Raw genomic sequence first — 134508 nt, 5'->3', positions numbered from 1 at the left:
GTGGGTGGATGGATGGGTGGATGAGTGGGTGGGTGAGTGGGTGGATGGATGGATGAGTGGATGGATGGATGGGTGGGTGGGTGAGTGGGTGGGTGGAAGGATGGATGGATGGATGGAAGGATGGATGGATGGATGGATGGATGGGTGAGTGAGTGAGTGGATAGATGGGTGGGTGGGTGGATGGATGGGTGGATGAGTGGGTGGGTGAGTGGGTGGATGGATGGGTGGATGAGTGGGTGGGTGAGTGGGTGGATGGATGATGGATGGATGGAAATGCTGATGAATGAGTAGGAATGTAAGTGGCTGGATGGAAATTGGAACAGATGGAAGGATGGAAGGGAAATGGGTAGATTAACAGGAAGGAATAAAGAAATTATAAAAGGTTGAAAGAAAAATTCAAGAAAGGATGGAGTGATGGCCAAGTAGAAGAATGAGACGAGATGAGACTAGAAAGATGAGAATGAGACTAGAAGAGTGATTGGAAAGATGGAAGGTGAAAGGAAAAGGGGAGATGTGGAAAGTGGGCAATACTAGCAGTGCAAAAATGACTACCTCAATGACTGAAGCCACAGATACAGTGACGCCTCGATGACACATGAGCAAACAGGATAACAAATAGGCATTGAGTGTCTGCAAGGCCTGTCTGGATTCCCAAATGTAAGAAACCATAGCGGTATGGGTTTTTGTTTCTTTGTTTTTGTTTTTTGAGACAGGATCTTACTGTATAGCCTGGCTAGCCCAGAACTTGCTTTGTCTGCCTGTCTCTGCCTCCTGAATGCTGGGATTAGAGGCATGTGTCACCACTCCTAGGTGTCAGTAGGTTTTAATATCTCGGATTCTCACCTGTATTGCCACAACTCTTGAACCATGCCTTGGTGGCTTTGGTGTACAGAGGATCACCCAAGAAGGCACCTGGCTTGCACGGCTCATAGGGGACCCTTCTCCTGAATAAGGCCAAGGGGTAGTATTGTGTGAGTAGGTAGGGAATCTGACTTTGGATATGCTCAGAACCTGTTTCTCTCATGCATACGAGCCGGAGAGCCCAATGCTTAATTTAAATGTAATATTTCCCATTGATGCCTCTGCTTACCTCTTCTCCATTTTCTCTCCATGTCTGAGTGCAGAAAGCAATGGTACAATTTGAATGGCATGATGGGACAGTGAAGAATATCCATGTGGAACCCCCCTTCCTCTACGAGTACCAGGTCAGGAATGGGTCCAGTCCATTAAAATACAGGTTGAAGGAAGGTGTTATGGGCTATATAGACAATGAGCCATTAAACAGTTTCCCTGTGTGTCCTATGGCCACCTCCCTCTACAGGACATAGATGCCACAAACAAGAGTCTCTGCCTTTGGGGCGATATCTGCCTGTACCACATTTGAAGGAACGACTTAGTCTTTTCCTTCCCTAGTTTTGTGATAGACTGTCACGATGCACTTGCCCCTGACCTAACAAAATATTTATACTGCCTGTGGGTACCATTTCCAGAAGTCATCTGGAGTGTGTCCCCTCCTCACAACCCTGGGCTTTAATGGCCACTCTTGGCACACTCACTCACGGTAGCCCGTGTGTTTCCAGAAGCAACTCGGGAAAGCGGTGCAGATGTATGAACAGCGGCTGCAGTGGCTCTCCCTGGGCAGCAGAAGAATCTGGGGAACGGTCTGTGAAAGGAGGTATTTATCCTGCAAAGTGTGCTCTTGTTCTCCTGGGGTCTGCTGTGTGACCCAGCGTTTCTCCAGCTCCTGGTTCCCTATGGGCAGCCTCAGAGCCATCGTCATCCACACCAATATCATCATTTTATCTCAGGATTCGTACAGTTAGAAGCAACAGAGAGATGGGCGTGGTTGTACACACCTGTGTTCCCAGCTCCTGGGGGGTTGAGGCAAGGGGGTTAAGGATGTGAGGCTAGCCTGGGTTACATGGTTAAGGCCTGGCACTCACACCACACACACATACACACACACACACACACATGCACACACACACACACAACTGAAGCTCAAAGTGAGTTTGGAAGGTAGCAGGCTGATGAAGGTAACTGAGAATTCTAGCCCAGGTTTGTTAACTGTGTGACTGCATCCAGAGGGGTCAGTCTTGTCAAGCATCCCCCAGCTCTGCTTTCCTCTCTGTGGCTTGGTTTTCAGATAGGGTTTTCCCTGCAGGTCATAATTATAGCCATGGGACCACTTTCTACTATTGCATTTCCAGGGCTGGAGCATCCATGGGCCATCAGACTGACCAGGGAGACATGACATTCTGAATTCCCAGGGTCAAATGCCCACTCCTTAAGCATGGTGTGTGCCAGCTCCACCCAGCTCATACGAACTGATAAAGACAGTGTTCCCAAGAAGAGATGAGGATGCCATTGGCAGAAAAGATGGCAGATGCTGAATTGGGCATCACGTGGGGGAGGAGGGACATCCCAATATGCCTTATTTGATTCATTATAATTGACTATAAGGAATCGTTTGGCAAAGACTTTGTCATGGCACACCAAAGGAAAGAGAGACCTTGTGACTTGAATGTCACCACAAGCAATCCACCGCCTTCATACATTTCACCACAGAAGAAAGACACAAGGTCCCATAGTGCACCTCGATTACTATTCTACGCCTACTTCTGTTGGGCTCGGCCCACAGAGACGCTTGGCTGTCTATGAGTCTGGCGTGCAAAATCTCCCTGGAAAAATCTTTAAATAGTAAAATGGAATGGAACAGACATTATCTGAGCGATTCAGGTTGCCTCTTGAAGCTTGTGTTTCCCTTTAGGGTTGTTATACTGCTGGATGTCTCGGTGACGAATTCCATGTACATTATTCATATCCAGCACTCCCTGCGACTGTTGCTGGAGGAGCAGATGTCCAACAAAGACCACTTCAACATCATCGCGTAAGTCCCCGGAGTCCCCACGAGCGAGGGGGGAGAGGCTGTGTGTGGATGCCGCCACCAGGCTGAGGCTTCGGGCAGACAGCGGTGTTATGAGGGCCCAGCACCCTAGGGTGCCCGTCGGTTTATCTGATTCGGGTGATCTTGTTTGGGGTCTTAAATAATTGAATGGCTGCAGGGCTATCCCACTGGGGCAAAGAGGGTAAGTGGCCCCAAAACACATGATTTAATCAGCCAGGGTGATGTAATTCAGCCCATTGCCCCATTTGGCTTTTAAGCAAGTAAACACAGCAGAGAGGAACCCAGCCATGCCCTGGCCTTAATCTTAGCCTGGTTCTAGCAAACACTGCAAATACTTGTTACTCCAATTCTAAATTAAATTTTAATTTTAATCTATAAATAAATAGTATGCAAAATTTGAAGCTATATATAGCTTAGCTATAGTTTTAAAAAGTTATGTGCCATTTCAAAATTATATATGTAGTTTCTAAAACATACCTTCATTTTTTAAAAATTATATATATGTTATATTTTACATGTTATAGGTAACTTTAAAAATTGCAAATTATACACACACACACACATATATATATATTGCATGTACAATCATGGTGGCCTTTAATTCCACCACTTGAGAGGCAGAGGCAAGAGAATCTCTGTGAGTTGGAGGCTTGCCTGGTCTACATAGTGAATTCCAGAACAGCCAAAACTACATAGACAGACCATGTCTCAGGTGGTGGTGGCACACGCCTTTAATCCCAGCACTCGGGAGGCAGAGGCAGGTGAATCTCTGTGAGTTCAAGACCAGTCTGGTCTACAAGAGCTAGTTCCAGGACAGGCTCCATAGCTATAGAGAAACCTTGTCTCAAAAAACCAAAAACCAAACAAACAAAAAAACAAATAAATGCTATATGTTATATCTAATTATATATCATATATAGAAGTTATTAAATTTAAATAGGATACTATGTGTCAGGTGTGGTAGCATAAACCTGTAACCCCAGCATTTGAGAGGTGAGGTACGGTAGTTCATGCCCATAATCACGGCATTTGGGAGCTACAATTTTGAGGCCAGCCTGGGCTGCCTAGTAAATACCAGGTCAGCCATGGCTGCATAGCAAGACCCTGTTTTGAAAACAGGAAATACACTTTTTTTTAAAAAAAATTGCATACAATTTTAACTAGAGAAGGCCTAACATAAGCTCACAGGGTATGTCCTCAGTCTATTAAGTCAGCAGATAGTATTAAATAATAGGCCAGGGTCTAATCATTCCTTAATAAAATCTAATAAGAAAATCAAAAGAAATGCTTAGGGCAACATTTTCCCTTTTTATTAGCACATACCAATTACACAAAAATAATGGGCTGTATTATGACATTGTTTTTTATATATATATATATATACACATACACACACACATTTCTATATACCCAGCCCTATTGTCCTCTCTTATCCCTCCTTCCCCTCTCCCTTGTTCCCTTCCTTGGAGAAACATTTTATACAGTATTTTCATCTGTTTAGTCTACCTATCAAGTCTACAAGGTTTCATTGAGAGCCTGCTGTGTGCAAGGCAGTATATTGGCACTGGGATCCAGAAATGAGTATAAGCAGTGCCTGTCAAGGAACTTAAGGCCTAGTAGGGAAGACCCATGAAGAGAGGAGTGCTGTGAGCCTTTGCTATGAATAGGTAGAAGGTTCCATGGACTGTGAAGGGTGGAAGGCAGGCTCAGCCCATTCTGGCTGGGCCCAGGACCAAGAAGCATGTCACCAACTGCTCATAAACACCATTTAAGTGTTTAGTGTCAGGGCCTCTTAAAGAGTTGCACAGTTTTGGCTGCTAACACTTAAGAAAGGCTTTCTTAAAGGAGCCATGCCTCTGCTAGCCGTGGGCAAACAGAGCCTATCTGAAAAAAAAAAAAAGTGCAGCTTCCAAGAAATTCCAGTTGACTCCCATTTTTGTAGGTCTAAAAACCTTTTTTTAAAAGTTTTTTGAGGCTTTATGTGGATGTACGTTGCCAAACATTTGGGCGCCATTTGTAGACATAAGTTTCTGTTCCACCTGGTCCCGCAGCCATTCGGTCCCCAAGAAACACTGAGAGGCTTATATTAATTATAAACTGTTTGCCCATTAGCTCAGGCTTATTATAAATTAACTCTTATAACTTAAATTAACCCGTAATTCTTATCTATGTCTGGCCACATGGCTTGGTGCCTTTTCTCAGTGCACCATTCTCATCTTGCTTCCTCTGTATCTGAGTGGCGACTGCAGACTGAGCCTTTCCTCTTCCCAGAATCCTCCTAGTCTGGTTGCCCCACCTTTACTTCCTGCCTGGCTACTGGTCAGTCAGCATTTTATTAAACCAATACAAGTGACAAATCTTTACAGGGTGCAAGAGCATTCTCCCACAGCACCCAAGGGCCGTAGAAGTTTTGTGAACTGACTCGTAGAGACGCACGGCTGCGGTTGGCAGGAAGAAGGCAAGAGGGCCTTCCCAGGCAGAAGCGTGAGGGCGATGGACTGAGGCAGGAGCAGTGGAGGTGCATTTTCCAGGGAGCCTGTTCATCATGTCAAAGGGAAGAGAGAGGAGTTGCTGGGGGACAGAGTAGCTTCCCAAGGTTCTAAAGAGTGGAGGGCTCACAGCTGTCTGGGGTGATGGGAAAGGACATGGCCGTGTGTCTACTAAGGAGGAGTTTTATGTGATTCCCAGAAGAGACTGGCACAGAGGAGGCCTGGGTTCCGCATGAGAGATCCATCTCGACCCAGAGAAAGGTGCATTGTTATCCATAAAGGGATAAATTCTCCTCTTGGGAATCCTAAGTTCTGTCTTATAAAGAAAATGAGATCGTGCATATTTATAGAAAAAGTCCAAAGTTCAACCTGAGCAGGAAAGTGCTGTGAGGTGGGCCAGGCTCCAAGAGTCTTAAACAAACAATGAATTGTTCCCTTGGGGAAAAGGAAGTTCCTGCACAAAAGGGAGACCTCCTAGAATCAGAGGGCAGCAGCCAAAGCTGGCCTGCACTGTCCCTGCTTGAGAACTCTGGCGCTGTCCCACAGGGAGTTGGCTTTGATGTGTTATGAGGAACAAGAAAATTTAGTGACTACCCTGGGCCAGCAACATTCCAACATTTGAGGGGTTGTTGCCAGAATTTTGTCTCCCTAAAGGCCCGTAAAGCCCAAAGAACAGGCACACAGAATGGACGCATGTCCTAGAAACAAGCCCCCTTTGCTTCCTCAAAGGTTTGGAAGCACAGTTGAGAGCTGGAGGCCAGAGCTGGTTCCCATGAGCCATGACAACTTACAGAGCGCCTGGCGGTAGGTGTTGGAGGCAGAGCCTTCCTGTTGCTGTACCTTAGCTGCCCTGTGGCATTGTCTTCCCTGTCCCCCTCTCTACCTGGATGTAGCCCTCGGCAGCCCTACCCTCCCGCAGCCGAGAGCAGATGTCAGAAAACAACTTTCTTCTTTCTGTCCTTGGGACCTAAAGGCCTATGTCCCTGACTCCCCAGGTGGGTCCTGGGCCTACAGTGTCAAGGAAGCAGAAATGTCCTCGGTGCCCTGCGGAAGGCTGTAGAAGTGGACTTCAAGGATAAAGGCAAACATGCATCTCAGGGCATCTACCTCTTCACAGGGGGTGTCCCTGACCAAGATGTGGTGAGTAGCCTCCCTCCTAGACGTCTGTTGTCTTTTTCGTTGTAGAGACAGGGTCTCCCTGTGTGCCCTGGCTGGCTTGGAACTTGCTTATGTAAACCAGGCTGGCTTCAAATTTACAGAGATCCACCTGCCTCTGCCTTCTGTTGCTTTGCTTTCTTTCTTTCTTTCTTCCTTTCTTTCTTCCTTTCTTCCTTTCTTCCTTTCTTCCTTTCTTTCTAACTTTATGCAGTGTTAAGTATAGACTCCAGGCCCTCCTTTTGCTAGGCAATCATTCTGCCACTGAGCCACACCTCTCAACCCAGCACAAGTATCTAAACTACCTCTTCTCACGCTTTAGCACAGACAAGAACCTAGGGATACGGTCACAGCGCAGCTCCTGCCCAGTTCAGCCGAGGTTTCAGTTGGGGAGTGAGAATCTCACCACTAACAGGCTCCCAGCTTGTCCGTGCTGCTGCTTACAGACCCCACCTGGCATCATCAGGTGTTCAGGACCCAATCTCTGCCATACCCTGTTAAAACATGAGAAGAAATTGTATCTCGGGCCCATGTCTTTCTGTCTGTACATAGCACTGGACCAAGCACACAGTAGGCCTCAGAAAAAGATGACAGAGAGCTAGAAAGATAGCTCAGTAGTTAAGAGCATCTACTACTTTCATAGAAGGCCAAATTCAATTCCCGGCACCTATGCCGGGTGGCACACAACTGTCTACAATTCCAACTCCAGAGAGTCTAATACCCTCTTCCGGCCTCCATGGAAACCTGTGCTCACGTGTGTATATATATATATATACCCACACACACACACACACACACACACACACAGCCCTACACACACAATCAGAAACTGCTATTTTAGAGGAAGATGACCAGCCGAACTATTGGAAGAGCAGCAGCTCCCGGGCCCTTGGGTGTGGACTTCCTGTCTCTCTTCCCCGCAGTCCTTGCTCAGCACCTATGTGGCAGAGGCCTGTGGCGGTTGTGACCTCCAGCTGAATGTCTGTCTCTTCTATGTGGGAGAACCACTATTGGACACCACGCCCCCTGCCTGCTACGCCAGCCGGACTGACACAGCTGCTGCCTACAAAGAGATCACCCGGGCTGCCAGAGGTCGCCTGCACTGGTTTGGGGAAACAGGTGTGTGGGTGTTCCCTGGTCCCTTGCTGCTTTCTTTCCAGATGGTGTCTCAGCACTGGTTCCCTTTGACACTGAAAAAGTCCCAAGAAACAACATATGAAAGTCACATTTATTAAATCGGGAGGGCCGGCCGGAGATATGGTTCAGCTGTTAAGAGCACTGATTGATCTTCCAGAGGACCCAAGTTAGAGTCCCAGCACCCACAGGGTAATTCATATCATATGTAACTCCAGTTCCAGGGAATTCAATCCCTTTGTCTGGTCTTCCAAGGTATCTATCACTAATATGGTACACAGTCACACATACAGGCAAAACATTCATACATGTAAAATAGTAGAACATTCCTAAAAATTAAGACTAGGAGGCCAGGGACATGGTTCAGTGGGTAAAGGGGCTTGCCATCAAGCCTGAGTTCAATCCCTGGAAGAAGAGAATCAAATCCCACAAGTGGGTCTCTGACCTTAGCACACACCTCATGACCTTAACATGGCATGCACGTGTGTGTATACACACACATAAAAATGTATATTGAAATGAGAGACTAGGCACATAGCTTCGTGATCAAAGGCACACTTAGCATTTGTAGGCCGTGGGTTCCATCCTCAACCCTCAAGTGTTAAGTTAATGTTCTGGAAATGACCAGTGATGTTGGGTGTGCAATTGCATGGTTGCGCTTAGTGCCACTGAACTACAGAGCTGATGTGGCTCTGAGCAGATGGCGCAGCTCAATGGCAGGGTTAGTCCTTTGTATGCCCAGGTTCAATATCCAAATCCCCCAAAAGTAAATGGTGAAGTTTATGTTGGATATATTTCACTGAGGGTGACCTCAATGGTAGAGTGTTTACCTAGCAAGCATAAAGCCCCATGAAAGATGCCTCACATTGATATATGTGTGTTATGTGTGTATATGTGTATAGTACATGTTGGTAATTATAGTACACACACACACACACACATCAGATCTAGAATACACTGTAAATATCCTTTAGAATTATAATTCCCAAAGTGTGGTATATTCATCAGGAACCCATAATATATCTGTACATGGTGCATGGAGCAAGGCCATGTTCTCTCTCTATGTATCTCTATCTCTGTGTGTTTGTGTAATAGTTATGAAAATTAAGATGCACATTTTAACATTTTAAAAAAATGCTGACTTTGTTGGCTGTAATGAATTTTCATTTTTAAAGTACTCTTAAAGCACAAGAAGTAAATGAAATTAAAATGCATGAAATCAGTGTATTAGATGGTATACATATGGAAAAATTCTTACAATGTGGGAGGGATTGAGCCTAGGACACACTAATTCCTTCCAAACTCTGTGGCTCTCAGATGAAGTGACTTCGAGGCAGGACATGCCTGGGGTCGGAGCTCTGGAGCAGTTTGCAGATCTTTTCTGCTATGAACTTGTTGGCTGGGCTCATTGACATTCCCAGCAATGATCACTAATAATACAAACAGGGAACAGCTATGAGATGCCAGGCACAGCTTAAGCGTCTTATGGACACTATATAGCTTGATCTTCAGCACAGCCCCGTGAAGCAGGTGACTATCTGCCCTGCTCAGCAGATGAGTACCTTAGGCAGAGCCCAAAGGACAGAAGCTGAACCCAGACAGGTCAGCATTAATGCCCAGTGTACTTGCCCGATACTAGAGTCCCGCTCAAGAGCGACATTGATATTCACTGCAGATGTTAGTCACCGTAAATAGTTACCATGTTGGTATTGATATATTCACTGCAGATGTTAGTCACCATAAATAGTTACCGTGTCGGTCATTATTTCTCATTCCATAGAGTAGCAAAAACCTTTGAGCCTAGCTTGCCCGTCCTGCGAGGGCCAGGACACTGAGTTCCGGGGTCAGCTGCACCCTTGGTGATAACATACCACTGGATGATACGAGGTTGGGGCTGGTCGGGTCAGTCCACTACGGTTCCTTCTCGTCCTGTGGGCATGTCCCTTCCGCATGGCCTTCCTGTGTGCAGGTGTTGACACGTGCCCAGTGCCACACCTTCACCTATAGCTCACGATGTGCTCTGTTTCCAGGTATTTATGAGAGTGATGACATCAATGCCATCATGTCCGAGATAGAAAAAGCCCTCAACTTCTCCCAAAAGGTACGCCTCGGGCTCAGGTTTAATACACGTATGGTCCTTGTGTCTAACTGCCATGGCTCTTGCAACAAAATACTACAAGCAGAGTAGTTTGGACCAAAAATAAAATTAACCATTTATGCTTATGTGTTTCCAGGGGCTAGAAGTCTGAAATCAAGGTAGCAGCAGGGCCATGTTCCTTCTGTAGGCTTTGGGTAGTACCCTTTGTTATTGCATCCCTTTAGTTTTGACAAAAAAAAAAAAAAAACAAGTATGTTGCATGCTTATTATAAATAGCATGGAAGGTTTCTGAGACTATTGCCATAGGGGAGACAATTCAAACACAAAACTCCAAACACGGCAGAAATAGCGGGGAACTGTAGCCAGTGAACAGTCAATGGATGGAAAATCACTAAAAGGGAATTGATTAGGCTTCAGGGGTGCAGAGGCTCCTGGTAAAGAGAGCCCAAGGGCCTAGAACTCAAGCAGAGGTATAAGTCTATCAAGGAGAGAGTGGCCTTGCTGAACTTACTGAGCCAATTCTTTGCTAAAACTACGCTGAGATAGCCTACCTAGTCAAGAAGGTGTCTCCAAAGTTTGGTCCATACGTGGGCATTCCTCAGCTGTGTAATCATGATTCCGACCTATGCTCCCACCTGCACATGGCTCCCCACCCTCTGTGTGCTGGTCTTTTCTCTCTCACGAGAACACTAGTCATATTAAATTGAAAGGCCCGCCCTACTCCGATATGACATCATCTTGACTTAGGTTTTAATTTCAGCTGCAAGAGACATTGCTTTTAAGGTCATATTTGCAATTAACATTTGCATCGTATCTTAGGAGATACAAATCAGCTCACACCAGCTTCCCTCTCCATGTCTAGAGTCACTGACAGCCAAGACTTCAGAGGGAAGGTGGACCCTCCCTGTCTTTCATTGAATTTTGATCTGTATGCTGTAGATTATGGGCTCCTTTGAGTTCCTTCATCACACCCAGCCCCTTCCTAATCTCATCCTGTGTGTGTGTGTGTGTGTGTGTAGTTTTTTGAGACAGCGTTTCTCTATGTAGTGGTCTTTGCTGGAACTTGCTTTCTAGACCAGAGATCCTCCTGCCTTGGCCTCCCGAGTGCTGGGATTAAAGGTGTGTACCACCACCACCCAGTTCTAAGCTCAGTCTTTGCAACTGCTGTATTCTCTGCCTGCTATTCCTTCCTACATTATCCATGGCCTGCACTTTGTTATTCAAAATTCATTTAAAAACTACTTCCCCAAAGGAGATTTGAGTAGTACCAACGCAACTGGAAAGCTGGGAAGGATCGTGCCGGGAGCAGTGAGGATATGGGAATAAGGGAACAGACAGGAGAATATCTAAAGATGAATGAACCAGATTTACAGCTGATGGGACATACAGTGTGAAGGACAAGGAGAAACGTAAAAGTAGTCCCCAAGGTCTTCTCTGGGACAACTAGCAGACAGTAGTGTCACTGACCTACCGGAAGAGAATGTAGGAACAGTCTATGGTGGGAGAGTTTGGGGCATGGGGGTAAAGCTAAGAGAAAGGTGGGCTTGCCTATGAGATAGCAACTGAGGATGGCCTGAAGGCAGATGGGAAAATATATAGGGTAGAGAGATTTGGAGCAGTTCAAGCCTGGATGGCCAGGGTGTTTGTAGGGCCCGTAGTCAAGCCAAGGGAAGAATCTGTGAAGGTCTAGTCCTGCTGCAAATGTTACCTCCTGCCAGTCGAAGGATGGCTCATCTGCACACAAGACTGTAGCCACACAAGACAGCAGAGCCACGGTGCATGTTCTTTTCCTCCGTGGCCACTAGGTCAGTGAACTGGAGGCTCCTATATGTGCCTTAGCTCTCTTCCTGAAAAGGCTCATCCGGGGTCTGTAAATTCCTGATTCTCAAATGCAGACAATCCCATCTCAAAGTTACGGATGTTTGTTTATGTTCAAAAAGTCTTCCTTGGTTCTCTGAGTGTGAAGTAGTGGAATAGCTAAGAAACTTTTCGACAAAAAGAATAATCACTGCCTGCAGTTCTGCCCGTGTCTGTGTTGGTCCTGGGGTGTGGTGAGCTGACTGTGTGGTCCCTCAAGGGTTTTACATGCTGGCTTGCCCAGCCCCCTGGAGTTGACTTGAAGTTCCTCCATTACTGGACAAGAACCTTGTGCTCACAGATTTTTGGCTTACTGTTCTGTAAAGCAGTATCTTGGCTTCTTCATCAATGTGACAAATATTTGAGAAAAAAAAAACAAGTTAAAAAGGGGAAGAATTATTTTAGCTCCTAGTTTCAGAGATTTCAACCCTGGTTGAAATCAAGCTGGTTCCTTGGCTGTTGACCTGAAGTAAGGCTGAGCATCATGGCTGGGGACATAGGTGAGGGTGAGCATCATGGTGGGGGACATAGGTGAGGGTGACCACCATGGTGGGGACATAGGTGAGACTGAGTACCATGGCAGGGATATGTTTTGGAACAGAGAAGCTGAATTTATGGCAGCCAGGAAGCAGAGAGGGTGGGACAGAGAGAGGCCTAGTTCCCATGGCTCTGCCTCCAGATGACCTTCTTCCAGCGAGGCCCCTCTTCCTATAGTTTCTAGAACCTCTCAGAGCAGTGCAAAGGACCAAGCATTCCATACATGAGCCAGCGGAAGACTTTTCATATTCAGACCATAAGACTTGGTTATAAAGTGGGGTTAGCAAGTCTTGTTGGCCTGAGGGCTTGTGACCCCAAACATTAATTTGCCCAGTATCCAATACAATAAAGGAGTCCTTATTCTTCATAAGATTAATCCACATCCCCAAACTGCATTCTCTGGGCAGAAAGAAGCATCCAGAGGACTCAGTTCTTCTGTGCATGTGTGTCTGTCTACCCACGATGGCCAGTGTGTTGCTAACCACCCACCCCCATTGCAGTGTGCCTTCCTTGTGGCTTCCCTGAAGAACCACTCTGGAAAAGAACTGCAAAACGCAGCCCTCCAGAAAGACAAGCCAAGGATGCTCAAGCCAAGTCCGCCCAGGAATCTCTGTCTTCCCAAGCCCACAGCCCCCTCGGTGGCCAGAATGGTTTGACTCCCTTCCCTAATAACACACAGAGAATTTGTTTCCAGTTTGTCTCCTTGTCTTTCCTAGATCTTAAAAGGACTGGGCCAGAGCTAATACTGGAGGGGGCAGAGACTCGGGGAGGGACATCCCCTGGGGGTCCCTGGGAAGAGGACCTGCCTCTTAGCTTAGAGGGGGTACCTATGGCTCCCCTACTCCCCTGTACTTTGATTATGCCTACCTCAGTTTCATTTCATAGCCCAGTTCTAGCATCTCCAGAGAACTACACCTTCCTTCTCTACATGTGATAACTCAACCTAGAGGGTTTGTGGGGGAAAGGGTAAGGTCACTAATAGAATCTAAGTTGCTGCATGCCAAGCTTAGTGGGGGTATGATGGGACTCTGAGACTCAACCTCAGCCTGCTGGGGATTGTTGTCTCATTTATGGCCATCAAATGTGTCTTATATAAAATACTCACTGTTCACCTAAGTGGTCAGAGGACCTTTTAGAGGGGAGACCTTCACAAACCAGTGCTGTCTGTGATCAGAAGAGTCAGTGAGACCTGGAGACTGTCCAGCAGGTGGCTGACTAGTGAGCACATACATTTCAGAGTGGGGAAGTCTATCCCAGGGAGGTATAGCTTATCCACAAGGCTGCATCCCAGACTCACTCGCACCCCTCTTACTATTTCCCCATTATGGGAGAACCCCAGCATCTCAGGGCCTTTGAGTGGGACCTTCAGTGGGCCATGAGCTGACTCAGTATGAGGAGGGCTAGGCTGCACCATGGCCTCTATTGGGTCATCTTGACAGACTGAGCACCCCCTGGAGTGATGGCGTCTAGGCCCTTCTCACCATGGTTCACAAAAGGGTCCCTGCTGGCCTGGTGCCTTGGCTGACATTATTAAACCATTTCTACATTCTACTTATGCCAAGTAGGAAAGACTTCCTCTAAAACTGAGGGGCCCATGAGGACATAGAAACATCAGGCAGAGTGGTACATGCCTTTAATCCCAACACTTGGGAGGTCGAGGCAGGCAGATCTCTATGAATTCAAGACCAGACTGGTCAATACAGCAAGCTCCAGGCCAGCAAACGCTACATAGTAAGACGCTGTCTCAAAACAGCAACAAAACAGAGCAGAGAAGTTACCTAAATGATTGTTTGTCATACTGGAGGCCCAAAAAATCTAGTCTAGTAGGAAGAGAATCAGGAGACTAGGAAAGAACATTCTGGCAAACACAGTGCTCCTCCAGTCCATACTACATGCATAAATGCACACATTCATCCACTCCCCCCCCCCACAAACCCAGAGTGAAATCCGCTACAGAAGGCAGGCTAAACGTTCCCCAGGTGCTAACTCCCTTAGATCCCTCCCTGGAAACCTTCTTGATTGACAGGTTGAGGTCAGGGTGACTGGGGAACTGCCCACCACAGGCAGCAGGCCTCTGATGGGAAAGACGGCCTGTTTTCTAGAGCGTTGAAGATGCCCGGGATGGAGAAAAGAGAGCTGAAAACCCAAAAGCTCTGAAGGGTCACCCCCTCGGTGGTGAAGGAAGCCCCTCTCCAGGTAAGGCATGGTGGGGAGAGGCTGGGATGGAGGGTCAGCTCAGGCACCACTGAGGCGTGAACTAATAATGAAAGGGACTGAATGGTGGTGGTGCTTGACCGGCTGCCAGGCCATCATCTAAGATGCCCCTCATGAGACCTGCAGCCCTCAGTCCTCAGCAGCCAGCTCCGTTTGGTGATTTTACTCACCAGGTTCAGGCCCACGGGGTTCATCAAGAGAAGTCATAACTGTATCTATGAAAGTACGCACCCCATAAACCTGAGACTGCATATCTTCATTTTGAAGAAAAAGATTAATAGCCGTGCGGTTCAGGGCAGCAAGCCCAGGAGTCTCCACTCTGTTTCTCATCAGCCCATCTGTAACCTGGGGGACCACGAGGAAATGGCACAGGCACACTAAGCACTTCACACTGTGTCCAGGAAACCTAAGGACCTGGGGACGGTAGCTCCAGCTATTACCGGTCCAGACAAGGGCAAGGAACCTGAGATGGGAGCCAGGAGCCTGAGCATCCCGTGTCCAGGGTAGATGGTAGCTGAGGTTGAGATAGCCAAGCAGTATGGCTCCATCAGTGGGACCTAGAGAGTAGCCCAACCAACAACTCAAATGTCTTCCAGCCGCAGCCCATCCCGGGAAAGAAGGGATGATGGAACAGAAGAGGAAGGGCAAGCCCAGGTCAGAAGAGCCCGCACTCTCTCTCTTCTACACAGACTCAGGGAACAGTGTGGGTAAGCTGAGGCCAGTATGTGCATCTGAACAGTTGCTGGCCCTGGGCAACCTGCTGAGGATAGTAGCCCCGTCCAGCTCCCTCAGGACTCTGCCTCTGAAGCAGGCCTGACCTTAAACAACTCAGTTCTCCCAGCCAAAGCAATGAGCATGTGCAGGTGGGCTCTCTCGCTGTCTTTGGACACACTGGTGCCTTCTGGGACAGGCAGTTCTCTGAGCCGTGAGGACAGTTAGGAGAGGGATGAATTGAAGATTTCCCTAGACCCACCATTGGGTCACTATGAAACGGTACCTGTATTAGTTACTTTTATTCTTCATATTATCAAATGCAAACAAAAACAACAAAAGGAAGGCTGTCTTGGGGCTCACAGTTTGATGAGCTGTAGGACATCCTAGTGGGAAAGTTGTGGAGGAAGAAGCTGCTGCAGCAGAGACACAGGACGCTGGTCATACCGTGTCCACAGTCAGGAAGCAGAAAAACTGAATGCTGATTCTTCCTTCCCTTTTCCCCCATTTATTCTGTCCAGAACCCAAGTTCATGCAATGGCGCCACCCACATTCAGAGTGGGTTTTTTCCCCCTCAGTTAAATCTCTCTGGGAGTTCCCTCACAGATACATACAGAGGCCCGTCTTTTAGGTGGCTCTCCATCCACATGATTCAACAGTGAAGATGAGCCGTCACAGTGCCCATCTAGCTGGATTCCCTGCTGAGTGGAGAAGGGGAGCCCTGCGTGGCCCAGCCCTACCCTCATAACTTACCTTCTACATCTTCAGCAAGTTCTACCTTAATAACTGGCAGTGAATTTGACTTCGGGGAAATTGGCAGGAGAAAGGGAGGAAGGAAGAGGCAGCTCCATGGTAACACTGCTGTGCTTCTCCTAGGCTCTGTGTACAAGAGGTACCCTCAAGGGAAGTCGGTTAGGAGGACCAACTCTTCTATTGAGCTGCCCAGGAAGGATACCGTTTGCTCCAGTCAAGAGGTATTCAGTTGTTCACATCAGCCACGCCCCTTTGTAATTCCTTCTACCAACCATGGATTTTAGGAGGTGGGCATGCTTGGCAAAGAGGGCACACCTCTTGAGAATGACTCCTTGCTGTGACACACGCAGTAAATGGCCGTAAGCTCAGAGTCTGATACCTCCTAGCTGGGTAGCCTTGGGAAGTCACATGACTGCACTCAGTCTCACTGTGTAAAATGAAAATAAGCTGGTTCTGGTGGTGTACACCTTTAATCCCAACACTTTCAAGGCAAGGGCAGGTGCATCGCTATGAGTTCAAGGCCAGCCTGGTCTACATAGCAAGTTACATGACAACCAGGACTAATAAAGAGACCCCTATCTCAAAAAGAAGAAGAAAAAAGCAAAGGAAAGAAAAGAGAAAAAGAAAAGCCCAAAAATAAATAAATTAAATGAAGGTGTGCCTATCTCATAAGGTTAGTATGAGGCATGACTGAAGTGTATTTTGTCGTAGTCCTTATTGATGTCAGATCCTTTGGGGTATAAGCAACAGAAATCCCCCTCGGGTTCAAACCATCACTCTCCACACAACCATTCAATGACAGTCTGGCCTTGGTTCTGCTTGGGCTGACCCTGGAAGTCAGGCTTAAATGGATTGGAGCCTACATCCTGACATCTCTCCATTGGATGATGAGGCTGAGGTTATCCTGATTGGCTTTAGAGTTTGAACTTTAGTCCATTTAACTCTGACCATTATAGTAGATTATACTGGGTGCTAAAGAATCAACAAGGCAGGGCTGGAGGGATGGCTCAGTGGTTGAGAGCACTGACTGCTCTTCCAGAGGACCCGGGTTCAACTCCCAACACCCACATGGCAGCTCACAACTGTCTGAAGATGCAGTTGCAGGGGATCTGACACCTTCACACCAATGCACATAAAATAAAGTTAAATAAACCATAAAAAAATAAAAATAAATAAATAAAGAATCAACAAGGCCAAGTATATGTTCAATGCACTGGGTTTCCTGTTGGCCTTTCTTGTGTATCTCTCTCCCAGAGCTGGGAAGAGAATCTGCAAGTAATAGATGCTCCGGGAGGACCAGGAGCGTATTTCAAACAAGAGCTTTTGACCCATCAGCTGCTCACGTAGGCCTGACTTATCCACGTTACCTGTTTGTTCTAAAGTGGATAGCCACCTGCGGGCTGAAGAAACTGAAGCTGAAGCTCTCCAAATGCCTCGGCCCCAGCTGTAGACGTCAGAAGTTGGCACACAGGGCAGTGTCCGCCAAACACTGCTCTGTCATCCCCAGCATAGAGATCAACGTGAGTCACATGTGGTGTTCCTCACCCCGCCCCCCAGTTCCTTACCTTTTGTCAGTTGCTAGTGGCAGCGAGAAGGTCAGGGGCACTGACATCTATCCCTGCTTATATAGTCTCACTCCCTAAAGTAGGGCTCCGCTCGGTTGATGACAGATAGAGTTCTGGTAGAAAAAAAATAAGCAAAGCCCCCCATAGTATGATCTGAGATCTGAGATACTCATGGAGATACTATGGAGTAGATGGTAAGACCTAGAAGCAGAGGCTAAGCACACAGCAGTGACTGACGTAGCCACTCCAAAGCACTTGGTACCTGTCTCATTTTTCTGTCACTGTGACAGAAAAAAAAAAGTTCATGACCAAGGCAACTTGTAGAGAAGAGTCTATTTGGGGCTTATCATCTGAGAGGATTAGAGTCCATTGGGTGGGAAGCATGGTGACCTGTGGGCAGGTGTGGCAGACCTGAGAGTTTACAGAGAGGCTGACTGAGAATGGCATGGGCTCCTGAAACCTCAGAGCCCACCCCAAGGATGCAACTCCTCCAACAAGGTCACACCTCCTGATCCTTCCCAAACAGTTCCCAACTGGGGGCCCAATATTCAAACATGACCTGCTAGGGGCCATTCTCACTCAAATCATCACAGCACCCTAATGCTGGCCATGGCTCTGGTAGGAATGGCAGGAGGGAGCAGGTTCCTTCTCTGCTTTCTATTTGGGAGGTGTTTTTCTCGTTATTCTGAGGTTGCAACAAGTGCATTCAATACAAAGTAAAAATTGGCTTCTTTCCCTCTTTGCCCTTTGATGGTGTGTTATCAACATCAGAGGAAACTAAAAATAGCCTAAAAATTATCCACTTAATGTGGGGTCCTTTTCACATGCTGACCCTCTCTGCTTGAGGTTATCTTCCCATTTGAAATGTGTGGACCTTCTAGCCCTCGATTAAGGATTTTCTGCTTTGAAACTTGGAGATGTTGTGACTTTTACTGTTCCCGTGGTTCTGTTTGACATGGCACCATTACCCTAGTTCCCACTCCTTCACAGAATCGTGGAATCTGGCAGTATACATCTAAATAAAAATAACTTTTCAATAAATAAAACTGACCCAAATATGGTGCTCTATGTCTGCAATGCCAGGACTTGGGAGCAGAAAAAAAGATGATAAATTCAAGGCCACATGGTGAGACCCTGCTTCAAGATCAAGCAAACAAACAAACAAACATATATTTAAAGATATGTGGAGGGTTGTTTGTTGCAATGGTATGGACTCTTTTGGGGGTGCTGAGACTATGGACCAACACTGATGGGGTGTATTGGCCTCTGCGTGCCTTCCCCAGGGAGTAGTGAGGCACATCCAGTGGACACTGTGGGAAATGGAGACATATATCACATCCATGGAGAAGGTGATGAGGGGCTATGTGCAGAGGCTGCAGTGGCTGCTGTCTGGTGAGTCTGACTACATCCCGGGAAGGTGGGAGGAGCCTGAGAGGAAGTGGGAAGGCTAATCCCAGAAATTCAGGGTCAGTCCTTAAAGGCCAACTCCTCAGGAACTGTCAGGCCAGTGGGTTTATCCAAGTCAATTCTCCTTGTACTGAAAGAGCAAAGTCTGGGTCTAGAGATCAGGCAAGGTGCTAGGTAACAGAAGTGTGGGACGGGAACCAAAGGGAGTTTCTGCCTGTCCTACAAAGCTGGCTGCTTCCTTTGCCTCCCTGTACATGACTGAGGATGTCCCAGTTCTGACCACGGCTGTTGGGTGGTAGGAAATGACATTATGAGAGAAACAGGCCTGTGTATTAATGGGACCTACTTGAACACATTCGTGAAGGTAGACATGGAAGAGGTTCCAACCCAGAAAATATTTTCTGTACTCCTTCTGTTGTAGGAGGACACTTGTTCATTCCCAGCTGTCCAGACTCAAAATAACCACACAGAAACTATATTAATTAAATTACTGCTTGGCCTATTAGCTCTAACTTCTTATTAGCTAGCTCTTACATCTTAATTTAACCCATTTCTATTAATCTGTGTGTTGCCATGTGGCTGTGGCTCATCTGTTCCTGGCGACTACCTGGCATCTCATTTAGTTTCCCCTGCCTAGCTCAATTCTACCCTATCACAGGCCCAAAACAGCTTCTTTATTAACCAATGGTATTCACAGCATACAGAGGAGAATCCCACATCTTTCTTCCCTGGGGTAACAAGGTGCCTCCAAGAAATCTTTCTTGCATGAATGGGGCAGGATGAGGAGGTCCAGGCTCATATTCCAGAAGAGGAATGACTGTAATTACAGGTGTGGTGGTCCTTACCTGTGGCCCCAGTACTTGTGAGGTAGAGGCCAGAAGACCAGGAGTCCAGGGCAAGCCTTGGTTAAGCATCAAGGCCAAGAGATCAGGCATCTTGAAGTAGACAGGAATGAAATAGATAGGAAACAATTTAGCTTTGGGATCTGGAGAGTTTCGAGTACAGGAGGAGAGAGCCTAATGGGCCCTCCAGGGCAGCCTGTGTTGTCATGCAGGGTCCTGTGGAGTTCATTAGGTTGAGTCTTCCACAGGAAAGCCTGCTCTAAATAGTCTGTGTCATAGCATGTGGCCATGACAGCCACTTTCCAAAGCCTCTCTTCCAAGCTCCAGAGGTGATTGACAGGTCATAGGTTAGGGTGGCTCAAAGGGGAAGTAGAGTTACCTGTTCTCAACTCACACCAGCTACTTGGAAAAGCTGATGACGGAGCGCCTTCACCTCACACACAGGTCCATGTCCAAACCCTTGTACTTCAAACTGAGAGCCAAGGATATAGCTTAGTGGCAGAGTGCTCGCCTAGCACGTACAAAGCACACGTTGGATCCCCAGGACTCCCACACACAAATTCACCTGGGGGATTCTTCATTCATTTGTTCACTCCCTCATTCATTCAGTGAAGAAGTGTTGGACTCCTGCCAGGCGTGTGGGAGAGGGTAGATGGCAAGTCCCAGCAGGGTGCCTGAACTCATAGAGAGAAATATTAACCAAAGAGTCACAAAGACAAGTGCAGGGGAAATGGGGGTGAGGCACCATACTGTGGGGGCAGTTGGCTTGGGTGGGAAAGTGTCCTCGCAGAGAAAGTGTCCCTGAAGTGATGTTTAAAGGTTGTGTAGATGTTGAGTGGACAAAGAAAAAAGACAGTCTGGGGCAGAGGCCTTGAGTGGAAGGAACAACTCTGAGTTCAGAGACTGAAAAGAAGGGGACAGTGTGGGAAGTAGGAGCCAAGCAAAGAACATTCAAGAGAGGGACAGAGAGGCAGCCAGGGCACGTTCATTCCTGGGAGCAACCGGAAGCCATTAGCAGGTGTCCCATAAGCAGAAAATGATCAGCCAGCTTTTGCAATCTTTTCTCTGGTTGCTCTTTGGATGGTGAACTCTTGTGGGATAGACTAGAATACGGGTTACTGGTCCTACCCTTTGGGGAGATGAAGAGACCCGGCCCAGTAGAAGGGGATGTAGAAAGATGGCATGGGCAAAGCATGAGAGATTTGGTAGGTGACAATGGGCAGGGTACGGTGGCTCACACTACAGTCCTGCCATCGTGTTCTAAATGGGGTGTTTGTGGTTAAGACCCTTGGAGGGCTGGCTTTTCCCATAGAGCACCCTGTCAGCTTCAGGCTGACTTTCCTCTTATTCTCCTTGTGACAGCTAGGTGAATCCTGGAAGACCCTGGGCAACAAGGTCCAACAAACTTGGTCCACTTATCATAGAGAGTGACTAGCTGATATGCTAGCCATTTGTTAGTTTTCTTCTGCTGTCCCAGGGAGCACCAGGGTTCATGACACTGGTCATATCAAATATTTGCTGAGCTTCCTCACTGCAATCTCTCTTCAGCCTTGTACAATCAAAAGACCAAAATTAGGAGATTTCTGGCCAAAGTGTGGATTAGGGCAAGACAAAACCTAGGGTCTACACTGTGGGTCCTGGACAAGTTGCTAGACCTCTAGAGCTCCCCTTGAACTGAGTCTCCAGGCCTTGAATAACTTTTCTGTATGTCTTGCCCATCCCCCATGGGTGTCTCCATGTAGTCCCTCACCCTAGCTTTCTCTCCATCCCCCAGAGCTGAAATCTTGATCTCCCAAACCTCCTACAGCTGGCTATCTCTGCCCTTGGACAGCTGGCTCCCCCATCTCTGCCACAGGGCCATCTCCCAGGGAATAACTTGTGACCAATTTTCAGGAGGCAGTAGGTGCTTCAAGACTCTGTATTTTGTGGATACCATGAGGAACACTAACATCTTACCCCTTCCCTGCCTCTGCCACCCGCCATGGAGCAGGGAGCCGCAGGCTGTTTGGCACCATCTTGGAAAGCAACGTATGTATTGTACTGGACACGTCGGGATCCATGAGCCCCCACTTGCAGTGGATGAAGACAGAGATGGTCCTGCTGATTTGGGAGCAGCTGAGGAAGCACTGTGACAGGTAGATGGCTGGGCTGGGGAGGGTAGGACCAGGAAAATCAACAGCAGACCCCTGGTGTCCCAGGCTGAGCATCCTCGCCCTTCTGAATCATTTGTAAAGAAGGAAAGAAAGAACACTGTATTTTGTACTGCTTCAGCGTTTTAAACTACTTACATATGCACCTAGCATTTTCAGGGGGTACCTTCTCCCCTCTCGGTGTCTGGATTCACTGTAGAGGCCCCAAGTAAACAATCCTCACGGAGATGACTTCTACAACATCAGCACAAACTGGCCTGTTCTCACCAATCGTTTTTTCCTCTCTCTGCCCCTGCTCTTTCTTCCTTCCCAGCTTTAACCTGCTCAGCTTCGCAAAGGACCTGAAGCCATGGCAGAACACCCTGGTGGAGACCACAGATGCAGCATGTCACGAGGCTATGCAATGGGTAACCCACTTGCAAGCCCAGGGGAACACCGCGTTCTTATCAGCTTTAATGGCAAGTGCTGCCTCTGACCCCCACCCTGTAGCATCACAGAAACAGTGCCCCCCCCACACACACACACTGGTAGCCCATGAAGCTTTGGGACTTGTAGTGTGTAGCTTCATTTCATCCTCCTAATAGCCGGGTGATTCAGGGCTCTCACTTTCAGAGGAAGACCCAGGGGCTTAGGGAAGTCAGGTGGCGTGTCTGGGATTAATAAGATAGGAAGTGGTCCGTGCTCCCTGTCCTGGCCCTCAGCAGTTCCCTTTGCTCTCTATCTTAGGCTGGAAGTGGAATTTCAATCTTTTTTTTTCAAGACAGGGTTTCTCTGTGTAGTCCTGGCTGTCCTGAAACTCTCTCTGTAGACCAGGCTAGCCTCAAACTCACAGAGATTCACCTGCCTCTGCCTCTGCCTCTGCCTCTGCCTCCCTAGTGCTAGGATTAAAGGCGTGTGCCACCACCACCTCAATCTTTTTTAAAATTTATTTTCATTGTGTGTGTGTGGTGTATGATTTGTGTGGGGCATGCATGGCCTGGCATATGTGTGGAAGACAACTTCACGGAGTTAGTTCTCTCCTTTCAACTTCTTTTGGGCTGCAGGAACCAAATTCAAGTTGCCAGACTTGTCCAGAAAGCAATTTACACATTGAACCGTCTTGGGGGCCCAGAATCTCAATCTTAATGGGCCGTTTTAGAATCCTGTCAGACACATTTTCCCTGGGGACAGAGTCTCCTCCCTTGAGCTGCTTCTGTCCTTCCTCGAGAACCTCCCTCGCCACGCCTGACTTTGCCTCCCTGTGCTCTCTTAGAAAGCTTTCAGCTTTCAGGGCACGCAAGGCCTGTATCTCCTAACGGACGGGGAGCCAGACACAAGCTGCAGCCTTATTCTCAACACTGTGCAGAGGCTCCACAAGGAGAGAGACGTGAAGGTGCATACGATCTCCCTGAGCAGCACAGACAGGTGAGCGGCAGGAGTAAGCTGAGCTCGCTTCTCCTGAGCTACTGGTCCGAAGGCCTGAGAGCCTCCTCTAACCCAAGGCCTCCCTCAGACACAGGAATTAGGAAATGCGTTGCTTTAATTCGTGGCCTGAACACCGCAAAGAAGGAGCCCTCACCCCACCCCAGGCCAACCAAGCAACAAACCGTTCTTTGTACGTCACTCTGCACCATCAAACTGATGCACCCAGTTCGTGAATCCTGTTACCGTCTCCCTTCTAGCCTTCCTTTCTTGGGAAAACATGTGTGAATACCTGGGGAAACTACAAAAGAAAGCCTCATCATAGCACTCTTTTTAATATTTTTATTTATTCTTTGGAAATTTCATTGATATATACATGAATGATTACACCTGCCCCCAACTCCAACCTCCAACTTCCCTTAGGCCCACCGCAGTATCTCCCTCTCAGTTTCATGGTTTTTCTTCCTTTTTAAAAGTTATTATTGATTTTATTTTATACACATGAAAGTTTGTCTGCATGTAGGTATGTATGCCAATGAGTGTCTGGTACCTTCAGCAGTCAGAAGAGGGGTTTGTGCACCCTGGAAATGGAGTTATAGATGGTTGTAGATCTTAGGACTCAAATCCAGGTCCTCTGCAAGGGCAACAAGTGTTCTTAACCACTGAGCCATTTCACCAGCCCCATCTTTCTTTTTTTATTAATAGAACACACAGTCCAATTTGTGCTGTCTGTCTGTACATGGATATAGGGCCTGAGCAACCTACCAATGGCCACGCACCCAGAGAAAAGCAACTCTCCCTCCCCACCTAGCCAACTCTCACTAGCTCCTCAGCCAGTAGTAGGCCTTCTGGAACCCCTCCCCCTCCGTGCTGCCATTTTAACTGGCTTGATCTTGCCAGAATAATTATTATTACAGATGGCCATTTAGAAGAACATGTGTTAGACAAGATGTATTCCCTTCAAAAAAAAAAAAAAAACTATCATGAGGGTTGAGGGTTAAAGGCATGTCTCAGTGACAGAGTGCATGAGGCCCTGAATCCAATCCCCAATAACAAGATAAACTTTATTTATTAATAAAATTGATGGCTTGGGTACCTATTCTCTCTCTCTGGCTGAACTGTGAGTTCTCTTAGGGCCATATATGTGTCCCTGTAGGCCCACCACACAGCAGACCCTAGTGAATGTGCATCCCCCAGCTGAGAGCGTACTCAACGGTGCTAACAGTGATCTTGATGGCACAAGCCGAGGCCCATTGGCCAGGCTGCTTTCCCTTAAACCCCACAAGACTTCAGTTCCACTGTGGGCCTGGGACTCTGCTTGCCTCTCCCGTGAGTCCCTGAGCTTCTGTTCCTCCTCCAGAGCAGCAGTCGAGTTCCTGAGGAAGCTGGCTTCCCTCAGCGGGGGACGCTACCACTGTCCTGTTAGTGATGATACTCTCAGCGGGATTCAAGGCTTGCTCACCAGAGGCTTCATCGAGGAAAAGGTAGGTCACCCACCAGTCATAAACGTGAGTCTCATGGAGCCTCCACAAGTACTGGCTTCCTTCGACCCGAGAGTTCTGCTTCTCTTGGAACACACAATGCTCAGCAAGAAGGACGTGTTTCCCGTGGCCATCCCTCTAGGCCAGCCCCCCTTGAAGGTGGAAACAGACTGGAGACGCTATGGTTATGTCAGGCCGGCTTCCGCCTGTTGAGCATTTACCATGTGTGAAGAAATCGATGACCTCTTTGGATCAGCCACTCTTACATCCTCATCCCTACCCAGACAAACAGCTCAAGAAGCTGAAGTGTGTGTCCAAAGTCAGAGGGTGAGGCTGAGCCCTGCGACAAGGTTCAGACCCACTGTGCTTTGGCTCCTTTGGACTCCTGTGTTCTTTCTGTGAAACACAGACATGCTTTTCATCTAAGTAACATGTAATGAAGTCACTGGTTAGCTACTACACACCAAAACTGAGGAGCCGAAGGTTCCAAAGAGCCCTTCCCATTTAGCAGAAAAAATGGTACACACATTTAACTTTTCTTCGTTTTGATATAGTTTTGTTTTTTTTTTTTTTTTGAGACAATGTTTTGCTGCGTAGCCCCGGCTAGCCTTGATCTCTCAAGCCTCCTGCCTCCACTTTCCCAGTACAGAGATTACAGGTGTGTGCCACCAGGCCTGGCTTTAACTTCTGCCTCTGTTGTTCAGGGATGCTGGAAGTTGAGCCCAGGGCCTGGCTATGTTCTTCCATTGACCTACATCTGCCAGAGCCCCGGGCCTTGGTTGTTTGAGAAGGGTCTCACATAGCCTAGGCTGGCCTCAAATTCACTACGTAATTGAGACAGGCCTTGAACTCCTGGTCCTCCTGCTTCCCTCCCTCTAGTGCTGGGGTTAGAGATGGGCTCCACCACACAGATCCGAAGGGTTCTGCCTGCAGAGTGGGAGCAGCTGGTGTCACGCTGCTGCTAGGCTGGTGGCAGCTTCCTCTCTGTCTCAGAGCTCTGGTTCACTGGGAGTCTGTTTAGAGCCAGGCTCTGGAATTTTAGCGGTTATTGTCTTCAGAAAGACACCTGTGAAGCTCTATTTTACTAGAAGAAGTGGAGAAAGGGCAAAAGAGACTTTACCGCCTGACCAGCAGTTTAGATACAACACATACCGCTTTCATCCCGGGCCCAGGGAAGAGCCAAATTCACTGAAATTTGGGCACTACTTGGTCCCTCTCCTCCTCCGCCCCCACCCCACACACTGACTCTCAGGCATTTAATTTCAAACTATCCCGTGTATAGAGTGACTGTCTGGATGGTGGAGATGGATGAGCTGTGGCCACAAGGATCCCCTGCCTCTGGTGGCAGGGGTACATCTGATGTGCTCTAACCATCTTCTGGGGCCTTAGATCATCAGGTCTCATCTTGTCTATTTAGTGTATTGAATTTTACCTTCATTCCCCTTCCCCAGGACCCCAAGTTGCCACTGTTTGAAGGGGATGACCTAAAGATACTGGGCAAGGAGGTCACCAAGGCCAGAAGCCTCCTCAAGCAAGCCCAGGTCTTCAGGTAAGTTTCTCTGGCTGCCCCTTCCACCTGTCCCACCACCCAGATAGACACACCTTTAATCCCAGCCCTTGGGAGACAGCGGCAGGTGAGCCTGAGGCCACCCTGCCTTACATAGCTCCTGGGCAACATCGTGAGACCTTGTCGCAAAGAAAAATCCACATACAGGAAAAAAAGCATACGGCATTTGCCTTTCCCCACCCCACCATCTCATTACCCACTCCCAGGGAACCATTTTTCTTTGCCTTCTTTCTGCCTTCTAGATCCCAGCTCCTGAAGAAGAGTAACATGGAATCTAAAGTCACTCTTTGCTAGAGATGCGTTCTCAGGTAAGAAAAGGAGTGGATGCCACACCTGCCCAGTGCCCACCAAAGGGTCCGGCATATGCGGCTTTACACACAAGTGTAACTGCGAGGAAAGATCAGACATTGTGATTCCTCTGACCCGAAAAGCTGTTCCCCCAGAGACCACCCACAGAGCACCCTGACCTAAAGAGTAAACTGACAGAGAAAGCTGTGACCCCCAGATTACCTGCAGGAAATAAAATGTTTAGCGCTAGGGCACTCAGAAGGCCGAGGGCAGGGAGACTCTTTTACTTGTGTATGGGGCCTCCCAGACCTCCCTCCTTCCCCTGCCATGTCCCTCCACACACCGTATGCTCTAGACCAAGCTCGCTAAGAGGTTTCTCTTGCCACCCTCTGCCTAGTGACTCCTGCTTACCTGTCAAAGCACAGCTCAGATGGTATTGGCTCCACTGTGAAGATGGCCCTGGTCCCCGTCCAGAGCTAAGGACCTCCAGTCCCATCTGGTTGCTTCTGGCCTTCCTCTTCTTCTGGCTTTCCGGACCGACTGTGCCTCTTGCAACATTCAGCACTGCAGACTGTGATGCCCTGCTCAATGTCCTAACTCGTCTTGACCAGGTTCTTCCCCCTGCCCCAAGAAGCTGCTGTCTTAACTGTCCATGGATCCCAGAACCTTCCAGATGGCAGTTGCATGGTAAGCAGTGAGCACCCAGCTCTGGATAGCAGCTCAATGAGGCTGCTTCTCCTGGTTCCTCCCTATACTTCTTACCATCTGGATCTATGAGCCAAAGCAGCCACTAGCAGCCTCGCTTGGGGGAAGACACAGCCAAGCCCTGTCATCACCTCCATCACCTGCTAACCAGGGGATACTATGGACCAGTATGGCCACTGAAAGGCAGATGCATCCTTTGAACCCTGCTATCCTTTGTACACATGAATGGGGGCATCATGTGTTAGATGATATGGTATCTTTTCCTAAAATGAAAAAATTGCTTTTACTAATAGAGGTAAAATGACTTCAAATGCTTGAGTGCTGGAAATACTTGAGTACTGGTAATGAGGTGTCGGGGTGTATGGGTGTGTGTGAATTTTGAATGAGATAAAACTTTATTAAATGCTGGGTGTTGATGGTCTATACCTTTAATTCCAGAGCTCAGGAGGCAAAGGCAGGTAGATCTCTGAATTCAAGGCAAGCCTGGTCTACAGAGTGAGGTCCTGGACAGCCAGAGCTACACAGAGAAACCCTGTCTGGAAAAACAAAACAAACAAACAAAAAAAAAAAACCTCACTTAGATTATCTAGAGGATTTAAGCTCAATATGAAAAAGATAAATATACTTATTTTTAAAAATGAACAGCAACTCAGACAAACACAAATGGAAATGCATATGCAAAAATGCATAACCTCTAGAGGTGTGACTCACTTGCCCAGTGTGCCCAAGGTTCTAGGTTCACTCCTCAGTAACACAAGATACACACACATATGCATGCACACATGCACACATATGCTGACAGAGGTTTCTGTCCTGCCCAGTCTTGCAGTCATTCAGTCCCAATGAAACACACAGAGGCCTACATTAATTATAAACTAGTTGGCCTATTAGCTCAAGCTTCTTATTAACTAACTCCTACATCTTAAAATAACTCATAATTCTTGTCTGTGTTAGCCACGTGGCTTGGTACCTTTTATCAGTGAGGCATTCTCATCTTGCTTCCTCTGCATCTGGGTGATGACTGCAGAGCCTTTCCTCATCCCAGAATTCTCCTATTCTGGTAGCCCCGCCTATGCTTCCTGCCTGGCTACTGGCCAGCCAGCATTTTATTAAACCAATACAAGTGACAAAGCTTTACAGGGTACAAGACCATTGTCCCGCAGTACACCACATGCACAGAGAGAGAGAGAGAGTTGAACCAGACATGGTAATGCATAAACATCATTTCAGCACTTGAGAATTGGAGGCAGAAGAATCAAAGGTTCCAGGCCAGGTTTGGGCTACTTAAGACTTTTTCTCAAAAAAACCAACCCCCGTCAGTCCTCATAAAAGAGTGATGGAAATACAAATTAAAGTCACAACGAAATGCAGCAACATGCTCAGTAGCATGGCTCCACACACGACAACTGTCACTTTCAGACACTGGAGCAGCTGGAAGGCTCCTGCTGCTGGAATGGGGCTCAGCGAAAGGAAATGTAAATTTTCACCGCTTTGAAAATTTGACAGTTTCTATTAAAGCAGAGCACATCTGTTGTTTGGCCCAACAATCCTTCTCTAGGGGAAATGAGTGTGTGGATGCAAGAATGTGTACAATAGCTCGGTTTGTAAAAGCCCCAAATTGGAAACCACCCAGTGTCCAACCATGGTACAGTGTACAAACAAATCATGACATATCTGTATACTGCCAAACTATGAATCAATGGAAAGAGCATGAAATATAGTCACTATGTTCAATAAGATGTACCAAACTCATAAAGAGTGGGTAGGTAAAAGCCTAACACAAGCTGGAGGTGCGGCTTAGCTGGTAGAGAGCTTGCCAGGCATGCATGAAGTCTTGGGTTCTTGATATCTTGACCTGCATAAAAAGGAGGTAAGGAGGCAGGAGGATCAGGAATTCAATGTCATCCTTGGCTACAGCAAGTTCAAGGCCAGTCTGGGCTACTGGGGAGAGCTACTGGGGAGAAGAAGAAGGAGGGTGGGGGAGGAGGAGGGGGAAGGAGAAGAAGGGAGTGGGAGGAGGAGGGAGGGGGAGGAGGAGGAGGAGGAGGAGGAGGAGGAGGAGGAGGAGGAGGAGAAGAAGAAGAAGAAGAAGAAGAAGAAGAAGAAGAAGAAGAGAAGAAGAAGAAGAAGAAGAAGAAGAAGAAGAAGAAGAAGAAGAGAAGAAGAAGAAGAAGAAGAAGAAGAAGAAAAGAAGAAGAAGAAGAAGAAGAAGAAGAAGAAAAGAAGAAGAAGAAGAAGAAGAAGAAGAAGAAGAAGAAGAAGAAGAAGAAGAAGAAGAAGAAGAAGAAGAAGAAGAAATTAAACCTAAGAGTATGTGCTTACTACTCTATGAAATTCAAGAACAGGTGTACTTGTCACTGAGACAGCAATCACAGTAATAGCTGCTGTGGGGAGTTCAGAGTGAATGTCCAGGGCTCTGGGAGCTTCCAAAGCTCTGTCTTTGCCTGTGAAGTATTTCACTAGGATGCTGTTGTGGTCTAGATAGGATGTGAACATGCCCTTCAAACATTCGCACGTTAAATATGCTATGGTGTTCAGAGATGGAGCGTTGGGGAGGTGACTAGGGTTAGACAAGGTGCTGAGGCTGTATTCCCCAAGACTGAATCCTGGTGACTTTATATAGGAAGGGTAAGAGAAGTCGAAAGAGACACACATACACGTGCCCTGTGCCCTGTGCCACTCAGAACTCTGCCAGCAAAAAGGCATCTTAACTGTGCACCTTGAGAACTTTGAGCTGGAGCTGGAGAGAAATCTCTGTGGTGAGGAGCACTTTGCTGCTCTTGCAGAGAACCTGGGTGCAGTTCCCAGCACCCACTTGGCAGCTCACAATCATGCCTAACTCCAGTCCCGGGGGGGGGGGGTCTGGTGTCCTCTTTTGGCCTCTGGAGCACCAAGCACCCACTGCACATGTAGATACATACAAGCAAAACACACACATGAAATTAACATAAAAGTTTTCAAAAGTTTAAGCCCAAACAAATGTCTTATTTATAAAATTACCCAGTTTCAGGAGGCAAGAGAGTTGCTGTCAACTAGAGCCAACCTGGCCTACGTTGAGAGTTCGAGACCAGCCTGAAACCCAAACAGAGCAAAACTCTATCTTGGAAAAAAAAATCATTAAGTTATTTAAGGTTTTTTAAAAAGATTTTATTTTATGGTTTGAGTGTTTTGTGGGCGTGTGTATATGTATATGCACCATATGTGTTTTTAATACCCCAGGAGGCTGTCGAATCCCCTGGAACTGGAGTTATGGATGGTCATAAGCCACTGTGTATGCTGGGAACCAACCTTGGTGTGCAAGTGTCCTTCACCGCTGAGCAATCTCCCCAGCCCCCACTCCATATAAATTTATTATCTCACAGTTTTGGAGCCTGGCGATCCAGAATCCAGGTCTTGGCAAAGCTGGCTCCCTGGAGGCCCTGAGGAGGATCTTCTCAGGCTCCTAACTTCCCACAGCTGCTATGCTTACACAGTACAGCTCCATTCTCCGCTTGATGTCTTCTGGTGGGCGTGTCTGTGCCCCGATTACGCCCTCATCAGTGGACATCGGTTGTACCGGAATGAGAGCCTTCGCTACTGAACCCCGTTGGAAGTAATCTTATGTTTAATGACTCAGTCTGAAGTCCTAGGGGTTGGGGCTTCAACGTATGGTGTGGGACACAATTTGTGGCAGTTGTGAGTGGCGATGCTCCTTGAGAGTCAGCCGACACTGGCAGCTGCCTGAGGAACGTGAGCTCTGTGGTCCAGCTGGACTTGTGAATGGAGGATGGGGAAGACACGGGCTTGGGAAGTGGTGATGGAGAACAAATGGGCTTGCATCCAACCTTCTCAGATAGGGATAGCAGCTGCTGTTGAGAGCCAGCTGAGTCGCTCCGTGTTCTGGGATTTGCACATGCTCTATCACATCGGCCATAGGCTTAGAATAAACTACATATCATTCCCAGTCTGTGAATGAGGAAACGAAGCCTTGCGACTGCCCAAAAAATACAGCAAGAAAGAAGCAAAAGACCAGTAAGAGAACTCAGCAGGTAAAGGTGCCTACCACCAAGGCTGATGGCCTAAATTCAATCCCAGGAACCCACACGATGGAAGGAGAGAGCCACCTCCTGCAAGTTGTCTTCTGACTTCCACAGTGCACACTATGGCACATGTGTGCACTCACGTACACATAAGTAAATGTAACAAAAAAGAAAAAAGTCGGGCGGTGGTGGCATATACATTTAATCTCAGCACTCACAGGAGGCAGAGGCAAGCGGATCAGGCAAGGCCAGCCTGGTCTACCAAGTAAAACCCTGTCTCAAAAGAAAAGAGGCAAAGCCAAGATCTCAGAACCCCAAGGCCTATGCCTAGCTCTCCTTGAGCCTCCTTTCTGAATCTGTTTCTCTACCTCCAAAATGAGGCTGAAACAGAAATCACAGAGGTTGAATGGGACACTCTTCCACCTGGCACACGGCAGGAGCAGGCCAAAGTTTGGGATTTGCCTCCTTCACCTGATGTTCCCAGAACTTGTTCACACAGGTGGAGAGTTTATTTGTGGCCCTTCTCAGAGTAAAGGAAGAGGCAGGCTCCCTACTCTGAACCAGGTGGCTTCATTATAGCAGAAGTGTAGAAGGCTGGACACAAGCCAGCCCTTTGGCTACTGTCTCTCAAATAGGAGTTTTCCAGGAATGGGGAAAAAGCCCTTCTGCTCCCCAGCACAGAGGAAAGGTCAACGATAAAGAAGCATCCTTTAAAATGGAACAGTGGAACCAAGCCTGTAGGCACAGGCTTTATTCCTGCTCTCTAGGCTCCTGAGACAGGAGGAACACAACTTCATTGCCTGCTTGGGCCACAGAGGAAGTAAATGTTTAAAAAAAAAAAAAAAGTGGGGCACGTGGAGGCAAGGATGTGGCTCTATGGTAGAACAGTTGTCCAGCATGTGTGAGGCCCTAGGTTCAACCCCTAGCACCACAGGGAAGAGGGGGGGTAAAAGAATGTAAGAATATTCTTAGGGAGGTAGATGGATGGAAGGAAGGAAAACGGGCGTATAAACGGACGGAAATTGGCTTTGGTAGATGGAAGGTTGGATGGACAAGTGTACCATAAGAGTGGGTTGAAGAAAAGACGGACTGATGTATGTCTGGGTGAGTTTAAAAGGACAGATACAGAGAAATGAAACTGACAGGAAACTAGATGGATGGACAAAGGGGTGTATATCTAATCATGCTCAGGCGCGCGCACGCACGCGCGCGCGCACACACACACACACACACACACACACACACACACGATGGCTGATGAGCTGGAAGGGGGAACACAGGTGGACTATGATAGAGAAAGTGGAATAAAGAACGGCGTGAAAGAACGGTGACTGGAAAGACAGGACAGGGCAGGCTCGCAGTTCCTTCGCCTCTTTTCTCTACCAGAAACGCAGCCCTGGCTGCGGAGTTCTAGGCTGGAGAGCGCAGAGCTACAGGGCAGGACAGCTGGGGCGGAGGCAGAGGGCGGGGCGGTCCCAGGACCAGCCCAACTCGAGCTGCGGTCCCGCGGGCGGTGCTGGCTTTGGCGCTGAGAGCCAAGTGGCTCAAGAAGAACGCAGCGCTGCGGGAGCCCGAGCCAGGTGAGTGCGGAGTGTTGCGTGGTGGCTGGGGAAGGAGGGCAAAGACGCCCGGGATGAGGATCCGCCCCATGCTTTAGCTGTGTGGGACGTGCTCAGTCCGCCAGCGGGAGGCTCGGATCCCTGCCACTCCCGAGCCCTTTCATCAAACCCAGCGTTGGTGTCTCCATGGACATGGATTAAGGACTGAGTCCTTTAACTATCTTCATTTTTGTTAGTTTTTAATATTCCTACTACTATGACAATGACAACTGCTACTACTATTACTGTGCGGTGTGTGTGTGTGTGTGATGTGGAGGGGTGTGCATGTGTGTGGTGTTGATGTGTATGTGTGGTGTATTTGTGGTGTGAGGTGTGTGCATGTGGAGGGGGAGGGGGAGGGAGTGTGTGTGTGTGTGGTGGAGGGGTGGGAGGGTGTGCGTCTGTGTGAGGTGTAATGTGTGCATGTGTGTGTGCGTGTGTGGTGTGTGTGTATATGTGATGTGTACGTGTGTAGTGTGTGTGTATTGTGTGGGGGTGGGGGTGCATTGTGTGATGTGATGTATATTTACGTGTGTGTGATGGGGGCACACTTGTCACGAGGCATGTGTGGAGGTCAGAGAACCACTGGTCAATTCTTTCTACTCTCCTCATGGATCCGACTCACATAGTCAGGCTTGCAGAGATGAGCCATCTGGTAGACCATGTTACTTTTTTGGGGGGGGCGGGGGAGACACAACTCATGCTGGCCTCGAACTCATAGCGATCATCCTGTGTAGGCCTTTGGAGTTCTGATGTTATTCTGTGTATCACCACAGCCAACCTTTAATTATAATTCGTTCACAATCCTCTGATATTTTCTGGGCCTCAGTTTCCACTTCTGAGTAATGGGAACGGTAGTTTGTGCTTCCTGAGAATGCCAGGAGAGTATAGCACTGCCATACCCAGCTTCAGTCCTGGCTTAGCCATAATGGTCTCCTGAGGAACAGGCCCCCTGTTTATTCTCCTAGCAGTTAGCCAGGCAGTGTTCCAGGCACGGGAAATGCCAGTCAGCAAACCCTCCATGCAGCCTGCAGTGAGGTGATCTGCAAAGGCTTTGGTATCTGCTCTCTCAGGACCCCTGTGTAAGGACTTTGGGGCAGCCACAATGATTTGGGCCCATTTCACAGCTGTGGATACTGAGGTACTGTGAAGTTCTCAACATTTCACTCAAGGGCACAGCCAGCCTTTGCCACCATAAAGACCCAGATACCTTTCCCCCTCTGAAGCTATATCTTGCTTCCTGACTGAAGGGTGGCGGGGGGGGGGGCGGGGGGGTGTAGATATCCTCCATAACAACTCTAGTTTGGATGTCCCTCACCACCACTTATGTGCATTCCTGTCCCAAAATGAACAGAATAATGACAGAGGAGACATAGGCCTAGTTCTTATAACTTCCAGGGTCCCTGTCCTATGATCACCAGGGGCAACAGCTCAGTGGCCAAAAAACGCCCGCTCTTTTGTGCAGCTGTTATGCACCATGCCAGGCATAGCCTGGGACACAGAAGGCCGGCAGTGCAGTCGCTGCATCTACACCGTGGTCCAGCCTGACGCTCAGGTAGACGAGGGCAGGGAAGACCATGACTGTTGACTGAGCCTGAGCAAGCGATAGGTCTAGAATGGTCCCTGGGGCCCACCCACCTGACCCGGAAGGCTGCGGGGGATGGGCAGATCATGTGGTGTCAGCCTGCTGCTCCTGGGGCACCTGGTGTCAGGAGTGGCTTTAGACTTGGAGATCACAGCCAAGTTTCCAGGTGCTGAGTCCTTTAAGTCCCACGTGGTTCCTTCTCTCTCTCTCCTCTTCCTCTTCACCCCTCTCCTTGTCCTTCCTCATCCTTCTGCTCCTTCTCCCTTCTTCCCTTCCCCTCTGTCCTCTTCCTCTTCTTTTCACCTTTCTCCTCTCCCTTCCTCCTCCTTCCCTCTTCCTCTCTCTTCTCCCTCCTCTTCTCCCCCCTTCCTCTCATCCTCCTCTCCTTCCTCTTACTCTTCTCTCCCTCCTATTTCTTTCTCCGCTCTCCCCCTCTTCTTCCTCCAACTTTTCTTCTCCTCCTCCTCCTTGCCCCCCTGATTCCTAGTCAGATAACACCACACCCAGTATGTGAGGCCCCCTAGGCATAACTGACTCTGCCTTCCTCTGGTACTTATGGGGCCTGTGGGGAAATCAGGGGTGCTTAGTGTACATCTGAGTCATACAACATGATTTTGAGCCTCAGTTTCCCCAGCTATGACGTCAAAGGACAGGCTGCCTTCTCCAGCTCTCTAAGAAGCCAGCAGTCACATGGAGGTTCTTGGGGCTCTGAAAGAGTCTGGGGCTCAGAGAGAGCTCCAGTTTTCCTGAAGTTTCACTTTGCCTTGGGATGACCTAGAACACTCTTCTGGTTTTTCCACAGGTGGACAGCCTCTAGGCTGCATGGCTTCATAGAGGATGAAGACCAACCCTGCCAGCTCCTCACTAGAAACCTGTAGAGTTGCAGGACAGGGAGAGAAGGGCTGCCCTGTCTGTCAGGCCTGTGGAGGGGCCTCTGGTCTGGGGTCTACTTCAGGGTCAGGGTCAGGTTTTAGACTAGGACCTGGGGCTGTTCTGGGGCCTGGGCTGGGACCTGGAGCTGTTCCAGGACCTGGACCTGGTCCTGGGACTGTTCCAGGGTCTGGGCCAGGATCTAAAGCTGTTTCTGTGACTGGTGCTACTTCAGGGCCTACTCTGGGACCCACACTAGGAACAGAATCATTACCTGGACCAGGACCTAGGTCTGGACCCAGGCAAGGAGCTGAGACAGTACCTGGATCAGTACCTCAGTCAGGACCCGGGTCACTACCTCAGCCAGGAGCTAGGTCAGTATCTCAGCCAGTAACTGGGCCATTACCTCAGCCAGGAACCAGGTCAGTACCTCAGTCAGGAGCTGCATCAGTACCTCAGCCAGGACCTGGGTCACTACCTCAGCCAGGACCTCAGTCAGGAGCTGGGTCAGTACCTGAGCTAGTAAGTGCGTCAGTACCTAGTCAGGGAGCTGCACCATTATCTGGGCTGGGGCTAGGGTCTGGGGCCAGACGAGGCTCTGGGACAGGTTCTAACCCCAGTGAATCAGTGGCAACCCCAGAACCAGCACTGCAGCAGAAGACTGGAACCAAACCCACACAAGCCCCCAGACAAAAGGTTCTGGTGACCGGAGGAGGAGGCTACTTGGGGTTCAGCCTGGGCTCCAGCCTGGCCAAGAGAGGCACTTCTGTCGTCTTGCTTGACCTTCGCAGACCCCAGTGGCCGCTACCCCCAGGAACCGAGTTTGTCCAGGTACAGAGATGGGAATCATGGAGGGGGCTGCTGCTGACGGTGACAGTGCTGGCGGTGGTGGTGACGGTGGCAGAGCTCAGATGGACAAATACGGTGTGGACAGGCAGTGGAGTTTGAGATCTCGGGCTCTGGAGCCAGATTTAGCCCTCATTGTTTATTATTTTTAGAAAAACAAGTGTCCTAAAACTCACTCTATAGACCAGGCAGGCCTCGAACTCAGAGATCCACCTGCCTCTGCCTCCCGAGTGCTGGGATTAGAGGTGTGCACCATCACCGCCTGGGTTTATTTTTAGATTTTGTTATCAGTGTGTGTGAGTGTGTGCGTGCGTGTGCGTGTGTGTGTGCGTGCGTGTGATGTGAGTGTGTAGGGGATAAGTGTGTGATGTGTGTGATTGTGTGATTCATGTGTGATGTGCATGCGTGTGTTATGTACATGTGTGATATGTTTGTTTATATGAATGATGTTTGCGATGTGTGAGCATATGTGTGATGCGTGTGATGTGTGTGTGTGTGCACGTGATGTGTGTGAGAGTGCAGTAGGCATACATTTGCCAGAGGAAACCTTTCTGGAGTTGTTTCCCTCCCTCCACCATGGTGAGGCAGGCCTCTTCTGTCTCCACTTCCATTGTTCACACTCGGGCGGGCCAGCCTAGAGCTTTCATTGCGCACACTCCGGCGGGCCAGCCTAGAGCTTTCATTGCGCACACTCCGGCGGGCCAGCCTAGAGCTTTCATTGCGCACACTCTGGCCAGGCCAGCCTAGAGCTTCCATTGCGCACACTCTGGCCTGGCCAGCCTAGAGCTTCCAGGCACTTTTCTTGCTCCAGCTCCCATTTCACCATAGGAGGGCTGGGATTGCAGATGCACCTCATCCAGCTTCCTGTGAATCCCAGGAGTCAAACTCGGATCCTTCCGGGTCCTCCGGGTCTTCCGGGTCTTCCGGGTCTTCCGGCTTGCTGGAAAGCGCTCGCTGTCTCCTAGCCTCTTTGCTGTCCTCAGCTCCAGCTCTTGTAGTTCAAGGCTGTAGTCACACCCCCTTGAGCCCCAGTCTTTACCCGCATTAGAGACAACGATCACATGTATTTTACAAGGGGCTCATAAGGGAGTCAGTAAGATAGTGCATATGGCACCCAGGCCAGCCCTGGACCCAAGAACAGAGGAATAGGGGCCGCCACTGCCGATGCTCTGTGGGGTTGATAAAGGCTGGTCCTCCAGGTGCTTGGCCTGGGTCACTGCCTTGGACCTGAACCTCTTCTGTCTGTTTCAGGCCGATGTCCGAGATGAAGAAGCCCTGTACCAAGCCTTCCAGGGAGTGGACTGTGTTTTTCATGTGGCCTCCTATGGCATGTCTGGGGCTGAGAAGGTGAGACTCCCACTCACGCCTGAGCCGGGCAGAGTAGTGTTCAAGTCCTGCCCCACCCACCACACTCTGATGCCCAAGTATTTATTCCTCATTGTTCTTCGCCTCTCCAAAGACGCACTAGGAATCCATGACCTCAAACACCAGTTCTGGTACCTCCCACCTGGGTGACCCAGGGCAGGTCACCTCTCGGAGCTGTTCCTTCCTCGTCTGGAAAGGAAGAAGTCACTGCAATTTAGGTCACAAACTCTTTAGGGAAACACTGTAGCGGTGTCTACAAAAATGCATTCCGCTCAACTCAAATTATACCTATTTATATTCTCATCGCATTGCTTTTAATACTAAAGCACCAGCAATAATGCAGTGGTCCATTAGTTATGGAAATAGGCTAGAGCAGGTATGTCATGAAACTCTGTGCAGCCGTACAAAAGACAGAAAAAACTCAGAAGTGTTGATAACCTGGCAGTCTCCAAAGCTCAAAATAGTGCTTGGGATCCCCTATTTACCTTTAAAAAGTAGAGAAAAGAAAAGTTAAGATAACTCAACCAACTGCCTTTAATCCCAGCACTCAGGATGCAGAAGCAGGAATATCTCTGTGAGTTTGAGGCCAGCCTGGGCTAAATAACAAATTCTAGGACAGCCAGGGCTACATAGAGAGACCCCCATCTCAAAAAAAAAAAAAAAAAAAAAAGAAAGAAAGAAAGAAAGAGAAAAAAAGTGCCTTCTGCTTGGTGACCTCAGTTTGACCCCCTGGACCCACACTGTGGAAGGAAAGAATTGACTCCCACAAGCTGTCCCCTGACCTCCACCTGTGTACCATGGCCCCCACACACATGGGCACACGCATACCCGTGCAAAACAAACAAATAAAAAACGTGATAAAAATTTTAAAGCTAGGCCAAATGTTTATTAAATGCACATGGGCATATGATGATGTTAAATACAGGTTCTCTGTACAAACGTCCAGAGCCATTAACAGCGGCTCCCTCTGGAGAGGGCCGAGGAAACCTTGGAATCGGGAGTGTGAAGGAACTTTCATCTTCATTAGATAGATTTTTTTTTAAGTTTTATGTGTATGAGCATTTTGCCTACTACATGTATGTGTGTGTATCACATGTGTGCCTGGTGCCTGAGGGAGTAAGAAGAGGACATCAGATCCCTTGGATCTGGACTTACAGACTCTTGTGAGCTGCCATGTGGGTGCTTGGAACAGAATCCAGGACTCTGGGAGAGTCCTTGACCACTGGGCCATCTCCGCAGCCCCTGGGCATACTTCTTGGAATCATTTCTAACCTTGTAGCTATTTCCCCACTAAACAAAAAACATCACAATAAGAATAAACATAGTTTCGACTGGGGATGTGGCTCAGTGGGTAGAAGCTTGCTCCAAAAGCACCCTGTCTTGGATTCCCCAGTACCCCCAAACCAGGCATGGTGACCCAGACTTATAATCCCTGCACTTGGAAGCTGGAAGCAGGAGGATCAGAAAGTTCAAGGTCATCCTTGTCTATATAATAGCGTGTTTGGGGCCAGCCTGGGTGACGTGAGATACATTGTCTCGAAGGAAAATAAATAAATGCAGTTTGAAAATACAGCCCTTCACATTTCCCAGTGGTGTTGAGTGAGGTCTGGATCGTCCTGTTTGCTGGGTGCATGGCACGCAAGAACCAACGCTTGCACACCCGTTCTTTGTTGGCATTCCACTGCCCTAAGGGCATGGCTGTGCCACCACAGCTGTCTCAGCTAACGACAGACTTGGGGAGGCAGAAAATGAGCCAACGTGTTTGAGATCACTTATCTGTGCCAAACTCTATACCAGCCCCTGCCGCCTATGCCCTTGACACTTTCAGCAAGAACCCTGCCGACCCTGAGCTCAGCCAGTGGTCTCAGCCACGGGGCAGACGGCAGCACGTGACTTCCATTTCCCTCTTATCTCTTAGCTACAGAAACAGCAGATTGAGTCTATAAATGTCGGAGGCACCAGGCTAGTGATTAATGGTAGGCCCTCAGAGTGGAGTGTGACCTGCAGTGTGATTCCTTCTCTTCTTTCTCCTGTCACTGGCCTGGCTCCGGGGTGGGAGCTGGAGGTGGGAGCAACAGAGGCGGGACCCCTCTGCCCTACCTAGACTGTACCAACCGAGGCCAGTGGGAGGCAGAGCCTCTTCTCGGGGGCCCTGTAGGAGCATCGACCGTCTCAGCACGTCTGGGGACTCGGAACTAGGGGTTGAGGACGGTCACTGAGACATCAGATAGAAGGTTTCTGTTGGGCCAGCCTTGACCTGCACCTTCTCCAGTTCTAGACCACCTTTTCTCCCTGTTTCAACAACTGAGCCTTCTCTTCTTGCCTGCCCCTGACGGTGTGGCTAGGGGGCCAAAGCCACACCAGAAGGAGGAATAAGAAGCCTTGGGCCCCACATTCCAAGTTGAGGGTGGAGGCTTTCCCCCTTCCAGGAAGCTCTGGGGGGAGGGGGGGCATTAAGGCTGAGTAGAAATGGGTGGGTTTACCTTGTCTGAGCCTGTCCTTAGCCAGCCCCTTGCTCACAGTCTGACTGTGGTGTATGTGTGTCTCCTGCAGTCTGTGTCCGTCGGCGGGTTCCAAGGCTCGTGTACACCAGCACAGTCAACGTGACATTTGGTGGGAAGCCCATAGAGCAGGGCGATGAGGGCTCTGTCCCATACTTCCCGCTGGACAAGGTACCAATTTCTGGGAGGGGAGAGATGGGGCAGGGTGGCAGGCTTGGGAATGACTGCCCAAAAGGCAAGTATGGATGGAGCCAGGTCCGTCTTATAACTCAGGGTGGGTCACAGTAGGATGGACTCCCAAGCTGAGTGGTACAAACTGTCTCCTATCCCAGCTTGTCTTGCCCTCCACCCTCGGAGGCTTTAAAATCAGATAGACCTGGCCTTGAGCCCCACCCAGCCAGAGGTGAGAGCTATCACACACTCTGAGCCTGGTAACACCGTGGAAGGGGTTTGTAGAAAGTAGGAAATGAGATTGTGTGCAAAGATGTCACAGGAACACTGAAGGATGACCTACGACTAGATCATCCAACCCATATCTGATATCGGTGTCACGAGGCAGATGTCACAGACTGCCCCCCCCCCCCGAGTCGGGACTATGCAGCCGTGGGGTAGACCAGATGGACCAGTACTGCCATCAACATGACTGAGCTCATCTGTTGACTGTGTTTTCCTTGTCCCCTGGCAGCACATGGACCACTACTCTCGAACCAAAGCCATTGCTGACCAGCTGACTCTCATGGCCAATGGGACACCTCTCCTAGGTGAGTACTGTGGGGCCTGCTTTTAACAAGAATGCCTGGCCACTGCCGCCTCTGCATTGTGTGTCTGAGTTGAGTCATCCCCACACGGCCTGGGCCTTTGTTCTTTGGTGTGTTCTGAGCACCAGCGTACGTCTCCCTCACCCAGGACACAGCCTGGACAGTCAGATTCCTGCCTGCAGTCTGGAGAGGAAAAGATCTGGACAGCCTGACACTTGCTCTCTTTGCTGTCTTATGGGAATGGATTTAGTCTGGGCAGTCTTCTTTAGCATTAGGAATATGTAAGGAGCTTTGGAAGGGACCATGCAAGTGAGAGACGTCTATACTTAATCTTCAATAGCTTCCCAGAAAAACCTACCTCGGGTGCCTCCCTACATCCTCCCCTCTGGCTTACAGAGAACAATAGTAAAATCGGAACTGTCCACACATATGTGTGCTCTTCATGCCAGGCCTTATTTTGCATGCTAACTTCATATGCAAAGGTTCATTTGGTCCAGATCATTCCTGAATGGAGTGTGGGTTTTAGGTGTCCCTGGTCTTCCACACAGGAGCCAAACCCATTCAGACAATTTGCTTGCCAGAAATCATGGTTTCCCCTTATTGTCAAAATTATCTATCTAAGCCAGGTGTGGTGGCACACACATCCTAGCACTGGGGAGGCAGAGGCAGGCAGATCTTGAGTACAAGGCCAGCTTGGTCTACATAGTGAGTTCCAGGCCAGTCAGTACCACATAGATAGACTCTGTCGAAAGAAAGAAAGAAAGAAAGAAAGAAAGAAAGAAAGAAAGAAAGAAAGAAAGAAAGAAAGAAAGAGAAAGTGAGAAAGAGAGAGAGAAAGTAAAGAGAGAGAGAGAGAGAGACCAGTCAGGTCTACATCGAGAGACCTGTCTTCAAAAAGGAAGGAAGGAAGGAAGGAAGGAAGGAAGGAAGGAAGGAAGGAAGGAAGGAAGGAAGGATAAAAAAAGAAAGGAAGAGAAGGAGAAATTTATCTGCCTGGGTCTGGGTCTGGTAGCAAAGTCCTCACATACTAGCTACTCAGGAGGTTGAGGCAGGAAGATTACAAATTTAAGGCTTGCCTGGGCTACAGAGTGAGTTCAAGGCCAACCTGGGCTATATAGCAAGACCCTGCCTCAAAAAAACAAAAGGTAAAAATAAATAAATAAATAAATAAATAAATAAATAAATAAATAGGTAAAGAAATAAAATTAAATTAAAAGGCCAGGATGTAGCTCAGAGGTATGGAGCCTGCTTAGCATGAAGCCCTGTGTTCGGCCCTTCTAGTAGCACTGAAGAAGACAAGCAAATGTGGGAACCAATGGGATTTGGGGAACGAGAGAGGCTTGAAATTGCAGCCTCCAGTTTACACAAAAGGAAACAGAGACGGGTAGCTGGTTTTGCCCAAAGTCACACAGCACTGAGCAGTAGAGTTAGAATCAAAGCCCAGGGGAGTCTTAGCCCCGAAATCTAGGCCTTCCCCACTGTGCTACTCCAGAGGCAGCCAACCAGGTCCCTGTCTGAGGACTCCTTTCCCTACAATACCCCTGCTCTCACTGCTTAGTCTGGCAGCCCTTGACCCCTGGCCCTGGTGGGCACAGCCGCTGTGTTCCCCCAGGGTTTGATCTGATGCAGGTGAATTCCCTTCTCTGTCAGGGCACAGCCCTCTTCACCTACCGCCAGGCCAGACACCTAATCCTCTGGCTGGGGGTTATTTATAAGCACATCCCCAGCTTTCAATGCTCTGAAGAGTCATGGATACCCTAGTCCTGCCCGTCTCTGATGTGGCTACCCAGTGTCCCACTGGCCACCACTGACTGCAACTTGACCTCCCTCCACCGTGCCCCTAGGGACCTAGAGTTTAAACTTAGCTATAGGCCACAGAAAAGCTCAGCTGACACCCGCCTTCCAGGAGGCTGACCATGGTGACCAGCGATGATTGCAGTAGCCTGAGATCCAGGCTAGTCTGAGACAGCCCTCACTTGAGCCGGGCACCAGAGTCCTAATATGTAGGTCACGGTGCCTTGTCAGGAGCTGTGTCCTCTTACACCTGCTTGTGTTAATATCCTGCAACTCCCGCCGTGGTTTAGAACAGTCTCTTACCATCTAAAAGCCAGAGCCTGGGATCCTGGTGTTAACTGGTATTGGCAGGCAGAACTCTCTCTGAAGGCTCTGGAGAAGGGGCCCTCTGTCCCCTCCAGCTTCAGGTGGCCCCAGGTGACCCTTGGCTCATGACTGTAAAACTCCAGCCCTTACTTCTACCTTCATGTGGCTTCTTTCTCCATTGTTGGTCTCTCTCAGACACTTGTAATTGGATTAGACCCAGCTGAAAATCTCCGATGCCATCAGCTCACCAATATCCGTAATTACGAGCTTGAAGGCCCTTTTCCAAGCAGCCACATTGGCAGGTTCTAGAATGCAAACGTGACGTTTGGAGACCACCCTATCATCTGTGACTCTGGACTTCATTGTAACGGGAGGGGTGTTTCGTAGAGATGGAAGTCTCTGGGCCTGGCTTGTTCATGGGGAAAGGGAACATACTGCAGAGGTACCTGGAAGACAGATTTGCAGAAAAACAGCCACCTGGTTTAGGAAACACAGGCCATGAATAGTTCAAGGGCCCTGGCTGGCGGGAGCTTGTGGTCATTGCCCTCAGTGTTTGTGGTCCTAATTCTGATGACGCTGAGAGTCACTTCCAGGGGAGAACATCTAAGGACACCATGTATAACCACCTCTGCGGGGGGAGGGGGAACCCCCAAAGAAATTGGGCTGCTAGCAGCACAGAGTACTCTACGGGACCTTCCATGCCAGATGAGGAGCAGGAGGTGTGGTGGACCTTGAGCTCCCATCCCCGCGTGCTGTGGACTCCCGAGCTCCGTATGCCACTCTTCTGTGCCCCCCCCACCCTTTCTTGTGTCCTAGGAGGAGGTACCCTGCGCACCTGTGTGCTCCGCCCCCCAGGGATCTATGGCCCTGAAGAACAGAGACACCTACCCCGGGTGGCCGTAAGTCCTCCCAGCCTTCCAAGGACCAGAGGCAGAAGGAGTCAGGTTGATGTGTTGTGCTTGCTGATTGGATCATGGTCCCTGTCTAGGGGCAGTGTCCCAGCCAGAGACTCTCTATGCTGGGAGGCCACCCCGACACCTACCAGTTCTTCGTCCTCAGACCTACGAGGGTCAAAGCTCTCAGTGTGCCATCCAGACCTCTGTTCAAAACAGGGAGAAAGAGAGCTATGACCCCAGAGAGACCCTAAGGTACCCCAAGGCAGCAGTTTAAACTAGGCTGCCAGTGAAGGTTCTTCATGTCAGAAAACTCTAGAAAAATCCGGGTACTGAGAAATCCAGCTGCAAGGGGCTCTAGGCCCTAGTGTCCTCACAAACTGGTCAGGGGGACAGATCACTAAGTAGAGAGAAAGATGCAAGAAAAAAAAATGGGCCTGTCAGGGAAGACCCTGGGAAGACTTCCTGAAGGGAGGGATGCCTGGAGTGTCTGGAAGGAGGAAAAGGGATTTCCTGATGAGCTGTGGTGATTAGAGAAAGCAAATGCCAAGTGAATGAGCCACTTGAGGTGGACCAAATGTGAGCAAGGTCACAGTGCAGCAAGATCTAAGCTGGAGCTATTGAGAGTGCAAGGCCATGGGGCACCGTGGGAGGTCATCTGGGGAGAGCCGCTTCAAATATCCCTTTGTCGCCTTTGTAAATGATACTGCTAAACCACAGTGGCTCTTCCTCCACTTCAACACTTAATTGAACTACTACTGTGCTTAGTACTGTTCAGAGCAGCAAACAAAGCAGACAGTCCCTGCCTCTGTGTGGCCTCTGTTCTCACACCAGGAAAGAGATTAAAATAGACTCACGTGCTGAATTATAAAAAGTGTTGGAAGGTGCCAGGCACAAAAGGAGAAAAGAAAAGGTGGGTGGGGTAAGGGGTTTGGGCTCCCAGGGAAGTTGGGTAAATCCCTTGGAGAAGGCCAGGTTTTTAAGCCTCCAGAAGAGGAAGGAGCCAGGCGTGTCAAGCAGGCTTTTCGAAGAAGAGCCGCCAGACAGGGGGCAACTCTCCAAAAACCCCAAGATTGCCCAGGAGTGCCCAGACAGCCGGAGAGGAGGTCAGTAGGAGCAGAAGCTGCAGAGTAGCTGGGCCAGGTCTAGGAGGACTGTGGGGCAGGCGGTGTCCACATTTCTGTGTTCATCATCGTAGCCCACGTGATTCTGTAGGCGCCAGAACAGGGCCAGGTCTGGCTGGGTAGATGGACGGACGGTTAAGAAGCTGCTGTGGTCCCCAAGGTGAGAGAGGGGCGTGGCCCTGGGGGAGGAAAGCAGTCGAATTCTGAAGAGAAGTGATAGTCGAAGAGATGTGATAGTCGGGGCAACTGGGTCTGCAAATGTTTTGAGGGTGAGGCGTGAGAGAAGTTAGGAAGATCAAAGGTGGCCCAAGGTCATCCGTGAGACGAGCCAGCGGAGACGTCCAGAGGACTTGGGACGTGGAGCTGGAGTCTAGCCCGTTGCTGATTGGAAGCTGGGAGCGTGTAGATAGCGTGTAAAGCACCCCGGTGAGCCTGCATTGTCCTCTCCCCTGCACCAGAGCCACATCAGGAAGAGACTTTTCATGTTCCGGTTTGGGGATCGCAGGACACGCATGAACTGGGTCCACGTGCAGAATCTGGTGCAGGCGCACATGCTGGCCGCTGAGGCCCTCACCATGGCAAAGGGCTACGTGGCTGTGAGTATCCTCCGACATCCCGGCCCCTACCCCTACTCCCCCCACCCCCGCAGGCTGCAAGCAAGGAGAATCAGACCTCAGGAGTCCCAGGGTCACTGGGTTAGGCAGAAGCTTCTGAGAGGGTAATTAGCTCTTCACAGTGACCCGGTGACGTCACAGCTTCAGATGGAAGTGTGTCACGATACTGAAGTACAATGACATTGTGTTCATCAGAGTCACACAGCTTGTCAGTGTGGTGGACCTGTTACCAAACTTGGGTCCACAATCTGTACCCCAAGAAGCTAACTTCAATCACTCTGTTAGAAGCCAATTATAAGAGTCAAATTAGGCTGGGCAGTGGTGGTGCACGCCTTTAATCCCAGCTCTCAGAAGGCAGAGAAAGGCAGGTGGATCTCTGTGAGTTCGAGGCCAGCCTGCCTCCAGGACCAGGCCTGTAGAGAAACCCTGTCTCGAAAAACAAACAAACAAAGTCAAATTAGTAGTAAAAATGAAAAGAGGGACAAAAGAACCCAGTCCATCTTGGAATCCTAAAGTGAGATTAAACTTTAATAGGGTTCCAAGAATGTGCACATTTTGGCAGTCCCAGTCAAGGAAGGTATGGTCCTGTCCACCACCGATTCATCCCCAAGTGGTCTTGGCTCTCATCCTGTAAGCTGTGGAGATAAGCACCCCTATGGCTGCAGCCCTTTGGTTTTTCCAGTGTGAGATTCCTGTTGAAATCCCCATTTTTAGCCGGGCGTTGGTGGCGCACGCCTTTAATCCCAGCACTTGGGAGGCAGAGGCAGGCGGATCTCTGTGAGTTCAAGACCAGCCTGGTCTACAAGAGCTAGTTCCAGGACAGGCTCCAAAACCACAGAGAAACCCTGTCTCAAAAAACCAAAAAAAAAAAAAAAAATCCCCGTTTTTCCAGGGGTCCGTTGTTTGAATAGTCTGGTGGTCAGACTGACAGACAGCCGGCCCAGTGTCAGCATCTCTCTGGAGGATCGTCATTTCTGCCAGGCCAGTCACAGCCCTTACTAAGGTGTACCTAGGTGTCCCCAGACTGCTCAAGAGAACAATGTGGCAACAGCTGGGAGTCAGGAGTCAGGCTGTGGGCAGGCATATGACTGCACCCTTCTCTCCTGTTGCCCTCAGAGCGGGCAGGCATACTACATCAACGATGGGGAAAGCGTCAACCTCTTTGAGTGGATGGCTCCACTGGTGAGTGTTCTGGTCCCCTAGCTCAGAGCAAGTCTCTAAAATCCCATCCTCTGTCCTTGCTTCCTTTCCTACCACCAAACCCATCTCTGAAAATCGTGTCCTCTCTCAACAACCTACAGTCTCCTTAGGACCAGGCCTATGTGGTAAGGGAGCACAGAACCCGGGGTCTAATGGTGGAGGGGCTATCTTGTACGGCTGTGCCAATGGCAGTTCCGGTTTGTTTCACTCAAAGAGCACTTCCAGGGGCTGGAGAGACAGCTCAAGTGACTGTAAGCACCGGCTGCCCTTCCAGAGGACCTGGGTTCAAGTCCCAGCACCCACATGGCAGCTCACAACTGTCTGTAACTCCAGTTCCAGAGGAGCTGATGCCCTCTTCCCGCATACAGAAGCACCAGTCGTACACACAAGCAAAACACTCATACGTGTAAAAAAAAAATTTTTAATTTTCTAAATTAAAAGGCACTTTTATTGAGATGTAACTTACAAGCTATGCAGTTCACCCTATGGAAAGGATACGATTCAATATGGTTTTCCTTTTTACACCATATTCAGAGTTATACAACCGTCACTATTTTAATGAACTTTAAAGCAGGTCTTCGTCTTCAAATAAGCAAAACAAGCCTGTACCTGTTAGTAACTTGACCTTGTGTACCCCACCCCAGACAACCAGGAGTCTTCCTCTGCTGTCATTTGCCCCTCGTGATAATTTTATATGAATGGACTCATGGGATAAGTGGCCTTTTGTGTTGGCTTCTTCCCTCTTAGTTCTCAAGGTTGATCTGTGTCGTGGCATCTATCAGGTCAAAACTTCATTCCTTTTTTTTCCTTTAATGTATGTGTTTATGTGCACACCTGTGTATACGAGTGCACATGTATGTGAGGACACAGGCTTGTGGAAGTCAGAGGACAACCCTGGATGCTGTTCCTCAAGCACTGTTTACCTGTCTTTTGAGGCAGGGTCTCTCACTACCTAGAGCTCACCAAGTAGACTAGGCTGACTGGCCAGTGAGCCCCGCTGCTGGGATTACATTATTGTGGGCTTGCATGGAGTCTCTGGGCTAACCAGTTACTCCAGGTTTAACTTTCAATTGAAGAACTGCTGGACTCTTTTCCAGAGATGTGGAATTCCTGTCTTCCCAGCAGTGGGGGAGTGCTCCAGCCTGAGCCTTTGTTGGTGTGGCTTTGGCCTGAAGAAGTTTTAAGCAGGTGGGCAGGTCTACTCATCCCCTGCCAGCCTGTTTCTTCCTGAGTCTCCCTCTCCCTTCCACCCACTCACTGCATTTTATCTATTTTTCTTTAATTATGCAGTCAATTCTGGAAGAAAAAAAATCAAATTCAGGGCTGAAGAGATGGCTCGGCGGTTAAGAGCACTGACTGTTCTTCCAAAGGACCTAGATTCAATTCCCAGCATCCACATAGTAGCTCACAACTGTCTGTAACTCCAGTTTCAGGGGACCCAACACTCTCACACAGATATACATGCAGGCAAACACCAATGCACATAAAAATAAATAAATTATTTTAAAATATCAGATTCTACTTAAGGGCTTGGGACCATGTTCAGGTAGGGGTGGATATAGTAAAAATTAAATGATGTGAAATATTCTAAGTTTTAAAAAACAACCTGCCCTAGAGGCTGGCAAGAGATGGTTTCGCAGGTAAGCCCACATCCTGAGTTCAATCCCCAGGACCCACATGGTGAAGAAGAGAGCTGATTGTGGCAAGCTGTCCTCTGACCTCCAAAACACACACACGCACACACGCATGCACACGAGCGCACATGCACATGCATGGAAAGAAAAAGATTTGCCTTATGTTCTCAACGACTTGAGTTATCCTGATAAGGAGTGGATCTCACTTCGAGACTGGGATGCAGAATGATTATTACCATCATGTCTGGCACTGTGTGAACACCTTTGATTCCAGCACCCAGGAGATAGAGGCAGGCAGATCTCTGTGATTTGAGACCGGCCTGGTCTATAGAGAGACCCTGTCTCAAAAAATAAGACTGGTGTGTGCTTGGGGGTAGAGGGGTCTGTCTGTGCTGGTGGGGTCCCCTGCCAGCCAGGATCTGGGATTTCCTCACTAGCGAGTCCCTGCACAACCCGTTCTCACCTCAGACCATGTTCCCTTGCAGTTTGAGAAGCTGGGGTACAGTCAGCCCTGGATCCAGGTACCAACTTCCTGCGTTTATCTGACAGGTAAGAGACAACATGGTGTGCCAGGTATACACACAACATGTGTGGTTTACATGATCGGAAACCCAGGGCCTGGACTATCATGAGGCCAGGAGGCACACAGGAGGTGAGGGTAATGGAATTTAATAGGTTGTGCAGGTGTACCCAGCCTGACCCAGCACTCAGAGGAGCAAGTATTCCATCTGCTCACCATTGGCCTGCCTACAAGGCTGGTAGGATTGTAACTACTGGAAAGGAGGAGGCTGGGGTTCTAAAACCTGCCTGAAGTGGTGCGGAGAGGGGAAGGGGCAGCTTTGACCCAGAGACCTGTGCTGGAAGGCGTGATGGCTGGCAAGGCAGAGGGAGCCCTGAGTCTCCCCCTCTTCCAAGGTCACACTGACACCAGGGCTTCTTGGGATGTGTGAAAACTTGGACTTGGATTCTCCCCCTCCCCGTGCTGGTCAGTATCTGCTCCCACTCCTTGGTCCCATCCCACCTATGTCCTGCTGCTGCCCTCTGCTGGCCTCCTTCCAGCAAGAATGCAAGTAGGCCTGAGGCTTGGGGTGAGCCGCCCAAGGGAACAGGTGAGGGCTGTGCTCCTGCCACGTCAGAGCTGGACCTGTTCTTTTAAATGCATTTGGGAGTGTTTGTTATTGAAATCAAAGACTTGCAAACTCATGACCCAGGTGGGTGACTCCTGCACAGCACTGTCATGATTGACAGGCCTTACCTGTGGCCCAGGGGATGGCAGTTTGGGAGAATTGTATACAAATATGCAGTTCTCTGTAAACTGGCTGCAGCTTGGTGCGTCTTCACACCGCTGTACACTAGAACCACCCAGACATGTCAAACTCGCCAATTCTCAGCCACACCTCAAAGAAATGATGTCAGAAGGAGTAGCAGGGACACAGCAGTGTTTCTTAAAGTGAGAAGCAATTCCTCCCTTCCCTTACCCAAGTCGGTATATCAAAATAGGAGAGAGAGGCTGGGCGTTGGTGGCGCATGCCTTTAATCCCAGCACTCGGGAGGCAGAGGCAGGCGGATCTCTGTGAGTTCGAGAACAGCCTGGTCTACAAGAGCTAGTTCCAGGACAGGCTCCAAAACCACAGAGAAACCCTGTCTCAAAAAACCAAAAAAAAAAAAAAAAAAAATAGGAGAGAGAGCCAGGTGATGGTGGCACATGCCTTTAATCCCAGCACTTGGGAGGCAGAGGCAGGCAGATCCCTGTGAGTGTGGGGCCAGCCTGGTCTATAAGAGCTAGTTCCAGGACAGGCTCCAAAGCTACAGAGAAACCTGGTCTCGAAAAGAAAAATCAAAATAGGAGAGAGATGCCAGGCGGTGGTGACATGCACCCTTTTTCTCAGCACTTGGGAGGCAGAGGCAGGCAGATCTCTGTGAGGCTGAGATTAGCCCAGTCTACTGGGCTAGTTCCAGAACACCCATGACTACAAAAAAAAAAAAAAAAACCTATTTGAAAAAGAAGTAGGAGAGAGAGTCAGGTGTGGTGGCACACCTATGATTCCAGCAAGTGGGATGCTGAGACAGGAGGATCATGAGTTCAAGGCCAGCTTGAGCTTCATAGAGAGTCCTATGCCAGTCTGGTCTACATATAAGATCCTGCCTCAAAAGAGAGGCTTGAAGACCAGCAAGATGGTTCAGTGGGTAAAGGTGCTACCACCAAGCCTGACACCTCGCCCACCCCTGCCCCACGTCCAATCCTTGAGACCCACATGGTAGAAGGGAAGACTCAGCCCCAAGTTGTCCTGCAACTTCCACATATGCACCTACCCATATAAACACATATACAGAGTAAGTAAATGAAACCTAATTTGAAAGAGGTTGCGAGAATAAAAACACCTTCGCGTCTTCTCAGATTTGTTTGTACTCTTCGGTCCTTCAGTATTCCTCGGTGCCAACTTATTGTGACAGGCCCTCAAGCAAGGGCTGTTGACCGAAAGGAATCTGGTGGCATTTGTAAAGGGACCCCCTAGCAAAGCAAACAGTGTCCCCAACGGGTTTGTCCTGAGAGTCCCTCTCTCCTGACCTCTCCACAGCTGCAGTGATGGAGTACCTGCACCTGGCCCTGAGGCCCATCTGCACCATCCCCCCACTGCTTACCCGCAGTGAGGTAAGTGTCGGGGAGCCCCAACCCTGAACCTTCCCCCTCCCCTCCACATAGCCACTGCTGCAGGACACCTCTGGACAGGATCCTTCTCTGAGGTCTCAGAACCTTCTACATGGGCCAGAGCTACAGCCTGTCCCTTTACAATGCTCCCTACCAAGTGAGGTTTTGTGTTGTAGACTGGAAACTGGACCACTCCAAGCAAGCTTCATAGCTGTTATTCCAGTCATAGGTGGTTTGTTTTCTATCCACATCTGAGGCTCCCAAAGGCAGGCTCCATGGCGGGCAATTTTTGGAGCCCCCACTCTGAATAGACACACGTGCACACTCACAAAATCCCCAGTGCGTCATTCACACTTACTTAACAGTAAGTATGTATGTATCAAGTGTCTTCTACGTACAGAACATTAGTACTGTTCCCGAAGTTATGATGCGTAGATGCGTAGTTGATTGGGCGGTTGCTGTTTGAGACAGGATCTCACTATGTAGTTCTGGCTGTCCTGGAACTCACTCTGTAGACCAGGCTGGCCTCGAACTCGCAGAGCTCCGCCTGCCTCTGCCTCCCCAGCGCTGGGATGGCTTGTGTGCACCCAGCCCATGGGCAGTTTCACATTTGCTTAGCACGTATCATTCAAAAAGAGGCTGGAGAGATGGCTCATCGGTTTGGAGCACTCACTGCTCTTCAGAGGAGCCAAGTTTGATTCCCACCCTCCACACGCTGGCTCACAACCACCATAGCTCCAGCCCGAGGGATCTGACACCCTCTTCTGGCATGTGTGTGGTGCACAAACATGCATGCAAACAAGGCGTTAATACATATAAAATAAACAAATATTAAAAACTCTTTTCCAAAGAGGATGTCTTAAGTAGACTGTAACCAGACAGCAGGGGGTGTTTAGGGGCTCGCTCATCTGACTGTGCCTAGTGCTACATAAGGAAGGGCAGAGAGATGAGGTTCTCCGCTTTGTTTTGGGAAACTGGGCACTAGAGAACCCAGTGGCCTATCCAAGATCACACCACATTGGAACTGACGCTGGGATTTCAAGTTCAGTGCTCTTCAGGCTGAAGGGAAGTGGGAGGGTGGGGAATGTTCCGGAGAAGCCGCTGCCTACCATTGTTCCTTTGAGCACCCAGACTGATGGACGATAATGACAGGATAAAATAGGAGCATTTGATAGTCCCTGCTGCTGAAAATTACTGTCCTGCCCACGAACAGAGGAGAAAATTAGACCCATAGCGAAGTTGCCTACCCAGGGTCACTCACTCACAAGGCACTGATGGGATGTGAACCCAGACCTAAAGCTCCACCGCCAACTTGGAGAACACATTGGGAACAAAGGGCACAGCAGCTGCCAGGAGTGCTGCAGGACTCTGTAGTCAGGCAAGTGAGCCACCCTTCTTCTTGTTGGCTCCAGGGCGCAGCATCGCCCTCTGCTGGTCAGTCTGGGAGACACCAATTAGTGCTCTAGCTTTTGTTTGTTTGTTTGTTTGTTTGTTTGTTTTTGGTTTTTCGAGACAGAGCCTGTCCTGGCACTAGCTCTTGTAGACCAGGCTGGCCTCGAACTCACAGAGATCCACCTGCCTCTGCCTCCCGAGTGCTAGGATTAAAGGCGTGCACCGCCACCACCACCCGGCAGTTCTCTAGCTTTCAAGGAAGATGTTTCAGAAACAGGGCAACTCAACAAGGTGATGAGAGCGGAGGAATTTCCCAGCATGCAGGAGAGGCACCACCACCCTGAGGTCACTGTTAAGCCTGACCTCTGAGAGCACTGTGCCAGGACCTGCTTGCGTAGCTCAGTGGCTAGGTCTCCATGCAAGCGGTTGGCTTAGGAAATTTACTATCCTGCATTCCTCCCAGCCCTGAAGGTTCTATCTGGGGCAAGAAGTGGTCTCTCTGCTTCTCTCATTGGGGTCCCTGAGCCAGCGCTTGACTCCAAGGGCCTGTCTGTGCCATGGGAGAACCACGTAGCCAATGTCAGCTAGAGAAGAATAAAGCCAGGTGGGAAGGCATCTCCAGGCCCCAGTGTGACAAAGAATATGGCCTAGGAAGTGACTCTTCTATGTGGCCCTAAGCAAGTCACTTTACCTCTGGTCTTCAATTTCCAATTATGCAAAGAGGACATAGTGTCGTCTCAGAGGACAAAAGTATATAAAGGGCCTACAGCAAGCACAGTGGGAGTTCTATAATCGATAGCTGTCATTTATCATTTATCACCCTAGAAGCAGGCCAGCTGGAAGCGGGGGAAATGCAGCCTCAGATGTAGAGAGGAATCGCTGCGCATAACTGAATTCCTCTATTAGGGACACTTAGTTAAGCAGCTAGGAGGGCTGGAAGGATGCACTGGAGGCCCTACCAGCTACAATTGGTATTGGGCTGGCAACAGAAAGCCAGCATCCTTCCTTGGAGGTGTTCTGGAGAACTGCACCCTACTGCAGGCAGGAGGCCTTAGGCCTCTCCTGGTTCAAGAATGCATCTAGGGCTGGAGAGATGGCTCAGAGGTTAAGAGCGTGGCCTGTTCTTCCAAAGGTCCTGAGTTCAATTCCCAGCAACCACATGGTGGCTCACAACCATCTGTAATGGGGTCTGGTGCCCTCTTCTGGCCTTTGAGCATAGACACAGACAGAATATTGTATACATAATAAATAAATAAATAAATAAATAAATAAATGCATCTAAGACCTCCAGAGGTCCAGAAAGGCGCTAGGCTGGCAAGAGAAGCTGAGACTGGTATTAAACAGGATGAGAATTTAGCGGGGTTGAAGGATGAGATGCAGAAAGGGCATGCAGGAGGCGGCGCCCTCCAGGAAAAAGGTCTTAGAAAGGATGGTGTCCCCACCCCACCCCGCCCCAGGAAGGCATCTCAGGAACAAGACGCAGCGACCAGTCTTTTTAAATCCCAGTGTTGACCAAGAAACAAGCTGCCCTCCCGTATACATTTGGTCCACAAGGCACAGGATGTTCTCCTCCCCCCCCTCCGCCCCACCCCACTAGCCCGGCCTCCTCGGCTCCGCCTTTCCCACAGGTGCTCAGTGTGGCCGTGACGCACACCTTCCAGATTGCCAAGGCCCGCGCTCAGCTTGGCTACACGCCGGACAAGTTCAGCTTCGCCGACGCAGTGGAGCGATATGTGCAGGCCACGACCCCTCAGCGCCGTGGCTTCACCATGCTGACGCTCCTGCGGCTGCTGCTCCTGCTGCTGCTGCTGCTCAGCCTGCTGGGCCTTGCCCTGTACTTCCTAGGGCTGCGACCGTTGCAAGGTGCTGTGCAGCTCCTCTGACCCCGCCCCCTAATCCCCGGTCAGGTTCTCTGAGTTTATACCTGGCTTTGACCTCCTGATTCAGACACGCCCCTGATTCTTGACCCCGCCTCTATACCTGGTCACGCCCCTGCCCCTTCCTCTATGGGCTTGTATTCGTCCTCCTCACATTCTCTACCCCGCTCCCTGAATCTCAGCCACGTTTCCTCGCCCTCGGCTTCCTGACAGCGTTTTACACTTCTCCGAGGCCAGGTGAGGCCGTTAATGAGGTCCCGGCCTCCCAGCCAGCGTCTTCTTCCCAGACATTTCCAGACTCCTAACAAATCCAGCCTTCTCCCCATTCCTCCCGGTTCTTTCTGCTCTGGTTTCGCCCTTCCTGCCTCCACCTGTCCGCTGAAGCTCCAACAAGCTTGCTTATTTAGGGACAGGTCCTCTTGCTCTGTCCCCTTCCAGCCCCGCCGTTGTCTAAGTGGACAAGTTCTGGTTGGTGGAGTCGGGAACTGGACCAGTCTTCTGCTGTTTCTGGGGACGGTGGGGCCTCCTCCCTGCCATGGCTTCTTTGAGTTTGTTGGATCTTGACACAGATCTGTGTTGATTAGCTGGGGAAGGATACCCAGCCCAACTTGGTATCTTTGGGTTCTCACTTAACTCAGCATAGTAAAGAGGTTTTGTACCAGAAGGGGCAAGAGAAAAAAAACAACAACAACAACAACTTTGCAAAAGAAAATTGAATGTCTCATAAAAGTACCAATATAATACACAAGAGTTTGACTGATAGTATTTTATGATTTAGTTTGTGTGTACTTGTGTGTGGAATCAGAGGATGCTGTTCCTGAAGCTGTCTGCCTTATTTTTGCAGAAAGCATCTCTCTCACTGATTTGGAGCTTGGAGTGGCGAGGCTGGCCAAGAAGCCCTAGGGATCCACCCTGTCTCTTTTCTTTCCCACCCCTGGGATTGCAAGCATATGCCACCACACCCAGCCTTTTATGTGGGTGCAGGAAGTCAAAACACCCCCACTTCCCCCCTACCTCCCCCCTACTCTCCCTCCCTCTGCCCCTCCTCCCCCATCACTCCTCTGTCCCTGTTCAAAACAGGGCACGCCTCCAATGGGCTCCAACAAAGCGTGGCACTTCAAGTTGAGGCGAGACCAAGCTCCTGCCCCTGCATCAAGGCTGGTTGAGGCAAGCCAGCGTGAGGAATAGGTTCCCAATCATTTGTATTTCTGGATGGGTAGTGATGCTCGTCTTTATGAGTTTACGGCCACAGTCCTGCTCTCCAAAGAAACTGCACCTCCCTGCCATCCTGTTGTGGATCCCAGAAGAACATGGGTAAACAGATCCACGTATATCTGTCATCTGGTGCACACGTGGCATTAGCTGAGCACATACTATGGACCATAGCAGAGAGCAAAGTAACTGTAGTGGACAGGGGAGGAGGTACTAGTCAACCTTCACAGGTGGTGTCCCTCACAGCGTGTGTCCCTGTCTGGTAAATAAGGAAGACAATGTAAGAGTTCTAAAATACACGATGCAGAATTTTATGTGTGTACATAATTTTTTTAATCACTAGTAGTCAGGCCATGGTGGCCCACATCTTTAGTCCCAGCCCTGTGAGTTCGAGGCCAGCCTGGTCTACAGAGCTAGTCCCAGGACAGCTAGGACTGTTACACAGAGACCCCCTGTCTCAACCACTACCTCCCCCTTTCTACTGCCCCTTCCTGAGAAATATGCTCTTAGGGCCAGAGAAGCAGACTTCCATGTTCGCATTATTGTCTAGCCAAGAATTAGTTTACTTGTTTTCTGGATTTCTCCATATCCTCCCCACCCACCCAAGACTCTAAACATAGCAAGACCAAGGCCTGAGCATGGGGGTGGGTGGACAACACGGATCTCTGTCCCAAGAATTCTTCCTCCCTCTCTTTACCATGTGGAAAGGGATGCGGCACCCCACCCAAGACACAAATTAAACCCTAGGAGGATTTAGATGCTGCCCCAATTAACCAGCCCCTGTGAGGCTCACAGGAAGGGCTGGCTTGTTTAAAGACACTAAAGGAGGAAGCATTGGTGCAGAAGAATAACCAATGTAGACCAAGGTGGCACAGCCCGTCAGAATGGTGCAGCCAGTGAGACATGCTTCTAAGTTTCCCATTACAAGCCATTCCCAACTATGGACCAATACCAGCCGTCCATGAGGCCTCCAGGCTCGCCTTTATGTCTTCCCAAGGTGATGAGATGGCTCAGTGGGCAAAGGTGCTTGCCTGATGTCCTGAGTTCAATTCCTGGGGCCCACGTTGTAGAAGGAGAGAACAGACTCCTGCAAATTGTTTTCTGAACTCCACACATACACACATTGCAGGTGGGGTATATCTTTTCTAGGGAGAATGGTGTGGCTCAGCAGTGGAGTGTTTTCCTAAGATGTATAGGGCCCTGGGTTCCACCTTCAGCACCGGCAATAGAAAGAGAGAGCCGGACCTGTACCTGTTTTCCACTGTCATTCCTAAGGCTTGCCCCTCTTCAGAATAAAAATGTGTAGTGAGTTATCTACTCTCTTTTTCAGCCGCTTCTTCTTCTTCTTCTTCTTCTTCTTCTTCTTCTTCTTCTTCTTCTTCTTCTTCTTCTTCTTCTTCTTCTTCTTCTCCTCCTCCTTCTTCTTCTTCGTCTTCTTCCTCCTCCTTCTCCTCCTCCTTCTTCTTCCTTTTTCTCTTCCTTCTTCTTCCTCTTTTTCTCCTTCTCCTCCTTCTTCAAGACAGGATTTCCCTGTGCAGCTCTAATCCCTGGAACTCATTCTGTGGACCAGATTGCCCTCAAACTCAGAAATCCACCTGCCTCTGCCTCCCCAAAGTACTGGGACAAAAGGCATGTGCCACCATGACCAGCTCCAGTGTGACTTTCCTTAAAGTCATCAATGACCTTGTTATTGAGTCATATGCCCAATGGATATTTTATTTATTCTATGTATGCCTGTGTGCACATGTGCAGGTCAGAAGAGCACTCAGGCATTCTCACCTGCCACTTTGTGGGATCCTAAACTCAGACCCAGTTTATCAGGCCTAGACACAAATACCTCTACCAGCTGAGCTGTCCTGCTGACACCAGGTGGATGTTTTCAGTCTTGATCTTGGCAAGTCTCCTAGCAGTATGCATGGCCCCCTGCCCTCGTCCTCAAATCCCCTTTGATCTCGGTGACACCATGCTGTGTTTCTTGTCTGGTTCCCTCCCTGGTGCTCCCCTCTGCTCCCACTCCTATCCCCGTTTTAAGACTACATCCCTCAGGACACTGTCCCAGCCTCTCTCCTCCCTCTGTGCTCTTCCTAGGTGAGTTCATCCCTTCCCAGCACCTCATTCTCCAGGGCGTCCTTATCTGTGTCCTCTGCTCCGAGTGTGCCCTTGGCCTGCAGATTTCTGTGTCCACCTGCTCATGTTTCTCTCCTTCAAAGCAGTTTCGTCCCTGAGTTTTGTAAAGTCTACTTCCAAAACGTCTCTTTCCCGCGCCTTTGATTCTAACGGCCACCACCATGCTACAAACCACTGAACGCCCCTGCTGGATTTTATGAATCCCAAACTAGAATGTGCCACTCACAAGCCTGAAACCCGCTCATGGTTTCCCATTGCCCTCTGAGTTCAAAGCCTGAACCAGGCGTTCATGGCCCGGTGTGCCCACCTCTTCGGCCCCATCTCCTGCCCTCAATCCGGTCTTCAGCGACCCCTGATTGTCCCCACTTCCAGCTCTCCAGGGTCTCGACCCCTGATTGTCCCCACTTCCAGCTCTCCAGGGTCTCGTCACCTCCGGGGTTTCCATTTCTCCGGAACCGCCCCCCCCCCTCCACTTCAGTGTCCAATTTCAGGCACAGCTAAATGCCACCTCTTTGTCCCCAGAGTCGGGTAAGGACATTGCGGTGCAGAGCACGAGACGGTTGTAATTAAATGAACACACACGACTCGTGCTTTGAATCCAACGAGTTCAGCATACCTGTCTTGTTCACCCCTGAAACCTCACTGTGAGCTGGCTTTCCAGCCCAGAGTAGGACCTTCATAAATAATTGTTGAATAATAAAGCTTTGAGGGTCCACTAAACCAAGCATACAAACCACGTAGGAGAATGAATAAAGCTGAGACCTCAAAATGGGCACTTCTACGTGAATCCACCCCAGCAACCCAGCCCTCCGTAGTCACCTGACATCTTTCCACCAATAGAGGTTGATGGATGTCAGCCAGCCCCGGGAAGGGACTTTCTCTAACTCAGGTCGTAATCACAATCACCCACAACTGTCTTTACCCTTGGCGGAGACCCACGAAGTGTGAACTAAGACTCGGACCTCCTGTTGGCAATTCGCAAAGTGCCCCAGAACCACTGCCCTGAAAGGGGGGAGGTGTTTTGTTTTGTGTCTTGTTTTTTAGGGAAGAAAATTGGTCAAGAAAGAGGTTTGTGTACAAGGCTAGCGAGAGAGATAAACTTCTTTGTGCTGTTTTCTTTTCTTCATCTTTTGCTTTTAAAAACGAGCTTCATAGGGGGTCGAAACAGAGGACAGAACCAGAGGAAAATAAAAAGCTAGGAATGTGGCAGCGGTGGGATTCGAACCCACGCCATCGAAATGACTGGAGCCTAAATCCAGCGCCTTAGACCACTCGGCCACGCTACCTCCCGCCTGTAGCAGTATCCATTCAGAGTATATCAGTGTGATGACGTTGTGTATTTCACTTGCAAGCTCCGCCCCCGGGTGTTTCTGAGCCTAATGTGAGCTCAATCTTTCTGCATGTACTGACATCCGCCACTGGTTTGCCGATGCTCTGGTTTCCGGCACGGGCAGCAAGCAGGAACGGACCACTAAAAAGGAAAAAACAGTCTCTGCGTGTCAACCAGGAACACTTGATTGTAGCGTGGGAGAATATAAGTTTTGCATTTTCCATGGACGTGATGCTACCTGCGGCCACCTGGGGGCAGTGCTGCGCCGTCGCGTGCCCGCTCGAGTGGGCGGGGCAGTCGCCTAGGAACCCGGTTTGAACCAAACTGATCCTGCGGCTTCCGTGCACTCCCACAGCCGCGCGGCGTCCAGGCTCAGCGTTGTCACGGATCTTTGGTTGCTGTGGGCGCCTTCGTTCTTATCACAGTTTCACAGAGTGGGGAAAAGACCTGGTCATTTGTGCCAGGCTAGCGTTCTCCCGTCTCTCTCTCAAGCCCCACTCGGATGCAGACTATTTTCAGTTTTTAGGAAAACGAAGTAACTAGAGAGTGTCTTCTTGCAAATCTTCGTTTTCTGCCTTTCAGATTTTGAAGATCATCTTGAAATTTTAAAACAAAATGTAGTTTAAATTTTTCTTCTCTTCTGATATCCCCAAGTTTGATATCTCTTTTTCGGCACTCTTAAATCCTCCAAGTTTACTTTGCAGATTTTATTTAAATAGGGTCAGCCATTTCCTTGCAGTGTTTGTGGACAATAACTTTTAAAACCACCGTAAAGACAGGTGGGTGGATATGCTAACTAAAGACTCCTACACCACACAGCACCAACCCAGAGCGGTGTTCACGTTGTTCGTTGTCGTATGGGGCAAAAGGATTTTTTTTTCCAGCCATGATTGAATTACAGAACGTCATGAGTGGAGAGTAGATTCAGCTGTGTAGATTCACAGACCTGCCATTCCCCTTCCCGGGTGGGGGCAGTTAGGATCAGGGGCTCAAGGTCATCCTTGGCTGGATCCCTAATTAGAGGACTCGTGACCTGTTGGAAATCGTGTCTCAAAAACAAAAGGATGGGGAGGCTAGCCTAGATTATCCAAGTGACCCTGAAAAGAGAGGTAAGAAGCCACGGGAGATAAGGGAAGGAAGATATGAGGGGACAGAGAGGCAAAGACTCATCAGAGAATCAGGTAACCTTTCCTAAGCTTTGTTCATTTATTTGCTGGGGGAGGGGACACACCAGTAGACAGTAAAGGACAACTTGGAGGATTTGCTGTTTCCTTCCCTGGGTTCCAGGGACTGACCTCGGCTTGCCAGGCCTAGCAGCAAGCACCTTTATCTACTTGGCCATCTCCCCAGCCCCTGAGACCCTTCAAAGAGAAACAGGTGCCTGACTCCTTGGTTTTAAGAAGTCTGTTCTCCAGAATGATTTGAGCTGCTCAGTGTGAAGTGGTTTGTTAAACTAATGGCGTACTAACCCCAATGGCTGGGAAACCACAGGCTAACAAGCTATGTGGCCTTGGGAAACTGACCATCACGGGGTAGCAACAATAGCAGCCACCTGAGAATTCTGCTTTTTTGATTTCACTCACCCACAGTGTGTCAGACACCCATCTGGTCCTCTCGGAATGAACCCGCGCATGTGTGGGCATCTGTGTGTGCGCTAACCAGAGGTCGGTATTGTGTGTCTTCCTCTGGCATTCTCCTGTTGAAACAAGGCCTCCCCCTGAACCTGGACAAGACTAGCCAGTGAGTGCCAGGGATCCTCCCTGCCTCCATCACTAGGCTTACACTCACCTGCCAGGGGTCAGGCTTTCTACAAGAGCCTTGTAAAACAAGCACCGGACGGATTGCCCCTGACCCTGAACCTACCCAGACCCTGAAGAAGTTTTTGTTCGTCTTGTCTTTGTTTTTGTTGTTCTTGTTGTTTGGTTGTTTGCTCTTTTGTTTGTTTAAGACCCCAGCTTTCCTGGAACTTGGTCTGTAGAGCGAGCTGGCCTTAAACTCAGAGATCTGCCTGCTAAGTGCGGAAGTGAGGGGTGTGCCACTACTGCCCTTAATTGCTTTTAATTATGTGTATTTGGGTGTCTCTGTGTGGGTTTATGTGTGTGGATGAAGGTGTCTGCAGACTCCAGAAGTAGGCACCGGATTCCCCTAGAGCTGGCTGATGTGGGTCCTGGGAACCGAACTCTGGTTGTCTGCAAGACCAGTATGTGCTCCTAACCACACATACTGAGGCGTCATGTCCTCAGTCTCCCTGAGGATGTTCTTAAAGATCAAATGTGGCAACACAGGCCAAGAACTGAGGGGAATCCCCATCCCAGGAATCTGAGCCATCCTTTACCAACTGCACCTCAAGATCCTCACCACAGTTCTGGGGGATTCTATGAATACCTTCGCTACTCGCCGCTCTATAAGGTATTCATAGGCCTCTCCTCCCAGGAAGAAACTGGACACTAGTGTGTCAACTTGTATGATTCTAGGATGCCCGTTCTAGGAAAACAAACGATAGCTTTTAGTAGCCCAATACCATATGTTCAGGACCGAGGACAGTGTTGACCAAGAGAATGTTGAGAAAAAAATGGTTTTGCTTTATTTTTAATTTTTTATTTTATTTTATTTTATTGAGACAGTGTTTCTGTGTAGCCCTGGCTGTCCTAGAACTTGCTTTATAGACCAGGCTGGCCTCGAACTCACAGAGATCCACCTGCCTCTGCTTCACAAGTGCTGGGATTAAAGGCATGCGCCATGCCAGGAGTTTTTTGTTTGTTTTGTTAATTTGTTTTTGGGGGTATTGCTTTTTTAATTGTGTGTGTGTGTGCTGAGAATCAAACCCAGGGTCTCTTATAGGTTAAACACACAATTTATCACTAAGCTACAACATCCCTACCCTGGTTTTTATTCTTGGGGAAGGCCAATCCATCTGAATCCATTGGCGCTTGAGCTCAAAGACAGAGGCAAACATTTCTACCCAGTACTGTCTACCCTAAGCACTAACACAATCACTGCCTGGGCATGGCCAGGCCCTGGCCTTCTGGAAGATCACCCTCTTCTCAGTCACAGGAAGGCACAGAGCTCTCTTTATGTAGGCTCTCTCCCCAAGCACATTTACTTACACACACACACGGAGAGTCATAATTTCGATCCAGTCAGAGTTTATTCTATACCCCTTAGACCTGATCTTAGGGAGGGGCACGCTGTTCCTCCAGGTGTTCAGGACCTGCCTGCCTCCAACTCCAACCCCAGAGAGCCCAAGACTTCCATCTGCTCCCCAAGCCTCTCTCCAGCAGGCCTCCCCCACGCCTGCTGACCATGCTTCTCTGGTGATTGGTGCGAGGGCAGACCAAATGCAAAGCCAGCCACAGCCAAGGAAGGGTGGGGAGGCCACAGAAATCAGAGCAACCAGGCTGTTGAGTTTTGTGGGAGTTTCTGTCTTTAAGTGACATTTAAAAGTAACTGTTGGAAAAGCAGTAAAGTGTTCCTTAGTGAAACTGGAGCAAAGAAAGAAAAGCACAAATAAGATAAAGTTATTGTTCATTCCCCTACCTCATCTGCCTCCTCTTCCATATAAAGGAAGCTGGTTTCTTAGTTTGAACTCTACTGCAGGCATGATCCTAAGTGTTTAAAATGTCCAATCCTAAGTGTACAGTGAAAAGAGTAAAAGAGAAAGTCTTCCTTTACCGGCGAGGCCCTCCCCCCATCCAAAAACAAAAAACAAAACACACACACACACACACAAAACTTGGTTTGGACTGGAGGTAGAGTTGTCAGTCACCATGTGGTTGCTAGGAAACTGAACCTGGATCCTGTGGAGGAGCAGCCAGTGTTCTTAATGGCTGAACCATCTCTTCAGCCCCCTGCCTCAGCTTCTTGAGTTCTGGAATTACAGACACGTGCAGTTACACCCAGCTCCATACGTAGATGGGGTTTGTTTTGTTTTTTCAGATGGGCATCTTTTCTAATTCCTTATAATAACAGTAATTTGCTCTGTGTGTGTGTGCATGTATGTTTAGGTGCATACATATTCCAGTGTGTATGTTGAGGCCAGAGGATATCCAGCAGAAGCTAGCTCTCTCTCACCTTGTGAGTCCCAGGATCGACCCAGGCTTATTTGTCAGGCTTGGCAAATGCCTTTGCCTCCTAAGCAGTCTGCCAACCCCCTGGTTCCTTTGGTTGGTGCACATTCCCTTTACCCTTAGGCCTAGAACAGAGAGGGTCTGCTAGGCTCTTTAGTGACATTCAAATATCATCTAAGGAGCACCTGAAAACATGCTTGATTTCATCTGTTTGGAAAGTTGCAATCAAAAGTGTGAATCCAGCTCCCTGTGGCTGCAGAGGCTGATCTTTGAGAAGGGCAGGCCAGACTGGGGTGGAAGTGCTGTGGCCTGACATTCTGGGCAGCTCCAGGTAGAAGCATTTGCCTCTCTGAGTTCGTGTGGCAATATGGGGTCTTAATCAAGAAAGTCAAACTCGCCCGACGTTGTGGATGGAGCATGCCTTTAGTCCCAGCATTCAGGAGGCAGAGGCCAGTCCGGTCAGCACAGTGAATTCCTGAACAGTCAGAGCTATATAGAAAGATCCTATCTCAAAAGAAGAAACAAAGAAAGAAAAGAAAAAGGTTCAACTTTTTGCAAGGAATTTTCATACTGCCAACAGTGTTCAGGTCTGAAGGGCTGACTTCCCCTGGGAAAAAAGGGTTTACTGCTCTCCCAGACACCAAAGAGCCAGGCTTACAGGACAAAGGGTCTGAAAATACCCAGCTCTGGGCCAGATCTTGCCTGTCACTTACTAGCTGTGTAAGCCTGGAAAAGTCCCATTGGTAGCCTCAGTGTTCTATGTACAAAGTGGAGTCTGATAAGGTGTGATGAGAATTCTAAGGGGGTACTTCTGCCTGTGTGTCAGGTCCCTTTCCCTTACCAGTATCACAATACCTCAGGCTGCCCTAGGTGGGTTTCTGCGGCTGTAATAAAACACTATGACCAAAAGCAACCTGGGGAGGAAAGGGTTTATTTCAGCTTACAGCAAACAGTCCATCATGAAGGGAAGTCAGGGCAGGAACCTGGAGGCAGGAACTGAAGCAGAGGCCACAGAGGAATGCCGCCCAGTGCTCTGCCAGGCTTGCTCAGCCTGCTTTCTTAAAGCACCAGGACCACCTGCCTAGGGGTAACACTGCCCAAAAGAACCGGGCCCTTCCAAATCAATCATTTAAGAAAATGATCTACAGGCCATCCGGTGCAGGTATTTTCTCAGTTGCGGGCTCCTCTTTTCAGAAGAAGCAAGTTTGTGTTGAATAGACAAATCTAAACAGCACACACTAAGTGATTAACAAAGACAGAAGGTTTATCCAGACGGCAGCTCGGCACACAGGGGCAGGAAGTTTACTGGGACATAGAGGCCAGGGTGTCTCAAATCACAAAATAAGTGTATGTCGGATGGGTGGAGAGATGGCTTAGCAGTTAAGAGTACTGGCTGAGCTTCCAGAGGACCTGGGTTTGATTCCCAGCATCCACACTGCAGCTCACAGCTGTCTTGTAACTACAGTTCCGGAGGATCAGAAATTCTTAGGCATACACAGAGACAAAACCACCGCTGTCCACGGTCGCAAGGATCCCGAATTATCCGACCACACATTTGGATTCATCGTGGCATTTTTCAACAAAATTTTTGTTTCTCCCCCTTCTTCCCCCCCCCCCCCCAGCCTTGTGAAGTGTCTGAAGTTTCTTCAAAGCAGAAGTCAGAAAACCCAAAGATTATCTGATAAAAGTATTTTAGGTTATGCTCGGCACACTCTGCCACGGAGCCACGTCCTGGGCCTGAAAGACAAAGAGACTCACACAGCTGAGAAACCAACCGGCTTTAGACCCAGACTCTCGGGAAGCGTTTAACAGGCGGGGAGCCAGGAGACTAGCGGCAGCTAAAGGGAGGTGGTGGCCACCCCGAGGCGGTCACGTGAGCCCTGGCGTGCGGCCCGTGCGTCAGCCCCGCCCCTACTCGGGTCCTTGCTCCGGCTCCAGCCCCACTTCCAGCTGCAGCCCCATCCCTAGCTCCAGCTCGCGCTCCGCTCCTGAGCTTGGACGTCTCCACGCGTCCCACTGCGACTCCCGGAGTTCCTGCGCTCGTGCCCCGGGATCATCCACAGCCCTGCACTCTGGGCGCCCGGCCGCGAGTCTCTGCAAGCTACTCGGGATCCTTGCGACCGTGGGCAGCGGCTGCCGCGCCTGTCCCCCTGTGGGAGGTAGGTGACGCTGTGGTGCGGAGCTGGATGGGGAGCCGGGCCTGGGCGCCCCTCTGTAGCGGCGCCCGAAAGGCGATTGGGGAGCTTCTCTGGTTGCCAAGCTCCTTTGGGGCGCAGTGTTTGCGCCTGTAAAGTAAGGGGTGAAAGACTGGCAAGTGACGGGCGCCGTTCTGGCTGCACCAGGCAGTGCATGCGGGCCTCAACCCTGGTCTCCTCTATGTCCCGGGGAGCCCACCTGTTCCCTGAAGCACCCAAGCGGCATTCCGCTCACCCGTTTCCCTACACTGGAGGCCTGTGCAGTTCTCAATTCCCAGAACGTCCAGGTTTGTGCAGTGTATGTCCTTGCTGGTTGGAGGAGTTGGGGTGTTGACAGGCGTTGGAGACGTGTGTGCCAAGGGGCTGAACGTTAATATGCAGTTGGTGGCGCGGGGGCGGGGACCTCCCGGGTAAGCCCCGCCAAGATTAGCTAGTGTTCGCCAGGGAGGTTGGGGGAAACCTGCCTAGTTGCGCCCTGAGTGTGACCGATCGCGTGTGTTGCGGAGGAGTGAGATCTGACTTAGGGATGCTGTTCCCTGGGGACGTATTTATGGTTCCTCCGTGATGGGGCACTTCCCTGTCTCGGGGCCACAGAACTAAGAAAGCTGATTTTACGGAGGAGAAAACCGAGGTCCGGAGAGGTCTCTAGACCTCCAAAGGCTAGGTGGGGAAAGTAGAGTGCGTGTAGGGGATTAAAAATGAAGTTTTGGGAAGACTTCCCGAGGAGGTGGCGTTTGAGCTATGTGGAGAAAGGAGAGGGCCCAGGCTGTCTTCAAAGCTCGACTTTAAACACTGTTCTTTCTCTGCAGGGCCAAGAGATCCTCAGAGAGGAAGGCAGGCGGTAGTTGTGTGTGTGTGTGTGGTGGTGGTGGTGGGGCGCTCCCATTTATCCTGGGGGTCTTTGTTCCAAAGAAGGGGGCCCCACTCAGTTCTTAGAGTCTGAGCGCCTTGCCTGTGCCTTTCCTCAATGGCTCTGCCACGCAGTCCACACACAGGATATTTTTCAGCCTCTTATCTTGCCCTGGTCAGACTAAGAACCAGAAGGTCTTGACTTCACCGGGCTGGCGGCTGTTAATTCCCACTTGGGAACTGCATGGAGGAACTTGGGGGTGCACAGTAGGATCGAGGCTCAGGCTCCATTTCTGCTCTAATTCCTGTTGTGAAGGAGAAAAACGTCAGGATCCGGGCAGAGAAACCAAGTAGTAACAACCGGACAGACTGTAAAGAAGGAAGGCTTCAGGTGGAGATGAGGCCTCCCGTCGAGGCAGCTGTAGGAATCAGTTGAACCCAGGAGGATCCCAGGTTACCATAGGGTCTACACCTGGGATGACCTTGGGTTTGAGCCCTAAAGCTTGGAGAGGGCCTGTGTGGGGGAGGGGAGCACGGCTGGCTCAGGTTGAGAGCACTTGCCCCTGAAATGAAGGGGGAGGAGCTGCTGGACCTTGAGGACTAGGTCGCCTTCACCACACATCTGTGGCACCATCTCCAGGGGATCCAGTGCTCTCCTCTGGCTTCCACAGTCACCTGCGCACACACACGCACGCACAACACATACATACATTCGTGAATTAAAGAGTATTTGATTAAAATCTTGCAGCCAGGACCTATAGGTCCAGACTACGAGGCTCCAGGGGAAGGGAAGGGTGAGTCACTAACACAGTACGGTAGTAAAGCGCAGAGAAGCATTTCTCAGGCTGGAGAGTCGGAGGTGAGTGTAGGCTGTGAATCTAACCACTGGGCACATCATTGGCCCTCTGCAGGGCTCGCTTGCCTCTGATTGCTGGACCACACTGGAGTTTCATTTAGTAGGTCTGGAGTGAGGGTCCCAGCTTGCATTTTTTTTTTCCCCAGGGGTGGCTGCTAGCTGCTGCTGGGTTTGCTGATTGAGGAAATGAGGAAGGAGTACATCAAAAGTCCCTGAATCTGGCCAGCATTGGTTTTAAACCCAACTTCCCAGCTTTCTGGCTGTGTGATTATAGGCAAGTCGCTAAATCTCTCTGTCCCTCAGCTTTCTCGCCTGCCACCTGGGAGTTGGAGGCAGTGCTGAGGAGGGGCTATATTCTTAGATCTGATAGAATAGTGTATCGCTTGGCCAGGAGTCAAGTTGGTGATAGATTGCATAAGGAGAAGAGCTTGGGACAGGTGCCTGATGGAATCAAGTGTGCTGTGCAATTGTGCAATTCCTGTGTGCTAGAATTCTGTGTGGGGAGGGAGCCAGTGTCCTCCCTGAAGCTCAGAGAAGGTATACAGCAGGCGCTCTGTAATGGTACAGAAGTGAGTGAGCAGCAGGAGTGGGCCTGGATACGGTGCAAAGTTATTTAGACTACCTTTCGTTGGCCCGAATGTTATCACATGGTCTCACAAGGTGCAGCAGATGCTGGGAGACAGGGTCACTGGCCGGGCCAATCGAGGCTGTGCTAGGCAGCACCCAGCTTGTCCATGATGTCTTGAGTACTGGGCTCATTTCTCAGTTTCTTTGGAACAGAAAACAAAAACAAAAAAAAAAAATACAGGCCTAGGGAGGTAGCCCAGTTGGTAGAGTGCTTGCCAAACAGGCACAAAGCCCTTAGCCCTGATAAAACCAAGTATGGTGGTGCATGCCCATTAATCCCAGAATCCAGGAGACAGAGGCAGAAGAATCAGAAGTTCAAAGTCAGTCTCCTTCATAGGGGACTGTAGGCCAGCCTCACTACGAAGGACCCTGTCTCAGAAGAAAAACAAACCACGGGGAGAGCCATAATTGGAAGCTCAAGATAGGCTGCGCTGTGTATGTCTTGGCCAGGGCTTGGCAGCGGAGTTCTGCTTTTAGGAGTGGACCTTGTCCTGAACAAGAGACTTAATGGAGGAGGCTATGGTGGCCTGTGCCTGGACCCCCTGCCCCTATGGCACCTTTACTCTGTAGTACCTGCGGTGACTCAGACATTCTTCTGCTTTGTTCTATGAGTGGAGGAAGGGGGTAGGATCAGGAACCAGAAGTGAAGCATCAAATGAGGGTCTCGTTAATATCCAGAGCCTCGGCATGCACTAAGGACTCGCAGACAAACTGTTAACTATTAAGAGCAACAGTGCTTTGTGTCAGAGTGAAAGGACCAGGACGTCCACACTGGCTTCCTCCATCAGATTGCTTGTCTCCCACTTTCCAGGCCCAGATCATTCAGCTTCCACATGAGTTTGCCTTCTCCCTGACCTCACACCTCCACAGGTTCTGCTGCTTGGAGTGCCTTGTCCACAGGGCCCAGAGCTGTCTGTCCCCTTCAGGATCGGGCTCACCACTCTCACCTCCCCCAGAGGGCCTCCTTTCCTGAAAATCAGCAGATAGCAAACAGTAGGGATGACCAGCCCCCAGCCCCACCATGCCTAGCATAGGATTGGTGCTGGAAAATACCCAGCAGCTGTTCCATCCTGACCATCCCCACTCTCCTTGTCACCCCCACCCTGCACTTCTTCTTCCCAGGTCCCATTACACCCAGGGGCCCAACAATAACAACCCCTCTAAAAATGTCCATATCCTCACCCTGGGAATCTGAGTACATATGGCCTTATATAGCAAGAGGGCCTCCTGAGAGATGAGTAGTGGGGACATTGTCCTGCGTCTTCTTTATTATACTGCAGGGTCCTTATAAAGAAGAGGTAGAAGCCAGGCCTAGTCACACACACCTTTAGTCTCAGCACTTTGGAGGCAGAGGCAGGTGGACCCCTGAGTTTGAGGCCAGTCTGGTCTATAGAGCAAGTTCCAGGAAAACCAGAACTACACAGAGAGACCCTGTCTCAAAAACAACAGCAACAACAAAAATGATAGATAGATAGATAGATAGATAGATAGATAGATAGATAGATAGATAGATAGAGAAAGGAAGAGAGAGAGAGAGAGAGAGAGAGAGAGAGAGAGAGAGAGAGAGAGAGAGAGAAAGGAAGGAGACATGATCAAGGAAGCAGGAATATTTAGGGTTAGATGTTAGCTCAGGATTAGAACTCCAGGGCTGGAGAGATGGCTCAGCCGTTAAAGGCTAGGCTCACAACCAAAAATATAAGGATTAGAACTCCATTCTCACCACTGGGAAGGAAGGAGGGAGGAAGAAGGATAGAAGGATGAGGAGAAAGGAGGAGAGGAAAGAAGTCTGGGAAGACAAGAAAGGAAGGAAGCAGGCATATAAACCCTTGACACCAGGCTGTTGGTTGTGGAGCCCTTAGAACCCTGCTCCCCAGCTGTGAGACAGGAGCTTGGGTCATTTGCTGCAGCAGCTACCAGTTGCCATGTGACTGGAACAGGCTCCAGCCTGGGGCTGTTCCACTCCATCCTGGCTCATGGCAACATCTGGAGTTTCAGTTGTTCTGATTCAAATGCAATTGACATTTAGTAGGTAGAGACCGCTGATGCTGCTAAATGATTGACTTCCCACATGACGTGTTGCCCCTGTAAGAATTGTACTAGCTCATTATCAATAGCACAGGGGCAGAGAAGCCGTACTTCCTGGGGAAGAGAGCGTGCTGTATAAGCGTGAGGACTGAGTCCAGGTCCCAGCACCTACACTGGGATGTAGCCAGGTGACAGGAGAATTCATGGGACTTGCTGGCTGCTGGCCTTGCTCCAGCCTCATTGAGAGACCCCATCTTAAAGGAATAAGGTGGTGTATGATAGAGCAGGAGACTCAATGACCTCTGCCGTGTGTGTGTGTGTGTGTGTGTGTGTGTGTGTGTGTGTGTAGCCCTCCTCTCCATACATTACACAGGGGCACAGGCATCAGCTTCCTGGCTGGCAGGCACAGCAGCCTGTTTGGAAAGCCAAGGGCTAAGTTAACGTTCGTTCTGCTGAAATACAAGCGCTGCAGCCTGGAACCCTGCTCACACAGATTTGTTGTTGTGCAAGAGTTCTTTGTTTAAAAATCAGCAAATGACATTTTAGAGTACAAAGCAGGAAAAGATTGTCCTTATAGCTTCAATGAACAACATGCACAAGGGGTTTGGGTTTGGGTTTTAATGTTTAATCATCTTCTTTGCACTGGCTTGGTGTCCCCAGGACTTGGTGTACTCCTGGCTGGTCACACCAGGGCTACAGTGAGCCTCACTTCTCAGGACATGCTCTGTGTTTGCACAGGCCAGACTGTGTGAATGTTCACAGAACAGGAATGGGGTCTCACTCTTCCAACTACCGCCCAGAGAGAGTGCCAAGCCTGACACAAACCATCTGTGCAGGTCGCAGGAATGAACTACAGAAAAAGGCAGCCATCTCCGGCTGGCATATGGGACACTGAGGTGTTACCACCTGGGAAGTCAGTGGCCTGGTGACATGGGTGAAACCCCAAGAAGGAAACCCAAGTCACAAAAAATCAAAAAAGACTATAAGGTGGCCTGACGAGACCTTTGAGACAAACAGATCTAAGTTCAAGTCCTAGTTTTGCCATGGCCAGCTGAACAACCTTGGGATAGTTACTAAATTCTTCTGATCCTCATTTTCTCTGTGAAATTTATTCACTTCTTAGAGGGAAGCAGAGCAGGGTGGGAAAGGGGTGACAGTGGCTCCTGTCATCTTCACACACATGCAAACATGCTGAGTGGAGCACCTGGCATGCAGCCAGCTCTTCAAATGTCTGGTTTGTCTTGTTTCTAGAAAAATCCTCTCAGGATTTTTTTCTTTGCATCTTACCCATCTGCAACAGCAAAGTCCCATTATCCTGCTGTCTCTTGGTGGCAAGAACTGGCGCTAGACTCTGAGGAAGGTGCTGACAATTCTGCTGGGCAGAAAGTTCCTGCCTGGCACCTGATGGATCAGGCAGAGCCACCAGTGGGGGTGGAATGGGGCTAAGCCTTGATTATCATACCAAGAAATCCACGCTGAAAGATCTTGGGACCTAGAAGTCGGGTGTGATAGTACAGCCCCGAGCCCAGCGCTGAGAACCCGGTGAGGCAGGGTGATACAGAGTTTGAGAAGTAGATTTAATAGGAAACAACAAGGACAGGAAAGTATGTGATTTTGACTTAGGTGGTACCCAGCAAGAGGGCCCCCCCCCATAGTGGGAAACATTGTAGCAACATCTAAGTGTGGGAAGCTCCGCTCTACCCACAGTTGCAAAGGTTGTTCGCAAGAGTTGAGAAATACATGATGACCTGTGGCGTTACAAGTGGCCCTGACAGGGAAGGGGGTGTTATTTTTTAACCATGTGCTTTCCTTTTTCTTAGTGCTGGGATGGAACCCAGGCCTTGCATATACTAACTAGGCGAGGGTTGTGTCACTGAGCTACAGCCCCAGCACTCCCCTTCGCCACTGGTCTCAGGCCCACATTATACACAGTAGGTGAATACTATATCCCCAGCTCTGCCTTGTATGTTTAGGGATTTGTTGTTGTTGTTGTTTATTAGTACTTTGTTCATGCATTCATGCATGTATGTATGTGTGCCATGTGAGGCCTAGTGCCCTTGGAGGTCAGAAGAGGGTGTCAGATCCCCTGGAACTGGAGTTGGAGACAGTTAATGAGTCACATGACCCCTGAAACAATCACTGTGATAGGCCATAATGATGCTAACCAATGATGACGATCAATCGTAGAGCCCAGAAGCAAGCGCAGGTGTGCTGGAACAGCTTGGATTCCAGCTCCTCTAACCACGTGTTCCTGGGTAGAAGCAAGTACATCTTGAGAGCAGGTGTTTATAGTTGTCTGCGTGCCCTAGGCTGTGGGCAAAGGTTTCTGGGCATATCCTACATGGGCACTAGTCAGAGCAGGGCAGTAATAGCAGTGGCTCTGGGGTGCTGCAACCTTTGCTGCCCCAGAACAGCAACCCCGAGCACTGAGGGTGAGCCCCAAGGTGATCCAGCCACTACTGTGGTTTGCCCCTTAACCTGTAGGCCTTGCTTTGGGCATTCCAAGCATAGTCTCTTACGTCCACAGCTGTTTGCTGTAGACACCTGAGGAAGCCTGGTTTTGCTGCTTCCCAGACATCCAGGTCCCCATCTGGCTGGGACCTAAGGCTCACCCTCACAATTTACACAGATGAAGATGATTGTCGTCCCTGCGTCTTGGCCTGTACTTGTGCGCTGGCCGACGGTTACGACTCTGCACCCCAGGTTGATGGCAGTGAGAGAGGCAGGGATGGAGTCTGAGCCAGCTGCTTCTCTGCAGACACTTCTCCCCAGGTGTGTCAGGCTGGGAGGGGATGTTGTGAGTACCTAAGTGAGCAGCTTCTAGAAAATTCTCATGTCGTGTGAACTAGGGTCTTTCTCCTTCCTTGGATTTGGGAGCCCATAATAGACTGAGTTTGCTACGGGACTGGGGACCAGAACTGGAGTTGGAAGCTGAGGTCAGGCCTGCTGGAGTTTCTTAGTATCTGGAGAAATCTGACTTGCCCCAGGTGCCTGTCTTCGTGTGCCGAGGGGAGATGAAGCCACCAAGTTCCAACTTTGCACTGTGGCTAGTTTTCCTCAAGTGTCCCCAGCCAGGCATCTAGGCATATGGAAGTGTGGTTGGAACCAATACAATTAGCAGCTTGTAGTAAGGGAAAAAGGAACAGCGAGTGCAATAGATTATGATCTTACAGGTTCTGATATCAAAGTATGGTGTGCACGAGACCATGACTAGGATGCTGTCCCACGATATGAGACCTGTGTGTTGTGCATCTGCCAACCTTAGGGTGTGGCTTGTACCTCATAGCCTAACAGAGCTGCCTAAACTCAAGCAACCACACCTGCATTCTAGCCAGAAGGACACATTTCTCTCTCTGCCTTGAAACATCTTTCCCTAAGGGGCCAAGGAGAAGGCTCATAATGTAGAGGCGCCTGCAGCCAAGCCTATGACCTGTGTTTGGTCCCTGGAACCCACGTGGTAAAGGAGACTCCCGCTAGTCTCTGACTTCCCCATGAACTTTGTAGTGTGTCCCCAACCCCAGCTAAGCAAATCAAATAAATGTTAAAAACAACAACCAACCCTTCCACAAAGTTGTATACGGCCTTCTGCTTCTGAGTCAGTCAGCTCAACCTGGGTGTATGGTGTTGTGAAAACATTTCCACAGAACGGAAACTTCCCCTCTGGAGGGAGAAGCTCAGAAAGACTAGTCAGGCTCCTCCTGTAGACATATAGACACTGAGCAGTTGCTGGGGAACAGACACTCTGCAGCCAGGAGAGAAGCCCACAGGTAGGCACGGAGCTCCAGGTTGCAGCTTTCTGAGTTCTCACCGTGCAGGGGCAGGCTGTAGACGATGAGCTGCTTCTGAGTCACCCCTGCTCCTGGTAGTGAGTAACCCCTTTGGTTCGCTTGGAGGGACATTTCTTTTGTCTGTCCTCACCGCCCTGTTAGGAGAGAAAGGACAGTTGTTCGTGTCTCCCCAGGAGAAGTCTCACAGCTCATGGTCTTGCCTGGCTGTAAAGTAGTCTGGAAAATGCAGCTCTTATCTGAGAGACTATGTGCTTAGCTCTGTAGTAGCAAACAGCTTTGACAGTTGACAGGTGCTGTCTCAGCTTCCTTAAGAGCAGATTCGTAACACACTGAAACTCGCAACACCGGGTTCTCTGGGTTCTGGATGCATACCAAGCGCCTGCTGGGTATAAGGCATGGTGCCAGGCAGTCACAGCTGCTGTCAGCAGCGGTTCCTGGTCCCCGGGGTCAGGAGAGTGTTTATCTGTGGTTCTGTCTCAAGGCTTCTGGGAGCTAGCTGTGGAGGCAACAGACCACTTCCCCTCACAGCGGCTGCCGCTGTCAAGCAGTGGGGGAGGGGTGGGCAGGTAGTGGCTGGGAGCTGAGTATGACCACAGAGCCCTGATCTGCACCAGTGGCCACGTTCTGCATCTCAACTCCAAGCCACACTTCTTGGTGTCACAGCTGACGCTGTGGGTGTGGCACCATCCTAGCTCCCAGGGCCACTGACCTGGTTGAGTCTGTTGGCTTTATGGGCACCACACTGTCCCAGTCCGTAAGGCTGACTGGAACACAGCAGGCTCTGGGTTTAGGAGCTTCAAGCCCCAAAGAGGATCTGGTGGCTCTGGCATCTGTCCCAGGCTGGTGACTCTCCTGCTCTGAGGGTAAGAAACAAACTTGGCAGCTGACATGAAGTTTCAAACTGGGAGCAGAGAAATCAGTGTGTGGCCAGCACGCTAAGGAATCGAATAAAAAGATAAATAGAAGATCACTGAATGCATTTTATTAAGGAAGGCTAAGTACAGGGTTTTGAGATTTTAATTTCCATTTTAGGAGTTTGTACTGAGTTGTTAGAATGTAAATGTATGTCCTCTGTTTCAGTAGCTGCCAAGAAAGTGCCAAGGTGTTGGAAGAAAGAAATGGCTGAAACAAAACTAAACACTATGCCGGACGTAGGGACACTAGGAACATTTGTGTAAAGTTTATAAACATTTGCTTAATTGTGCGCGTACATACATAATGTGTATGCAAGGACACACGCGCCATGGTGTGCTTGTGGCGGTCAGAGGACTCTTTGAGGAATCAGTTCTCTTTCCGTCATATGGGTTCTGATGAATTCTCATTGCCAGGCTTGTACAGCAAGCACCTTTACCCACTAAGCCTCTTGTCAACCCCTCTCCCCTTCTGTGTGCATGTGACAGGGTCTTCCTGTGTAGCCTAGATAGGTCTGTCTGGAACTCACTGTGTAGTCCAGGCTGGACTCGAACTTGCAATTCTCTCACCTCAGCCTTCAGAATGCTGGGATTACAGACGTGAGCCACAAGCCCAGCTTGTTTGCTAGTGGCTATAAGGACATATTTTCATTTCTTTTGAGCTGCACCCTGGGAGCAGAATTGCTGGACCATGAGGAATTGTCCGGATTTTCTGTAGCAGGTGCACCATTTTGTGGGTTCACTAGGAACTGTGGGTTCCAGTTCCTGGACGTCCTTGCTGACTTTTATTATGGCCCAGCTTTAAAACTATATCCTAGTGGGGTGTGACTTTCACTTGCATTTCCCTGACACCTTTTCATATGTACACCAGCTATTTGTGTGTGCGTTTAAAATTCTTTTTGCTTTCTCTCTCTCTCTCTGCATTTGTGCAGGTGTATATACGTATATGTGCATGTATATACATATGACTGTGGAGGCCAGATGAGGGTGTCAGATCACTGAATCTGGAGTTACAGACAACTGTGAGCCACCCAAGATGGTTACTGGCTGGAAACTGAACTCAAGTCCTCCAAGAGAGATTGTTGCTTTTTTTTTTTTTTTTTTGACAATATCTCACTGTCTGGCCCAGCTAATCTTAAGCCTATGATCTCATTGCCTCAGTTTCTAGAGATATTTCCAGAGGCATGCATGCCCTAGCACACCCAGCTCCAGACAAATGAGTGTCCAAATCCTTTGGCTGTTTTTATTGTGTTTATTGATTGTAAGAGTTCTTTGTTGAGTCCCTTATCATATGAGTTCATGATTTGAAAACCTTTTTTCTCATTTTGTAGGTTGTTTCTTTAGTTTTGTTGTTTGTTTATTTGTATGTGTGTGTCTCTTCTGTGTTTTTCTCTGCCATGACAACACAACATAGGCCGGAGAAGAATGTTGGCCTTTGTGCTCGCTCTCTCGCGCTCTCTCTCTCTCTCTCTCTCTCTCTCTCTCTCTCTCTCTCTCTCTCTCTCTCAGATTTCATCTATTTATTTATTCAGTTTTGAGACCGGGTTTATCTAGCTCTCAGAGTCTGTCCTAGAACTCAGTGTGTAGACCAGGCTGGCCTCGAACTCACAGAGATCCGCCTGCCTCTGCCTCCCAAGTGCTGGAACTAAAAACATGTGCCCCACTGCCTGGCTACTTTTTATGAGTATTTTGCCTGCCTGTGAGTATGCATACCCCATGTGTGTCTGGCCAGAAGAGAGTGTCAGGTCCCCTGGAATTGGAATCATGAATGCTTGTGAGCTACTGTATGGATGCTGAGAGCTGAACCCTGGTGCTCTGCAGGAGCAAGAAATGCTCTTACCCACTGAGCTGTCTCTCCAGCTCCCCTCTTATATGGCAGTGTCCTTCATCACACACAAGCTTTTTATTTTAACTATTTATTCTTTTGTTACTGGTACTTTGGCCGCCATGTTGAAGAAATCCTGTTGATTATGGTCACAAATTACCTGTAGTCGAGGCCCCTGAGAGATGGTGACAGCAGGGACATTGTGAGTCAAAGGCCAGCTCGGGTACACAGAAAGTTAAAGGACACTATATAAAATAAAACTTATGTCAAAGAAAACTGAAACACCCAAGGGCTAGGCTGGAGCGCGTGCCTAGCATGTGCAAGTCCCTGGGCTCCGTCCCAGTACCACCCCTACTGCCTGCACCCAAGTCTCTGTTTATTATGAAGATTCTGAAGATGTCCTGAATTTCCTGAGTTTGGCTCTTACGCCTTCGTCTGTTTCCATGGGACATTTGCATGCAGTGTGAGGAAGGTATTCAGGGTCTCTCCAGCCCATGTGTTGAAGATCATTCTTGACGAATTCAGTCATTTTAGTATCTGGCTGGAAGTCATTAGCCCTGCAAGTGTTAGACTTCCTTCTTGACAGTCCTGCCGCACTGTTCCCTGGCTGTGTGGGTGTGTCCCTGGGTGCTGGGCCTCCCCACTTCTAGCCATCACATAGTACCTTATTTCGTAGAAAGAAATACTATAATTTATATAACAGGCCTTCGCTGATGGGGACACTAGCAATTTCTTTTTTTTTTAATTTTTATTGATTTATTTATTTATTAAAGATTTCTGTCTCTTCCCCACCGCCGCCTCCCCTTTCCCCCCCCCTCCCCCAATCAAGTCCGCCTCCCTCGTCAGCCCAAAGAGCAGTCAGGGTTCCCTGCCCTGTGGGAAGTCCAAGGGCCACCCACCTCCATCCAGGTCTAGTAAGGTGAGCCTCCACGAAACTGCCTAGGCTCCCACGAAACCAATAGGTACAGTAGGATCAAAAACCCATTGCCATTGTTCTTGAGGTCTCAGTAGTCCTCATTGTCCACTATGTTCAGCGAGACCGGTTTTAACCCGGGCTTTTTCAGACCCAGGCCAGTTGGCCTTGGTGAGTTCCCGATAGAACATCCCCCTTGTCTCAGTGTATGGGTGCACCCCTCGCGGTCCTGAGTTCCTTGCTTGTGCTCTCTCTCCTTCTGCTTCTGATTTGGACCTTGAGATTTCAGTCCGGTGCTCCAATGTGGGTCTCTGTCTCTGTCTCCTTTCATCGCCTGATGAAGGTTAATATTCAGGAGGAAGCCTATATGATTTTCTTTGGGTTCTCCTTCTTATTTAGCTTCTCTAAGAACCCGAATTATAGGCTCAATGTCCTTTATTTATGGCTAGAAACCAAATATGAGTGAGTACATCCCATGTTCCTCTTTTTGCACTAGCAATTTCTTGCTGTTATTGAGTTATTGGAGTTCCAGGGGACAATTGCAGGGATGTTCGTTTGTTTACTGAGGGGAAACACATCAAATGTCTTGTCTGTGCCAGGCACTTCTAGGCCAATCAGTGAGCGTGTGGCTAACAGAAGGAAAAGGGCCTGCAAGACGGCTCAGCAGGTTAAGTCATCCACTGCAAAGGCTGATGGGAGTCCGTCAGCCTCTGCGCCTGCTCTGTGACAGACACATAGCTATACATGTACACATATGCACACACACACAAAATAAGTAAAAGACTTATTCCCTGAGGTGGAACCCATACCCTTCACTGCTTGGGTGACCGAGAACCTGAGACTAGGTAGCCCAGGGACCTAGAGCAAAGCCAAATACTACTGTTCTTTAAAAAAAGACGATTTCTAATGACATTCTGCTATACTCATGGGTCAGTGCCCTGCTCAGCCATCATCAGAGAAGCTTCCTCCAGCAGCAGATGGGAACAAATACAGAGAACACAGCCAGACATGCAGAGAGTGAGACACCTTGGGGCACTCAGCCCTAAATGGGATGTCTCCATTGTATCCCTCCCCTCAGGGCTTGGGGAACCCCACCAGTAGCAGTAAGAGCCAGAGGATAGAGGACACCAGGAAAACAAGGTCCTCTGGATCAGCGTGAGTTCACAGAGCAAGGCAGCGTGCCCAGGGCCTGCAATGGTCTGCAAGGGCCTGCACCGGGTACTCAGTGTATAGATTATGTAATGTGCGAAACAATCCCCCATCAGTTTGGATTTAAAGAGGTATTTTAGGGGTAAAATTTACAGAATACCAACCATCAGGAAAGGAGTCTAGTCTCTGGAACAAGAGCTGGAACCAAGAGAGCTAGCCAAGGCTTGCCACTCTTTTTTAGAGAACCCCCCAGTGGGCTGGTATTTCAGCCGCTATTGGCTGAAGGAGCAGAAGGCGCTCCCGCAGCAATTATGGCTTCCATATTAGTGATTCTATGGGATTGCTGGGTGTGCGAGTGAGTGTCTCTGATTCTTGTGCCTTCTTTTGGGCCCTTTTCCTTCTGTTTGTCTTGTCCAACTTTTATGTAATAGTTTTGTTATATTGTATTTTATCTTGCTATATTTTATTATTATCCCTTAGAAACATTTTCTTTCTTAATGAGAGACAGAAAGGAAGTGAATCCACGTAGGAGGGGAGGTGGGAAGGAACTGGGCGGAGTAGAGGGAGGGGAAGCCTGTAATCAGGATATATTATGTAAAAAAAAAAATATTTTCAATAGGAAAAAAAGTGTAAGAAAAGAAAGTACAGAGGACAGTTTAAACTCAGGATGATCACTGAGAAGACAACAGGGAATCTGGAGTTTTCTCTGAAGTGTCATCCTTTGGACTACAGCCCCCATAACGAGAAATGGAACAGACGGCTGTTCCAGGCTCAGGGAAAGAGTCCAAAGGCCTTGGGGTGGGGACACCCTCGATGTGCTCACTGAGTGGAAAGAAACTAGTGTCCCAGGAAGAGCGGCTAAGGCCTGAGGATGATGGGCGGGGTTCCAGGGGCCCAGCTGGTGTAGCTTAGAAGGATTTGAGTTCTAGTCCTTCTGTGAGGGGAGTTGCTGGAGGGTGGGTGAGAGGAGGAGAGATTCGATATGGTTTATGTCCTTAAAGGAAGATAGCTGTGACTCTTTGCGAGGCACTTCTGGTTCCCAAGCGTTCAGAGTTGTCTCAAGTGAAGGGACTGGGCCAGCAGGCGTGGACATTTGAAATGTTCCCACCTTATTGCCAGCTTGTTGCTAACAGCCTCTCCACATGGGTTTCTGCCAGCGTGGCCATCTTCAGCATCATGCAGGTATCCCGACCACCCTCATGCCCTCCACTCTGCTTTCCCCGCAGGACTGTCCTAGCTGCTCCTGCGCAGTAACTCTGGCTGCACAGCAGACCCCTCGAGTAACACGGGCTCCCCTGAAACATGGCAGACGAAGACCTTATCTTCCGCCTGGAAGGTGTTGACCGTGGCGGGTCCTCCCGAGCCTGCCACAATGGGGAGTCTGACAAAGACAGTGACGATGATGAGGACTACTTCATCTGCCCCATCACTGATGACCGCATGTCCAACCAGAATGTCAGCTCCAAGGCCCAGAACTACAGCAACCGAGTGAAACCAGAGTGTAGCTCCATAGGGTCACCGGCCAGTTCCTTCCACTTCAAGGTGAGTGGCCACCTGTTCTGCGCCTGTGTCCAGCTCACCTATTATGAGGGATGGGGAGCTGGGGTCTCTAACTGATTTCATAATCGTCTTCAAACCCCAGCAGTGCATCTCATTCCGTGAACATTATACCTGTGTGCATGAATCTGGTGAGCTTATTAATAGCTTACGGACAGCATCTCAGCATTCAAGAAAGAATGGAGCAGGGTACAATGAAAAACATGAAAGAGCATTAGAAAGTATAAGGATCTTATATTATAGCTCATGGTTTGCTGTTGTTGCTGAGACAGGGTCTCACTAAGTAGTCAAGCTGATTATGAACTCATCATGATCCTCCTGCCTCAGCCTTAGGAGTGCTGGGATTACAGGTCTGTGCCTGGCTCAAGATTATTTCTCTCCTTCCTTCCTTCCTTCCTTCCTTCCTTCCTTCCTTCCTTCCTTCCTTCCTTTTTTTTTTCTTCCTTCCTTTCTTCCTCTCTTTCTTCATTATGATTTATTGAGACAGTCTCAGGAATATCAGCCTCATTATGTTGCCAAGGATGACTCTGAACTCCTTTTGTTGTTGTTGTTGTTTTGTTTTGTCTTTTGAGGCAGGGTTTCTTTCCTCTGTGAAACAGTCCTGACTGTCTTGGAACTCACTCTGTAGATCAGGCTGGCCATGAACTCACAGAGATCCTGCTGGCCTCTCCCTCCCAAGTGTTGGGATTAAAGGCATGTACCACCACTGCCTCTTTATCCTCCCAGTTCCATCTCCCAAATGCTGAGCTCATAGAGCCACCAGGCTTGGCTAAGATCTTTCTTAGAACATATGTACAGGAATCCATTCGTATCCATGAGCAGTGTGTTCTAAGACTGCCCAGGATGTGTGAGACATGACTAGTGTCTAATCCTCTGTGTGCTATTTTCCCCTGTACACACGTGCCTATGATAAAGTTTTAACTCTTAAATTAGACACATTAAAGACTAACAGTCACTAATACTGTAACAATATAGTATAATAAAAGCTGTGTGCTGGGAGGTGTGGCTCAGTGGTAAGTTCTTGCTACCCATACACAAGGCCCTTGGGCACCCTCTCCAGCACTGCAAAGATCCAAACCAGAACAAACAAACTGTAAAGTTGTGGACGTGGGATCCCGCTCCTTCTCAAGATAACATACTGTGTACATGTAGATACGTCCATGCTCTCTCTCATTGGCCACACATAACTGAAACCACAGAATGGGAAGCCACAGATAAGGGGACCACTGGCCCCACCCTTCACAAATACAACAGTACAGTAGCTTGGTTTTGGTCTGGAGAGACAGCTCTGTTGGTATGTTGGTAGAGTGCTTGCTGGCACACATGAGGCCCTGGGGGCCGTCCCTGGCATCAGGAAACATCCCAGCACCTGAGGTGGTGGCGGTGGCAGAAGGGTGGTCAGAAGTTCAAGATCACCAGCCTGGGATATGAGACCCTGTCTTTAAAAAAGACAAGCAGGCTGGAAAGTAGCTCACCCCATGAGAGCGCATACAGCGCTTGCAAACAACTCAGGTTTGAGTCCTGGCACCCTCTTCAGCTGGCTCATTACCATTACCATTACCACCTGTAACTCCGGCTCTAAGGGGTCTGATGCTGTCTTCTGACTTCTCTCGGCACCCTTATGCACACGTGGCATACATACACACACACACACACACACACACACACACACACACACACACACACGTATATATATATATGAAAATTTTGAAAATAAATCCTTAAAGATACGTATTTTTTAAGACAGAACAGAAAAACTTGTATTGAACCTCATGCTTTTATTGAGGTATTATTTAACAGATATGAACTTAGATACTGAGTGTTTTAATTACGTGTTTTAATTCAGTTGTGCGTATATATGGCCTATTAGCGTTTCTGATCATCGGTAACCACTGTGTGCTATTCTCTTTGTGACTTCACCTGTGAGGGGCAGGCTGAGTTCTTGTTAACCATTGTTTTGAAACAGCACCCGAGATTGTGTGCACACTGGAGGTGTTTAGTACGCACCACTCGGCTTTGGGATGTGACAGCCATGCCCCAGCATATGGCCTTAGCCGTTTACTACTGATGGAAAAACAAAGGCTTTTTTAAAAGAACTTTTACATGCTGGAGGTAGAGTGCATGCTGGGTACGTCCAGGGTCCGTTCCCAGCACCACCTACTCAGAAAAATCCTTTGCAGTAATTAACGCCCCTCCCCTACGTCTGTTCTCTGCCTTGGATATTGTCGGTGTTTGAGGGTACAGGGAGCTACACTTCCACTGTCTCTCTCGGTCTCAGGGATCCCCTGATCCTTAAGGACCTTAGCTCATGAGTCATGGCTTCAACACAGTTCATGAAGCAGGGTGGTTTGTTTCCTTGTCTTTAGAGAGGGTCTCACCATGTAGCTCTGGCTGGTCTAGAATTTACTGTGGGGACCAGGCTGGCCTCAAAGTCACAGATCTCAGACCGCCTGTGCCTTTCCCATGTTGGGTTTAAAGGTGTGCCCCCACCATGCCAGCAAAGTTGGGGTTTAATAAAGGTTTTTTTTGTGTTGTTTTGCATATATATGTGCTGTTCACATGTTCTCATGTGTGATATTTATTTATTTATTTATTTATTGGGGGGGGGCGTTGAGACAGCGTAACAGCCCTGGATGTCCTGGAACTCACTCAGTAAACCAGGCTGGCTTTGAACTCGCAGAGATCCGCCTGTCTCTGCCTCCAGTGTGCTGGAATTAAAGGCACGTGTCACCACTGCCCAGCACATATGTGTGATTGTATGTGTGTGTAGTGTGTGGAAACCAGAAGTCGATGTCTTCCTCCATCACTGGCCACTTTATCTATTGAGGCAGGGTCTCTTTATGCAGTCTGCTGATTTCTGGCTAGCCCGGTGGCCCTGAGGATCCTGAGTTCTGAGATTACAGGAAATGGCCATGCCTGCATGATCTTTGACGTGGGTGCCGGGGGTCCAGCTCTAGTCTCCTGCACTTAGTCTCTGAGCTGTATCCCCAGACCCAGTCAAGAGAATTGAACGTAGGCTTCAGCAGAAGGGTTAAGAGAGAGAGAGGTGCTCAGAAGGACAGACAAGTCACCACTGAGAGCATGCGTGTGGGCATGCTTCTTAGAACAGAGCAGATGGACAGACAGATGGGGTGTACACCCTGCTGCAGACATCAGCTGCTCGGCTCCCGGTTTTGGTTTTTTGTTTGTTTTGTGTATTTTTCACAACAGTCATCATATGTTGGATTTTGGTGAGGTTTGAAGGGTTGCTGAGAATTGGAGGTTCCTGGGTGTTCCCTCAGGGGTACCTGCAGGATTACAGGTGATAATGTAGAAGTGTCTCACAGGGGTACAGAAGACGGGCATCATTGTAAACAAAGTTTTCTTGGGGATCTTTAGGTGATGGTTGGGGGAGGAATGGAGGCACTAGCCAAGATTCTCTGCATTCAGGCCTAAGCTTGGGACATTGTTATTTACTATAAAATATCTATGGAGGCCGGGCAGTGGTGGCGTACACTTTTAATCCCAGCCAGCACTTAGGAGACAGAGGCAGGCAGATCTCTGTGAGTTCGAGGCCAGCCTGGTCTAAAAGAGCTAGTTCCAGGACAGACACCAAAGCTACACAGAGAAATCCTGACTCGAAAAACAAACAACAAAAATGTATGGAAGGAAAATTAACCCTGTGAGCAACTTGTATAGGAAATGCTTATTGTTGCGGTGGAGGTTCATGGCTCTCAGTTGATGAGTGGCTTTATTTTTGTGTTTTGGTTTGTTGTTTGTTTTTCCGAGACAGGGTTTCTCTGTATAACAGCCCTCATTGCCCAGGAACTCCCTCTGTAGACCAGGCTGGTCTCACACTCAAAGAGATCTGCTTTCCTCTGCCTCCTAAGTGCTGGGATTAAAGGTGTGAGCCACTACCAACCTGCCTGAGTGACTTTATTTTAACCTAACTCCTGAGTGAGGGCTCCTTTCCTTTCCCATGTCCCATAGTTTCCCTGTCTTTCTAGACTGCCTCAAAATCTGTATTTGTCTAGTTTTTAAAAAGTACTTTGATAACATGTTACATGTGCGTATTTAGGTGAGGGGATTTGTTTATTTTATTTTTTTGAGACAGGTTTTTCTCTGTAGCCCTGGCTGTCCTTGAACTCACTCTGAACACCAGGCTGGCCTCTAACTCAGAGATCCACCTGACTCTGCCTCCTGATTCTGGCATTAAAGGCGTGTGCTACCACACTCGGCTGGGTGAGGAGATTTGTGACGTCAAATGTAGTTCTTTATTTGTTTTGCTCAAAGTCATTACCTTAGGGTTTGGCTGAGGAAGAGGGCGTTTGTCTTAGGGTCTCTGCACACCCTGGCAGTGCAGTGGCAAAGGAGAGGGAGGAAGGTGAGCGTTACTGGGCTTTGTCTAATAACATGGAGGGAAAGTAAAAACACTGTTATCCTTGTTTAATTTGGTCTTTACAGACAGTGACTTAGCATTATAAACAAAATACCTGTTACTGTATAAAGATTTAATATTAAAGCCATCCTCCATGCCTTCAGAATTTGTCTCAGAAAATTAATAATTTTAGTTATTACAGACACTGGGTTGGGTTTTTTTTTTTTCCTTCCCAGGCTAGAGTTCTAGCTTATCTTGTTCTCTATCACCTAACTCCAGAAATAACTCCGTCTCCTCTGGGTCTGTGGGGACCCTGAAGGGCAGGTTCCAGTTTACCCTGCTTGCCATGGAGAGGCAGCTTTGGAGCATACTCCCAATACCCCGAGCTCCCTCTTTTCCCAGCTTCCGTCTCCAGAGACAGCTAGAAGGGCTCAGTATGCAAACAGCTCCAAAGCCCATGCAGAGATCTCTTTAAATGGCACGTTGTGATTCTAACAAAGACATTTCTACACTAAATGAGTGATGTTGCTAGGTAATTGTACTTAAAAAATAAAAAAATAAAGTCAGTAACTATTCCAGGGCCTGGGGATATGGCTCGAAGGAAGAAGGCTTTCCTAGTTCGGCTCGGCCCTGGGTTTCATCTCCAGCACCACACACACTGTCTCATGAGCTCGACAGGTTAGGCTAAGCCACAATCCACTCTTGATACACCAGTTAGAGAGAAAAGTAATAACAAAAAGCCATGGAAAGATAGTCACTCTGTGTGGCCACACAGTACAGAGGAACAAATTAGAGGTCCAGCGCCCCCCCAAGTCTACCTCTGGGGCACTGACACATGAGGCTGGATTTAAACAGAAGGCTAGAGGTAGGCATAGCAGCAGTCCTGGTCAGGTCAAGGGTCACCCCTCCCATCACTGGCCCACTATGTCTCCTCAAGCTGATCTGACAGCAGAGCTGTGTGAACTCTCTTCCTGGGAAGCAGCCCCTCCCCCGGCTGGCACCTGGAATTTAACCTTTCCCTTTTCCCAGCATGGGATTCCTGGGAAGTTTTAATGCTTTGGAGTTCATTGTTTAGATAATCTGAAAGCCCAGCATCTCCCCATGAGTTATCTTCCCTCCCTCAGGACAGAGCCTCAAGCTTGGCTCAGGAAGCACTCTGCAGCTGAGTTCTGGCCTCAGTCCCCAAATGCAGTGTCTCCAGGTCACATACAAATCTCCACACAGCCCAAAGCTCCTCACTTCTTCAAGGCTGAGCTCAGAGTCCCGGTAGAGGAGCTGGGAGCAGCTCCTGGCATAGGCAGCCTCCCTTCGCTTGCCTCTGCCTAAAGCTTCTTCCCCTTGAGGCCTGGCTCAGGAAACCTCCAGTCTAAACTCTGCGGGGGCTCCCTCTGTATTCCCTTGGGCTCTGGGCAGACTCCTCACATACCTGTCACCGCTCAATGTCACTCCATGAGCCAGCTCCTCGCTGCAGGCTGGGGGCTGTCGATGACCCCACCATTCCTTAAATTACATATAAGTAAGAAGCAGTTGGTAAAATATTGAACCAGGCACGAGGTGGTTCAAGTCTTCATTGCTCACGTCGGACCTCATTGAAAGCAGGCTCTGATGTGTGTGTGTGTGTGTGTGTGTGATTTACTGTTGACATGGTAACCTGGGTTGTTGAACCAAAATGGCCATCTCACCTTCCCCCCAGCAGGTTCTGGGTATGTATTGTGAAATGTCAGCACCCAAGTTCCCAAGGAACTGGGCAGAACCACTGAGAAGGGTCTCAGTAGCTACCAGCCTTCCCCTCAGGGGAAGTTGCCCTATGTGAGGAAAGGCCTCACTCAGTAAAGTGTTGGAACCACGACAGGGAGAGAGGTTTTGAGATGGATTGACTAAGGAAGAGTGTCACCATCAGGGATCGATTTAGGGCAGGATCAGATGGGGTGACTGGCTGTTCTTTTCTTACACCTTGGACAGTTCTACAGTGTTTGGTTTGTTTGGTTGATTTGGTTTTGAACTTTTCATTCTTTGAGAATTTCATGCATATCAATAATTTTGGTCATATTTATGCCCACTCCCCCTCCCACCTCCTTCCAGATAAATCTCTTCTGCCACACCTCCCCACAGTGGTTTGAGCTTTTATTTTTGTTGCTTTTTTTCAAGACAGGGTTTCTCTGTGTGGCCCTAGCTGTCCTGGGTCTCACTCTGTAGACCAGGCTGGCCTTGAACTCAGAGATCTGCCTGCCTCTGCCTCCTGAGTGCTGGGATTCAAGGTACGCACCGCCATCACCCAGGCTTGATTTGGGCTTATAGCTCAAATTAACTCTGCAGTGAATGACCTCGAACTCCTGATCTTTCGATCTCCCTAGTGCTAGGACCGCAAGCGTGTGCCACCACACTGGGCCCTTCCACATTTTCCTCTCCCTTCCCCCATTATAAATTGTATTTATTCTTAGTTTTACATTTATCCATGTATTGTGTGTGTGGATATGTGTGTGTCCTGGCACTTGCATGGAGACCAGAGGACAACTTTTCCGCAGTGGGTTCTCCTTCCACCTCTGAGATCCAGGAATTATTTTTGCTTGCATGAAAAGCACAATCTTGCCCACTTGGCCGTCTCACCAGCCTTGCTCAGCCCTTTTGGAAGGACTGGTTTTTCATGCAGTGCTCAGGATTGGAACCCAGAGACATATAGATTCCAGGGCAGTTGAGCAACAACCCCAGCCCTTTGAGAAAATTGTTGATGAATTTCTTCCCCCTTACTGCAAATAGCATACACAATGCAGTCTTTAAATATAAGTGCAAATATATTCATAAACTATATAAATATATGCAAATGTATTTTATGTATGGCAGATTCACATATATAAATTTATTTTTTAAATTTCATATGTGTGAGTGTCTTACCTGCACGTATTTCTGTATGTCACTTCTGTGCCTGGTGTACCCAGAGGATAGAAGAGGGTGTTGGATCCCCTAGAACTCAAGCTAGTTTGGGTTTTGTTTGTTTTGTTTTTCAAGACAGGGTTTACTCTGTAGCTCTGGAACCTGTCCTGGAACTAGCCCTTGTAGACCAGGCTGGCTTCGAACTCACAGAGATCCACCTGCCTCTACGTCCCGAGTGCTGGGATTAAAGGTATGTGCCACCACCGCCCGGCTTTGAGATAGGTTTTCTCTATAGCTTTGGAGCCTGTCTTGGTACTAGTTCTTACAGACCAGGCTGGCCTCAAACTCACAGAGATCCACCTGCCTCAGCCTCCAGAGTGCTGGGATTAAAGGTGTGCACCACCACTGCCGGGCTTCCAGCTAGTTTTGAGCTACCATGCACATGCTGGGAATCAAATATGGGTCCATTGAAAGTGCAGCCAGTGATCTTAACCGCTGAGCCTGTCTCTGCAGCTTCTACATATATAAACTTAAAAAGTAAATCTTTATAATATATATAATCTGTGCTTAGTGTATGTACAGATAAAACAAATCTGAACTGTAGACAAATGAAAATGTGCGCCCCCCCCCCCATCTCAGCACAGAGCATGCCCTCCAGAAAAGTCTGTTGCTTAGGCCAGGGTATGTTCACACGCCCTGATTTGCTTCCTTTAGTTTTCGTGAAGACGTTACAAGCTGGTTTCCACCCTTATCCATCATCTCTTTTCCCCTTGGGAGCTGACATGAACTCTAGCTTCCGTAGCTTGGCTGCGGTCTGGGCAGGCTCTGCCGTACGTGGCTCGCTCAGTACGGTGTACACAATGATCCCGATAGCCCCAGACAGTGGGCAGTTTGCCAGATGGTAAATTGAAGTCGTGTTCCTGCGAAGCGACAGGACTGTGTTCCCTCCCTGGAGATCCTGTCTCAGAGTGGTGCTGTTAATGCCTGCAGTTTGGATCTCACTATATTTTGTGGGGTTTTTGTTTTTTTCATTGTTTGTGATCAAGCCCAGGGCCTTGTGCATACGATCTTTCATTTGTTGTCTTTAAAAGCTGAATTTCATCTCATTGGAGGACAGTGTTTCCTTGTACATACGGCTTTGCCTGTGCGGGGATACACTTGCCCGAGAATGTCCTAACTAGCAATGGAGTGGCTTAGGCAGAACCTGGAATTTAAAATCTTGTGGTATGGCTGATTGCACCAACAAACTGCCCTGCTGTATGGGGTACCTGGCTTCCCACGTCCCATCTTCAGTTGCGTAAGTGCCGTTCATGCTGTTAATGTTCTAACAGCTTGGTTTAAAAAACACAAACTAGTCACTCCAGAATGAGACTGGAGAGCCAAGGTGTGATGACTCACTGAGCAGAGACGTGTCCCTGCCTCCTGAGCCTGTGAGGCTCCACCCTGGCACCTCAGGCTTCAGACCCATGACCATAGGAAGTAAGCCAGAGGCAGTTAACTGTTTTTTGTGCTTTGAGAATACAGTCAGAAAGCAAAGTTTACGGGCCTGGTCTGGCTTGATCGGTGACTCAGTGGCTAGAGTGTTTTCCTAGTGAGCCTGACAACCTGGGTTCAGTCTCTAGCATCTTAAAATAATAAAGCCGGGTGGTGGTGGCGCACGCCTTTAATCCCAGCACTCGGGAGGCAGAGGCAGGCGGATCTCTGTGAGTTCGAGGCCAGCCTGGTCTACAAGAGCTAGTGCCAGGACAGGCTCCAAAGCTACAGAGAAACCCTGTCTCGAAAAACTAAATAATAATAATAATAATAATAATAATAATAAAAAGAAGGGGATACCTAAGATGTTTGGATCTCCTGGGAAGCTGTCTGGTGACGTGGGGTGCCCCGCAGGAGGAGTTTAAGAAGGTTGTAACCCTGCTGCAGGGGCTCACACTACTGAGGAATGTGCTGAAATGGTTTGGTGCAGTGTGCAAGGGTGTTGATTGACAAGGGCTTCCCCTCCCCTGCTTTCTCTTAGTTTCACTTTTTTCTAGCAATTTTACGAAAATATAACCCACTTACCGTACAGCTTACCCATTTAAATGTAGTGTCTTTCAGTAAATTCATAAAATTACGCAGCCATCTCTATAGCTGGCTTTGTTGAAAGCTGTACCTCACAGGCACCCCTTATATCTCTGCTCTACCCAGCTCTCGGGACCACTAATCTACTCCTCTGTCTTCGTGAGTTTGCCTTTTCTAGACTGAAGAAGTTTTTGTTTATTTGTGTATCACACTGTGCATATAGAAGTCAGGACAGTTTGCTGGAAGTGGTAGAAGGAGGGATCCTAAGATCAAACTCGGGTCATCAAGGTGGATGGCAAATGCCTTTACCCCCCGAGCCATCTCGTTGTCCCATAGACACTTTGTGTGCATAAATCCATTCTGAGGGGTGGCCTAAGAAGGTCTCATAGTGGCTGTGTTTAACTTCTTTTGCCAACCAGGGCAAAGCTTCCTTCTAAGCCTCACGTATCCAAAGTTTTCCTGTTCTCTGAACCTGGACCCCTCCCACTTATCTCTCTGTCCTCCCAAATTGCCATGAGATGCCAGTAGAATGCAGTGTGGGCAGGGGCTCCCAAGAAGCCCGGTGTTACCCCACTGTTATGTCACCCCAGTGAATGCTGCCGCCTTGGTTTTTATTATTCCTATCTTTACCTTTCTTCCTAACCAGGGCTTTGAACCCCCAAAGTTACAGTTGTAGCTACTTCTGCAAACAGAATTTTCTTATGGACTTTTGGTTTGATTGATTGCTTTATCCTGAGACAGGACCTCTCTATGTAGCATTGACTGGCTGTGAGCTTGCTATGTAAACCAAGGTGTCCTTGAACTCACAGCCTTTTGAGTGATGGAATCAAAGGCATCTGCCACCACATTCAATTATTTTACTTTTTAAACATTGTTTACATATATGGGGGAGGGCACACACTTTGTGGCATGGGTATGAGGTCAGAGAATAACTTGACTCAGTTCTCCCCTTCTATCAACCACATGGGTCCCGGGAATCACACTCCTATTGGCAGGCTTGAGCAAGCACACAGAGAGAAGGCTAGGGATATAGTTCAGTGGCAGAATGCTTCCTTAGCACACAGGAAGCCCCAGGTTCAATCCTCAGTACTGGAACAAGAAAAAGCCACCTTTCTGCTCTGTGGTGGCCTGTCACATGGATGTGCTTTAATATTGTAGTTTCTTCGATTTCTTGGGATTTGTGTGTTGCTTTGATGGTCTCCAGTATTTCATGGGGTGCTGGAGTCCACGGATGCACATATAAACTGCTGAGTGCGTGTGGAGTGCTGGAATCCACGGATGCACATATAAACTGCTAAGTGCGTGTGGCAGGGTGTGAGGTGGCCACACAACACTGTGGTCTCCTCCTAACTGTGCTTGGCTGTGATCCTTCACCTCTTCCTGCTTTTTACATTTTCTCACAGAGTCTGGTATGAACCCTCTGTTTCTCCAGGAAGGAAAGCCTGGGCTGACTCAAAATTGTATTTCTTGGACTCTCCAGAACAACAGAGAGACAAAACATTTACAGTGGAACAGTTGGTCATGGAAGGAGGGCTCGTTTGGTCCCTGGATGCTTCATAAAAGGCTACAATAGCTGTGATCATGGAAATAATAATAATGTTAAAACAAAGGCTGCAACTCAGGAGGCAGAGTACTTGCCTAGCACCGGTGAAGTCCTGGCTTCAAGCCCTGCATTAACCCAGTGTGGTGGTGTACACTGTAATCCCAGCACTTGGGGAGGTAGAGATGAGATGGTCAGAAGTTTAAGGTCATCCTGGACTATAACAAGTTTGAGCTTAGCCTGGATTACACGAGATTCTGTCTCAAAAACCAAACCAAAACAAGAACAAAAAACCTAACACGGTTGTCACTTGTACCAAGGGCCTCAAAGACACTTTATATTTTTTCTAGTGTTACCCCCTGCATCTTCCAGGAAATGTGTTCATATTTTGAGATTCTGTTTGTTTATTTTATTTTGTATTCTTTGACTTAGAAAAATCAACCCTCTCTATTCCCTTTTTAGCTTTGCTCTGTGTGGGCTTGGGCATGCTCTGTGTGTATATGTGTGTGGGCTTGGGTGTTCTGTCATCACACGCATGTGGAGGCCAGAGGATAGTTTGTGGGAATCTGTTTTCCCCTTCTTCAGTGTGTGTCCCAGAGATTGAACCTACATTGTCAGACTTGGGGTCAAGTACCTTCTTCACCCATTGAGTCATCTCTCCTCAGCCCTCTAAGATTTATGTTATTTGTGTGTATGAGTGTTTTGTCTATTGTACATCTGCACCATATGCTTGCCTTGCCTGCAGAGGTCTAAAAAAAAAGCATTGGATCCCCTTGGAACTAGAGTCACAGATGGGTGTGAGAGCTACCAATGTGGGTGCTGAGAATCGAGCCAAGACCTCTGGAAGAACACTCAGTGCTCTTAATCTCTGAGCCTCTCTGTCCCTTTTCTGAGACAAGGACTTGCCATACCACTAGCTGTCTTTGAACTCAGGGGTCTCCTGCTAAGGCTGGAGCTACGTTTGTCTGCCACGGTTCCTGGCTCTTTCCTCTCGTTTAAGACAAACCTGCAAAATCAACTCACCTACTCAGCAGCTGAGATTTAAGATCATTTGAACTAGAGACTATTAGAGCTGATTTAAGAATCTTCTAACTGCTGGGAGTGTCACTCAGTGGGAGAGCATGTGCCAGCATGTATGAGGCCCTAGCAGTATCAACAAAGACTCCTTTAATAGTGACTTTGGTTTACACTTTTCAGGGCTGAGAATATAGTTCAGTGGTACAATACTTGCCTAGCTTGCATGAGAACCTAAGTTCAATCTCCAGCACCACACACACACACACACACACACACACACACACACGCACGCACGCACGCATGCACGCACGCGCGCACAATCCTGGAATATGTTCTCATTGTAAGACATATGTAGGTAGTTTTCCTGACCTGATGGTAAAATATCACAGCAGTGACAGTGAGCTCAAATGGAGTCACCCCTGATGTGTATTGCCATCTCAAAGAGCTACTTTCTGGTGAGAGTATCTGTCCTGTGTGCAGAGTCCCCAAAACCTTTAGTCTTACTTGTCAGCAAAAGCATGAATTCCAAAAAACAGCAGTAATGGGACCAAGATTAAGGGGCCCAGATGTTAGTGCTAGATCTCATTCATTCGTTTGTTTTGGTTTTTCAAGACAAGGTTTCTTTTTGTTTTGTTTTTCTAAACAGGGTTTCTCTGTGTAGCCACAGCCACCCTGGAAATCACTCTGTAGACCAGGCTGGCTGGTGCCATCACCACCCAGCAGGCTTTTTTTTTTAATTTAATATTCATTTATTTATTTTGTGTGTACCTAGCATTTATGTGGAGGTGAGAAGACAGTTTGCCAACTTGAGGGAGCTGTTTCTCTCCTTCTAGCAGGTGGGTCCCAGGGATCGAACTCCGGTTGTCAGAATTGGCAGTAGTAGCTCCTGCTCAACTATCACCCCTGCCCAATATTAGACTTTTTATACTGCGCTTTAAAAAGGAAAAGCCAGGGGCTGGAGAGATGGCTCAGAGGTTAAGAGCATTGCCTGCTCTTCCAAAGTTCCTGAGTTCAATTCCCAGCAACCACATGGTGGCTCATAACCATCTGTAATGAAGTCTGGTGCCCTCTTCTGGCCTGCAGACATACACACAGACAGAATATTGTATACATAATAAATAAATATTTTTTTTTTAAAAAAAGGAAAAGCCAGTTGCAGCTACGTATGGTGATGAGCAACTATAATCCCAGCCCATGAGAGGCTGAGGCAGGAGGATAGCGAGCTTGGGACCAGCTTTACGTAGTGAGACCCTGTCTTAGAAACAAGCCAGTTGTGCTAAAAAACATCTGTAGTTGGTGTGGAGTGACTCCTGAGATTGGAAAAGGTGATTTTTGTCCCCCTGCCCCCATGCCATTCCCACACCTATAAAGTACTTTCTTCCTCGTTTGCTGTTTGTTTTGTTCTTAGTGGTATTGGGGATGGAACTTGGGACCTCGTGTGTGCTAGGCAAGCTGTGTACCGATTATCCGCAGCCCCAGCCCCAACGCTTTTAACTGTGGTTTTGGTTGGAGCTACTGAGTCTAGCCAGATGACTTCTGTTGATAATCCATGTCCTTTCCCCCCCCCCCCCACAGCCCTTATCGCTGGCACTGTAGGCAGTGGTAGAGTCATCCTTCAAGACAGACACAGCCAGAGAAACATGTCTCCACAGGTATAGACATGTGCGGAAGGACAGGCAGCCTCCACCTCCCCAGACAGACAGATGAGCCATTCCCAGCGGCTGGAGTATAAGACAGTGATATGCCTCTTGATGTACAGGGATTGAGATTCAGAAGCTATTTTGGATGTCCGCATATCTGCTGGGGAGTCATTCATAAGAGGGGGAAAGATGAGCGCAAGCCAGTTCTGTAGTAATAAACTCAGATATTTATTACTCTGTACAGTTGCAAATGTGTAAATTCTATACTTCCTTGGCACAATCTCCCACTAAAACTTGACTGACATATTTACTGCTGCTTGGAGCATAACTTACAAGAACATTCTGGGGCAATTTCTGATTTTTTTTTTTTTTTTTTTTTTTTTTTTTTGTTTCACTGCTGAGGACTGAACCCAGGGCCGAGCCCTCTGCCACACTGACCTGTTTCCCAGGCCCCTAGACTTTAAATCTGGCTCAGCAATTACATTGAAAAAAGAAAAGAAAAGAAACAACAATTTCTCCTACTGAGATCTTGCACAGTATGCAGAGTTGTAGAGACAAAAATACTAGAGTCAGCACTGTGTGTTCTGGGACGGACTGGAAGGCATCCAAGTACGATCTCCTGGGGGCACATGAGTAGGGTATACCTACACAGTTCTCTATCCCACGGCCCTGGGAAGGATGCGGTCTGTACACACAAGCCAGAGGGCCGTCGAAGACCGAGAGTTACGTGCAGAAAGTAGGATTCAGAAGAGAAGCAGGGCATGCCGCTCGTGAAGCACATCTTTTAACAAAGGCAAAGAAAACTTGCTCAATGTCTGCAGCAAGCATCAGCCCAGGAAGGGCTGTTGGGAGGACTCCACTTTCTCGTTCAGAATTCTGCAGTGTGCGTGGTTTTCATGTGAAGCAGATGATCCTTTTGGAGTGTGGAGAGGGTGGTGGTTAGGACCACTAAAGCATGAAGTCCCAGGGATCTGCTCCCCCAAAAGGATGTAATGTGTGTTCGCTGTGTGTTTTCAACCATATTTTAAAAATGGAATGGAACTCACTGAAGGCATGCACGGGCAGTGGCTGCTGGGGTCTTTTCTGTGTTGGCCTAGTAGGTTCATTAGTCATAAATTAGCTTCCATACTGGAAGAAAAAAAAAAAACATGGGCTTTGCAGACATTGGAAAGCCTCTTGCAAGGGGAGCCCAGGCTCGTTCTTTCTGTCTCTGTCTCTCTCTGTGTGTAAGGGGGTGGGGGGGAGTGTCTTAGCTCCTTTCCCTGATTACTTCTGTTTTTAACAGGGTCCCAGTGAGGGGTCCATGCTAGGAGGGTGGGCACTGGGCAGCTCTGCTGAGGCCTGGGAAGCTGGACTTTTTCTAAGGTTAGCTGGGGCACTGAAGGAACTAGTGGTACAAAGGTGATCTGAAATTGCTGTCCCTCGACTGCCCCTTCCCTGATCCAGAACTCCTCCTGGCCTGTCTCACCCAGAGATGCCCAGTCCCCTACCAATTATCTTCCCCACAGGGGAACATCTACAGGTCTGGAAGGGAGTTTGGGTCTTGGTGATTCTGGAGCAAAGATTTAAGTTCCTTTGGGGCAAAGATTTGAGTTTCTGAGGAAGAGAGCAAAAGGGTAGTGAAGATTCAGAGTGCCGTGGACTAAGGATATTGGTTCGGAAAGGGCAGGGAAGTTTCTGCTGTGGTCTCCTCAAAGCATACAACAGACTGAAGACAGCTAAAATGGGAAGCTGCTGAGTCGGTCTGTTTTCTGTCGCTGTGACAACACAAACAAGAATGGGTGGTTCGTGGAGAATAGTTGCTGGATGGGTGTCTTGGCACACGCCTCAAATGGCAGCCCTCGGGAGGATCTTTGTGAGTTTCAGGCCAGTCTAATCTGCATAGTGAATTCTAGAACAGCCAGGACTATACTATGAAACCCTGACTCAAAAGGAGAGGGGAGGAGCAACGACAAATAATTAACTGAAAAATTCTTACTAAATAGAAGCTTATTTAGTTTATAAGAACGGATCCTGTGTAGTCCAAGAGCACTATTTGGTATCTTCCTGACATCTGGTGAGAGCTTCATCCGGCTGAGTCATAGCAAGGCAGAGGGCATCACATGATGTGATACAGAGACTGTATTAACCCTGTTCTCATCTCGTAACACCACCGGTGCCATCGTGGGGCTGGGAGGGGGCTCCATCTCCCTGGCCTCCTCTGCTCCTAGTCAGCTCCCAAGGATCCCATCTCAGAATACCATCCGCGTGGGAGTCTAGGGATTGAGTTTCCAACACATGAGGCTTGAGGGGCTCAGACCAAAGCACCTACCATAAAACCATTTAGCAATGTTCCTTCCTCTCCCTCCTCTTCCTCTTCCTTCCCTCCTCTTCCTCCTCCTCCTCATTCTTCCTTGCTTTGAGCCAGATCTATGCATTCCTGTCCATCCTGACACTTTCTGTGTAACCCAGGCTGACCTCAAACTCTTGGTAATCCACCTGCCTCAGCTTCCCAAGGCTGGGACTACAGGTTGTACCACCATGCCCAGCTTCCTTAGCCTTCTGCATGAAGATAAGAACGTGTTCAAGCAGTTCTTGCCTTCGTGCTTAGGTTGGGTTCATTTTTGCCAGCTCGTAGGATGGATCTTGAATTAGTGTGAGTGTGAACTTAGTTCTCTCTCTGTGGGGTTGGTTCCTGGATGCAGGAGCTGCTGGGTGAAGTTAAGGAATGAGGGTTTTGTTGTTGGTCTGCCCCATTCTAGCTCTTTAGCAGGTTGCCGTGTGCACAGTGTTTGCAGTGGTGCTGCACTAGGAGGTCAGGGTCCTGGCAGGCACTCACTAAAAAACGCTTAACCTTGTTTAAATGGGAGAAAGGAGAATTTCTGGGGGCCAAAGCTAGGGCCTTGTGTATACCAGGCAAGCACCCTATCACTGAGCTATACTCCCGTCCAATATCATGTTTTATTTTTTAATATTTTTGAGACAGGGTCTTAACTGTGTCCTGTAACTGTGATGGCCAGGCTGATGGCAAACTCACAGAAGTCTGCCTACGCAACACTCATATTTTATTAATTTTTGTTTGTTTTTCAAGACCGTGTTTCTCTGTCGCTTTGGAGCCTGTCCTGGAACTAGCTCTTGTAGACCAGGCTGGCCTCGAACTCACACAGATCCACCTGCCTCTGCTTCCCGAGTGCTGGGATTAAAGGCACGTTACACCACTGCCTGGCTCAAAAAACTCTGTGTGTGTGTGTGTGTGTGTGTGTGTGTGTGCGCGCGCACATGCACATGCACATGTACACACACACAGGCTTCAGTGCCTGAAGAAGCAGGAAGAGGGCAACAGATCCCGTGGAGCTGGAGTTACAGGTAGCTGTGATCTGTGTGATGTGGATGTGGCTGTTCATCAAACCACACTCAGGCCCTCTGCAAGAACAGTACATGCTCTTGACCACTGAACCATCTCTCCATCCCTCAAAAGTTTTATTTTCACTTTCAACTTTTTGGCAGCAAGTGAAGAAATATATAATTAACATGTCAGTAACTTCTATCTTTAGGCGAAGCCCATGAGAATTCTCTGGGTCCCTCCAGGACTGTTCTTGGGAGGACAGCAGATGGGAATCCTTTCTTTTGGATGCTGTGGTCCTCCCCTGGGGACATAACTGGGGAAGAGGCGGCTGGCTGCCCCTGACCTGGGCCTAACGCTCCCTTTGCCTTCTGCAGGAAACCTGGAAACAGGCGATTCAGAAAGCCAAGGGTATGCCTGACCCCTGGGCCAAGTTCCATCTTGAGAACATCGCCACGGAACACGCTACCCGGCACAGGTTAGCAGTTTGTCCCAGGGGCTTTGAGGAGTCCTTGTGGGTTTGGGGATGGGAGGTGTCATGAGTCCTGCTTCTGGCTAAAGAAAGAGAACCAATACAGTATCTGGAGCAGGTGGGATTATCAGAGAGGCCCAACCAGCTAAGTCTGTACTAACATTCAAAACTGGGAACAATCTGAACCGTGGAAAACTTTTGGTCCTGGATATCTTAGATAAGGAGAGGGGGCCATTTCATGCAGCAAAGGTGTGTCTGTCATCCATCTGAAGTAGGTTGAGAGTTGAGCAGCTCCTCGGGGCAGCTCAGGGACCCAGGCTCCTCCTGACTTGTGACACCATCCTCCCAACACTGTCCTTGCAAACAGCAGTAGAGGCAGACAGTATCGAGACAGAGCAGCCGGTTTGATGCATGGTCACTGGCTGTGACATTTTTCTCTGGCTAACACATTCCGCCCTCTTCTCTGTTTCTACTCCTGTCCTTCAAGGAGATGGCTGCAGAGCCCCTCATATGCCTCCTCTCCTCAGCCGGAGGTCTACCTTCCAAGGTGGGGGCAGGATAGCTCAGCATGGTCTGGATCCCAGTCTGTGAGGTCTAAGTAGGTCCTACCTCTATCTACCTGCGAGAGCACTAGGTTAGTAAGCTGATGACACTGCCCAGATCCTCGGGTTAGCCAGGGAAAGAGGGGCCCTACGCTGAGCTGACTCTGTGTCTTGAAGCCCAGTTGGGGTCTTGGACCAGGCTGAACTATTTATTTCTCATGGCTGAGTTTCTTCTACCCAGGCTGCCAGGAAGAGGATGCCAAGCATGGCTGTCTAGAACGTTCTGATTGCTGGAGGCCAAGCGTGGCTGTCTGAAATCTGAAACATTCTGATTCCTGGAAGCCAAGCTTGGCTGTCTGAAACATTCTGAATTTTCTAAACCTGACACTTCTTTCTCTGGCCTTCGCCTTTTAAGATTAAAAGCCTTGCTACAAGCTAGCCGTCCATTTAGGGCAGTTTTTCCTGTCCCTCTGAACTTTCCAGGGTGGTTAAGAGCTAGATTCTGCTTTAATCATACCTGAGTTTGAATCCCGATGCTCAGGCAGGAGACCTCACCTCTGAGCCGGTTTCTGTAAAACAGGCACAGTAATTGTCGCCATCTTAGGGTCTCTGTAAAGATTAAATGAAGCCGTCTGCTTAAGCGCCCAGCATATAGTGAACTCCGTGAACTTTGGGCACACTAGGCATTCAGTCATTTATTCATTTTCTTACCATGTTACTGGGGACTGAGCCCAGGGCTTCCTAGATACTAGGCGAGTGTTCTGCCTGTGAGTTACGTTCCCAGCCTTCATCTGAGATAGGGTTCCCCCCAGGTTGGCCTAGGCTGACTTTGAACTTACGATGCAGCCCAGACAGACCTTTGAAAGTGGCTGGGGTTACAGGTCTGTGCACCAGTTCTACCTGGCTCTTCCCTTTGTGGTGTTGGTGTTTGCTAGCAGCAAGCAAGACCCTTTCAAGGTTGCACACTGACCCCCTGCCCCAGCCTCTGAGTGCCTCTCAGAATGGAGGTGAGGGAGTGGTCCATCTCTCTATGTAGAACATAGGGCTTGCCTCCCACTGGCTGCAGCCAAACCGACAGCCTGGCAGAGCCCTCTTCCTCCTCTGAGCCTGGGGAGGTAACCTGCCAGGCTTCTGTTGGTTCCTGACAAACCTGTTTTCCCAGGTCTGGTGTTCTGAGAGAGAAGGCTGCTGGCCAGAGATAAGGAAGGGTTGATTCCTGCTGTAGTGACTCACTACAGGCCTGGGGCTGCCAGAGGTGCTCTGGAAAGAGGGTGGGGGGTACTCTGGGACCACCACCCCCACCTCTTCTGCCATCTGTTGTTCTGTCTCTCCGTCTTTCTCTTTCCTTACCGTTCTCTCTTCATCTCCCTCTCTCGCGCAGCCCGTCTCCCCCTTTTCCTCTCATCTCTCCACATCGCTCTCTTACACGCTCCCTCTCTCTCTAAGTCTCTCTCCACCCCATCACTTCCTCCACATTTCCTCCACACTCTTTCTTATCTCACCTCAGAGGCAGCTCTTCCCTTCCCTGCCCCCTACGTGCACTGTGACAGTCCTTACCTCTTGGGAGTGTGTATCCACCTGTGTGGGCGGTGCCTGATCCAAGTACTTGGCAAAGTTGAGACTGCTACCTCCCTCCCTCGCTCTCTGGGACCTGCTGTTTGCTACTGTTAGGTCTCAGGCAGCCCATATATCCAGAGATCCTGCTATAGCTCTATTGGGTATATGGACTGCCTGAGACTTAAGTTATAGATCAATTATAAGGATATATATATCTTCAGTCACCCACCCACTGTGTGTTTATTAAGCATCTACACACACTAGGCCCTGTGGTGAACAAGACAGACACGGGCCTGCTTTGTGGAGCTGTGGCCTGATAACAGAGCAGAGCAAGTCAGACAAGAGTCCAGTAGGGAGTGCTGACCTTGGCGAGACCACACAGAAGGAATAAGTGTATCTGAGGAAAACCAAGTCCCCGTCATGCGTGAACCTGGGAGGGAGGGAGGGAGGGAGGGAGGGAGGGAGGGAGGGAGGGAGGGAGGGAGGGAGGGAGGAAGATGTCCACAGCCCACCCCAAGACTCAGCAAGCTGTTGGCCCAGGTGCCGAACAGGCTGGGTCCTGAGGCCTATAAAGAGCCCAGGAGAGTTTGAGCTAGTGAGGGGCAGGACCAAGATGCTCTAGGTGGGCTCTGCTCTCTGTAGGTACAACGCTATCACCGGGGAATGGCTGCAAGATGAGGTTTTCATCAAGATGGCATCTGAGGTAAGCAGAAGCTCTGAGGGGCCAGGGCCGAGTAGGGACTTTCCCAAACCACTCTCAGTGCCCTCTTCCCATTTCTGTTTTATTTAATTTTGTCTTTTATTTTCACTCATTTATTTATTATTTGTTTGTTTGTTTATTGTGTGTTTGAAAGAGGAAAGACAGACAGACAGATAGACAGAGTCATCCTTTGCAGGCCAGGCTAAGCAGCATCATGCTCACTGTGGCTGGCCTCCAACTTACAACTTTCTGCCCCAGCCTCCTGTATGCTGTGAATCCACTTTAATTGTGTGTGTGTGTGTGTGTGTGTGTGTGTGTGTGTGTGTGTTTGTGGAGGTCAGAAAACAACTTGTTTTCTTTCTTTTCATCATGTGGATCCCAGGGGTCAAATTCATGTTGTTAGACTAGGTGACAAGCACTTTTCCTTGCAGAGCCATCCACTGGCCCTATATTATATTTTTAAATTATTATTGCATTTATTTATTTTTTTATTTGTGAGGACATGCATGCTGCAGTGCACCTGATGGGTCTGAGGACAACTTGTGGTATTTGGTTTTGTTTTCCCCACATGGGTCCTGGATGCTCATTTTTCAGGCTCGGCTACAAGCTGTGTTGCTCACTGAGCCATCTCACCAGCCCATGTTTTGTATTTTTAAATACTCGCTTATTAACATGTATCTCACATAGCATACACATTGCTCACTGCATTTACACAGTTCTGGCTTGGGATGCAGGTCTGTGGTAGCATGCTTGCCTAGCATGCACAAGACCTTAGGATGCAGGTCTGTGGTGGCATGCTTGCCTAGCATGCACAAGACCTTGGGATGCAGGTCTGTGGTAGCATACTTGCCTAGCATGCGCAAGACCTTAGGATGCAGGTCTATGGTAGCATACTCACCCAGCAGGCACAAGACCTTGGTATCCACCCTCAGCACTGCAAAAGGAAAGAAAAGCGCATACAATGCAATGGCTTTTAGCTGTTTAACAGTCACCGTTCAGTTCCAGAACTCCCCCACACCCGGTTTAAAATTTATTGTTTTAGAATTTCATATATGCACATACATGTTTTGGTCATCACCCCCGCATACAGGCACAGCTTCATACGCTCTGTTTAAATCCCTGGAGCCCACTAGGGTTCTGTCCTGCGGTGTGCTCACACCCTCACACATCCTGCTCAAGGTCAAGCCAACCTAGATCCCAGCCTGGGCTGGGGACAGCCCAGGAAGACCCATCCCTGGTTGTTGTCACCCCATTCCTTCATCACCCTAACTCCTGGAAACCCCCAACCCACTTTCTATAATGTAGATTGCTCACCTCTAGGCACGTCCTACACAAAGAGGTCATGAAGACTTCTCAGTGGGTCTTGGCACTACCCTCTGGGTTTTGTTTTCTTTTTGCTACTAAACACATTCAGTGTCTGCAACCAGCATCCTGCAAACAAAAAAGAGAGCAGGAGTGGAAAAGGGGGCTCTTCCCGCAGAGTGAGGGGACCTTTTACAATGTAACACACTCACAGAAGAACAGGAAAGGAGCTGTTCCTCACTGGTGTGTAAATCCTCAGCGTGTGGGAGACGCTGAGTTCCATCCCCACACCAGGCAGCAAGCAAAGCATACATCTTGATGAGTGTCCCCAAGGCGGGCACACGGGCATGGACCCAGAGAGGCAGAACATAGCCAGTGTTCCCACAGACTCTCACTGCTCATCCACCACAGCACGACACTGTCCCAGACCCTGTCCTAAGACTTTCATTCATCTATCATTGTGTCCTTTGAGTGTGGCTTCTTTTACTTGACATTTTTCATTTTTTTTAAATAATTTAAAAAATTATTTTATGTGCATTAGTATTTTGACATGTGGGTGCTGGGAATTGAACCCAGGTCCTCTAGAAAAACAGACAGTGCTCTTAACCTCTGAGCCATCTCTCCCGCCCCAACATTCCCCCCCCCCTTTTGCTGTGTAAATACTTCATTGAACAAATAGACCTTGTGCTTTGTGTGGCAAATTACTGATGGATGTTTAGGTGGCCTCCTCTCTCCTCCCTTCTTTCAGTTTTTACTGTTTTTCTTTTTCCTTCTTTCTTTATCTTCGTTTTTGAGGTTTTTTGTCTTGTTCTATCTTTTTGGTTTTTTGAAACAGGGTTTTTCTGTGTAGTCTTGTCTGTCCTGGAACCACTCTGTAGACCAGGCTGGCCTTGAACTTACGGAGCTCCACCTGCCTCTGCCTCCTGAGTGCTGGTATTAAAGGTCACCACTGTCTGGCTTATCTTCATATTTTTAGTGTGTGTGTGTGTGTGTGTGTGTGTGTGTGTGTGTGTGTGTGTGTGTGTGAGAGAGAGAGAGAGAGAGAGAGAGAGAGAGAGAGAGAGAGAGAGAGAGAGAGAGAGAGAGAGAGAGAGAGAGAGAGAGGGAGAGGAGTACAGTGCCCCCAGAGGCCCAAAGGGGGCCCTGGAGCTGGAGCTGGAGCTCCAGGTGGTTGTGAGCCCGACATGTATGATGCGAGCTGAACTCCGGTTCTCTCAAGGCAGAAAGTGTTCTTAAGTAACTGCTGAGCCATTTTTTCCTTTCTTCTGTTTTGAGACAGCATTATTCAGCTTTCATACCTATGACACAATTTCCTATACAGTCATCTTTTTTTTTTTTTTTTTTTTTGGTTTTTTTCGAGACAAGGTTTTTCTGTAGCTTTGGAGCCTGTTCCGGAACTAGCTCTCGTAGACCATGCTAGCCTCGAACTCCCAGAGATCCGCCTGCCTCTGCCTCCCCAGTGCTGGGATTAAAGGCGTGCGCCCCCACCACCGGCTCCTATACAGTCATCTTTTTGTTTTGAGACAGAGTCTTTCTAGCCCTAGCTGTCCTGAAGCTCAGTGTTACACTGGGCTGGCCTTGAACTCACAGAGATCCTCCTAGGGCCTAGACAGTGCTGGGATCAAAGGCAGGGGTTACCACACCCACCTTTCATAGTATCCTTAAAAAAAGAAAAGGTTTATTTTGGCTCGTGGTTTTAGAACTTTGAGTTGGTAGTCTGTTAGCCCTGTTGCTTTGGGCCTGTGTGGGTGCAGCACATCCCAGCAGGAGCATGTGGCAGAGGAGGCCTGTTAATTTGATGGTGGCCAGGAAGCAGAGACTGAAAACCAACCTTTGCTGTGCACTGCCCCTCCCAGCATCATGGCCCCACAATGGCTCGTCCATGGGTTTGAGATGAGGTATGGAGTCCCCCTCATCCCAGCAGTCTCCAGGCTGAAGTCTATCTGACTTTGGTGCTGAGGCCCAGGAGGGACAGCCTAGGGCTGTTAGGATTGAGGTGTAATGTATGGGACACCTTGCTGGGTGGGCAGCAACAGAGGGGCTCATGGGTCACGGGTACTGATGGCTCTGTCCTTTCTTTCAGCCCTTCGGCCGCGGAGCAATGAGGGAGTGCTTCAGGACGTAAGTGACTTGGCCCGAGGCTTCTGCCAAGACTCCTAACAGCTAGGACTTAGGGGTATTTTCAACTAAAGGCTCATGACAAGTAATCTGTGCCTCCATGTAGCCAGGTTCTTCTCCACCCAGTGCTGGACCCCAGCTGACCCAGTTGTAGGGGTCTGAAAGGAAAGGGAATGACCGCTCACCTGCTTGAGTAGGATGGGAGGCCACGGACATCAATCCTTAGCCCTTCTGGCTCTGGCTGGAGGAGTGGGTTTACTGCCTTTCCTCCAGCTCCTGTACCCTGCTCCTTCTCCATCTAGCCGTCCATGCCAGACAGGCGTGGTTGTTCTGAGATCTCACGGTTGTGTCTGCCGTGAACCTGCTGAGTTGTAGACGGGCTCCCCCTTGTCTTTCTCCCCAGGAAAAAACTCTCCAACTTTTTGCACGCCCAGCAATGGAAGGGCGCCTCCAACTACGTGGCCAAGCGCTACCTCGAGCCGGTGGACAGGAGCGTGTACTTTGAGGATGTCCAGCTCCAGATGGAGGCGAAGCTCTGGGGGGAGGAGTACAATCGGCACAAGCCCCCCAAGCAGGTGTGTGTGCCTCCTTCCTGCACCACTGGCCGGCTGTGAGGGCAATGGGGAAACATGGAGTCCTGTCTCCACCTCTTCTTTGCAGTACCGGGGACTAAAACCAGAGCTTTGCCTGTGCCAGGCAAGTGCTAGACCATGGAGCACACCTCAAGCCCCTGAAGTTTTGAGACAGGGTCTTTCTTGCTCTGGCCTTGAACTTATGCTCCTCCTCCCCCAGGCTCTGGAATTTGGGGATTAAAGGTATGCACCACCATGTCTAGCTCTTTACCGTCTTACCAGTTGCCAGTAAGGATCACTTTTTTTTTTTTTTTGACATGCTAAGCCATGTACTTCATATGCAGTAAATTTATTTCTATAAAACCAGGAGCTCTGTGATTGGAGTGTTCTTATCTCTGTTGATAAATAGGATCTATTGTTATGATCTTTATGGTGTGGCTGGTACACACACACCATATCACATGTACGGAGGTCAGATGACAGCCTTGGAGAGTTGGTGCTCTCCCTTTGCCATGCGGGGCCCAGGGACTGAACTCAAGTCATCAGCTTGGTGGCAAGCTCCTTCATCTGCCGAGCCATCTCATTGTCCCTTTCGTGAGTTTTGTTTGCAGGTGATAGAAACCCATTTAGACTGGCTTGATCCAAAAAGGGAAGTCCTTGTTCTATGCACTTGACTGCTAGATCCTGCTCTAGGCACGCTGGCACTGGCCATGCTGGGGTTATTAGGAATCGTCTACTCTGGCCTGAGTATCTGGGTTGGCACCACTCTTCCGGGGCCCTTTTAGTCCCAGTAGCTACAGGCTCATTTCTCACCAGCCTTATTGGGAGGAGAGCACCTTGTCTCTTTTATTTTTGTTTGGTTTTTTGTTTTTGGATATATGGTTTCTCATTGTAATAGCCCTGGATGTCCTGGAATTCACTCTGTAGACCAGGCTGGCCTCAAACTCACAGAGATCCACCTGCCTCTGCCTCCTGGGTGCTGGGATTAAAGGTGTGTACCACCACTGCCCAGCTAACAGTTCTGATGAAAGTGTCAGAACTAGGTGTCATTGGCTCTGATTATCAAATGCATATGTCTGCACCAAAGTATTTGGGGGCGGGGGGAGTATGTAGGTGGGGGAGCCTGAGCCCTGTGCTAGCCTCTGCAGTCAGGATTGAAAGGCCTTCCACCCAGGCCATATGGACTAGGACTGGGAACACGATGGCTCCAAACAGTAGCAGCAGGTGTGGGGATGGATGTGGGCTTCCAGGGTTCTGGGCTCAGTGAGGTTAACCAGCCTTACCATCCAGGCAGGGATGGAGCCTATCCTCCACCAAACTGCCTCCTCCTCTTGACCTCTGTGTTATATATGACCTGGTGCTAAGCCTCTTGTTATCTGTGGGCATTTGAGCAAATCGGCTCTCTGCCTCTGTCCCAAATCCCTGGTTCCTCAGGAAAGCCATCCTTCCAGGCCGCCAAAGAATTTGTCAGTTGTCTGCTCATAAGGCCCTTGGTTACACACGCTCAAGAGACCAGAGTCTGCTGCATGTGGTGGCACACACCTTTCATCCCAGCACTCAGGAGGCAGAGGCAGGTGAATCTGTAAAAGTTTTAGGCCAGCCTGGTCTATATAGCAAGTTCCAGACCAGCCTCAAAGACAACAACAAAAGAGGCTCCAGCCCCCACAGCCTCAGCAATTTAACTCACTCTGGTCTGGCTTCCCTTCTCTCATTCCTGGCTTATTTCCTGCCCCAGGACCTTTGTTCCAGCTGTGCCCTCAAATCTTTATCACTTCCATAATCTTATTTATTTATTTATTTAATATACAGTATTCTGTATGCTTGTATGCCTGCAGGCCAGAAGAGGGCACCGGACATCATTACAGATGGTTGTGAACCACCATGTGGTTGCTGGGAATCGAACTCAGGACCTCTGGAAGAGCAGGCAATGCTCTTAACCATAGGGCTGAGCCATCTCTCCAGCCCTATGGTGAGCTTCTTCTCGCAGTCCAGGGCTCAGCTTACATATCACCTCCAGAGCAAGGCTATCAGCCCATCGGACATAAGATCTCCCTTCTACCCAGTCAACCTTTGTCATGTTATTCTGTGCTGTTTTCCCTTCTTTGAAGTGATGTGATCTAAAAAGGACCTATCCACTTAGTTAATATTTTAATATCCCCACCCCCACCCCAGGGATTTTGTGTCTTGCCTATTTCTGTCCCCTAGTTCCTGGGTATCAAGTAAGTAATGACAAAGCTAAGTTGAAGACAACAGATGGATGTGGTCATCTGAGCAGGTGCTGGTGGCCCGCTCAACTGTGCACTGCCCCTTACCCAGCAAGCCCTCTAGCTAGCCCTACCAGCCACACTGTCTGCGTGGAGACAGGACCCTTCCCGGGACTGTCCGCTCTTCCCACCAGGTTCGTTCTCAGAACTGCAGCTGTCTTTGCTAAAGGTCTCAGCTGTCACCTCTGGGCTCAGGTGGCTTCTGCAGTTTCTGCCTGCCTGTCTGGTGACCCTCTTCCCTAGAGGGTCATTGCTTTTGAAGTTCAAACCCGGTTCTTTCCATGTTTTGGGTCGTACTGAGAGAGGTGCCATGCAGAACCCTCGGGAGTTAAAAGCCACACAGGTCTGTTACTGCAGTTTAGAAACATACATAGTATTTATATTAGAACCTGAGTATAACATGCCATACATAGGGCCTATATTAGCACCTGTATATTATATTCCATATATAGGGCCTATATTAGACCTAGATATAGCATGCCATACATAGGGCCTATATTAGCACCTGAGTATAACATGCCATACAAAGGGCCTATATTAGCACCTGTATATTACATTCCATATATAGGGCCTATACTAGACCTACATATAGCATGCCATACATAGGACCTATATTAGCACCTGTGTATAACATGCCATACATAGGGCCTGTTATACCACCTGTGTATTACATACCATACATAGAGCCTATATTAGCACCTGTGTATAACATGCCATAATACGCTATAAAAATCTAGCCAGGCACAATGGCATGCGCCTTTAATTCCAGCACTCAGGAGACAGAGGCAGGTGGATCTCTGTAAGTTTGAGGCCAACAACCTGGTCTACATAGTTCCGGGACAGTCAGATCTACATAGTTAGACCCTATCTCGAAATCCCCCAACCAAAATAAATTAATTTTTAAGAAATTCAAAAAGTGTTGGCATTTCTTGTAATTCCTCATTGCAGAGAAAAGAAAAAACTACTTTTCTTGTTGGGGCCAAACTTAAGGAAAAGGGTTAATTTTTGTTCACAGTTGGTAAAAAAGGCCTGTCAGTAGGAACATAAGGCAGATGGTCAAGCAGACAGATAGTGGACCAGGCTATAAAACCCCAAGGGCTGCCTCAGTGACTCACTTCCTTTGGTAAGACTTCACTTCCTAAAGGTTCAGCGGCATCACCAGTTTAGAACACACTGTCTAACCACAACTTAATAATAGCATGAACAACGTCGCCTTTATGTATCAATAAATTTCATCTTGGTGCTGAGCCCGACATCCTCCTATTTGCATCAAGAAAACTAAAACACAGTGACATGAAATAACTTGCTCAAACTTACAATATTAGTGCCAAGCCCAGTCTGAGTTGCTAGCAAAGAGATCCGTAAGTTTACACAGACATAAAATGGTCCCTTTCTGATTTATATAAAGATTGCTCTGAGCAGGCTGATAATCTATGTCTTTGAAGGCATCCAGAGACCTGGTTCCTTCTGTCCTGTAACTCTCTCACCTCCTAGGATCACAATGACCATGGTTCCAGTGAGGGTTCCCAAGCCATCCACCTCACAAGGCAGGCTGTAGTAATGGCATTGCTGGTGGTCATTTCCTATTGGCTAGGTGTGGTCACATGGTCACACCTAGCTGCAAGAGAGTCCAACTGATTTCCCTTTGTGATCCTGCCTATGTATCCTGCCACAATCCAGAGATGGGGATCTTCATATTTAAAGGAAAGGAGGAGAGTGAATTCCAGGTTCAGTTAGCAGTTGTACTGGCTGGTGAGAGCCAGGTCTGTGCCCTGAGAACAATGTGCGTCCAGCCCAGCCCAGCCCTTCCTCTTGACCATGCTCCCTTCTCTTCCACCAGGTGGATATCATGCAGATGTGCATCATTGAGCTAAAGGACAGAGAAGGCCAGCCCCTCTTCCACCTGGAGCACTACATTGAGGGCAAGTACATCAAGTATAATTCCAACTCAGGCTTTGTCCGTGATGACAACATCCGACTAACACCACAGGTGAGACCCTGAGCTTGCTCTGCTCACATTTTCATTCTTCATCCTCTTGGGAAGGCTCAACCCTAGACAGGGAGATTCCTGTGGGTGGAGTCTTACCTCCTCACATCCCTGGGAACATGTGTGAACCCAGGGCTCCAGCATGCTAGGCATTGCCCTACCACACAGCAGTATTCCCAGTCCCCCTACCCTTTCCATGTATTTCCATGTCTGCAGTATGCAAGTGTGTGTGTGCACCTGTGTGTATCTGCACCCATGTGTGTCCCTATACGATGTTGGGGATCATCCTTGACCACTCTTCTGTCTTACACAGAGTCTCTCATTCAAACCCAGGGCTCACTGATAAAGCTAGTCTTTCTAGACAGCTTGCTCTGGGAATCCCATCTCCACCTTCTAAAACTGGACTTAGGAGCAGACCTACATCTGCATCCAACATTTACATGAGTTCTGCAGAATCCAAATTCTGGTTCTCATGTTTGCATAGACAATGGTTTAACCACCAAGTCATCTCCCAAGATTTTTTTAAAGCAATACACCTGCCACCCTGTGCTGGTTTCTTTCAGCAGCCCTAAGATGACAATAAAGCTGTAACCCTAAGATCTTTGTGGAGCTGAGCATACCCTTCTTTTGTCTTTTACTCTACAAAACTCTGCTTGAAGAGACCGCCTTTACCAGGGCGACCCGAGTCTTACAGCCTCCCGCCCAGCATCAGGCCAGCATCTGCCTAGTCCACAATCTGGCCTGCTACAACTTCTTCTCTTCCTGCCCCGACACAGGCCTTTAGCCACTTCACATTTGAGCGTTCTGGTCATCAGCTGATTGTGGTGGACATCCAGGGTGTGGGGGACCTTTACACTGATCCACAGATCCACACTGAGAAAGGCACCGACTTTGGAGACGGCAATCTCGGTAAGTGGGGAGAGCCAGCCCATGTCCACAGAGACCGTGCGCCCCTGAAATCTTAGGGAACACACTGAGACACTGTTGGGCCTTCCCTGAGGTGATGGGGCAGGAACTTGGTTTGTCTGATCTACCACCCCTCTAGTTGAGTGTCCTTCATCACTAGGCAGAAATAAGACCCCAGACACCCTTGTTCTGCCTGCAGGTGTCCGGGGAATGGCTCTCTTCTTCTATTCTCATGCTTGCAACCGGATTTGCCAGAGCATGGGCCTTGCGCCCTTTGACCTCTCACTGCGGGAGCAGGCTCTGGTAAATCAGAGCACCAAGCTATTGGTGAGTACTCAGCGGTGATCAGGCTCAGCTTCCTGTGGGATGGCGTTTGCTTGGCTTTGGCCTATTTGTGACCAGAGTGAAGAAAACAGAGAAACAGAACTGACAGGAACCATGTGTGCCCATGTACACAAACATGGGCACTGCCAACTGTGGACAGTGGGACCAGCCAGCTCACTCTTTTTAGGAACTAATTCAGGAGACTGTTGGCAAAAACAAATTTTGGCCTCTGGGTGTGCATTGGGGTGTACTTCCAGCTCAAACTGGCCAGCACTTTAGGAAATACAGACTAGTAGCCCCTTTGAGCTCCATCCATGTACCCCTTCTTGGATACTATAGGGTTAATCCTGAACTGATTTTTCAATAAGATTCTGTCTTAGGCGTGTATGAAAGCCATGGATAGAGAGGTTTCAGGGTTCAGAGGAACCCTCCATTCCCTACAGAGTGCTGTGTGACGTGACTATTCCCATTAATGTCCCCAGCAATCAGCCAAGACCACCCTGAGGGGGACAGAGGAGAAGTGTGGGAGTCCCCGCATAAGGACGTTCTCTGGCAGCCGGCCTCCCTTGCCCCTTCGCCTTTCAGAGAACTCCGGGGATGAGAACATGAGCGATGTGACTTTTGACTCTCTGCCTTCCTCCCCATCTTCAGCCACACCACACAGCCAGAAACTGGACCCCCTCCGTAAGTCCTGGATATAGAGATCCCTGGGTGGGGGGGCAGGTAGAGCAGAGCTAAACCAGTTTCATTCGTGGTAGAAAATGAGACAGTTTAGCCCGGGTGGCGTTCCTGGTGAATTCATAGGACAGACTTCCAAGATGCAGCCAACCGGTATATGAAAATAGCCTCTGTGGTAGAAAACGAAGCAACCCACCTCGGTGTGGTCTATGACGCTAGCAAAGCTGGCATCTGACAGAACACAGAAGAGGACATTCCATCTCAATGTCCTTATCTTACAGTCACAGTGCACAAACTGTGAATAAGCCAGTGATGGTGGTCCATGCAGAGGCAGGGAGAGCTCTGAATTGAAGGCCAGCCTGATTTATGTAGCAAGTTTCAGGCCAGCCAGGGCTACCTAGTCAGTCTCTGTCTCTGTCTCTGTCTCTCTCTCTCTCTCTCTCTGTTTTTCTCTCTCAAAAACTAAAACAAAACAAGTACAGCTCCCATAAGATAATCTTTTTAAAAATAAATAAAGTATTATCAAATAAAAACTACTGGCCCATCTTGGTCGAATCTGAGAATCATTCAGCATTAGGAAACCTGTCAATATCATAGCAATAAGTCAAAAGAGCAAAGCTGAGGCTGGCAGAATGGCTCACTGGATAGCGGCACTTGCCATAAAATAACTTTTTCTTTTTTTTTTGAGAGAGGATTTCTTTGTGTACCTTTGGAGTCTGTCCTGGGACTTGCTCTGTAGACCAGTCTGGCCTCGAACTCACAGAGATCACCTACCTCTGCCTCCTGAGTGCTGGGATTAAAGGTGTGTGCCACCACAACCCAGCAAACCATGAAATACTTTTTTTTTTGAAATACTTTTTAAAAATATTAAAAGCTGTTTAAAAATGTGAAAACCATTTTATGAACTGTGTTGATGTGGATGTATGCTGGGGGCTGAACACAGGTTTCATTCGTGCTTAGCTTATTCTCTCTCTACCACTGAGATCTCCCCAGCCCGCACTGTTACAGACTTCATAAAGCTGGTCAGGCTGTTGAGTATGGGGGGCCACCTGTTTATTTCAGCACTCAGGAGACTGAAGCAGGTGGATCTCTGTGAGTTCAAGACCAGCCTGGTCTACAGAGTGAGTTCCACAGCATCCGGGGCTACATAATGAGATCCTATCTGAAACAGCAGCAACAAAAAGGTCAGCCAGCTTGCTTAGGTCAGAAGAGAGAGATACATGACTGCCAGGAGACAGCTGGCTTGGAAGCCACATTGCGGCCCACACTGTGGGCCCCCCATGGACAGGTGGCTTCTCTTCCGTCATATCTGCACTTTCTTCAGAGCTACTCAGCCCGTTAATTACATGTACTGCTCACATTAATTACATGTACTGCTCATGTTAATTACATGCACTGCTATCTGTGTATGTGATAGACACACATCCATGGCTATCCAGTGTTGGACTTGGGAAGAATTGAGAAAGAACTGTAGCTCTTCAGGGTGACAGTATCTTTTCCCCATGTGGTGCTTCTTTTTAAGAATTAAAAGTAACCAGGTGGTAGTGGCGCACACCTTTAATCCCAACACTCGGGAGGCAGAGATAGGCGGATCTCTGTGAGTTCGAGGCCAGCCTGGTCTACAGCGCTAGTTCCAGGACAGCCAAGGCTTTATAGTCAACCCCTACCTCAAAATAAATAAATATTTAATTAATAATTTATAGTATATATTAAATAATATATATTATTTAGTGATGAATATATATATATTTAAAAGTAAAATGCTGGGCATGATAGTACACAACTGTAACCCTGGCTCTTGGGAGCCTGAGGCAGCAGGATTGCCAGCAGTTGGGCTGCAAGGTGAGGTTTGGTGTGGGTTCCGTGTGCTGTAGGCAGGGTATGTGTGGCTCTTGGATATGTCCTACATCAATCACCTTTGCTTGTCCCTGCTCAGATTGGCCAGTGTTTGGTGATCTTGATAACATGGGCCCTAGAGACCATGACCACATGGACAATCACCGGGTGAGTGGAAAGGAGGGAGGTTGCCGGCTGCCATCCCCCAGGGTGGTATGAAAGAGGCTGTTAGGTTGAGGGAGGCAGTCAGCCCAGGTCTCCTTGGAGCACCTCTCAGATTGTCCTGCAGGTTCAAGTTCACTTTTGGCTTCTGTTTGGAATCATCATCTTGGCAAGATGGTATTTTAAAGAGCTTTAGTTTCTCACTTAACTCTCAAGATGTACGAGATAGACTTTTTCTTATAATAGATTTTATTCTAGAGTTAGATGGGGGCTGGGGATGGTAGAGTGCTTGCCTAGCATCCATAAAGCCCTGAGTTCAATTCCCAGAACCACAGAAATTGGGCATAGCAGTTCACACCTGAAATCCTAACACTTGTGGATGCAAGAGGATCAAGATCATCCCTGGGGGGGTAGGGGGCTGGAGAGATGGCTGAGAGGTTAAGAGCACTGGTTGCTCCTCCAGAGGTCCTGAGTTCAATTCCCAGTAACCACATGGTGGCTCACAACCATCTGTAATGAGATCTGGTGCCCTCTTCGGGCCAACAGACATGCAGACAGAATACTATATACATAATTAATTTTAAAAAAAATCTTTAAAAAAAATCATCCCTGGGAATATAGTGAGTGTGAGGCCAGCCTGGGCTACATGAACCCTTGTCTCAAAACAAAAGCAGACTATCTAAATACGTGAGGGAAGACTTATTACACTCACCGTTTCCTAGGTTTCAGCCCTGTGTTATTTGGCTTCTTTAGTAATGTGTGATGAGGCAGAACCGAATAGCAGAAGGGTGTGACAGAAGCTGCTCGCCTCGTGTGTTCAGCAAACGGGGCAGCAAGGAGACCAGAGGGTCTGGGGATAAAAGCTATGCAAAGATGTGCTCCAGTAACCTGCTTCCTCCAGCCAGGCCCCACGTCCTGATAACCCAGTCAGCTGTGAACTCATTGCTGGATTACCGCATGGATGAAGTTAGCACTCTCGTGATACGTTCACTTCTCATAAGTACAACTGACTGAGAACCTTTGGGGGCACATTTTGTACCAAACTGTAACAGTCCTTCAGGTACCAGAATGGCTCCCACAGCCAAGAGAACCAAAGCGTAGATAAGTTGAGTAGTTATCTAATAACTGATACTCAGCAGATGAGTATAAAGCCAGGGGTTGTGTCCGGGCATCCGGTTCCAGGGCCTAAGTTCTTTGCCACGACTTTGTACTGCTTTCTGGTCTCTCGACCAGCAGGAGGCAGGAAGACTGTTGAGTAAGGTGATAAATCAAAGGAGCGAACAGATGACTAGGATGTCCAGATGTCATCACCACCGTACTGGGAGCACCACTAGAACTATTGTCCTCTCTCTCCAGGACTCCGAGAACAGTGGGGACAGCGGATACCCAAGTGAGAAGCGAAGTGACCTGGATGATCCTGAGCCCCGAGAACATGTGAGCACCCCCAGACCCTAAGACTGGAGACCTTTGTTCCTTCATCTGGTATCCATTGGGATAAGAAAGCTAACAGGCAAATAGAACAAGAAAGATTAAGACAATAAACCAGACTTCAGACAGCGGCAAATGCAGTGGAGATGGTGAAGCAGACTGGGAGGAGGAAGGGGAAGAGAGAGAGGATTGGCTGTAAGGTTGAACATAACAAGCAGGCTGGGTGTGGTGACACACTTGAGAGGGTTATGTTCAGGGCCAGCCTGGGCTAAGGATACCCTGTCTCTAAAAGAACAACAACAACCATAGAACAAAGGCAAGAAAATGGCAGGGAAACCTTTGAAGCTGGAACCTTTGGCTGTTGAGCTGGAGGATGCTGGATAATGGGCTTCACTGATGTGGCTGGGAGGGCTCAGGGTACAACCCTGGCATCCCTGGGAGGGTCTCAAGCCTGCTTCCTCAGTCTCCCTCCCAGCACTGTCTGGGTGGAGGTGGCTTCCATGCTCTCAGCCCTTCAGAAACTTCCCCGTGCACAGAAATAGAACCAGCACAGTAAGGCCTGTTGCACGGAAGGCCCTGGTCTCAGCGTATAATTATGAACATGAAGCATAAAGGAGGAAGCTAGGCCAGAGGAAGAACTAACCACCGTTTCTCCAGTGGCTTCATGCCAACTCTGGTACCCTGGGGTCAGTTCAATCTGTTCACACAGGTCTCTGCGTGACTGTGAACTCATCAGCTCTGCAGACGATGGTTCCAGCTTCACCTGGGGAGTGGTAAACTGGTGTCCCTAGAGCAGGGACCCCGGGAGGCCTGGTCCTGCTCCCCGGGAATTGGTTTCTGGAAGGAAAGTCTCCTCTTAAAATACATTTTCTGTTCCCTCACAGGGCCATTCCAATGGCAACCGAATGCCTGAATCTGATGAGGACAGCCTGGGCAGCTATGGACGGGTGTGTGCCCATAGGAACAGGCGGGCAGCTATGATGGGTATGTGCCCATGGGAACAGGCGGGCAGCTATGGACGGGTGTGTGCCCATAGGAACAGGCGGGCAGCTATGATGGGTACGTGCCCATGGGAACAGGCGGGCAGCTATGGACGGGTGTGTGCCCATAGGAACAGGCGGGCAGCTATGATGGGTACGTGCCCATGGGAACAGGCGGGCAGCTATGGACTGATGTGTGCCCATAGGAACAGGCAGGCAGCTATGGACGGATATGTGCCCATGGGAATAGGCGGGCAGCTATGGACGGGTATGTACCCATAAGAACAGGCCTGCCTCTTTTGGCTCTTGTGTTCTGCCCTCCTCCTGGCACACAGCCCACCCCTCCACCTTGTGCATGTCCATTTTGCAAAGGGCAGGTTTGAGGTCATGTCCTGGGCAGGGTGCCAAGAGACTCCTGGGGAAGGGGAAAGAGACGGTCCTGGATAAAGGTCACCAGGACAGCCTCATGTTAGAGAGTTTGACCAGAAGGTCACAGCATCTACCGCTTCTCCTTGCCACCACCCAGTGAGACATTTGCTAAGTTGCTCATCACCGCTTTTATGTGAGAAAACTGGAGTCCTGGGCAACTTTTCCCACTTACCTGGCTACTCCAGGGTGTGTGTGTTCCTTATTTGAAATGCTTGGGCTCAGAAATACTTTGAATTTCAGATTATTTCTCCATTTTTTTCCCTGTGTGTGTGCATGCATGTGTGTGGGTATGCATGTTTAGCCATGCACGTGGAACCCAAGGTTGATAATGGGATCATTTATTGTTTTTATACCTTAGTCTTCAAGGCAGGGCCTCTCAATCAAACCCAGAGCACACTGATCCGGCTCATTTTACTGGTCAGCTTGTCTGGGGATCAGGCCTCTGCCTTCTAGGGCTGTAATTACGGGTTGGCTGCCACTCCTATCAGGCTTCTGGGGATCGGAACCTCACCCTCATGCTTGTATGGCAGATGTTTTAACCACTAAGCCAGCATCCCAGTCTCACAGTTAGATTAAAAGAAAAAAATGGGGGATACTCTTGGCAAATACACAATTAGACAATTTGAGAGGGACCCAAAGTCTAACTGTGAGATTCATCATGTGTGTTTCATATACACTTAACATGAGCCGAGGGTAATTTTACCTGCTGCTTTGAGTGCACTTGTCCTTTGTCCGCTGTGTGAATGACAAGTATCTCAGTGGTGGCGGCTGTCAGGCATGCTTAGGAAAGGCTGGCCCTACTGTCTCTTATTCTCCGATTCTCAAAACACAGTGTGAATGCCACACCTCTCACTGTTTGCTAAGTGGGTCCCTCCTGCCTGCAGAGTCCTCCCCCCTGAAGCCTGGTGCCCCTATCTGGAGCCCAGAGGCACTTTCTAACCTGGCCACCCCAGCTGGCGGGATTCTTTTTCCTCAGCTGGTGGTCAGATGAAGGCTTTTCAGCCTGGAGCAGGACAGAGTTGCTCTGCTGAGTCGCTGCTGGCGCTCTGGGCTGGGTCCTTCTTGCTCCAGGGCTGCAGAGAATTTAGCTGCCTGTGCTCCCCGAAGTACCCCGTGGCGTTGCTCGCTTTATCTTGGTTGACTCACAGAGAAAGCCAGCCGTGTTTGTGGGAGTTAGTCTTTTCTGGGGCCTGGCATGAAGAAGCTAGGAGAGAAGGCTTAGTGTTGAACCTCAGCTGCAGCTTTGGGCTGATAAGCGAGGGGAAGTGTTTCTCGGGGCCACTGTGGTCTGTTCCGCAGGTCATTGTGTTCTATGGCTGCCCTCTCTCAGTACCCATGAGCTGGTGGCAACTGAGCATGAGTTTAAGGCCAGACTGATAATCAAGGCTACACAGAGAAACTGTATCTTGAAAACCAAAAACAAAAGTTAAAAAAAAAAAAAAAAAGAGAAAGAATTGGAGCCCTGGGGATGGGGTTGCTTCATTGTAATCCTAGCTCTTGATAGTCTGAGGAAGGGAGATTGGGAGATCATGATGCAAAGCAGCCTAAGATACATAGTGAGTTCAAAGTCTTTCTGGACTACATAACGAGGCTCTTGTTCAAATTGTCAGGAACAAATCAAAAGAATTGGGGGCCACTCTTGTCCAGTAAAGTTAGATGCCATTGGGGTTCCTTCCCCTCGCCCGCCAGCCAGCCTCCTGTTTTTATGACAGCATACCCAGCCCCAGCCCCTCACTTCTCTGGCCTTTAAACTCCATCCACCTGGTCTCTCCCATCAGGTCTCTGTGGAGACGTGGAACCTGCTCAATTCCTCCCGCCTGCACCTGCCGAGGCCCTCGGCTGTGGCCCTCGAAGTGCAAAGGCTAAACGCTCTGGACCTCGAAAGGAAAATCGGGAAATCTGTTTTGGGGAAGGTATGGGGGATGCCCGTTCCAGAGCCCACGCAGGGCTCGCTCCGCTCCTCCACTAATTGCTTCTTCTTGCAGGCTGGCTGGGCTGCCCTTAGGCATGGCTTTGGCCTCCTAGGCAGCCAGACCAACATTGCCGTCTCTGTGGCAGGTCCATCTGGCTATGGTACGATACCACGAGGGTGGGCGCTTCTGTGAGAAGGATGAGGAATGGGACCGAGAGTCAGCCATCTTCCACCTGGAGCATGCAGCTGACCTGGGAGAATTGGAGGCCATCGTGGGCCTGGGACTTATGTACTCTCAGCTGCCCCACCACATCCTGGCTGATGTCTCTCTGAAGGTGAGGGGATGTGTGGCCCCAAGCTAAAGTGGAGTGCTCAGCCAGTCCATCACTTACCACCCCTATTCCGGTGGTCACCTCCTGGAGGATTCGTTTTGTTTGCTTTTTTCAAAACAGGGCCTGACTATGTAGCTCTGGCTGTCCTGGAACTCAGTCTTGTAGACTAGACTGGTCTCGAACTCAAAGAGATCTGCCTGCCTCTGCCTCCCAAATGCTGGCATTAAAGGCGCGCGCCACCACCACCTCACTCTCATTTTCTAAATAGTAAGTTAACTATTTTGACTGGCTACTCAGATGTAGTTTCAGAAATGTACCAGTTACCTGAGACCCTCATAACAAATTCCCACATCCTGGTAAATTACCACGGTTGTCTTTTGGAGGCCCTGGGGAGATTCCTTCGTTGTCTCTTACAGTCTCCACGAAACAAACAAAACATCCAAAGCCAGGCATGGTGATGTCCCTGTCATCCCGGTGCTCAGAAGGCTATGGCAGGATTGTGAATTCCAGGCCAGCCTGAGCTACAGGCTACGATCCCGTCTGAAACAGCCAGCTGCGTATCTGCACGTATGTGTGCACATGAACGTCACAGCAGCAGTCCCTCTCTCGGGCGTGGACAGAGACAGGTGGAGCAGTGTTTGATCAGGAGAATGAAGCACAGGCATGTGCTCCAACCTGTGTGATGGAGCCAGACAAGATGCCACATGTTAAATCACTCTAGTCCATATATATGACACATTCAGAGCCCACGGAGGCAGAGAGTGGACGGATCATTGCCTCTGGACGGGGTTGGGTGGAGAGATAAGTGTACAGAGAAAATATGTGATTTGTGGAGTCTGGTGTTTCTTTTTTGGATTGTTTAAGATATTTTGAAATTGGACCAGCATGATGACCGGTGGGTAAGAGCCCCTGCTGCACAGTCTGAGATCCCGAGTTCAATCCCTGGGTCCCCCATGGTGGAAGGAAAGAACCAACTCCCACCTTCATACATAGACTGTGGCACATGCAAGCTGACACACACAATAAATAAATGAGTAAACACAATACAAATGTAGGGGTTTGTTTTGTTGAGACCAGGTTTCTCTGTGTAGCCCTGGCTGTCTTAGAACTAGCTCCAGACTGGCCTCAAACTACCTCTGCCTCTTCCTGAGTGCTGGAATTAAAGGTGCCTGCCACGAAGCCTGGCAAACATTTAGCTTCCTAAACCCATGGTGGGGTAGCTAAACAAGCTTATCGATATACTAAAAGCCGTGGACATGAGCTTCCCAGCCCAGAACTCTCACAACGACTTAAGAAACTGGAGGTTGACAAAGGAGCCCTTGCGGTCTCCCTCAGACACTCATGTGCTGTTTGTGTCCTTTCCCTTTGACAGGACACAGAGGAGAACAAGACAAAAGGTTTTGATTACTTACTGAAGGCGGCAGAAGCTGGTGATAGGCAGTCCATGATCCTAGTGGCCCGAGCTTTTGACACCGGCCTGAACCTCAGTCCAGACAGGTACTATGGCTGTTGCATGGTTAATGTTGGGGTAATCTGGGCCATGCAGGTTGCGTTTTCTTTTTTCTGTTTTTTGTTTGTTTGTTTGTTTGTTTAAATAATTTATTTGTATATACAGTATTCTGTCTGCATGTATGCTTGGACACCAGAAGGGGGCACCAGATCTCATTACAAATGGTTGTGAGCCACCATGTGATTGCTGGGGATCGATCTCAGGACCTCTGGAAGAGAAGCCAGTGCCCCCAACCTCTTGAGCCCGCTCTCCAGCTGGCAGGTCAATTTTCTTTGGTTCAGGACAAACAGACATGGGTTCTAGCCTTAGCTCTGCTTAGCTCTGAGTCCAACTCAGTGACTTTCAACAAGTTACTTTACCTCTCTGGCCTCAGTTTCTTCATTTGGTGAAATAGGAATAATGATAGTATCTATCTCTAATGATGCACCCATGAAGACCAAATACCTTTCCCACAGTGCCTCATCCATAAAATGTACAATAGATGGCAGTCTTTACAGCATATGTAAAGATTTGATTGGAGCAGGGGGGAACCAGAAAAGGTTATGCAGTTCAGTATGATTGTCTATAGAAAATAGAATTTTGGGTGATTGTGACTGCTTTTCCCTACTCTTATTTTAATTTGTATTCTTTTTTTTTTATTATGTATACAATATTCTGTCTGTGTGTATGCCTTCAGGCCAGAAGAGGGCACCAGACCCCATTACAGATGGTTGTGAGCCACCATGTGGTTGCTGGGAATTGAACTCAGGACCTTTGGAAGAGCAGGCAATGCTCTTAACCTCTGAGCCATCTCTCCAGCCCTTAATTTGTATTCTTACGATGATGCAGTGTTGAAGATTAAACCTAGGACCTCAGCCTGGTCTACAGAGCTTGTTCCAGTACAGCCAGGGCTATACAGAGAAACCCTGTCTCGAAAAACAAAACAAAACAAAACAAAACAAAACAAAAAAAAAAAAAAAACCAAGTGGGGCCGGGAGATACATTTTCCAGCAGGCACCTTCTCTTTAGTATCAAGAATTCATCTCCTTTGCTGGGGAGGTAGCTTAGTCAATAAATTATTTGCCTGGTGCATGAAGACTTGACTTTGGTTCCCAGAACTCATTTAGAAAAAGTTGAAAAGAAATCAGCAGGCCCCTGGGGTTGTTGGCAAGTTTCAGATGAGTGAGAGACCCTTTCTCATGAAGAAAACCAAAGTGGCTGTCACCTAAGGAATGACGCTCATTTGTCCTCTGCCATCTGCCTCTCCTCACACCTTCCCCAAGGAATTCTCCTTCCACTGGTGAAGGGTTTGTCACACTGTGCCAATTTCGTTAAGGAAAGATCCCTTCGAAATAAAAATAGAAACTGAGCCAGGCGGTGGTGATGCACGCTTTTAATCCCAGCACTCGGGAGGCAGAGGCAGGCAGCTCTCTGAGTTTGAACCCAGAACAGCCAGGACAACACAGAGAAACCCTGTCTTGGTTTGGGTGGGAGAGAAATTATCTATATAGGGGCTGGAGAGATCACTCAGAGGTGAAACGCTCTTGCTGCTCTTCCAAAGGACCTGAGTTCGGTTCCCAGCACCCACAACAGGGAATTCACAACCATTTGTAGCTCCAGCTCCGTGGATCCCTTTCCTCCTTTGGCCTCCTTGTACATGTGCACACGTGCAGCATACACACTCAGGGACACATAAATTCAGTTTTTCTTTTCTTTTTAATATTTATTTATTTATTTATTTATTTATTTATTTATTTATTATGTATACTATATTCTGTCTGTATGTCTGTCTGCAGGCCAGAAGAGGGCACCAGACTTCATTACAAATGGTTGTGAGCCACCATGTGGTTGCCGGGAACTGAACTCAGGACCTTTGGAAGAGCAGGCAGTACTCTTAACCACTGAGCAATCTCTCCAACCCCCATAAATTCAGTTTTTCAAAAATGAAACAGAAATGTAGAAACTCTAACATGAAGGTATCCCTTAGATGTGGTGGCCATTAGTGCTGTAGTTTGTGGACCAGAGGTGGCGGTCCCACTGGGGTCCCAGGCTTGCCTCTCGAACTCAGTGGTCCTCTGCCTCCCCACACCATGCCACAGTAACATCCTTCTCCCCTCCATGTCACCGGACAAGGTGCCGAGACTGGTCAGAGGCTCTCCACTGGTACAACACGGCCCTGGAGACAACTGACTGCGATGAGGGTGGGGAGTACGACGGAGTACAGGACGAGCCCCAGTACGCGCTGCTTGCCAGGCAGGCTGAGATGCTGTTCACCGGAGGGTTCGGGCTGGACAAGAACCCCCAAAGATCAGGTGAGGCCCATAGACCTTCCCTGGGGTAGGATGGGGCTGGGGAAGGTCTATAGTTCCCATCCCTCTGGAATTAGAAGTCCCCAAATGAGCCCCTTTCCTCAGTAGGGGTCTTGATAGAGATGGTACACAGACAAATATTTTATTTTTACTTTATCACATGTTATTTTATATGTGTGAGTGTTTACCTACATGTGTGTATACCGTGTGTGCCTGGTACTCTCAGAGGCCAGAAGAGAGTTGGATCTCGTGGAACTGGAGTTATAGGTGGTCATGAGCTCCTATGAAGGTGCTGGGGATTTACTTTATTATTAGTTGTGTATGTGTGTGTGTGAGAGAGAAAGAAAGGGAGGGAGGGAGGAGAGGGAGAGAGAGAGAACACTGAGGAGGCCAGAAGAGTATGTCAGATCCCCGGAGCTGAGGTTACAGGAGGAGCTTGGGAGCTGCCCAGCATGGCTGCTGGGAACTGAACTCTAGTCCTTTACTGTTAACCCCTGAATCATTTTTCTAGTCCCTCACATTTTTGTTTTAATTTTATATTATTCTCTGTTTTCTTTTTAATTATTTATTTACTTTTAAAAGCAGGATGTGATATTCATACGTATAATCCCCGTCTTGGGATGGCAAAGACAGTGGCTCCTGAGGGCTTGCTGGTCAGCCAGTCCAGCTGAAATAACAATTTCTAGGTTCAGTGGGAGAGACCCTGCCTCAGAAAATAAGGGGACAGCAAAATGGGGGTTCTTAGGCCACCCTGATAAGCTAAGTTTGATCATCAGAACCCATGTAAAGGTGTAAGAACTCATCCCACAGAGTTGCCCTCTGACTTCCACACCTCTGCCCTGGCACATGCACCCCCTCCCAGTACTTAAAAAAATAAGGGGGGCAGAGAGATAGAAGAGGGCATCAAAATTATGTATATAAATCAAATATAAGGATACAGCCAGTCCTCCCAATTTATGAGTTTTGCGTCCATAGACAAAAAGGCTTACTATCTTTACTTATGTTGTGTGTTTGTGAATGTGTGCACACACCATTGCATATGTGGGAGTCAGTTCTTTCTTCTACCACGTGGCACCCAGCCATCAAGCTCGGGTCAGCAGGTTTGGCAGCAAATGCCTCTACCTGCTGAGCCCTCTCACCAGACTCCCCCATTGCACCTGTAAAGCTGTTGTGATGGTGTACACCTGTGACCCCAGCATTGAGGAGGCTGATAAGGAAATTCCAAGTTTCAGGCTAGTCTGGGCTACATAGACCCTGTCTCAAAAAAGGAAACGTATTTGCCTCTGTCACTGAGTAGTCTTCTCCTTGTTTGTTACTCTTCTGTTGCTGTGATAAGAGTTCCCCAACAAAAGATAACTTAAAGAAGGAAGAATTAGCTGGGCGGTGGTGGCGCCGCCTTTAATCCCAGCACTCGGGAGGCAGAGGCAGGCGGATCTCTGTGAGTTCGAGGCCAGCCTGGTCTACAAGAGCTAGTTCCGGGACAGGCACCAAAGCGACAGAGAAACCCTGTCTCGAAAAACCAAAAAAAAAAAAAAAAAAGGAAGAATTGATTTTGGTTTACTCGTCCAGAGAGGATTTGGAATTAAGAGTCCGTTATGGTGGGAAAGCTTGGCATCCAGAGCCAGAGCCTGACGCAGCAGGGAAGCAAGAGGACCAGATTTCACCCCCACACAGTATCTTGGTCAGGGTTTCTACTGCTGTGAGGAGACACCATGACCATGGCAACTCTTACAAAGGAAAGCATTTTAATTGGGGCTGGCTGTCAGTTTCAGAGGTTTAGTCCATTACTGATGGCAGGAATCATGGCAGCCTGCCGGCAGAGATGGTGCTGGAGAGATGGCTGAGAGTTCTACACCTGGATCTGAAGGCCGCAGGAAGAGAATGCTACACTGAGCCTGGTCAGAACATCTGAGACATCACACACTTCCTCCAGCAAGGCCACACTTCCTGATAGTGCTACTCCCTCTGGGCCTTTCGGGGCCATTTATTAAAACTACCACACACATAGGAAGCAGAGAGGGAAAACAGGAAGTGGGGCAAGCTATAAAACTTCAAAGCTGATGGCATTTCCTCTTGTAAGGCTCTGCCTCCTCAAGGTTCTGAACCTTTCCCGAGCAGCATCACCAGCTGAGGACCAAGCGTTCAAACATGTGGGCCTCTGAGGGCATTTCACATTCAAACCACAGCATGCATCAAATGGTGCAGGGTACCATACATGACATCCCGAGTCATCTAGAGGTGATTAAAGCAAAAGGGAGAAGATGCATAGGCCATATGCAAATAGGACACACTCACCCAGGGGCCTTGAGCAGATTTTGCTGTTGGTGGTGGATCCTGGAACCAACCTCCTGTGGGGGACAATTATACATTAGAATTTATGGGCAGGTTTTGCAATTTGAAAAACTGAAGCTGAAGTTTTCATAACATTTCATCTTCCTTCACTATTACCTAGCTTTAAACCTTTGCACACTCGAAAGGAAATCCTGTGCTAATTAGCAGTCACTTCCGGCCTCCCGTCCCTCCCCAGTAATCACGAATCTACTGTCTTTAAGAATTGGCCTGTTGGGGCTGGAGAGATGGCTCAGCGGTTAAGAGCACTGACTGCTCTTCCAGAGGACCCGGGTTCAATTCCCAGCACCCACATGGCAGCTCATAACTGTCTGAAAAAAATAAAAGATAAATCATAAACAATTTAAAAAAAAATTGATCTGTTCAGGACTCAGTTTACAAGTAAAATTACACAATATGTGGCCTTTTCTGTCTGGTGTACTTTAGTTAGGGTGGAATTTACAACCTTTCATTCTCTCTCTGTTTTGAGACGAGGTCTTGTATAATCCAGCTGGTTACAAACACATCTCAGCTTGTACCGTGATTACAGACATCACTATCTTACCTTATAAAGGAAAAAAAAATTTTTAAGACAGGGTATCACTTTGTAGCTCTTGCTGTCCTGGAACTCACTCTGTAAACCAGGCTGGCCTTGAACTCACAGACATCGACCTGCCTCTGCCTCCCGAATGCTCCGTTAAAGATGCGCGCCTCTGCACCCAGCTAAAAGAAAATATTTTTATCATCTATGTATGCGTGCATGTGGAGATTAGAGGACAACCTTTGGGGATTGGTTCTCTCGCTCCACCATGTCACTTCTAGGGATGGAACTTATGTCATCAGTGTCTTTACACATTGAGCCTCTTCATTTCTTTTATTATTAAATAATATGTCACTGAGTGAATATATCACTTTTTTCTACTATAATCTGATGGATATGAAAGATTTCTTAAAACTTTAAAAATGTTATTTTTTATGTATGTCTATGTGTGAATGCATGCTGTGTGTATATATACCTGTGGAGGCCAGAAGAGGGTGCTGGATCCCCAGAAAGTGTTACAGGCAGTTGTGAGCTGCCCAGTGTGGATACTGGGAACTGAGCTTAGGATCCTCTTGAGGGAGGAGCACTTTTTCTTTTTTTAAAGAATAATTTATTATGTATAATAGTGTTCTACCTACATATATGACTGCACACCAGAATGGGGCACCGGATCTCATTACAGATGATTGTAAGCCACCATGCGGTTGCTGGGAATTGAACTCAGGACCTCTAGAAGAGCAGCCAGTGCTCTTAACCTCTGAGCCATCTCTCTAGCCCCCAATTTAGATACTTCTTATCAGTTTTAAGTCTGTCATATAGACTGGTTGCCTTGGACTTCAGGTTGGGGGTGTGGCTCAGCAGTAGAACTCTTGCCTGGCATGCAAGCTGTCAAGTTCCACAGCAATACCAGAGAATCGAAGAGCACTCTGACTGGCCAGGTTTAACCATACACTACCCCGAGCGACTTGAATCATACCGTACAGGCCAGGTTGCTATAGTAACCTCAGATGCTCTTTTGGGTGAGATGAAATTTGCTTGCTTGATGAAGACAAATGGCTCACCTCCTTGTGCCCGCTTTGCTGTCTTTCAGGAGACTTGTACACCCAAGCCGCCGAAGCCGCGATGGAAGCCATGAAGGGCCGGCTAGCCAACCAGTACTATGAAAAGGCAGAAGAGGCCTGGGCCCAGATGGAGGAATAACTGTCCCAAAAGATCACTGCCAGCTGGTCCCAAGCAAAAGGGCTGGGGATGAGGAGAATGGGCTGATTTTTTTTTTTTTTTTGGAAGGGGAAAAGCAGTTTTAACTATGCTATAAATTCACTTTTGTATTTGACTCGACAAAGTCTTTGCACCTGGCAGAGACACTTTAACTTCCCTTTAGGGGTGATACCTTGAGGGAGTGGGGGTTGACTATGCAGCCAAATGAATCACCTTATTTTTTTGAGGTTCCGTTTTCTTTCTTTTTTTCCCCCCATTTTTTGTCATGAGATCTAAGAACATGTCTTTCTGTCGGAATGAACAGACAGTATCAGGGCTGAGCCTGTGCAGTCTGCACTCACCCCAGTGTCTCCAGGCCCTGCGTTAGGAATCTGCATAGAGAACATTCTGTTAACTTCCCATGGATGTCTGTCTTTAGGTTTTGAGAAGTGTATGGACTTTTTTTTTTCAGCAGGTATGAGATCACTCAATCCCAGGTTCCTCCGCACCCTAGGGAGATTATAAGGTCTTTCATTTGATGTCCTCCCACTGCGTACCTGATTTCTTGGTGTCCACTAAATTTTGTTTTTTAAAAGCACGCTTCCTACTGTAGACTTTACAAAACAGGTTTGTTTTTTTGTACACACATATTTGCTACCTCTGAGTCGTGCATTGGTGGATGTGGAAGCAGATGAACCTCAGAGCTTTCACAGGAAGACCTTGGCTTAGGAGCTGGGCAGCTTTCCTCCCAACAGAAGTGCCTCTGCGCCCCCCATGGCCACATCCACGACTGGACTGAAGCATCCTTGTGCAGATTCCACGGTCATTTCTTGATGTGGTGGCGTTTTAAAAACTCTGCCCTCAGCCTACTGCCCTTGGCATTTTCTGCCTGAAGCTGGATTTTTCTGGTCGTCTGCAGCAAGTGGCTTTCAGCTGCAGCCCTTTAGGAAATGTCTAAGATGTCTGAGAACAAGAAGGCAAGAGTGTAAACACTCATTAGTTCTGGGTGTTTCCCCAGGGCCAGGTTGTGACTTAATGAGCTTTTTCTATAAAAGGAGTTCCGATTTAACGTGCGTGTGATTTCGTGTGATTTCTGTTGGTATTCCGAATCGCCAAGGGAGCGGCCTGCTGTGGTCCACCACAGATGTTAGAGCGCCCTCTATCTTTGCTTTAAAGAACAGAAAAGCAGAGCGCAACATACAAGTCATTCTCACCTGTCCTTAAAACAGGCCTTTTTAGCCTGGTGGTGGTGGTGGTGGTGCTCACCTTTAATCCCAGCACTCGGGGAGGAGGCAGAGGCAGGTGGATCTCTGAAGTTCCACCTGCTCTACAGAGCAAGTTCCAGGACAGCCGGGGCTACACAGAGAAACAGGCAGGGGGGGGAGGGGGGCACGGTTAGGATTTCCTCATTGAGCCTGCCCAGTGAGGAGCTTGTAGAAGCACTAGTTTCTAAAGTCAAGAGTGTAGGTACTTTGAGGGATAAGCAGAACCAATTTAACCCTGTAGTCCCAGCATAAAAGTGGTAGTGGCAGAGGTGATCCAGGTTTGAGGTTAGCCTGGGCTATATAGTGAGACCTTGACCAAAAATCGAAAACCAAACAAAAGAACCAAAATAGAGCTGGTGCTGGTGTGGTACTAGCATGGCTCAGTGGGTAAAGGTTCCTGCCCAGCCTAGCCTAATAACCGAAGGCCAGTTTCAGGGAGCCAACTCCTGTAAGTTATCGTCTGTTCTTCGCCTGTGTGGTGTGGCACGAGCGAGCCCACAAACACTACACGCACGCGCTCACGCACACATCGATGAAAGTGTAAAAGAAATGGAAAAGCAAGAATTATCCTCGACAGCTCCTTTTCACCCACCGCAGGTTGTGAAGCCCTGGGGTTTGCAGTTGACGCCATCACAGCTGGTTTTCTCTGAGAGGCTGGGGCTCCTCAGTTTCTTGTCAACACCAGAACAGTCTCTGGCTTGCGCCGTCCTGTGGATGTTTTAAACTGGTGCATTTGTTGGCTAGGAGAAGCAGTTTACTGTGACAGTCTCTCAGGGTAACTGTCCTTTTAGTCTGGAGTGTGTGCGTTGGTTAGCAGACAACCTCGGAGTTGTTCCTCAGACACTAGCCACCTTTTTCTTTTGAGACGGGGCCTCTCGCTGGCCTAGAACTTGCCAAATAGGCTATGCTGGCTGGCCAGTGAACTCCAGGTATCTGTCTGTGCTATCCTTCCTAATTCCGGGATTTCAAACTCATAATCTTCTACCCATTCATTGGTCCCTGTCTTGATCACTTACAGGCTCAGGCCTGCAAGTTGTTCCACCCACATGGCCTTAATGCCAGGAAGTGGTCTCTTTTTCTCCAGGAGGCTGAGCTAGCCTGAAGCACAGCTGAGCAAATGCTCTAAGGCTTTGCGAATAAAAAGGAGCTGTAAGAGCCTGGTGTGTAATATGTGCACTTGAAGACTGCGGCCAGAAGATTATGAGTTTGAGACCAGCCTGAACTATGTACTAAAACTCTTGTCTCTTAAAAAAAAAATAGGCCTGGAGAGATGGCTCAGTAGTTACGAGCACTGGCTGCTCTTCCAGAAAACTGGGGTTCAATTCCAAGCACCCACATGACAGTTTGCAGCTATCTGTGACTCCAGTTCTAGGGGATCCAACACCCTCACACACAAACATGCAAATACCAATGCACATAAAAAAAAATAGTTTAAAAAAAAAAAGGTGGTTCAAAGCTGTAATCATAGCACAGCTTAGGAGGTTGAGGTGGAAGGGTCACTGCGAGTCTCATGCCAGCTTGGGCTACATGATGACTTCCAGTCTAGCCTGGGTTACAGAATGAATTTTAAAAAAATAATAAAGTGATGGCTCATGCCTTTAACTGTAGGCCCATATTTCTGTATGGCACAAGAGCCATAAACCCGGTCTGAGGTGGTCACGAACTCTGCAGACAATCTGTCTCTGTTTAACAATAGCCAGGATGTGCTGCTCCTAGTTTCTTTTGTTATAAATGTAGATTACCTGAGAAGAGATGTTGGCTGAAGCTGATGACTTAAGAGTTAGGAGGTTTGGTGCTTCTTTCCTTTGTAATTTGGAGGATATCTTATAGAGATGCTAATTCATGGCCTACGTGACTGTTAGCATACAGATGACTAAGGCCCATTCACCTGGTTGCCTAGGAGACAGCCTGATGTGTGCTCCCCCTTCAATTTATGTGAGGATATATAAACTGCTTGAATAATAAACGAGGGAGATCTTGCCCTTGAAGGATGACCGTGTAAGCTGCGTCTGATTATTCCTCGCAACTCCGTTCCAGTCCAGTTAGGGAATCTGTGTTGGACCCACATGGGCTTCAACATTTAACCCAAGTACTCGTGAGGCAGAGGCAGGTGGTGGATCTCTGTGGGTTCGAAGCCAGCCTGACCTACAGAGGAAGTTCCAGGAAGGCTCTAAAGTTACACAGAGAAACCCTGTCTTGAAAAACCAAAATAAAATAATAAAAATAAAATATAAGACAACTTGCAGAAATGGTTATTTCTCCTCCCAAGCCCACTCTTATGTCTTCAGAAGCTGGTGAGGGTATCTTCTCTCCCCATGTGCTGGGTCCAGCTCAGGGAGGGTAACAGCAGTGCCTGGCACTTGTAGTCAATTCTGTCTTCCAATGCATTAAGTGGATATAAGCCTAGGTTAACTGATCATGTGGTACCTTCATCTCAAAGACAGAAACAAGGGCTTCACAAGATTCCAGTGGCACTGCTAGCTAGAGGCTCAGCTGGAGCTAGGGCCCTGAGAGCTGCTGTTTTCCAGAGGTTCCTGGGAATAAAGGCATTTAACTGATGTGACGGTCCACTCAGTCTTGCTTCTGGTGACAGAGACGTAAATCAAACAGGGTTGGGGGGGGCTGGAGAGATGCTCAGAGGTTAAGAGCATCGCTTGCTCTTCCAAAGGTCCTGAGTTCAATTCCCAGCAACCACATGGTGGCTCACAACCATCTGTAATGGGGTCTGGTGCCCTCTTCTGGCCTGCAGGCATACACAAAGACAGAATATTGTATACATAATAAATAAATATTTAAAAAAAAAAAAACAGGGTTGGGGTAAGTATGCATACAGCATGTAGTCAAGGTCTTGGGTTTGGGCCCCAGCACTGCAAATCATACATAATGCAGGCTTCATGGATATAAGAAAGAACATTCTCGGGCTTCAGTGCTTCAGAATGATCCCGCTCCCTGCCCTCTGGACCAGCACACCCACTGAGCTATTTCCCCTCCAATCCTTGCTGTCCCTCATCCCAGCACCTTTGAATCACTAAGTGTGGTGTGAAAACTCACAAGTGTTTACACAAGTGTGTGCAGCTTGAGATGAATGGGAAGCGGGGAAGCGAGGTGACCATGCCATTCCCTGCTTGGATTTGCGCCTCCTACTTCATCTCTGACCGTCTCAAGGCAACTGGCCTGAGCTACAGGCGCAGTTTGGGGTGCATTCCAGGTTCCAGCTCGCCTCTCCCGATATCTTTTTTTCCCTACTATGTCAAATTTAAACTCACAAATTCTCCCTCCCTATGAAAACAAATCCAAAATTAGCCACACGGAGGCTGAAGCAAGCCACAGGCTTACTGAAGGAAGGGCAGCACTTCTTCACCTTCAACATGAGCTGCATCACCTGGAATGTGGGCCCAACGTGACCCCGGGCCGGCTTTTCACACTGCAGAAAAAAATGTGATCAATCCTGATTTTTAACTTTTGTAATAAATTCTGATAAAGCAAGCTTTCCGGATCTGGCCTGTTAGGTTGGGAGCCTAGGCCCCAGTCCCTGGCAACTGTCTCAGCCCCCAGGCCTGGTCTGGACTTCAAATCCCTCCCCAGGGTACTTAAGTGATCACCCAAAAGAAGAACAGGTGGTCGCCTTTCTGCGGCTTCCCGTTTCCTCCTCTGGGCCACCCGAGAGCGCAGATCTCCCATTAAACCTGGATATTTCTTAATTCGGTTTGCTTTGATTTGGCTTGATTAGGAATTTTTGCGTCGTCAGAGAGCTCGGTTTGGAAATATTCCTAACATGGCCCTTATACTGCCAGTTTGTTTTAGATAAAATCTATGAATGCTTTTGATTTGCCCATCTGTAAAACAATGATCATTGCCCCTCAGAGTTGTCCTCAGCTTCTGAGAAGACCGTGTGAATTGGGGGCTCATTTATGTAGGGCTTTAGAAGTGTCTGGTGTGAGCATTTGGACTCGAGATCATAGTGTTTTGGTTTTAAAAAATTCGAACGTTAGTTGGGCAGTGGTGGCACACGCCTTTAACCCCAGCACTTGGGAAGCAGAGGCAGGAATATCTCTGTGAGTTCAAGGCCACCCTGATCTACAAAGCAAGTTACAGGGCAATCAGGGTTGTTACACAGAGAAACCCTGTCTCAAAAAACAATATTTTGAACTTTATCCTAACACTGCATTGGCAGTAGATTGATTAGGTATATTTAAGTCATCCTGACTCTTCACCTACAATGATAGGGAACTTTTGAAAGTTTTATTGTATGTTTTTGCGACAAGCTCATAAGGACAGTGACAAAGGCCAGGCGGTGGTGGCGCACGCCTTTAATCCCAGCACTCGGGAGGCAGAGGCAGGCGGATCTCTGTGAGTTCGAGGCCAGCCTGGTCTACAAGAGCTAGTTCCAGGACAGGCTCCAAAACCACAGAGAAACCCTGTCTCGAAAAACAAAAATAAATAAATAAATAAATAGATAGATGATAGATAGATAGATAGATAGATAGATAGATAGATAGATAGATAGATAAATGACAGTGACAAAGGAGTCAACAGCAAGAAGTCTGGAGATTGGGAAATGTATGGATTGCCACCAAGTCAGCAGACCCAAGCAGGCTGGATATGGTGGTTCATGTATGTAACCCCAGCACTTGAGAAGCTGGGGCAAGAGGATTCTGAGTTTAAAGCCAACCTCAACCACACAGAATTTGTCACAAAAGCCCTTTAAAAATGACTAAGCCGGACGGTGGTGGTGCAAGTCTTTAATCCCAGCACTCGGGAGGCAGAGGCAGGCGGATCTCTGTGAGTTCGAGACCAGCCTGGTCTACAAGAGCTAGTTCCCGAACAGGCTCCAAAACCACAGAGAAACCCTGTCTCGAAAAACCAAAAAAAAAAAAAAAAAAATGACCTTAAAGCAGTGGATCAGTGGAATGAACACAATCATCAATCAGACCTATTTGCCTGTAGCCTTTGGGTTGGGGGCCAATGTCCTCAGTATCCTGCTGGGATACCAGGCACAGCAAAGGGAAGTCCTTTACTGTGGAGAATTGTAGTTGGAATGTGTTTGGCACCCATAAAATCATAGGGAGGGGCACTATTAGGGGTGTAGCCTTTTGGAGGAAGTATGGTCCTGATAGAGAAGGCTGGATGATACGTGCCTTTAATGCAGATTTTGACTCTAGAGGGCACACCTTTAATCTGAGCCATGCCTCCTGTTGGAAGTGGGTCACTGTGGGGGACAGGCTTTAAGGCATTTTTCTCAAGCTTTTCTCCATGCAACAGGTGACTTCTTGTTGCTTTTGAATCAAGATGTAGTGCTCTCAGCCCCAGCACCACGTCTGCCTGTTTGCTGCTGTGCTCCCCGTGATGATCATAATGGACTGAACCCCTGACTGTAAACGAGTCCCCCTCAACCCTCAATTACAAGTTTTCTTTATAAGAGTTGCTATGAGCCGGGCAGTGGTGGCGCAAGCCTTTAATCCCAGCACTCGGGAGGCAGAGGCAGGCGGATCTCTGTGAGTTCGAGACCAGCCTGGTCTACAAGAGCTAGTGCCAGGACAGGAACCAAAAAGCTACGGAGAAACCCTGTCTCGAAAAAAATCCAGAAAAAAAAAAAAAAAAGTTGCTGTGGTCAAATGTTCTACCAGCCTTTTCTGCGTGCTAGGCATTGTGTAACTTCCAACTTAATGACAGAAAGCAACTGTAAGAATCTGTAAGGGTATCTGACTAATTAAAATTAATGAAGGTCCTGACCCCTAAGGAAGGCCACAGCCACAACCCTCCCACACTCAGAACTCCCCAGACAATTTAGAACCCCATTCTCAATCTCTCTCTCTGTTTTTGTTTTGCTTTTTGAGACAGGTTTCTCTGTAGTTTTGGAGCCTGTCCTGGAACTAGCTCTTGTAGACCAGGCTGGCCTTGAACTCACAGAGATCCTCCTGCCTCTGCCTCCCAGGTGCTGGGATTAAAAGCGTGTGCCACCACCAACCGGCGAAAGCCCCATTCTCAACCTGAGCAGACAGCTAAAGACCAACATGTGAAAGTCACACTGAAGAGCTGGATAGTGGCTCCTCAGCCAAGAGCATCTGTTGCTTTTGCAGAGGACCCAGATTCAATACCCAGCACTCACGTGATGGCTCACAAGTATCTATAACTCTAATTCCACAGAATTCAAGGCCTTTTGGGCACCAGGCACACATGTGATGCACATGCTTGTAAAACATTCATATATATAAAATACATCTTTAAAAAGTGTTTTTTAGGGCAGATGGTAGCACGGTCCTGGCTGGAGTGCAAATATTATAGAGCTATGGCCGTGGCTGTCAGCGGCGCTGCTGCTGCTGTTGCTGCTGATTGTGCAGCTGAGCCGCACCTCCAGGTTCTATGCCAAGATCAGCCTCTACTGTTTGGTCTGCCTGTCCTTCTCTGTCATGGCCTCGATTGTCTGCCTGCTGTGCCACAGTATGTGGATAACATGAGCACCATCAGCTGGTTCGTGCGGTCCTTCAAGTACGTGTACGGCCTTTGCTTTGAGGTCAGAGGACAGAAGAAACTGGAGGTGGATGGTCCATGAGTCATCCAAGCTTCAGGGGGTAGTTGCTCCAGACACCATTCACACAACCACAATTGATGCAAAAGCAAGAGGATTTTTCATTCTGTCATGACAGGGCCCTTCAGGTTGGGGATATGAAGGCCCTCGATAGCTGTTATAGCCCATCTTTTAAAGCAAAAAAGCCACAGAAACGGGGGGGGGGGGGGGGGGGGGGGGGGGAGGCTGAGGGTTGTTTTCCAACTCATTGGATTGGCTTATTCGAAGGGCTACTAGCAGTGATTGGTCTGTGCCAGGGCAGGAGAATAGCTGCGTGATCAGGTGAGGTAAGGGGGAGCATCAGTGGGTCATCCTGACCTTGCTCCAGTGACAGAATCAATACATCAGGAACTGAGTCAACCTCCATGGTTTGTCTTGCCTCAATAGAGTTATGTTTGGAGAACATCCACAAAAACACAGGGAGATGGAAAGTCCAACATTCGTGTGTGGGCGACTGTCACATCTGTGTAATGCTGAGAGGCCTCAGAAATGCATTTAGAGTCTTTCACCTGGACATGATGGGCATCATGAAGATACTCCCTAAACGCTGTGAGCAGATCGCCAAGCATAAGCTGCTGTTCACAGGGTCTAATCAGTAAGTACCACTGGGGTGTCTACTTTATCAACCGCCAACATGGTGCCAGAACTGCCATGATCCTGGTGGTCGACCTGGGTGACCTCATGGTCAAGGACAATCTCAAAAGTGTGGATCTACCCAGAGGGTACACGTAACGACAGTGGGGACCTGTAGCCCTTTTAAAAAGGTGCCTTCCACTTGGCCATCCAGGCCCAGATGCTCATCAACCCTGGTGTGTACTCATGCTTTTCTTCCTTCTACAATGTCAAGGTGAAACTTTTCACCTCAGGAACAATCAGGGTACAAGTGCTAGATGCTGTCCCTACCAGTGGCCTTCCGGAAGCTTATGTCACCACGCTTGTGGACGCTTGCTACCAGTCCATGAGAGACACCTTTCTACAAATTGCCCAGATGCCTCAGAACTCTGCCATTAAGGAGCTTGGGGTTGTGCCAGCCTAGTAGCCCAGTCCACAGAGGCAGGGGAGCTGGAGGAAGGCAGGTGGGAAGCCGAGGCTGGAGGATGGACAGAAGGCCATTGCCTCTCACCTACCAAACATCATCTTGTCATATTCCCCTGCTGGCCTGGCTCTCATTGGGGCCTGGAAACAGGAAGCCCTTTCTGTCACAGGCCTTAGACCCCATGCAACATCCCATCTTATGCCTATGTCTCCAAAATGTGGCCATTCAGTAGGTGGGCTGACCTGCAAGACCAGGAGGCAGCTAAGCATGGGCAACACAGTGCAGGATCAACACTCAGGAACCCAGTCATGGCCTGCATCAGGCCATCAGGAAGAGGAGGAACTTGGTCCCCAGTCTCAAGGAAACCTGGGTCCCACAGCACCCGGAGGGCAGAGCCTGCCGTCCTCACTGACCCATAGTCTCAGGCACAAATCACTGCTGTACTTGGCTCTTTTTTTATATATATATAAATGAACTCTGAGAAGTGAAAAGACAATGTTTTTAAAAGAAGCATTGAATGTGAAAGAGCAGACAGCATTGGAGAGCATTTCAGAGGAAACTGCATTAGGAATGAAGTACGGGGCTCGCACATTTAATACAGGCTAAAGCAGTGAACCTCAACCTTCCTAATGCTGTGACCCTTTCATACAGTTCCTCATCTTCTGGTGACCCCAACCATAAAATTTTATTATTATTATTATTATTATTATTATTATTATTATTATTATTATTATTTGGTTTTTCAAGACA

The 134508-nt window shown here is 48.7% G+C and overlaps 3 protein-coding genes and 1 non-coding gene across 8 annotated transcripts in view; 3 read left to right on the top strand and 1 right to left on the bottom strand.

The window, feature by feature from the left end:
* The window catches only part of Vwa3a (von Willebrand factor A domain containing 3A), a 61717-nt gene extending 34127 nt beyond the window's left edge, over positions 1–27590 (top strand). For 2 of the 5 annotated variants that reach the window (XM_050143235.1, XM_050143238.1), the window contains 20 exons: positions 1125–1205; positions 1581–1675; positions 2771–2890; positions 6127–6201; positions 6393–6537; positions 7476–7671; positions 9717–9787; positions 12679–12828; positions 14281–14374; positions 14989–15099; positions 15980–16077; positions 17239–17376; positions 18705–18813; positions 21661–21805; positions 22134–22278; positions 23073–23224; positions 24582–24705; positions 26154–26251; positions 26512–26577; positions 26955–27590. In XM_050143235.1, the coding sequence (XP_049999192.1) occupies positions 1125–1205; positions 1581–1675; positions 2771–2890; positions 6127–6201; positions 6393–6537; positions 7476–7671; positions 9717–9787; positions 12679–12828; positions 14281–14374; positions 14989–15099; positions 15980–16077; positions 17239–17376; positions 18705–18813; positions 21661–21805; positions 22134–22278; positions 23073–23224; positions 24582–24705; positions 26154–26251; positions 26512–26563 (2199 nt within the window). In that variant the 3' untranslated portion in view covers positions 26564–26577; positions 26955–27590. Of the gene's footprint in view, positions 1–1124; positions 1206–1580; positions 1676–2770; positions 2891–6126; positions 6202–6392; positions 6538–7475; positions 7672–9716; positions 9788–12678; positions 12829–14280; positions 14375–14988; positions 15100–15979; positions 16078–17238; positions 17377–18704; positions 18814–21660; positions 21806–22133; positions 22283–23072; positions 23225–24581; positions 24706–26153; positions 26252–26511; positions 26578–26954 lie in introns of those variants that run through there. The other 3 variants (XM_050143236.1, XM_050143237.1, XR_007591904.1) reach the window with 3 other exon arrangements.
* A 7688-nt stretch (positions 27591–35278) lies between these two features.
* Sdr42e2 (short chain dehydrogenase/reductase family 42E, member 2) lies at positions 35279–54968 on the top strand. Its single transcript, XM_050143239.1, has 11 exons — positions 35279–36165; positions 37432–37527; positions 39464–39521; positions 40099–40217; positions 40732–40807; positions 43721–43803; positions 45380–45517; positions 46652–46717; positions 48855–48918; positions 50949–51022; positions 54040–54968. Exons 1-11 carry the CDS (start codon positions 35302–35304, stop codon positions 54292–54294), a joined length of 1893 nt encoding a protein of 630 aa, XP_049999196.1. The 5' UTR covers positions 35279–35301; the 3' UTR covers positions 54295–54968.
* Positions 54969–58831: 3863 nt separating this feature from the next.
* On the bottom strand, positions 58832–58913 carry Trnal-uag (transfer RNA leucine (anticodon UAG)). Its single transcript has one exon. It is a non-coding gene; the product is annotated as a tRNA-Leu (tRNA).
* A 6022-nt stretch (positions 58914–64935) lies between these two features.
* Positions 64936–125958, top strand: Eef2k (eukaryotic elongation factor 2 kinase). Its single transcript, XM_050143234.1, has 18 exons — positions 64936–65183; positions 79389–79704; positions 96902–97002; positions 99738–99798; positions 103181–103218; positions 103619–103790; positions 107892–108041; positions 108815–108947; positions 109144–109271; positions 109751–109952; positions 111883–111950; positions 113301–113378; positions 114257–114319; positions 116560–116694; positions 116840–117028; positions 118398–118522; positions 120648–120826; positions 124783–125958. The coding sequence occupies exons 2-18, from the start codon at positions 79465–79467 to the stop codon at positions 124890–124892; spliced, it is 2172 nt and encodes a 723-aa protein (XP_049999191.1). The 5' UTR covers positions 64936–65183; positions 79389–79464; the 3' UTR covers positions 124893–125958.
* Positions 125959–134508: the final 8550 nt, after the last annotated feature.

This window comes from Alexandromys fortis, unplaced genomic scaffold (genome assembly GCF_014885135.2).
Source record: "Alexandromys fortis isolate MF-2015 unplaced genomic scaffold, M_Fortis_MF-2015_v1.1 scaffold_45, whole genome shotgun sequence".
Taxonomy (NCBI): domain Eukaryota; kingdom Metazoa; phylum Chordata; class Mammalia; order Rodentia; family Cricetidae; genus Alexandromys; species Alexandromys fortis.
The sequence above is the reverse complement of the archived record's forward strand: the minus strand, read 5'-3'. Positions and strand labels throughout refer to the sequence as shown.

Coding starts and splice junctions, on each gene's coding strand:
- Eef2k (XM_050143234.1), top strand. CDS start 79,465: ATGGCAGACGAAGACCTTATCTTCCGCCTGGAAGGTGTTGACCGTGGC. Junction 113,379..114,256: donor ATCCTGAGCCCCGAGAACAT/GTGAGCACCCCC, acceptor GTTCCCTCACAG/GGCCATTCCAATGGCAACCG. Junction 120,827..124,782: donor CAAGAACCCCCAAAGATCAG/GTGAGGCCCATA, acceptor GCTGTCTTTCAG/GAGACTTGTACACCCAAGCC.
- Sdr42e2 (XM_050143239.1), top strand. CDS start 35,302: ATGAAGACCAACCCTGCCAGCTCCTCACTAGAAACCTGTAGAGTTGCA. Junction 48,919..50,948: donor TTCCTGCGTTTATCTGACAG/GTAAGAGACAAC, acceptor ACCTCTCCACAG/CTGCAGTGATGGAGTACCTG. Junction 51,023..54,039: donor CACTGCTTACCCGCAGTGAG/GTAAGTGTCGGG, acceptor CCTTTCCCACAG/GTGCTCAGTGTGGCCGTGAC.